Raw genomic sequence first — 144,179 nt, forward strand, 5'->3', positions numbered from 1 at the left:
TTCCTAACACCATATACAAAAATAAACTCAAAATGGATTAAAGACCTAAATGTAAGGCCAGACCTTATAAAATATAAAACTTTTAGAGGAAAACCTAGGAAGAACACTCTATGATGTAAATCACAGCAAGATCTTTTTTGACCCACCTCCTAGAGTAATGAAAATAAAAACAAACAAACAAAAAAAACCAAATAAGACCTAATGAACCTTAAAAACTTTTACACAACAAAGGAAACCATAAACAAGAAGAAAAGACAACCCTCAGAATGGGCAAAAAAATTTGCAAATGAAGCAACTGACAAGCGATTAATCCCCCAAATATACAAACAGCTCATGCAGCTCAATAACAAGAAAACAAATAACCCAGTCAGAAAATGGGCAGAAGACCTAAATAGACATTTCTCCAAAGAAGACATACAGTTGGCCAACAAACACATGGAAAGATGCTCAACATTACTCATTATTAGAGAAATGAAAATTGAAACTACATGGAGGTATCACCTCACACCAGTCAGAATGGCCACCATCAAAATATCTACAAACAATAAATGCTGGAGAGGGTGTGGAGAAAAGGGAACCCTCTTACACTGTTGGTGGGAGTATAAATTGATACAACTCTTATGGAGAACAATATGGAGTTTCCTTAAAGAAACTGAAAATAGAACTACCATATGACCCAACAATCCCACTCCTGGGCATATACCTATAGAAAACCATAATTCAAAAATATACATGCACCCTGATGTTCATTGCAGCACTATTTACAATAGCCAGGATATGGAAGCCACCTAAATGTCCATCAACAGAGGAATGGATAAAGATGTGGTACATATATACAATGGGATATTACTCAGCCATTGAAAGGAACAAAACAGTGCCATTTGCAGAGACATGGATGGACTTAGAGACTGTCATATAGAGTGAAATAAGTCAGAAAGAGAAAAACAAATATTGTATATTAACGCATATATGTGGAATCTAGAAAAATGGTGAAGATGAACTAAATTGCAAAGCAGAAATAGAGACACAGAAGTAGAGAACAAGTGTATGCATACCAAGGGGGTGGGAGGTGGGATGGATTAGGAAACTGAGATTGGCATATATACACTAATATGTATAAAATTGATAGCTAATGAGAACAGACTGTATAGCACATGGAACTCTACTCAATATTCTGTGGTGACCTAAATGGGAAGGAAATCCAAGGAAGAGGGGATATATGTATATGTGTGGCTGATTCACTTTGCTGTTCAAAAGAAACTAACATAACACTGTAAGTCAACTATATTCCAATTTTTAAAAAATGATGAAAAAAAAGTCTTTAGAGAAAATGACTTGTTACATATGAGACCAAATATAAAGAAATTCTACCTAATTCCTGTTACATATAACGTAAGCCAGAAGAAAATCAGATGATTTCACTAGAGTTGAAAGAAAAGAAAAGTTGATTTAGAATTCTATACCCAGCAAAAAATCCTTCAAAAATGAAAGTAAAATAAAACCTTTTCAGAATAACAAAATCTGATAGAATTTGTCCCTAGGAGGTCTGCATTAAAATAATTATAAAATGTTCTTTAGGTTAAAGGAAAAAGCGTCCAGATAGAAACTCATATCTTCCTAAAAGAAGGAATAGTGCCTGAAACCATAAATTTGTGGATAAATTTAAAGGATTACTTCTTGTTTCAAAATTTTATTAAAATACATTTGACTAATTAAAGTAGAAAGAGTAACAATGGACAAAGTTGTATATAACTTAAGTGGAAGTAAATTTATTGACCATAAATTTATTGTGTTCAGAATAGGACACAGGACTGGAAGAGAGAAAAGTGTATTGAAGGAAATTGTTCTAATGCTCATATATTATACATGAATCCATAGCATGCTGAAGAAATTATTCCATAACAGTATAGTTAAGTGAGCATATCATAAAAGATATGATTATTGGTAAGAATTCTATATGATGGTTTTCTTAGTTCCTCTGCAGCCAGAAGAACATGCTGTCAAAAATCTGGAACATAAACCACTGGTCATATGCCAGAAAACAAATTCAGTTTGATTCTGAAATGTATGTATGAGGAAAAACCCAAGAGAATTATTATTTTGTGATGGATAACACTAAGCAGATATTCTTGGTTTGAATGAAACACACCTGGGAACAAATTGGTGCTAAATCTGGATATTTGACAATAGTAATATAATATTTGAATACTGAAAAAGAAGCCAATGTTTGCTTTTTCCCACAATTAACCGAAGTGAGGAGAATATAATTCTACCAAAATGTGATGAACACCAGGAAGGCAGATGCAGGGGACAGAGAATTCTAGGAGAGTTAGCTTGAATTTTTTTAATAAGGAAATCCCAAATACTTTACACTTTTCTGTTTTGTTTTTTTAATAATGAAAAACTCTTTCACATATTTTTATCCCTTTTACCTTCTGGATGAATTTGGGAAGTTCTTGCAAGTCAAAGTAGGATTTCACAGAATGTATATCTCACCAGGAGATATCTATGCATTTGCTTTGTTCAGTTGTAATAAGTGAGAAAATTGGTCTTAAGTGCATATATGCTGAGACCCTTAACCCAAGGATCATATATTGAATGAAAACTGATATCTGGCCACACAAATAAGATATTTCCTAAAAATTATAGGAGCAATATACTTATTTCATATACATAAGCCTGATACTTAATATTGCTGCTAAGTAGGCTGATTAGCTAGTGAAGATTTAAGATCTATTTACTAGCATCCAAGGGCAAACATTAAGAAGTATAGATAGCCACAATCATAGACCACAAAATTGAACAAATGTTTTAAGACTGAGGGGGATTCTATGTGAATAATTTTACAAGCAAAGGAGTTAATAGTTTGAAAAAAAGAAATTCAGATCTAGCAAATAAATGGCAAGAGATTCTATGGTTGTCTCTTTGCCAAAGTAGCAGGCTTGTTTTTAGAGTTTATGTAATCATTTATATTTTTAGCAGGTTTTTGAGAAATTGAAAGACAGCATGGGAAGCTGACACTTCTTTCTTCAAAACAGAAAAAACTTTAAAAATTACGTGAATTCAGGAGAGCATGTTCCCTAGTATAAGGTATAACAAATTCATTGACTCTCAGATGTTGTTGTTAAGACCTACTACATACTACCTTTGAAACTGAAGATTCTTCAGAGAATAAAACCAAATTTCTGCCCTTAAGGGATGTACATCGTGGTTGTGGTGAGAGGCACAATAAACAAATAAACCTATTCAATGTTAGTGCTCTGTAGTACTACTAGGTAAAATAAGCAAGGTAAATAGATATGAACATATAATAGATGGGTGTGCTGTTCTATTTAGAGTGGTCCTGGAAGGTTTCTCTTTTAAGGTAACATTTGAACAAAAACTTGTATAAAGTAATGCAGTGATATTTATCTATCTATAAATATGTAAATAAATAGACATATACATAGGCAGAGAGAATAGCAATTGCAAAGGCCATGTGATGGGATTGTGCTTGGCACATTCCAGGAGCAGTGAGAAAGACAACACAGCAATGTATCAGGACAGAGAGAGTAATCAGAGTGGTGTGAGATAAAGCTAGAGAAATAAACAGGAGCCCGATCATGTAGCTTGTAAGCAATAATCAAAGCTTGGGAATTTATGCTGAATAAAATGAGCTGACTTTGGAAAGTTTGAGCTGAATAATGATAATCTGAGCTTGTTGTGAAAGGTATCAATTCTGGTTGCTTTGTAAGAAATAAATAGTAGCAGAGTAAGCAGGAATGATAATTACAGACTACTATGATATCCAGGTCAAAAAAAAAAATAGTAGTCACTTGGACCAGGGGCCAATGGTGGTATTGGTGAGAATCGATTGGATTCTGGATATATTTTGAAGTAGAACCAGAGGAATTTGTTAATGGATCAGATCTGCCCTGTGAAAAAAAAAGAGAGAGAACAAGGAAGACTTCTAAATAGAAGAATGAGATGGCTATTAATTGACAAGGGACAACTGAGGGAAAAACAAGTTTAAGAGAGAGGAATCAAGAAGTTAGTTTTAGAAAAGTTAATTTTGAGATGCCTTTTAGACATCAAGAATTAGTGTCAAAAAACAGAATTGGATATTAATAGACAGTTGGAGACATTTCAAGGAGAAGTCAGGCTGCATTCATGAACCTAAAGTCATTAGCATGAAGATGGTGTTTAAAACCATGGGACAAGATGAGTCCACCAAGAGTTTATTGGTGGGCTTCCCTGGTGGCGCAGTGGTTGAGAGTCCGCCTGCCGATGCAGGGGACGCGGGTTCGTGCCCCGGTCCAGGAGGATCCCACATGCCGCGGAGCGGCTGGGCCCGTGAGCCATGGCTGCTGAGCCTGCGCGTCCGGAGCCTGTGCTCCGCAAGGGGAGAGGCCACAACAGTGAGAGGCCCGCGTACCGCAAAAAAAAAAAAAAAAAAAAAAAAAAAAGAGTTTATTGGTATATAATGGAAAGAAGTGATGCCAGGATGGAATCCTAAGACATTCCATTGTTTAGAGGTTGGAAATTAAAGATGGAGACAAGCAAGAATGCTAAGTGAACAATAAGGAAGGAGGAGAACCTAAAAGTGTCCAGTGAATGATGTAGTTCAAGAAGAATGGAGTAGTGAGCTATGCCAAATGCTGTTACTATTAACTATTCATTGGTTGAATACATGGTGATATGTAAATTATCTAGAATTTTGCCTTTTCTTTGTTGGATCATCATTATAGCCTATTGCTATGTAATCATTACCTCCATCCTGAATGACAATATCGTATGATCAAAAGGGGCAGTTATACAAGATTCAAAGGTCACAAGAGGTGAAATCAGATTACATGATGAGTAATATACCCATAACCAAAGCAATGTGTCTGGTGGTATTTCCTCTTTTGTTCCACCAAACTCCTATCACTTCAAAAGAATATATAAATCATTAGAGAAGGAAAAAACAATATTATGTAATATGAAAGTATCTAAAAACAAGACAGAAGTCCCTCTTGGGAAAACATAGCTGCTTTACCACTAGTCCAAGCCCTTAAAATAATTAACCTAAAGGAGATTCAAATCATCCCATCCATGAACTTTAACATGGTTTAGATTTGATGGAGTTAAGTATTAAGCTACTGAATTAAAACTGTGCCTTTTAATATACAGACTCTCCATATCTAAGATTTATATCTTTTTTCTCCATTAACATAAACAATCAATAAATTATTGTGGGGCTTCCCTGGTGGCACAGTGGTTGAGAGTCCGCCTGCCAATGCAGCGGACACTGGTTCGTGCCCCGGTCCGGGAAGATCCCACATGCCGCGGAGCGGCTGGGCCCATGAGCCATGGCCGCTGAGCCTGCGCGTCCGGAGCCTGTGCTCTGCAACAGGAGAGGCCGCAACAGTAAGAGGCCCGCTTACTGCAAAAAAAAAAAAAAGAGAGAGAAAAAGAAATTATTGTGTCTTTAAGTAAGCATAATCCATATTTGACCTACTCTAATAATCATTTTAATGTTTTGTGTCATCTTTTAAAGTAACATCAGGCTGAGATACTTTGATATCATGCATTTGAACATTATACTATGACCATTAAAATATGGCCTTCTTTAATGACAAAGAATCTGTTTTAACACAGTGTAGTTAAATTTCCATATCATTGTTAAAACCTCACAAAATCAAATGTAAATTTTTGATGACAGAATATACCTAATATTAAACTAAAACTAAATATTTGAGAATCTTATTTTATAAAATTAAAATCAAATTTATAACAGAAATAGAAAATCAAGAAAGAGAGCTCAGCTAAAATGAATTCCTTGCTCACTCGATATACTGTGAAACAAGGAAGGCTGATTTCACTGTGTCTTCTTTTTTTTTGAGAAGGTGTCCAGATGGTAACTAGGAGAACTATGAGTTGGACATGGGACTCTGACAGCATGCATGAGACTCAGCCAGGAATGGCCTTTTTAAAACCTCGGGCAAAGAAAAATTACAGGTTACTGTTTTCCTAAGGCAAAGAAAAGTGGATTCTGTGTCCCACTAATGGATTCTCTACGGGGTCTTAGCAATGTGTGTATGGGAAGGCAGAGCATGGACTTGTTTCCCACGGTAATTTGATGCCACAAGCAATTCTCTTCTAATGGAGTTATAATAGACTCTTTACTTCAAACCAACATTGATGTTAGTAGACGTTAATTTTCATGGTGTTTTCTTAAAAAAAAAGAGGGATTTTGGTCAGGACAATAAGACACTGTTTCAATTTATGAGATGAAAATTTTCAGGGAAAGAGAAAAAAAGAGAAGTCTATGCTTTTATGCTTTATCTGGGATTCATCTCAACTCTTTTCTGCTTTGTGCTCTGAACATATCTATATTCACAATTTACTGTAGAGCAATTGATGGCATTACCAAATAGCTGTGTACTGTGGTTTTTTTTACAATGCATTGCAGTCTTTACAATGTTTGTAATAACCACATTGACGGTCAATCAGATACACTCCCAAACAACTGTCTAAAACAAAGCAAAACAAAAAGTACCATGTTGATTGCATTTTGTAGTTATCTGCTAATTGTTTTGTTTGGCTTTTTTTTTTTTTTAACTCTTCAAGTTTATTGGAAAATGTCCATTCAAATGTTACTTATTGGATTGTGTGTTGTTTTGGAATTGAGGAATCCATAGACACCACCGAAGGCAGGTACCTGGGACCTGATATATGAGGTTTAGTGTTCCTTGCCTTTTTGTTTTTCGAAAGATTGGGGATTTTATGATAGCAGTGGTCAATCCCAAACCCTGATCCTAGGCTTAAACTCTAACAACTAGTTTGGTATCTATTTTTGTCTCAGAAAAGAATTTCTTTTGAGGAAACAGTACTTAAATCTACAACTGTCATTCTTCCTCAGTTTCTAAACCCATACCTGTATATGCCAAGAAGTCCTCTTAATTTTGCTAATTCATCATAGAGATATGCTATGAATTTCTAAACTTTTCATTATTATCCATCGAATATGTGTCATACAGACTACTCATTCTAAAATTTTCTAGTATATTCCCTCAAATCCCATATTCTTTCATAGGTGTACTGTGTAAAGTACAAATCAATCTGTACTTTGCTCCTTCTTAAAACTATTTAGTAGTTTTCCATTACCAACGTGATAATAGCTAAACTTCTTAACATGGTATGCAAAGCTTTTCTTGGTCTGACCCTTTCTAGAAACATTGCAAAGTATCTTGCAATTTACCTACACTCTGTGTTATTTCTTACCTGTGTGTCTTTATGAATTATTATCCTGTGTCTAGAATTACTTTCCCTTTTCCTCTTTCTCTGGTTAACTATTTTACCCACAGAAACAGATTTTACTCTTCTTTGAAACGTTCCCTCATCATCCAGGTTATGCTACTTGCTTCTTTCTTGTGTTCTCACTCTGGCATATTTCTGTCATTGTACTTGCTACATTAAATTATTATTATTTCTATTTTTGTCTCTATATCATATCCCCAATGTACTGTGGTCTTGAAAGTAGTGTTAAATTTTAACTCCTTATCAAGAGCAGTGTCTAGCTAAAAAAATGAACAACTGCTGAACAAATGTTTGTCAAGTGAATGGATGGTGATAAAAAACAGTTATTATCAGATCCTATCAGTTTTAGTGTGGTTGTTTTATCAATGTTGTTTCATTCAGCCTCTGCTAAATACCTTGAAATAAATCCATCTTGAAGGATGCACCATGCATTTCATTACAATCTAGTTCAGAGGGAATTTGATATGCTGCAACGACTGAAGGCATTAGTGAGCCCTGAGGGAAAGCACATTCATGCTGAAGCAGAGCTGTAATCTTACTGAAGGAAGAGAATCCTAGCACATGGATTACTGTCTGAAAGTTTCCAGTGTAAGTACAATTAGTGCACTTTTAGAATGACTCCAAATGATGAAAGATTTAGTTACATCAAGGAGCCCTACCTCCAGTGCTGAAGATATAGAATAAATTTGTGTGTCTATTTAATTTACTTGAAAGAGTTTTGATTTTAGTCCCAAGTTTGAATTTAAATGAATATAACTGGAAGCTATAGTTAAAGTTCATTATTTCTGGGAATCCAATGATTTGAGATAAAAATGTTTACATTTGTTTAATTCAAAGGAATACCCTAGTTCTCATACTAAACAGCAAAGTCTACTTTTCCTTTCTCTTCAGGCAGCTACTTCTTTACCTTTAATGAGATTTTCTACTTCTTTACCTTTAATGAGAAAAAATCCTAGATGTTGCAAAATTAAGAATTATATCATTTACTTTATTCATGGAAATTTATATGTGTTTATTATATGTATTTAATTTAATATAATATTTTAATTCTGATAATCAAGGGCAAAAGTAAATATTTGCCATATTTTCTCCAATAAACGTACAAAATTTTGAGTTAAAATTTACATAACGTAAAATTCATCATTTTAACCATATTAAAGTGTACAGTTCAGTGGGATTTTTTGTATACTTGCAATGCTGTGCAACCATCACTACTATATAATTCTAGAACATTTTTTCTCCCCCCGAAAAGAAATCCCATATCTATTAAGCAGTTAATCTCCATCCCCTTCTCTTCCCAGACCTTGGCAACCAATAATCTACTCTCTGGCTCTGTGGATTTGCCTAGTTTAGGGAGATACTTCATACAAAAAATATACAATATGTGGTGCTTTGTGATTGACTTATTTCACTCAGCATGTTTTCAAGTTTCATCCATGTTGTAGTATAAGTACTTCATGTTTTTTATATCTGAACAGTATTTCATTATATGCCCATACTAATTTTATTGGATATTCAGAAAGTCTTTTCATTTATCTGTGTCTTTAATTTCTTTTAGCAATGTCTTGTAGTTTTCAATGTGGAAGTCTTTTGCCTCCTTGGTTAAGTTTATTCCTAGGCATTTTATCCTTTTTGATGCTATTGTGAATGTATTTTTTTAATTAATTTCACTTTTCAGATTGTTCATTGCAAGTGTATAGAAATACAACTGATTTTTGTATATCAATTTTGTATCCTGCAGTGTCGTTGAACTTATTTATTACCTCTACTATTTTTTGTGGATTCTTTAGAGTTTTCTGTATATAAGGATCATGTTATCTGTGAATACAGTTTTACTTCTTCCTTTCCGATCGAAATGTATTTCATCTATTTATCCTGCTTAATTGCTTTTGCTAGAATTTCCAGTAAAATGTTGAAAGGAAGTAAAAAGAGCAGACTTTTGTTTTTTGATCCTGGGGGTATAAGATTTTCAGTGTTTCATAGTAAGTATGTGGTTAGTGCTGGGTTCTTCATAGATGTCCTTTATCGGGTTGCGGAACTTTCTTTCTACTCCTGGATTGCTGAGTGTTCTTATCATGAAAAGTGTTGAATTTTTTTCCAACGCATCTTCTGCGCCTATTGATATGATCATGTATCTTTAAAATCTTTATTCTATTAACATGGCTTATTGCATTGATTTTCATACATTGAATAACTTGAATTCCTGAGATAAATCTCAATTATCATGTATAATCCTCTTAATATTCTGCTGGATTCTGTTTGCTACTATTCTATTGAAGATATTTGCATCTTTGTTCATAATTGAGATCAGTCTATAGTGTTCTTATTCCTCTTCCTCCTCTTCCTCCTTCTCTTTCTCCTCCTTTTATTCCTATTCCTATTCTTCTGGTATGGCTTTATTATCAAAGTAATACTGGCTTCATAGAATGAGTTAGGAAATATTCTCTTTATTTTTTGGAAGAGTTTGAGACAGTGTTAATTAGTGTTAATCCTTAGTGTTAATTAGTGTTAATCCTTCTTTAATCATTTTGTAGAATCCGCCAGTTAGGCTATGTGGTCCTGGGCTTTTTTGTTGTTCTTGTGGAAAGTTTTTTGATTACTAACTCAATCTCTTTACTTGTTACAGGTCTATTCAGATTTTCTATTTTCTTTTTTAGTCAGCTTTATTAGATTGTACATTTTTAGGAATTTGCCTAGTTCATTGAGGTTATCTACTTTGTTGATATACCAAAATCTGTAGTATTCTCTTTGAATCCTTTTTATTTCAGTCAGATCTTTGTAGTGATACCCCCACTTTCATTCTTGTTTTGAGTAATTTGATTCTTTTTCTTTTCTTCTTGGTCAAAATGCTTGCCAATTTTGTTGATATTTTCAAAGAATATACTTTTGTGTTTTAAAATTTTCTTTTTTCTATTCTCTATTTTGTTTATCTCTGCACTAATCTTTATTCTCTTCCTTCTGCTTGCTTTGGGTTTGGTTTGCCCTTCTTTTTCTAATTTCTTATGGTAGATTTAGGTTATTCATTTGAGAGCTCTCTTCTCTTTAATACAGAAGATTACAGCTGTAAACTTCCCTCTGCGCACTAGTTTAATTGCATCCCATGATTTTGGTATTTTGTGTTTTTGTTTTCATTCATTTCAAAGTATTTTCTAATTTCCCCTTTTATTTTTTGACCTATTGCAATTTAGGAATGTATTGTTTAATTTCCACATAACTGTGAATTTTCCAAATTTCCTTCTGTCATTGATTTATAATTTCATTCCATTGTTGTATAGAACATAATTTGTGTGATTTTAATTTATTGAGATATTTTGTGGTATAACATAAGGTCTGTCTTGGAGAATGCTCCATATGCACTTGAAAAGAATGTGTATTCTGCTGTTTTAGAGTGACATACTCTATATATGTTTATTAGGTCTAGTTGGTATATAATGTTCAAGCCTTCTAGTCTAGTCTAATCTCTCTGATCTTCTGCTTACTCATTTATCCATTATTGAAAGTGAGGTACTGAAATCTCCAATTATTATTGTTGAACTGTCTATTCTCCCTTCAATTCTGTTAGTAATTGCTTCATGTATTTTGGGGCTTTACTTTAGGTATATACATTTATAACTGTTATATTTCCTTCATGAATTGACCCTTTTATTACTATAGAATATTCTCTGTGTTTTATAACAATTTTTGTCTTAAAGTAGATTTGTCTAATATTAAGTATAGCCATCTGGCTCTATTTTGGTTACTATTTTCATGAAATATCTTTTCCTATCCTTTTACTTTCAACCTATATTTGCCTTTGAGTCTACAGTGAATCTCTTGCAGACAGTGCTTAGTGACATCATATCTTTTTAATCCATTCTGCCAATCTCTGACTCTTATTTGGACAACTTAATCTATTTACATTTAATGTAATAACTTGTAAGGAATGACTTCTGGCATTTTGGTATTAGTTTCTATATGTCATATCTCTTTTGTTCCTCAAGTCCTCCATTATTGCCTTCTTTTGTGCTAAATATATATTTTCTACTGTACCATTTTAATACTTTTGTCTCTTCTTTTACTATATACTTTTAAATTATTCTCCTAGAAACTGAACTAGAGATTACAGTTAACATATTAATTTATAGCAATCTAGTTTGGGTTAATACCAACTAAGGTTTAATAGTATATAAAATCTTTGATACTACATAACTCCATCTCCCCCTTTATGCTTTTATTTTCACAAATTACATCTTTAGTAATTGAGTGTCCATCAAAACTAGATTTATAATTATTATTTTATGAAGTTGTCTTTTAAATAAGATCTGAAAAAAGAGAAGTTACAAACAAGAAACATGTGAATACTGGCTTTTATATTTGCCTTTGTAGTTACCTTTACAGTGTTCTTTATTTTGTGTGTGTGTTTGCATTACTGTCGAGTATGCTTTCATTTCACCTTGAAAGGTAGGGCAAGTCTAATAGGACTTGTCTCTCAGCTTTGTTTATCTGGGAATGGATTAATTTCTCCTTTATTTTTGAAGGATAGTTTCATCAGATATAGAATTATCAGCTGAAAATTTTTGTTTTCTCTCAACACTTTGAATATGTCATCCCACAGCCTTCTGGCTTCCATGGATTCTGATAAGCAATCAGCTGTTATCATATGCAGGATCCCTTTTAAATGATGAGTCACTTTTCTGTTACTGCTTTCACAATACTCTCTGTCTATGTCTTTCAACACTTTGATTATAATGTGTCTCAGGCTAGATCTCTTTTAGTTTATCCTAATTGAGCTCATTGAGCTTCTCAGATGTGTATATTAATGTTTGTTTGTTTGTTTTTTAAGTTTGGGAAGGTTTTTACCAGTACTTATTCAAATATTCTTTCCACTCCTTTCTTTCCTTTCGTTTTGGGACTCCCATTATGCATACGCAAGTATACTTGATAGTAGCCAAATGGGTTCCTAGGCTCTGTTCACCTTTTTTAATTCTTTTTCCTGTTTCTCAGATTGAGTAATCTCAATATATCTAACTTCTTGTCTCTTGATTCTTTCTTTTTCTTTCTCAAATCTGTTACTTAGTCCCTCTAGTCAATTTTTTATTTCAGTTATAATAATTTTCAGTGCCAGAATTTCTATTTGATACCTTTTCATAATGGCTATCTCTTTATTAACATTATATATTCAGTGACACAATATCCTTTAGTTTTAGTCATGGTTTCCTTTAGCTCTTTGAACATGTTTAAACATGTGATTTAAAATTATTTTTTAGTAAGTCCAGTGCCAGGCTTCCACAGAAACTGTTTCTATTACCTGCTTTGTTCCCTTTTGTATGGGTCATGTTTTCTTATTTATTTGCATGCTTCCTAATCTTTTATTGAATTCTGGAAATTTTGAATATTATAATGTGACAATTATGGGAAATAAATTTTACTTCATACCCAGGGTATGTTTTTGCCTCTTTTTGTCACAACTGCAAAAAGTCATTATATATTTATTTACTGACTTTTCTGAACTAGTTTTGCAAATCTATATTCTTTGTTGTGTGGGGTGACTGAAGTCTCTATTTTGTTAGCTTAGTGGTTATCCAGTGATTGGACAGAGACTACTTTAACTCCCGGAAACAAAATATATCTTCTAATCTTTGCAGATGGGCTTTCTGTGTGTGTTAGTGCACACCTTCAACACTCATCTAGGCAATTTACAGCTCTGCCTTAGACTTCATTTCCTACTTGTGCAGAGTTTGAAGGTCATCCAGAGGTCAGAGCTTAAGGCCTTTTTTTCTGAACATGCATACAGCCCTGCACATGTGCAGAGACTTCAGAGTCCCAGGAATATGTCAGATTTTTCATATCCTTATTCCCCAAAACATCTCATTCCCCAGCCTTTCTTCCCAAGTTTTGGTTAGTTTGTTGTTTGCTCCAACTGTATTCCATTGCCATAGACAGAAACAACTAATGTAATTGCCTATAAATATTTTGACAAATGCCCCCTGGGTAGCCACCTCAGCACTGGGAGAGTTCTGAATTAGGTAGGATGAAGGAAACTCCTTTGAACTGGTCCTCCATTTGACACAAGACAGGTCAAAACAAACAACCACAATTCTTTGTAAATGTGGTCCATTCTGCTCCTTCTGGCATGGGTATGTGTACCAGAAATGCAGACTGTTTTCTTTAAGAACACCACTTACCAGAGGAGTTGGAGATGGGATCATGGTCGGTTAAAATGCCATGAATCTTGCTTTTTTTTATTTTAACAAGATTCTGGTTTTTTTATATAAATATAGTTTTACCCTGATTGTGAAAGGTTTTGATTAGTTTCTAGAGCTCTGAAAAAGATGATTCCAACCATTTCTGCTAAATTGTTCATTACTTTTATGGAGGGATAGAGTTTTAGAGTTCTTAACTCCACTATTTTTACTGACATCACTCTTCAATAAATTTTTATACCTTTTATTGTTTGTTCATAATCTAAATACCAAAGGGATAGTCTCTCCTCTTAGAATAACTGGATAAATTCCAAAGAAAAGTACCTCTTAAAAGAATTCTAAGAGAAACACTGAAAAGTAGTAAACCAGATTTTTTTCCCAGTTTTTTTCCATTCCAGAAATAAAAACAGAGACAGAAATAAAGAGTAAAATTTGGCCATAATAAAAATAGATGCACTCCCCAAATTTAAATAACTTGATTTACAAATGCAATAAAAATACAGAATCACTACATACTGTCCCCGATTTTCCTTTCTCTTATCATTCAAGTAATGACTTAAATATTAATGTATGACAAATAAAGGACTCATTGTCAATTCAAAATGCCATGCCATGCCTTTTTAAAATTTTAATTTTATTTTCTTTATACAGCAAGTTCTTATTAGTTATCTTATACATATTAGTGTACATATGTCTATCCCAATCTCCCAGTTCATCCCACCATGACCACCCCCGCTTGTCCCACTTGGTGTCCATGCATTTGTTCTCTACATCTGTGTCTCTATTTCTGCCTTGCAAACTGGTTCAACTGTACCATTTTTCTAGATTCCACATGTATGTGTTAATATATATTTGTTTTTCTCTTTCTGGCTTACTTCACTCTGTATGACAGTCTCTAGGTCCATCCATATCTCTACAAATGACACAATTTCGTTCCTCTTTATGGCTGAGTAATATACCATTGTATATATGTACCACATCTTCTTTATCCATTCGTCTGTTGAAGGGCATTTATGTTGCCTCCATGCCCTGGCTATTGTAAATAGTGCTGCAATGAACATTGAGGTGCATGTATCTTTTTGAATTACGGTTTTCTATGGGAATATGCTTAATAGGGGGATTGCTCTGTCATATGGTAATTCTAGTTTTAGTTTGTTAAGGAAACTCCATACTGTTCTCCATAATGGCTGTATCAATTTACATTTCCACCAACAGTGCAAGAGGGTTCCCTTTACTCCACACCCTCTCCAGCATTTATTGTTTGTAGATTTTCTGATGATGCCATTCTAACTGGTGTGAGGTGATACCTCATTATAGTTTTGATTTGCATTTCTCTAAAATTTGGTGATGTTCAGCAGCTTTTCATGTGCCTCTTGGCCATCTTTATGTCTTCTTTGGATAAATGTCTATTTATGTCTTCTGTCCATTTTTTGATTGGGTTGTTTGTTTGTTTATGAGCTATTGATATATTTTGCATAGTTGTTGCATGAGCTATTTATATATTTGGCATTGAATCTGTAGATTGCTTTGGGTAGTACCGTCATTTTCACAATATTGATTCTTCCAATCCAAGAACATGGTATATCTCTCCATCTGTTTGTGTCATCTCTGATTTCTTTCATCAGTGTCTTATAGTTTTCTGCATGTAGGTCTCTTACCTCCTTAGGTAAGTTTATTCCTAGGCATTTTATTCATTTTGTTTCAATGGTGAATGGGATTCTTTCCTTAATTTATCTTTCTGATCTTTCATTGTAAGTGCATAGGAATGCAAGAGATTTCTGTGCAATAATTTTGAATCCTGCAACGTTACCAATTTCATTGATTAGCTCTAGTAGTTTACTGGTGGTATCTTTAGGATTATCTATGTATAGAATCATGTCATCTGTGAACAGTGACAGTTTCACATCTTTTCCAATTTGTATTCTTTTATTTATTTTCCTTCTCTGATTGCCATGGCTAAGACTTCCAAACATGTTGAATAATAGTGGTGAGAGGGACATCCTTGTCTTGGTCCTGATCTTAGAGGAAATGCATTTAGTTTTTCAGCATTGACAATGATGTTTGCTGTGGGTTTATCATATATGGCCTTTATTATGTTGAGGTAGGTTCCCTCTATGCACACTTTCTAGAGAGTTTTTATCATAAATGTGTGTTGAATTTTGTCAAAAGCTTTTTCTACATCTATTTAGATGATTGTGTGGTTTTTATTCTTCAGTTTGTTAGCATGGTGTATCACATTGATTGATTTGCATATATTGAAGAGCCCTTACATCTCTGGGATAAAACCCACTTGATCATCGTGTATGATCCTTTTAATGTGTTGTTGGATTTTGTTTTCTAGTATTATTTTGAGGATTTTTGTATCTATATTCATCAGTGATATTGGTCTGTAATTTTCTTCTTTTTTGTATTTCTTTGTCTGGTTTTGGTATCAGGGTGATGGTGGCCGCACAGAATGAGTTTGGGAGTGTTCCATCCTCTGCTGTTTTCTGGAAGAGTTTGAGAAGGATGGGTATTAACTGTTCTCTAAATGTTTGATAGAAATCACCTGTGAAGCCATTTGGTTCTGGACTTTTGTTTGTTGGAAGATTTTTAATCAAGTTTCAATTTCAGTACTTGTGATTGGTCTGGTTCATGTTTTCTATTTCTTCCTGTTTCAGTCTTGGAAGGTTATACCTTTCTAAGGATTTGTCCATTTCTTCATGGTTGTCCATCTTATTGGCATATAGTTGCTTGAGGTAAGCATCTTATGATGCTTTGTATTTCTGCAGTGTCTGTTGTAACTTCTCCTTTTTTGTTCTAATATTATTGATTTGAGTCCTCTTCCTCTTTTTCTTGATGAGTCTGACTAAAGGTTTATCAATTTTGTTTATATTCTAAAAGAACAAGCTTTTTCTAAAAAAAAATTATTTATTTATTTTTGGCTGTGTTGGGTCTTCATTGTTGTGCAAAAGCTTTCTCTAGTTGAGGCGAGTGGGGGCTACTCTTCGTTGCAGGGTGTGGACTTCTCATTGCAGTGGCTTCTCTTGTTATGGAGCATGAGCTCTAGGTGCACAGGCTTCAGTTGGGCTCTAGAGTGCAGACTCAGTAGTTGTGGCACATGAGCTTAGTTGCTCCATGGCATGTGGGATCTTCCCAGACGAGGGCTCAAACCCACATCCCCTGCATTGGCAGGCAGATTCTTAACCACTACTGTACCAGGGAAGTCCAGAGAACAAACTTTTAGTTTTATTGATATTTGCTACTGTTTTCTTTATTTCTATTTCACTTGTTTCTGCTCTGAACTTTATGATTTCTTTCCTTCTACTAACTTTGGGTTTTGTTTGTTCTTCTTTCTCTAGTTCCTTTAGGTATAAATTTAGATTGTTTATTTCAGATTTTTCTTATTACTTGAGGTATGATTTTATTGTTATATACTTCCCTCTTAGAACTATTTTTGCTGTATCCCATAGCTTTTGTATCATCGTGTTTTCATTGTCATTTGTCTCTAGGTATTTTTTGATTTCCTCTTTGATTTCTCCAGTGATGTCTTTGTTATTTAGTAACATATTGTTTAGACTCCACGTGTTTGTGTTTTTACATTTTTCTCCCTGTAATTGATTTCTAATCTCATAACACTGTGGTTAGAAAGGAAGTTTGATATCATTTTAATTTTCTTAAATTTACTGAGGCTTGATTTGTGTCCCAAGAGGTGATCTATCACAGAGAATGATCCATGTGCACTTGAGAAGAAAGTATAATCTGCTGTTTTCAGGTGAAATTTCCTATAAATATCAATTAAATCTATCTGGTCTATTGTGTCATTTAAAGTTTACGTTTCTTTATTAATTTTCTGTTAGGATGGTCTATCCATTGGTATAAATGAGGTATTAAAGTCCCCCACCATTACTGTGTTACTGTCAATTTCCTCTTTTATAGTGGTTAGCATTTGCCTTATGTATTGAGGTGCTCCTAGGTTGTGTGCATATACATTTATAATTGTTATTTCTTCTTTTTGGATAGATCTCATGATCATTATGTAATGTCCTTCCTTGTCTTTTGTAACATTCTTTATTTTAAAGTCTATTTTATCTGATATGAGTATTGCTACTCCAGGTTTCTTTTGATTTCCATTTGCATGGAATATTTTTTCCATCCCTCACTTTCAGTCTATATATGTCCCTAGGTCTGAAGTCAGCCTCTTGTAGACAGCATATATATTGGTCTTGTTTTGTGTCCATTCCGTGTGCCTGTGTCTTTTGGTTGAACCATTTAATCCATTCACATTTAAGGTAATTACTGATATGTATGTTCCTATTACCATTTTCTTCTTTGTTTTGGGTTTGTTTTTTCTTTTTCTTTTTCTTCTCTTGTGTTTCCCACTTAGAGAAGTTTCTTTAGCATTTGTGGCAGAGCTGGTTTGGTGGTGCTGAATTCCCTTAGCTTTTGCTTGTCTGTAAGTCTTTTGATTTCCCCGTTGAATCTGAATGAGACCCTTGCTGGGTAGAGTAATCTTGGTTGTAGGTGTTTCCCTTTCATCACTTTAAATATAGTGTGCTACTCCCTTCTGGCTTGTAGAGTGTCTGCTGAAAAATCAGCTGTTAACCTTATGAAAGTTCCCTCATTTTTTATATGTCATTTTTCCCTTATTGCTTTCAATAATTTCTCTGTCTTTAGTTTTTGTCAATTTGATTACTATGTGTCTCGGCATGTCACTCCTTGGGTTTATCCTCCTGAAACTCTGCACTTCCTTGGGTGGATATTTCCTTTCCCACCTTAAGGATTTTTTTCACTGCAATCTCTTCCAATATTTTCTCGAGTCCTTTCTCTATCTCTTCTCCTTCTGGGACCCCTATAATGTGAATGTTGGTGTGTTAATGTTGTCCCAGATGTCTCTTAGGCTGTCTTCGTTATTTTTCATTCATTTTTCTTTATTCTGTTCCATGGCAGTGAATTCCACCATTCCGTCTTCCAGGTCACTTATCCATTCTTCTGCCATAGTTATTCTGCTATTGTTTCCTTCTAGTATATTTTTCATTTCAGTTATTGTATCGTTCATCTCTGTTTGTTTGTTCTTTAATTCTTCTAGTTGTTTGTTCTCTAATTCCTCTAGGTCTTTGTTAAATATTTCTTGCATCTTCTCAATCTTTGCCTCCATTATTTTTCTGAGGTGCTGGATTGTCTTCACTATCATTATTCTGAAATTGCCTTATCGCCACTTCATTTAGTTGTTTTTCTGGGGTTTTATCTTGTTCCTTCATCTGGTACATAGTCCTCTGCCTTTTCATTTTGGATATCTTCTTGTGAATTTGGTTTTCGTTCCACAGTCTGAAGAATTGTAGTTCTTGTTGTTTCTGCTGTCTGTGTTGCTCTGGTGCGCAGAGCTCAGTAAAACTTTAATCCATTTGGCTGCTGATGGGTGGGGCTGAGTTCCCCCCTTGTTGGTTGTTTGGCCTGAAGCAACCCAGCACTAGAGGCTACAGGCTGTTTGTTGGGGCGAATGGCAGACTCCAGGAGGGCTCATGTCAAGGAGTACTTCCCAGAACTTCTGCTGCCAGTGTCCTTGTTCCCATGGTGAGCCACAGCCACTCCCCGTCTCTGCAGGAGACCCTCAAACACTAGCAGGTAGTTCTGGTTCAGTCTCCTATGGAGTCACTGCTCCTTCCTCCTGGGTCCTGATGCACACATTACTTTGTGTGTGCCCTCCAAAAGTGGAGTCTCTGTTTCCCTCAGTCCTGTCAATGCCCTGCAATCAAATCCCACTAGTCTTCCAAGTCTTATTCTCTAAGAATTTCTCCTCCCATTACCAGACCCCCAGGTGGGAAGCCTGACGTGGGGCTCAGAAACTTCACTCCACTGGATGGACTTCTGTGGTATAATTTTTCTCTAGTTTGTGAGTCACACACCCAGTGGTTTTGGGATTTGATTTTATTGTGATTGTGCCCCTCCTACTGTCTCATTGCAGCTTGTCTTCTGTATTTGGATGTGGGGCATCTTTTTTGGTGAGTTCCAATTTCTTCCATTGATGATTCTTCAACAGTTAATTGTGATTCCAGTGCTCTTGCAAGAGGGAGCAAACACACGTCCTTCTACTCCACCATCTTGAACCGATCTCACCATGCTGTTTTGAATGTGCCTTGCAGACCCAGACTCAAAGGTTATAGTCAAAATTGAAACAATATTAAAGCAATACATGTAATGAAATGCTATGAGAAGAAGGAAAGCTGTGAAGCAGACAGATTATTTTTTAAAAATTAGGAAACTTTCACCTTTGCCAATCCTCTCCCTTAATACTTCACTCTCATTATTTTCTTTTTCCTCTCCCACTTATCAGACTCATCTGATATCAGTCACTAATACGCTAATGAGAATGAATTTCAGATTTCAGCCTTATTTGGCTGAGACTGTTGGCAACTATCTCCCAAGAGCTATTAGATGTCAGTTAGAATGTTTAGCTAAAACAATATGATATACAGTTACAAGAGTAGTTTTAAACACAATTTTTCATTGGAAAAAGTTAATACTTTTATCTACATGCATTAAGTGGACCTTTGTGGATTACTCGGGGAATTTCTTTAATTATGTCTATAGAAGGAGATTTAGACAGTTTGTGTACGAATAGAATATTCATATAACAGACTTACAAGTGAATTTTTAGAACCCAGGTATTCATAAGTAATGGAGCCCTCATGAATCAGAAACCTCTTCAGTACCACCACAGATTTGTTCTTATTGCAGCCATGGGAACAACCAGTTTTGCTTTAGCTCAAACTTGTTTCATGCATGTTTATGTTTTGACAGCATTTCAGACTCTTCATGAAGGCCCTTGTTGATACAGTTGCTGGAGTGGGGCAACTCACTCAAGTGTAATCTAGAAGTGCTCTGAAGGATAGCTCTTGGTAGAAAAGAGCACATGGATAGATTCTTCCTCCTTTCTTACTCTAACAACTGTCCTAAAATTTACTTTATAAAGTTCTTCAATAGGTCTTATAGTATTGAATAACCAGTTGCACCATAGCAACCACCATTTCAGGGAGACATCTTTGAATTGATTCTCCCTTCTTCTTTTCTTCACTCCCTCACCTCTCATTTCTACTTCTTAGAACACAGTTCCCAATAAAGCACTTTCACTTTGTTTCACGTCTTGATTTCTGAGCAACCCAGTCTAAGATACCCTGGCCTTAAAATTATCCATGAATAATAAAGAATTATATCAGTAAAGATTAGTTTTAAAATAAAATGTAAACAAACAAACAAGAAACATAGATACTACCTGCATTTATTTAACTCAGTATATATGAAAAATATATTGGAAGACACACAACTATCCCTTTTATTTCATCTGATCAAATAATTTTTTTCAAAATGTGAATTAAATTTTTGAATTTGCAACTCAAATATATAATTCTTGGTCCAGTGCTTTTGATTGGACAGCAAAAACAAATATTCTCTATGCAAAGTATAATATTGGCTGAGGTATTCAACAGGTTAAACTCTTTAGGTTGAAGATGAAAATAATGAGTTCTCAACTCTAGAGCTACAGAGCACTGGTTAAGTGTGTGATACTACTTTTAAATCTTTCCTGATAAGAAGATAAAGAGTATTTGTTTTTCAAGTCCCAAAACAAGCTATCATGAAACAATTGTGAACAAAATTCCATCATCAATACACCCAGAGCTGAAAGCTTTACTTAATGTGTCAAGTAAAAATATGATGCAGGCTCATTTTGATAGGCACTATCACATTTTATTCACACAGCACCACATGTTCACACTGACATCCAAAACCCATGCACTTTAGCACTTTGGCCGGCTCCCCTGAAGATCACACATACTTCAGTCATAGACTGAGTGTTCCATATGCATCTTTTAGGAATCCAGAGCAAGAACTAGCTAAACTGTCTCCCATGCAATGAAAGCTCTGTCACTTTGTATCATCACTGGTCCTACTTTGGCTAAGCTTAGACACTTTGTTTTTTGTGACTGGAGGAGAATCTTGAGAAAGCTATTGAGTGACAGCTATGGTATCAGTAGATATCACTTGGCATCCTTAATTCATCTAAACCATGCTTCAGTCTTGAATTTTAAATGCTGATTTCCTGTGGGGTGTTTTTTTTTTTTTTTTTCTCTCTGGTATAATGCATGCTGAATGACGAACAGTAGACTTAAGTTACTGGAGAAACAGAAAATTATCAGAAAGTTTATATGTCCCTGTTAATGTAACTAGGGCTGGTCAAGCATGAAGGAAAAATAATTGACTATCTTTATAGTCTGTTGTCTTAAGAACTGGTAAACCTTCCAAATACCTCCCTCAGAACAAAATGAGTGCCTGAACTTTCATCATTACCTGTTTGTACAGCAATGATTTAGAGTCAGATCGCTTGGTGTTTGAGCAGTGATGATGGCACTTGATCACGTGTGACTCTGGTAAATGGCATAATCTCTTTTACCCTTATTTTCACCACCTGAAAACTTTGAATAATACCTGCATGACCACTGTGCAGAGCTGTTGATGGGAGCAAATTAAAAAGAGAAAGGCAAAATGGTATTTCAAACTATAAAATATATGCAAAAATAATGTTATTCTTATTATAATTAGCAATTTCTCTTAATTACTAATAACATAAATTTACATAATATCAGTCATTCATATCTTCATGTGAATTTGAGGGACTTAACAGTATGTTTCAATAGGATATATTCCAGGGTTTCTGAGGCAAGTTGGTGGAAATGAAGATGTTAAATAAAAGTGGAAAAGATCCAGAAAGAACAGTCTACAATTCTGAAGATAAATTTGACTATTTTTTAGTCAGGCTAAGATTAAATTTTGATAAGAATAATTTTGGCTGTCCCTCCATCATCTGTAAGGGTAGTGGTCGGTATACTAAGTGGACTGACAATCAGTGGTGCTACACAAAGGCAGTGCATCTGCAGCAGCAGGGCAAGCCACCCTCAGCCATCTGTGCCTTACCTCAGGGACTTGAGAAAAATACAGGCATTCATGTTTATTCGTACATGGTTTTTTTCTTTTTTGTGGAGAAAGGTAACTTTCTTTTATTGTAAAACTGGCATGGGTTATACCCAAAGAATACTTCTGCATCTTCAAGATATTTTGTTCACTATATCCATAGAGGATAGTGTTAATAATTTTAAATGAATGAAAAATAGAGACTTCCCTGGTCTATCCACTCCAATTAAGTGTGTTTATTCTCTCTTCTATGAGCCTGCATAGCACTGTCTCTTGTGACATTTATCAAATTGTGATTGCATTATTTTATTTAATTTTACCACCCCTTTCACATCATTAAAATTTCAAGATGTCTGAGAACAGAAAAAATGTTTATATTGTCATGAACTCATGTTTACATTGTCTATCGGCAATTTTAGCACAATAACTTGTAACAGCTGATGATTAATGAAGAAAGAAAGGAATGAATAAAAAACACAGGCAACATTATCAGTGTACAATATTCTGAATGGCAAATCTTTTCTGGTAAATTGAGGCCATGTGTAATGGTGATTTGAGTAAAAGTTTGAAAATAAGTTTGTAGACAAGGCAGTCTGTTAAAAGCTTTTTTAGAAAAGTGTTTCCTTTCTATAATTTAAGGATAAAAACACTGACAGACTTGATTCGAAACATGAATAAGTCTAAACATAAAGCCGTGTTGTACAAATTAGGAAAATCCTAGGAGACTTCCTGTTTTTTAAATAAAAAAAATTTAAAGGAGTAAAATGTGAAATTTTATGTCAACCTAAGAAAAATGTTCTGGAATTTCTGATACATAGAGATTTAACTTATCTTAATTTTTTTCTTACAAAGAGAGGACATTGGTCTAGTAATGCAGTTGTTTTTTTCATGTTTTTTTTCAAAAATTTCATGGATTTTTTTCATAGATTACCTAAGGTTGTAACTTAGGTAAAGGAAAGAAGAAAAAATCTAATAGCAAAAATGTAGTATTTCTACTTGGGGAAGACAATCTGTAGTGTTACCATTAGTCTATGGATGAAATTCCTATGAGAACGCTATTTTGCAGAAATGCAGAGGCCACATACTGCGTTCAGCACAATGGTGCTACTAGTTGCAGAGTATGAGAGTGAAGTACACAATGGCCTGCTGTGTAATTAAAGAGAGATGTTAGAAACATTGAGAAACCCCATACTGTGTCCATAGAGAAGACAAATACTTTTAGGGAGATGTGATGGAGTTCTACAACTGGCCACCAGGTTTTCAAAATAAATGAAAGGTAACTGTTAATCTTTAGAGGTAGATGACAGTTATTTTTCTTTTCAGACTAAAAGTTCTGATCCATTATTGACTGTTGCTTTATCTGTTTTTGATATTACCTTGTTCTCTTTTTCTATCCAAAAGCCATATGAGTTTGGGAATCATAGTGGTTTTCCAAGGAAGAGTTATGGTTATGTTCTTGCAGAATAAAGTATCTTTAAAATAATTCAGTCAAAAGTATGTCATTAAAATGTAAAAACTCTTGATCAAAGTGCATGCTAAAAGGAAACTTTGAGATGCTAACCCAAACTGTGGTCACCTTGTAAAGTCAGTGTCATTTGGTTGAGTTTCCTTCTCTCCCTCTTCTCTATGAAGAGTCTTTGGAATTCATTTTATGGGCTTCCTGTAGGCTCTAATGAGAAGAAGCCATATACATTTTTTGGGTTCCTAGTGAATTTTAAGAAAGCTACTGAACATGGGTTTCTTTCCATCTTCATATGTTCTTTTAAAGCTGTGATTCTTAACTGTCATTGTACATCAAAATCATCTGGCAAACTTAAGAAACAAGGTGCCCATCCTCTATCACACTCATCTCCTCAGCCTCTGATTTCTCTGAGTAGTATCTAGGAATGCTATTTTCAAATCCTCCCACCCTCCAATATCAGATGATTCTGACACCCAACCAAATTTGAGAACCACTTCTTAAGAGCTCATGATTTTGTGAGCATTTAAGTTAAATTTAATTGGCTAGTTAGGGTTCAGCTATGTTTGAGATTGAGTTATCTCTTGCATTGGTTATATATAGAAAATGCTGTTTTATTGCTCAGATTCATCTTAATTCTTATTTCTTGGAGTACAGGAGTAAATGTGTGTGAACTGGAATTCTCCCATTTTACTAGAGAACTGGAAATATCAAGAAATTATTCTTTGAAATGAAAAACATCCAAAGCAACCTGGAGCAGGGGGGAGTCAGCATTGTAAAGACCAAAGGTGCTGGAGGAATCTAAGAGTGAAACGATGAGGAGATCATATACAAAAACCAGGCTCAAAGATCCACAGGCTGAATTGAGCTTGCAGAGCAGATCTCAAGCCAAGCAGATAAAGTCTGTGAAATACCAGGATAAGAGAAAATGAAGAGGTTCATGGAAATTCTTGAAATCATCTTGAACTGTCCCTGATCCCTTTTATCAGCCTGTGGGGAGAAAGGTGTGGTATGTTTTGGGGCTTCCTTAAAAGGCAGAGGACACGTTTCTGCTTGTTATTTTGCTGTTTGCTCATAACCTTAGTACCTGTGCTTGGCACAGAGTAGCCATTCAGTTAATGTTTGTTGAATGAATGAATATAACAAAGAATAATTTCCAATGAACAGTAACTATCCTTTCCTCATTTCATATTTTATACTTGAAAATTCAGTCAATGGCTTGTCTCAACTATCCCTAAAAGACTGAACTTGACTTCCAAGACTGATGGATTTAGGCTGGCTGTTCTCAATTTTGCCTGTGCATTTGCATCACCTAAAAAGCTTTTAAATGAATATTGATGCCTGAGACCAACCTCCAGATATTCTATTAACTTGGTTTGAGTGAAGCCCAGGCATTAGAATATTTTTAGAAAAAAACAAATCAAACCAAAACAAATAACAACAATAACAAAACCCCAGCTCTCCAGGTGAATCTAATGTACACCCAGAATATTAGATTTCATAGATATTCTTAAAACTCATCAATTTTTTGTACCTTGGCTTCATCCCAATCTAACCCATGTTAGATCATTCCAAGAATTCTTTTAGTTCTGACTTCTAACTATCTTGGTTATGGAAAAAATAAATCTTAATTATTTGAGGGAAATAATAGTTACAGTTTAGACTGCTTAGAGATGCCAGGAGTATCAGTATATGTCCAAAAGTTATACTCACTCTGTCTTAACAATTTTTGCCTCTCTGGCCCACTCAACTCCTGATACCTAGAGGTAAATTATTAATGTTCACACGCATTAGAGTCAATTACTTAGGACCCTCTGTATTTATTCCTGTCCTACTCCTGATATGAACCCACTTCACTCAGTATGAATTCTTGGTTCAGTAACACCAAACTGGAGTTTTTACTCTGATCCCTGTGCTTGCTAGAATTTGGACTTTATCATGTTAACATTCAAATGTTGACACTTTCCAGTGGATATCATCTTGGCAACTCATGTTGTCTAGAGTAGGAATCCTCCATTCCAACACAGACACATTGCTAGTAACCCTCCTCCCCACCCCATCCTCACACACTAGGAGAGAACTAGAATAACATGGGAGATGGAATAGGCCAATGGACATGAGAAAACAGTATAGAATAATAGATAATTATTACCTATTGAGCTTAATGTAAAGTCTTAAAATTCAAAATTTTTAGTCTACTGATATATATTAATAAAATAAAAACCAAACAGAAATCTACATTCAGCTTTTAGAAAAATTTTCTGTGTAGACACTTTTTCTATACCCCAAAAGTCTGCAGAAAATGAATGTCCACTGTAAATATTTACTTCTGTGACTAAGAACAGAAGACATCTGTGAAGAGCACTGACACTTGACTTAGGAAGTTGTGAGAAGATGGGAGAAGATGGAATTCCTATGGGATCAACTATCAACCCCTGTCTACTCTAGTTAGGGCAAAAAGGGATCTTTTACCTCTATGTTTTTTCTTTCCTTTCACATGTACTCATGATGAGCTGTATTTCCCTGGACAAACTTATTTTTTCAAGTGAAACAAATTGTGCACTTTCCTGTCCATTTAATTATAATACATCACATTGACTTGTGGAAATGCATACATTCATTTTAGTGTATTTAAAAGATTGCTACTGACTCTCATCAAACCTATTACTTTCCTCACCATTTATGGTATGTAGCTTCATTTATCCACAGAAAGCAGACTTTTTATTAACTTCTGAGAGAGCCTGTAATTTCTGTATGAGCTTTTCACCATTTGGTTATTTCCTCCAAAATGTGAAATGTAACAATTCCTGCCCAGGTATTCAGATAATCACAAAGGAAGTGGGGTGGATGGAATGTTGCATCTCAGACTTGGGTTCAAATTTGGGTGTATTGAAGTAAGCTCCTCCTGGCACTGCTGGTAAAAAGATTAAAGGTTGTATAACCCTGGGCACCAAAAAAAAAAAAAAATGGGTAGCAGATTGAGAATCAACAGACACTAGACCAATAAGTAGCTACATTTGTCAAGATTCATATATGAGATGAAAAATATTCTGCCTAACAGCAGTGCTGTTACTCTTGGCATGAGAATGTCACTATCTCCCTATGACCCTGCCTCAGGCAGAGGCAGAAAGATGCCTTATAAAAGGACAATGCATGAAAGCTGGAAGGGTTGAAAGGAATTAATTCTCAGAAATTAATTTCCATGACTTTTCCATAGCCTTGTAGATAGATACACACATGATATTTTATCAAAGGAACTAACATTCTATCTCTACTATTTATTAATACTGTAGGGGGAAAAGGAATTCCATAAAATGAGTAAGTTTCCAAGATGTGTTTTAAGACAATAACATTCAGATGAATCATGATTAATCTCTTTCAACTAATCCATGCCCTTTCTTTAAGTAAGAATTGCAACTAACTTGGTAAAGATTGGACTTAAGTGGTGTTTCAACCCATATTTCTAACTTACAAGATGCCAAACAAGTTGATTATAATCACAATAAATTGCAGTAGCGTTTCATGCATAAGTGAAAGTAATTCTCCATAGTGTCCAAGCTCAAATACCTACCTAATCCTTTGTAACTATAGTTCTGAGTACAATTTTTTTTAATTTGCCCTTTATGATAAGCTTGTTTTACCCTATTTTCACTGCAGAGTATGATTACTATATACAAAAACATTAAAGGCATAAAAACAGACTTTCACAACTTCAAATTTCTAGCCAATCCTTATTTTAAGGCAGCAATTTGCTGTGTATTCAATAATATGAAACATTAACTTGGCATTTCCTTGGAAGTATAAAAATTTAGAACTCACCTATAAACAGTTATTTATGGAAAGGAAGTGACATCTGAGATTCTTTTTCAGTGAGAGTTTTAGGAGGGCTCATATCTCTCCTGTTTCTTCTCTTTAACTCAATCTCACTTTCTATCAATACTCTTTCCCACTTATTCTCAAAGTTTTAGCTTACATTTTCTGTTTTCCCTTTACACCATATGTTGGGGTTATGACGGTGCAAGTCAGGCCACAGGCTCATTGGGCCAACTGTATGTAAAAGCAGCACCCTGTTTGACCTGGGTCATGTTAGTACCCCAAGCTCTAGCACACTGCCTGGAGCATAAAAGAAATTCATCGAACACATATGAATAAATGAAGCCATCAGTAAAACCAGAGAAAGAACTTAAACTATATTGGGGAATTTCTCAAAACCAGCCCCACGTCAAGAAATTTTGGGGGAGTAAGAAATTCTCATTGAACCCCAGAATAATGTTTTGTTTCCAATGAAAATTTTAAAATAAAATTAAACTATGCTTCATGATACTTTACTGTGATTCACAGACAAATTTGAAGAAAAGACATGATGTCAAAGGGTTGAGCAAGTAAAAAAATTGATGATCATGTTTAAGCTCTATGCTAGCTATATTGATGAGTATATTTTATTTCATAACATTACATAACAAAGGTAACCTTCACAAATGAATAGAAATAACTATTTTAGGCAAAGAAAATGTGTATTATTTCCTTTAGGCCACTCATAGGCCCTGAAATTTTTTTCTGAAGAATTTTGACGGTCTATTGAGGTTAAACTCAGAAAGTATTATCTATGTAGATTTTAAAATATTTCAGAAACTCCACCCACTCTTTGTAAAACCTTCCTTTTACCCAGTTCCTAACATCTTCATTTCTATATTTTAACATTTTGTGTGCCACAGAGATAAGCTGGATAAATGTTGTAGCTAAAGAGATCTGCAGATATTTAAGTGTGATCTGCTCTTGAAGCTTTGTCTTCTCCTGTGGGATGCCCTAATGATGTTAATGTGGACCTCTTGCCTCAGGCATTTAGGAAAGAAAAAACAAATTTACTGCGGTGGACACTCAAACTTACTAATTAAGTAAAACCATAAACAAATTTAAATTGAATTGCTAACAGAGTAGTATCTTATTTTATACATCTCAGCTAAAGCGTATATAAAGTGCTTTAGAATTTGCTAAGCAGTCACCATTACATTATGCATGTGAGTCACACAACAGTTGTTTTATGTAAAAAGTATAGAGCTCTCTTTTATAGATTGGTGAGTGATAGAATCAGGATTTGCACCTGGGTGTTCACACAGCATACTTAGTGTTCTGAATGGAGTTAGAAAAAGTATCTGTTGAATGAAGAGTTTCACAAGTACAAGTTTCCTACCTTAATTCTAGGCCTTTCTTACATTTTCCTTTGGATAAGGATCTCTGCAAGCTAGTATGGCCTCCATTTGGGTTTAGTAGCTACAACTTCACCATGTCGCAATGCACCAACTGTCTTTGAGGACTGCCTCTCAGAATAGATCCTTTCCCCACTCTGAGAGGAATAATTTGGAAGCTCTTTAATGTCCCGTAGGCATACTAAAGTTTGGATGTGAATGGAGAGTAGCCTATGCTTTCAGAGTTCAGGAATTAAACACAGACAAACTGCTCTTCTTCGGTCTCCCTATTAATACTCAGCTCTAGCACCACTACTATTTATCTACATAGGGTTATCCATTATCCATATATCTGACTTATTCTGGTGTGTTTTAATTTTTTTTTTTTTTTTTTTTGCGGTACACGGGCCTCTCACTGTTGTGGCCTCTCCCGTTGGGGAGCACAGGCTCTGGATGTGCAGGCTCAGCGGCCATGGCTCACGGGCCCAGCCGCTCCGCCGCATGTGGGATCTTGCCGGACCGGGGCACGAACCCGTGTCCCCTGCATTGGCAGGCGGACTCTCAATCAACTGTGACACCAGGGAAGCCCTTCTGGTGTGTTTTAATAACAATAATAAGAGGAAAAGTATATGAAGTGCCTGATATGCACCAGACTTCTATACAATGGAATTTTACATACATTATCTCATTAATCCTTTGGAGTCAATGAGATTAATATTTTTAAATCTTCATTTATTGATAAAGAACCTACATGTCAAATTAAGTCACTAGCACAAGCTTACAGAGTTACTAAGTAGCACAGCTGGGATTTAAATTCAGCACTACCTAACCGCAAAGTCTCTCTTTTTTTTTCATTTTGCCTTTGTATTTGACCTGTCCTGAAGTTAATTTTGTAATTATTCTATTGCTCCTGAACTCTCTCCATTTAGAGACCAGAAGTTGCTGCTGTCAATCATGCTTAGCTTAGAGTAAGTATGGCGTACTTAGCTTTATTTTATAAGATGGCACTAAATAGCGTTTAAGTAAATAAACTTTGAAAGACACATTGAAGCAGGAAGAATTAGGATGAATTAGGGTCAGGGAAAAAATTTTAAATCATTGGGGTTTCACAGCCATTGTACAGCAAAAAGGAGGAGAAAAATACTGGAAAAAAATGTTATGATTAAATTTTTCTGGTTGCTGAACACTCCATTTCAAATATTTATACTGAAACATAAACAAAATGAGTAGCAATATTATCTGTATAGCAACCATGGTGAGTGGAAGATGGGCACTCCATTTTTCTATAATTCTGAAGCCACATATTCTGAACATGAGACAAACTGTGCAGTGCAAGTAACTGGTTGTCTGCAAGAAAAACCGCATCAATCAAAACAAGCTCCCAGAGCTCAAAGTGCTGGAGATATCACAATCATTAAACAGTAATGCAAATACAAAAACAATGTCTCACCTCATTACTACTAAATGTGTTGTTTATTCTTTCCCCAAGTAAAATGTTTAGAAACCTGCATAATAAAGGTCTCATTGACAGAGGTGTGGAATTATGAAACTGCTAAATCCAGCAAGAAGACAGAGTGATAAAATAGATTGGATTTTGCAATAACTGTGCTCAAAGCAAACTTGAGAGGCTGGATTCCACATTAGCCCATTGTTTTGACATTCATGCACTCAGAAATTCTATTTCACTGTGATGGTGGATGTCACTTGTGGGAGAAGAAGAGAGTATGTGGACTGAAGTAAAAAGCTATAGGCTACAGGCAGAAAAGGAAACTGGATTAATTCTTGAAGTGATACCTCATTTTCTAATAAGGTAATTTGCATGAAAAATAGCACACAAATTGTCTAGGGACATAATTAAAGCTGATAGTCAGTGAGGGGACCAAATTAAACTTGGGAATGTTTAGCTGTCTATAATAGTCTCTATACAAATGTGTGATAATGATAAAAGTCTGTCCTTTGAACTCTATTCCTCAAGCATACACCAGCATCTAGAAGGCAGTTTAATGTTTAGTGTGTGATTCTTGATATGTCAACGTGCTGGAGCTAGAATATTTATTCAGCATGAGTTTGCAAGTCCTCTGTGTCTTAACTTGGAATTGCCATGCTGCCCTTTCTTTCACAGAATTAGCTACTGTAGTTCATAATGCTGATCCCACCTTGGAGATGCCAGTTCAACCACTGGAATGTGGATAAGTAAAAGAGCATAAAAGACCACTAGGCTGTAAGCTCCTTAAGTACAGCAGTCTTTCCTGATTCTGTTTGTATTCCCTGACTTGGCAGGGGCACAACACCCAGACAGAACTCTATAAATAAGTAACATATGTCTGAATGAAAACGGCATGTCTCCTGGTTTTTCTGCACCTCCTTTTACCTCTATAGTGAAAATACCAAGTTACTGATTGAGAATTAGATACATTATCTGAGAAGATTGCTAGAGAGGACTGTGTAAAAACAAGGTTGGGAAGATTTTGTTCTTCTCAGCCAGGTTCACCTGTGAGCCCTACCTTAGAGTCTTACATAATTCACACAGCTGTGCATATTACACTCAGGAAAAGAAGAAAGGAGAAGTAGCAGCATTACTAATGATCTATGTTTCAAAAGATAATTTTAAGTTACCACTATATTTTACTGATGGCTGCCCTTTTCACTCTACAGCTCTTTGCGGGAGTTCATAAGGGAATTGTTGAGGCAGACTATTTTTTATCTTTATGGACTACTGGGTCTTGAAATTTTTTCCAATGGAACATTCCCTTGGTCTGGACGATGAACTTCTAGTTCACAAGAACAACTACTCTCCTACTTATTTGAGTGGCTTTGATGTGCGACAGAGGTCAGTGATTCTTTGAATGTGCATAAGATCCCGAGGAAACCCTGTTGTGTAAAAGGTTTCATAACTTCCACTGAGCCTCAGTTTCTGCATCTTTAAAATGGCAATCCTTATATTAGTCATCAGGTTGTTATAAGGATTCAATGAACATCAAAATCCTTAGCATAGGGCTTCCCTGGTGGCGCAGTGGTTGAGAGTCCGCCTGCTGATGCAGGGAACACGGGTTCGTGCCCCGGTCCGGGAGGATCCCACATGCCGCGGAGCGGCTGGGCCCGTGAGTCATGGCCGCTGAGCCTGCGCGTCCGGAGCCTGTGCTCCGCAATGGGAGAGGCCACAACAGTGAGAGGCCCACGTACCGCAAAAAAAAAAAAAAAAAAAAAAAAAAAAAATCCTTAGCATATTAACAGCTATTATAATTTAGTTCATTGTTATTACAACTTTCCCCTTAATACTTAAATTATTTGGTGTGCATATTTGAACACCCCATTTATTCACTTGTTTTCAATTTATAAGGTTGTTTAGCTGTCAAGGCTCTGAACATGTGTCCATAACAAATAAATCATTCTCAAAATAGAAAAATTCATATATTTTAATATGTTGGTATTCAATGTTTCTTGCCTTATGAAGCAAATATGTGTGTGTTTGTGTGTGGGGGGGTATGTGGGTGAGTATGTAGAGAGGGAGAAAAAGTGAGAGCTCTATAACCACCCAACATATATGTGTGTATCTCATTTGACATGTTACAAACACATTCCCTATTATTGAGAGTGTTTCCATGCTTCCTTTTCTTTTCCTAGCTAGTATGCATTTCTTCATATTTCTTCCTTCTCCTTTCCTACTAGTATGCATTTCTCATTCTGTACAAAGAATAACCTTAGCAAATACTTTACCTTTCTGAGGCTCAGTTTCACTATCTGAGAAGTGCAGAGAATGCATGAGGCAATGCCTTCTGGTTCTAGAAGAAGGAGATATATCCCATTTTCATAAGGTCAACAATGTTTAAGTTACTGTTAATCATGCAGATATTTGAAAGATTCCTAATGCTGATATTAAGTTAATTGCCTACCTCCAAGTGAATAGGAAGACATTCATTGACATAACAATGAGAAGAATCCAGTAGAATGCCCTTTTTGAGAGAATACTTTTCCTCATAAAGAGGAACATGGAAATGCAGGTACTCTTCTTCATTATCCAAAAATTTTCTATTTTAACTCAAAAATAAAATACAAGTATCTTTCACTATCTAAACTCTGAATTCTCACTACCCTAACTGAACATTTGCCCTGAGTGATAGCAATCATACCTGCATTAGCCTATCCCTGAAACAGACAGAGTTGTCAGCATGTGGTTTCAGTCCCCTGTGCCCATTGCTAGGCTTTTTTATTTGCTTATTAAAATGCATGACAGGGAATGTCCATATATCTGAAACTCTTCAGTCTCTTCACATCTGAAGGGGATTCTTCTATAATTTCAGGGATTTTTGGCTTCCCAAAAGGTGTAGGTTTGTTGCCAAATCACAATAGAAGAAATGCCTGTAAGAAAAAAAAAAAAAAAAACCAGTATTTAAGAACATGGAGACTGGGTCAAGAGTTGCTGTTCCCCAAAATATTAAAATTAAGATTTTCTTAATTTGATCATCCTCTGATATAAGTTTTATTTTTTAAAAATGCAATGGGCAAGAACACAGATAAACACACTCACTTTAAAACTCAAATAACTCTCAACACTCAGCATTGAAGATAATCTGATTGCAAGGATGAACTGTCTAAAGAAATCATGTGTTTCTCAGAAGTGAGGATCAGTCAGGAAGGAAGGAAGATGAAGGAAGGTCACCAAAGCAAATGTTGGCAAAACTCATCTAAGCACTCTCTAGGGAAAGGTAGAAAAATAAATTAATTTTTAGACTTTATGTACTACAGTTCTATGAGAAGTACCCCCTAATATTATGCAATGGTATGAATTACGAGGTAAGAAAATATTATCTTAATTCAAGTTTACCTTCTTTACCCAAACAACCCTAACTAGAAGCTATCCTCTCTAACTTCCATTCAGCTAGAAACATCCACTGCCTCAGAAGAATTATGACAGTGAGAAAGCAAAGAGAATGTTTTCAGGCAGTACTCAACTTTATATTCCACAGTACATTTTTTTAACATCTTTATTGGAGTATAATTCCTTTACAATGGTGTGTTAGTTTCTGCTTTATAACAAAGTGAATCAGCTATACATATACATATAGCCCCATATCTCCTCCCTCTTGCCTCTCCCTCCCACCCTCCCTATCCCACCCCTCTAGGTGGTCACAAAGCACTGAGCTGATCTCCCTGTGCTATGCGGCTGCTTCCCACTAGCTATCTATTTTACATTTGGTAGTATATATAAGTCCGTGCCACTCTTTCACTTCGTCCCAGCTTACCCTTCACCCTCCCCACATCTGCATCTTTATTCCTGTCCTGCCCCTAGGTTCTTCAGAACCAATTTTTTTTTTTAAGATTTCTTATAAAGAGTCATGTACCACAATGTTCATTGCAGCTCTATTTACAATAGACAGCACATGGAAGCAAGCTAAGTGTCCATCTACAGATGAATGGATAAAGAAGATGCGGCATATATATACAATGGAATATTACTCAGCCATAAAAAGAAATGAAATTGAGTTATTTCTAGTGAGATGGATGGACCTAGAGTCTGTCATACAGAGTGAAGTAAGTCCACAAGTACTTTTGAAATTCAAGGAAAAGACTTTGACTTCTTCATAGAACAAGGCTGGCCTTACACTAAGTAATATTCACGAAAGAATACATATCACCCAGGAAAGGTTTTTCTTGTGAATTCACACTAGATGAAGATTCCATGGACTAGGAATAGAGTTTACGAGAAAGGAAGCAAATTAGATGTCACTGAGCATACTATGAAATGGTCTACCCTCCATTCCCAGACCTAGGTCTGGAAGACCGCGGAATTTAGTATTTGCTAAAGTAATACTTGCTTCTATAACCAAATTTTGGAGGCTTAATACAATAGTATTTTATTTCTTATGCAATAGTCCAAGGAGGTTGGTCTGAATGGTGGGCAGCTTTTCTCCATGTGGTGACTCAAGTACCCAAGCTCCTTCCATTTTATGGTTCCTCAGTTCCATAGAACCTTGGCATCCAGTAGGGAAAAGGGAAAATAGAAAGTGAAAAAGTCACACCTGCTTCTTATAAACCCTCAGATAGAAATGACATACATCGTTTCTACTCTCATTCAATTGGCAAGAACTAGTTACATACTCACAACCGGATTTCACAAAGGGAACTTGGAAATACAGCCCCTGGATATACAGCCTCCTTCCAGCAATAATTCTGTACTATGGAAGGAGAAGTATGATATTTTTGTGGACAGATGGCCATCTCTGCCACTAATTACCATGCAGGTTTGAACCTTAAGGCAAAGTCAACATGTGTCCCGTTTACTATCTGTGGTTCTGGAAATTGGCAAGGTTTGAGGAGATTCCGGTACTGGAATGTTGATGTAGCAGTCAAGGAGAAATGTAGCTTGTATAGTCAGAGAAGTTCGAAGACATCCCCTACCTACCATCACCCTCATGAGCACTCTCCTCCAAGTTTCCTAGGCCTCCAGAGTGACATTGAAGAGCATGGGACATCTTCATGTGTACCTTTCAAACTTTTCCCAGAGGAACACAAATGTAAAGGACAGGAAGAAGACAGATGTGAAGAAGCCCTGTTGGTAGGATGAAGGGAAGAGAGGGAATGATACTATGAGCCATACAAGGTGGCAAGTGGGAATGTGGCACTCTCTTCAGAGGCCAGCAATGTAGAAAATGATGACAAAAGACAGGATAGGACATGCCTTCAGTGCAGTGACACTAAATAAACTTCCCAAGACTTAGAAGTAATCAAAGGGAGAAAAAGAAGGAGAGCAATTCTGAATTGATTGAATCTACGTTGAACTGAGTACATTTACTCTGAATTATCAGAAGAAACTAATGATTCTGCTACCAGACGGAATGGGACTCAAGCTGGAAATTAAGTGCAATTAAATATAATTACTTTTTTGAGGAGCATACAAAAAATTATAGTTTAAGATTTAGTAACTACTATAGGTATTTGGTTGGCCAAAAAGTTTGTTCGGAATGGAAAAACCCGAAAGAAATTTTGGCTAACCCAATATAATCAATTCTCTTAGTCTGGTTGCATACTCTCCAAGGAATTTAAAATTTTTAATTTTCTTACCAAGCTCCACTGTCTACTGTGAATAAATACAGTAGTCATGCTGTACATAATATTGCAATTGTATTTTGCATGTAACAAAGTATGTTTATCATGTAAAGTATCATGTAACATAAGTTATCACATTTATACTTTTACATAGTGTGATGGTTAATTTTATGTGTCCACTTGACTGATAGAATTATCATTGTAATTTTAAGGGTTAGTAACTGAGGGATGCACAAGATAACTGATAAAACATTATTCCTGAGTGTGTCTGTGAGGGTGTCTCTGGAAGAGATTAGCATTTGAATCAGTACACTGAGTAAGGAAGAGGCCCTTACCATTGCAGGTGGGCATTGTCTAATCCCCTGAGGGCCTGAATAGAACAAAAAGGTGGGGGAAGGGCAAATTCACTCTCTGCTTGAGCGGGGATATCCATCCATCTTCTCCTGCCCTTGGACATCTGCTCTTCTGGTTCTCAGACTTTGAACTCAGACCTGGACTTACATCATCACCCTCCCCCAATTCTTAGGGCTTTGAACTCAGACTGAGTAATACCACCAGCTTTTCTTGTTCTCCAGGTTTCGGGTGGCAGATCATGGGACTGCTCGACTTCCATAATTGTGTGAGCCAATTTTTATAATAAACCTACTTGCCCCCTCTCTCTCCCTCTCTCTCTTTTTCTGCATAGAGATAGATAGATAGATACACACAGACCCATATACACATATACATGAAATATATATAGTTGCTCATTGAAGAACATGGGTTTGAACTGTGTAGGTCTACTGATATGCAGATTATTTTTCAATAAATACATACGATATAGTACTACATTATCTGTGGTTGCTTTAATCTGGGGATGCAGGACTGCAGATAGAGAGGGCTGAGTGTAAAGTTATATGCAAATTTTCAACTGCTTGGGGTTGAAGCCTCAGCCTTTTTCAAGAGTATCTATCATCTATCTATTTATCTATCTATCTATCTATCTATCTATCTATCTATCTATCTATCTGTCTATTTAGATAGATAGATATGTCCTGTTCTGTTTCTCTGGAGAACCCTGACTAATAGACATAGCTGTAGTTATATTTTTCTGTGTAAGTTAGTTAATTAACTGAATAAACACATTTTTCTCTATTTTGTTTTTATTCACACACAAAATTTTCCATACCAGGCTGTTAGTTCTAAAACAGAAGGCTCTAAACCTTGTCCCCATCCACAGGAGTTCTTCTAAGATCATCAATACTTCCCTCTTCCCATCCTTACTGATAGGAACAAGGAAGGGACCTGTTTTGGGTGTGTATTTGTTGAGGGAGGATCCCCATTTCAGACTTTATTAAATATATTTTTAATTGAGTACCTACTATGTTCCAAGCAGTGTCCTAGATTCTGAGGGTACATCAGTAAATAAAACAGACAAAAGTCCTTGATATCATAGAATTGACCTTTTAGTAAGTAAGCAGAATTTACATTCTAGTAAATAAAAAAAATAAACAAAGTAAATAAGTAAAATATAAAATGCATCAGATGGTGATAAGGACTATGGGGAAAAAAGGAGAAGGGAAAGCAGCAGGAAGTGGGTGAGGGTGGACAGATGTTGAATTTTAAACAGGGACATGAGTGAAAGCCTCACTGGGGTCATTTGCAAAATGACTGAAAGAGCTGGAGAAAAGCAAGACAAAAAGCAAGATAAGCTGACCAAAAGCAAGCTGGGAAGAAAAGTGAGGAAAAGGGCCCTGGGAGAAGGAAGCATGTCAGGTGTGTCTGACAAAGCTCACATGGTTTAGGGTGGCCCAAGCATAGCAAAGGGTAGGGTAGTAGGAGATTCACTCTGAAAAGTAATGTAGAGGAATGCAGATAGGCAGAAACTTGCTGGCCATTAAAGAATAAAATGGCCTCCATATTGCCTTCATCAGGCTCATGAATTTAATTAATGTGAATCTGCCTCAAAAGACAATCCTTTCTTTTTTATAGCTGGGTAGTATTCCATTGTATATATGTGCCACATCTTCTTTATCCATTCATCCATCCATGGACATTTAGGTTGTTTCCATGTCTTGGCTGTTGTAAATAGTGTTGCAATGAACACTGGGGTGCATGTATCTTTTCGAATTATGGTTTTCTGGTAAATTGGGAGATTAGGATTAATATATACACATTACTATATATAAAAGAACCTACTATATAGCACAGGGAACTCTACTCAATACTCTGTAATGACCTATATGAGAAAATAATCTAAAAAAGAGTAGATATATGTATATGTATAACTAATTCACTGTGCTGTACTGTAGAAACTAACACAACATTGTAAATCAACTATACTCCAATAAAAATTAATTTAAAAAAGACAATTCTTGTCTAGATGAGGCCCAAGTCGGGTTTCTGAGTCTGCATACCTGTCAAAAGCTATTGATTATGGTAATTTTCGTTCAGTTCTGGTAGCCAGTGAGGTACCCAGGAGCCCTTGGGCTGCATTCATCACTGGCTAGTCCTGTTAAACCTCTCTATTCACAGTACATGCCAGTCGGTGGCTTCCTCAGTGGCCAGTCCGGTCCTTCCTCTTGACAGGGAACAACCTCTGTTACCTTTTGATACTTCCCCTGATAACCTTTTTTGCTTATTTTTTCTTCAGTGTTTCACTTGTTTCTTACCTTGAACTGATTTGACCTGCATAAAAATACTGGGGAGACAAAGGAAAAGTAAGTACATAAGGTGCCTTGTGACCCCACCCAATAGCCTGGCTTAGCCTAAGCATCCTGCCAAGCATCCCAGAAATGTAGCCAGACCCACAATTCAGGGAAGCCCTAAGTCTCTGTTCTCAGTTCTTCCCAGCAGCCCTTCTGCTTCTTGCTCTCTCCACCCCACCCTCCACCCCTGCAGGAGGCACAGTTCCAGTTGGCTATCCAGGGCCACATCTAAGGAATGGATCAGCAGGTTGAGTTTCCTCCAGGCTTCAGACTGAGGAAACTGAGCATATTTTATTATTTGATTATATTGCTTCTCTCACAACTTTGCCTGTTCTATGGAATAAGTGTTTCCAGTTATAACTATGGTTACGGTTATTATTTTCCATCTTCAGTCTAGTATATTCCCACCCATAATTTCAGCACCAGTGGAAAATCAAGATGATTTAACATCATTCTTTGTATATCAAATTGTGGACCTGCTTATCCCTTATTTTATCTACTTGTTCATATTGAATAAAGGTTCTTAGTTAAGTATATTAGCTTTTAGCCTGGATATCTCCTAAAAAATGGGAGACATATATAATTTGGAACAAATTTTGTTTTCATTTTAGTAACCTCTAAATAATACTTCCCAAACAACAATAAGGAATAGGCAGCATACTAAACACTTTTCTTAATGTTGATCTTAAGGTATAAAGGTAACTGTTGAAGTTGAGGCTTTCAGAGCAATGGTCAGTGTATACTATACATTGGTGTAATTTAAACTTTCATATAACATTGAGCACAGACCTACATACAGACAGACTGCGAATTAAATCTTGGTGTTATTTAGGAGAATCACAATTTCTATACACAATATTATATTTCTAAAATGAGTAGGAATTAGCCTTGATAAAAAGATTCAAATTTAGTTATTCAGTTTCATTTTCCAAAATTCACTCTTCTTTATAATCTTCTAGTATAGAACACCATCTTTTTGTCTCATCAATATTAAAGTAATCCATTTCTTTATTTTTGGTAAAGCTGGGTATATTGGGATGAGTTCTTAAACTTCCATTTACTTTCTAAGCTAAATCTTACCACAAAAAGAACTGCCTTCTTTGTGAACAAATGTGCCAAATCAACTTGGATCTGCTTGATGGTTCTCACACCTTTAGTGTTCATAAGACAACATTTTTATGTTGCCAGCTGTAACCCAGATGGTATATATTATGGATATTGGAAAAATATATGGTTTCCAACTGAGGTCTTTTAAGTATGATTTTTGAATTGATGAGAACATTGTGGGGTTTTTTTTCATTTGCACCATAATGCAGTCAAAATATGGTCCCCAGGTGAATGAACATTTACCTGTTTCATTTGGCATCACTCTGTATTTCTGAGCCATGACTTCTGGATGTATTTGTGCCTTCTCAGATTTGGTTTCAACTGGCTGAAAAACAATGTGATAGTGTCAAGTAACTATCATTCTATTGAAAGACAGGGCTGATAAGATAAATTTAGAACATATTTCATCTCATTTTCAATATTAACAACTGTTCTATAGCCTTGCCAGCAGACAGAAACACATGATAAAGTTTAGACATTTTAATCCTTTAGCCTATCCTGTTTTGATAAATATTAGACATAAGGTGGTACTGAAACACTGTCCTGAAATCTCTAAGTTTTCAGAGAAAATAGTCCATCATAATAAGCTCATTCTAAAACTATTTACAGAAGAAATTGTTGGGCCAATTCAATAGACAAAGCTGATATGTCTGTCTCCTGCTGTCCTTACCTTCATTCCATGGAGAGTCTGAGTTGCTTTGTTCGAAAGAAACAAAATGTTATGAACATTTTGTAATGGTCCTTGCAGTATATCATTCAGAAAAGATCTAATAAGGATTATCAGAGGAAAAACACCCACTTCTTCCACATTTCTCTTTCTCTGCTTCCACCTCTTCCTTTTCTATATTCTTTATCTTTAACTTATTGTTATTTGATGGACATCAACACTTACATCCTCTTTGTGTAATCTAGTATGTCCACGGATAAACAGAAATACTTTAAATTTTTCTCACAAAGTTTAGGATTAATATGTTTGGATATCCACTTACCCATCCAAAATAATGTAAGAACATCATAAGCATTGTTCAAAATATATCTCTGGCTATAGGTTAGAAGTCAGAGCAGCAGCTGCTCCTCCCTGCCAAGTCTTCTGCTTTGAAACTTAGATAATTAACTTATATTTGGCTTTCCTTATTATTTTTACATACAGATTAAGATGTTTAAAACCTCCAGAGAACTTGATCACTGAGTCAAAGGAAGAAAGGAGGGTAAGAAACAGAAGAACTGATAACAGTTACTTAGAATAATTTAGTGTTCAACTACATATCCAGTGTGCACAAATCTGCTCAAACAGACAAGAGTCATCCATTCGTGTAATGTTCAACATACCCTTTTACAGTGGCATAAAAATCCAAGGATACAATCTCTCAGCACTCCTCATAATTCAAATTCTTGAAGCAGCGAAGCTCCACTATCTGAGCTCTTATTACAAATAACACAGGTTCTGTGAGGATAAAGCAATGCTGTGTTACACGTAGAAAAGAAGAGCATACGCTTTACTCCCACCCAGTGTCACATACTGTCACATAGGAGAGAAAGCCACACCTCTCAAGTTTCCCTGAATCTTTCTGGGTGAAAACAATTCCTTCAATTTTAGCCTAAAGAGGGTCTCACCACAGAAACTGGGCCTATGTCCAGAAACCACTATTCAGGGCAGATACATAGCTCTCCTCTAATCCCAGTCTATCTGTCCTCAACCACCCTGAGGCAAGCAGATAAGACTGGCTCCAATAATGCCTGTGTCCTGGTATTCATGTCTAAGTGTAACAGTCTCCCATTGAGTGAGGGCTAGACATAATGGCTTCTGTCTAATCAACAGAATACAGTAATGATAATGAGTTGTCACTTCCATGATGAGGCTACAAAATGTGACTTCCATCTTGCTAGCAGATTCTATTGTTTTCTTGCCTTGCTGGCTTTGTTGAAGCAACTTGACACATGGAGAGGCCCACATAGCAAGAAATTAGGGTGACCTCTGGCTAACAGCCAGTGAGAAAGTAAGACGCTCAGTCTGACAGCATGAAAAGAACTAGATCCTCAGTCTGACAGCCCTTGAGGAACTGAATTCTGCCAATGCCCACTGATCTGGGAAACAGGTCTTTCTTCTGTTGAACCTTTAGATGAAACCTCAGCCCTGGCTGATACTTTGATTGAAGCTTGTGAAAAACCTGATGCAGAAGACCCAGAGAAGTTGTGCCCAAATTTCTGACCCACAGAAACTGTGAGATAATAAATGTGTATTGCTTTAAGCCACTCAATTTATGGTAGTTTGTTACACAGAAATAGATAACAAAACACTTCCCAGTAGAGTACTTCCAAAAACTCTGTTCTGCAAGTGAATCAAGTCCAGGAAGCCTGACTCACCAATTAGCATAGTCAAGTTCAGGCTCAAGATAAAGACCTTACAACAATCCATCCATCGACTTCTTCCTCAGAGGCAGGAATGTGGGAAATGCTTTTGGATTATGTGTGGGGTTTTTTTATCCACACTCTCCCATTCTCAAGAAAAACTGAGAATTAACTAAAGAAATCATCTTACATTAATTTGTCCCAGGGGTATAGTCACAGATTTGAAAGCATCAAGTCACAGAATCAAAAAACTGTATAAAACTCCAGATGCTATCATTCCTTTTTTTAAAAAACAGCTTTATTTGAGCATAATTGCTTTACAGTGGTGTGTCAGTTTCTGCTTTATAACAAAGTGAACAAGCTATACATATACATATATCCCCATAACACCTCCCTCTTGCATCTCCTTCCCATCTTCCCTATACCATCCATCTAGGTGGTCACAAAAGCACCAAGCTGATCTCCCTATGCTATGTGGCTGCTTCCCATTAGCTATCTATTTTACATTTGGTAGTGTATATATGCCCATGCGACTCTCTCACCTCGGCCCAGCTTACCCTTCCTCCTCCCCGTGTCCTTAAGTGCATTCTCTACGTGTGCGTTTTTATTCTTGCCCTGCCCCTAGGTTCTTCAGAAACATTTTTTTTAGATTCCATATATATGTGTTAGCATACGGTATTTGGTTTTCTCTTTTTGACTTACTTCAGTCTGTAAGACAGACTCGAGTTCCATCCACCTCAATACAAATAACTCAATTTCATTTCTTTTTGTGGCTGAGTAATATTCCACTGTATATATGTGCCATATCTTCTTTATCCATTCATCTGTCGATGGACACTTAGGTTGTTTCCATGTCCTGACTATTGTAAATAGAGCTGCAATGAACATTGTGATACATGACTCTTTTTATGGTTTTCTCAGGGTACATACCCAATAGTGGGATTACTGTGTAGTATGGAAGTTCTACTTTTAGTTTTATAAGGAGTTTCCATAGTGCTCCCATAGTGGCTGTATCAATTGACATTCCCACCAACAGTGCAAGAGGGTTCCCTTTTCTCCAGCATTTATTGTTTGTAGATTTCTTGATGATGGCCATTCTGACCAGTGTGAGATGATATCTCATTGTAGTTTTGATTTGCATTTCCCTAATGATTAGTGATCCTGTGCATCCTTTCATGTGTTTCTTGGCAATCTGTATATTCTCTTTAGAGAAATGTATATTTAGGGCTTCTGTCAATTTTTGGATAAGGTGGTTTGTTTATTTGATATTGAGCTGCATGAGCTGCTTGTAAATTTTGGAGATTATTCCTTTATCAGTTGCTTCATTTGCAAATGTTTTCTCCCATTCTGAGGGTTGCCTTTTCATCTTGTTCATATTTTCCTTAGCTGTGCAAAAGCTTTTAAGTTTCATTAGGTCCCATTTGTTTATTTTTGTTTTTACTTCCATTCCTCTAGGAGGTGGGTCAAAAGGGATCTTGCTGTGATTTATGTCATAGAGTGTTCTGCCTATGTTTTCCTCTAAGACTTTGATAGTGTCTGACCTTACATATAACTCTTTAATCCATTTTGAGTTTATTTTTGTGTATGATGTTAGGGAGTGTTCTAATTTCATTCTTTTACATGTGGCTGTCCAGTTTTCCCAGCACCACTTATTGAAGAGGCTGTCATTTCTCCATTGTATATCCTTGCCTCCTTTATCAAATATAAGGTGACCATATGTGTGTGGGTTTATCTCTGGGCTTTCTATCCTGTTCCATTGATCTATATTTCTGTTTTTGTGCCAGTACCATACTGTCTTGATTACTGTAGCTTTGTAGTATAGTCTGAAGTCCAGGAGCCTGATTTCTCCAGCTCCATTTTTCTTTATCAACATTGCTTTGGTTATTCGGGGTCTTTTGTGTTTCCATACAAATTGTGAAATATTATTTCTACTTTTGTGAAAAATGCCATTGTTGTTTGAATGGATTGCATTGAGTCTGTAGATTGCTTTGGGTAGTATAGTCATTTTCACAATGTTGATTCTTCCAATCCAAGAACATGGTATATCTCTCCATCTGTTTGTATCGTCTTTAATTTATTTCATCAGTGTCTTGTAGTTTTCTACATACAGGTCTTTTGTGTCCTTAAGTAGGTTTATTCCTGGGTATTTTATTATTTTTGTTGCAATGGTAAATCAGAGTGTTTCCTTACTTTACCTTTCAGATTTTTCATCATTAGGGTATAGGAAGGCAAGAGATTTATATGCATTAATTTTGTACCCTCTACTTTACCAAATTCATTGATTAGCTCTAGTAGTTTTCTGGTAGCTCTTCAGCTTTCTCTATGTATAGTATCACGTCATCTGCAAACAGTGACAGCTTTACTTCTTCTTTTCCAATTTGTATTCCTTTTATTTCTTTTTCTTCTCTGATTGCTATGGCTAAAACTCACAAAGCTATGTTGAATAATAGTGCTGAGAGTGGACAACCTTGTCTTGTTCCTGATCTTAGAGGAAATGGTTTCAGTTTTTCACCACTGAGAATGATGTTGACTGTGGGTTTGTAATATATGACTTTTATTATGTTGAGGTAAGTTCCCTGTATGCCTGCTTTCTGCAGGGTTTTTATCATAAATTGGTGTTGAATTTTGTTGAAAGGTTTTTCTGCATCTATTGAGCTGATCATATGTTTTTTCTCCTTCAATTTGTTAATATGGTTTATCACATTGAATGATTTGTGCCTATTGAAGAATCCTTGCATTCCTGGGATAAACACCACTTGATCATGGTGTATGATCCCCTTAACGTGATTGTGGATTCTGTTTGCTCGTATTTTGTTGACAATTTTTGCATCTGTGTTCATCAGCAATATTGGCTTGTAGTTTACTTTCTTTGTGACAACTGTCTGGTTTTAGTATCAGGGTGATCATGGCCTTGTAGAATGAGTTTGGGAGTGTTCCTCCCTCTGCTATATTTTGGAAGAGTTTGAGAAGGATAGGTGTTAACTCTTCTCTAGATGTTTGATAGAATTCACCCGTGAAGCCATCGCATCCTGAGCTTTGGCTTGTTGGAAGATTTTTAATCACAGTTTCAATTTCAGTGCTTGTGATTGGTCTGTTCATATTTTCTATTTCTTCCTGGTTCAGTCTCAGAAGGTTCTGCATTTATAAGAATATGGCCATTTCTTCCAGGTTGTCCATTTTATTGGCATATAGTTGCTTGTTGTAATCTCTCATGATCATTTGTATTTCTGCAGTGTCAGTTGATACTTTTCCTTTTTCTTTTCTAATTCTATTGACTTGAGTCTTCTCCCTTTTTTGCTGTATGAGTCTGGCTAATTGTTTATCAATTTTTGTTATCTTATCAAAGAACCAGCTTTTAGTTTTACTGATCTTTGTTACTGTTTGCTTCATTTATTTTTAATTTATTTCTGATGTGATCTCTATGATTTCTTTCCTTCTGCTGACTTTGGGGTATTTTGTTCTTCTTTCTCTAATTGCTTTAGGTGTAAAAGTTAGATTGCTTATTTGAGATGTTTCTTGTTTCTTGAGGCAAGATTCCTTCTTAGAATGGCTTTTGTTGCATCCCATAGGTCTTGGGTTGTCATGTTTCATTGTAATTTGTTTCTAGATATTTTTTGATTTCCTCTTTGTTTTCTTCAGTGATCTCTTGGTTATTTAGTAATGTATTGTTTAGCCTCCATACGATTGTATTTTTTACAAATTTTTTCCTGCAATTGATATCTAGTCTCATAGTGTTGTGGTCAGAAAAGATACTTGATACAATTTCAATATTCTTAAATTTACCAAGGGTTGACTTGTGATCCAAGATATGATCTATCCTGGAGAATGTTCCATGAGCACTTGAGAAGAAAGTGTATTTTGGATGGAATGTCTTATAAATATCAATTAAGTCCATCTTCTTTAATGTATCATTTAAAGCTTGTGTTTCCTTATTTATTATCTTTTTGGATGATCTGTACAATGCTGAAAGTGGGATTTAAAGTCCCCTACTATGATTGTGTTACTGTCAATTTCTCCTTTTATGGGTGTTAGCATTTGCCTTATGTATTGAGGTGCTCCTATGTGGCATGCATAAATATTTACAATTGCTATATTTTCTTCTTGGATTCATCCCTTGATCATTATGCAGTGTCCATCCTTGTCTCTTGTAATATTCTTTATTTTAAAGTCTATTTTGTTTGATACGAGAATTGCTACTCCAGCTGTCTTTAGAGTTCCATTAGCGTGGATTATCTTTTTGCATCCCCTCACTTTCAGTCTGTATGTGTCCCTAGGTCTGAAGTGGGTCTTTGTACACAGCATGTATATGGGTCTTGTTTTTGTATCCATTCAACCAGTCTATGTCTTTTGGTTGGAGCATTTAATCCATTTACATTTAAGGTAGTTATTGATATGTATGTTCCTATTACTATTTTCTTAATTGTTTTGGTTTTGTTATTGTAGGTCTTTTCTCTCTCCTTTGTTTCCTGCCTAGAGAAGTTTCCTTTAGTGTTTGTGGTAAAGCTGGTTTGGTGGTGCTGAATTCTCTTATCTTTTGCTTGTCTGTAAACATTTTAATTTCTCTGTCGAATCTGAATGAGACCCTTGCTGTGTAGAGTAATGTTGGTTGTAGATTTTTCTCTTTCATCACTTTAATTATATCCTGCCCCTCCCTTCTGGCTTGCAGAGTTTCTGCTGAAAGATCAGCTGTTAATGTTATGGGGATTCCCTTGTATTTTATTTGTCGTTTTTCCCTTGCTGCTTTTAATATTTTTTCTTTGTATTTAATTTTTGATAGTTTGATTGTGTGTCTTGGCATGTTTTTCCTTGGATTTACCTTGTGTGGGACTCTCTGTGCTTCTTGGACTTGATTGACTATTTCCTTTCCCATGTTAAGGAAGTTTTCAACTATAATCTCTTCAAATATTTTCTCTGTCTTCTTTCCTTTTCTCTTCTTCTTCTGGGACCCCTATAATTCGAATGTTGGTGCATGTAATGTTGTTCCAGAGGTCTCTGAGGCCGTCCTCAATTCTTTTCATTATTTTTTCTTTATTCTGCTTTGTGGTAGTTATTTCCACTCTTTTATCTTCCAGGTCACTTATCCTTTCTTCTGCCTCAGTTATTCTGCTATTGAATCCTTCTAGAGAATTTTAAATTTAATTTATATTTTTGTTCATCATTGTTAATTTGCTCTTTAGTTCTTCTAGGTCCTCATTAAATGTTTCTTTTATTTTCTCCATTTTATTTCCAAGATTTTGGATCACCTCTACTATCATTACTCTGAATTCTTTTCCAGGTAGACTGCTTATTTCCTCTTCATTTGTTTGGTCTGTTGGGATTTTACCTTGCTCCTTCATCTGTTGCATGTTTCTCTGTCTTCTCATTTTGCTTAACTTACTGTGTTTGTGGCCTCCTTTTTGCAGGCTACAGGTTCATAGTTCCCATTGTTTTTTGTGTCTGTTCCCAGTGACTAAGGTTTGTTCAACGGGTTGTGTAGGCTTCCTGGTGGAAGGGACTGGTGCCTATTTTCTGGTGGATGAGGCTGCATTTTGTCTTTCTGTTGAGTCAAACCATGTCCGGTGGTTTGTTTTAGGGTGTCTGTGACTTTATTATGATTTTAGGCAGCCTTTCTGTTAATGGGTGGGGTTGTGTTCCTGTTTTGCTAGTTGTTTGGCATAGAGTGCCCATTATTGTAGCTTGGTGGTTGTTGAGTGGAGCTGGGTCTTAACATTGAGATGGATACCTCTGGGAGAGGTTTCACCATTTGATATTAAGTGGAGCCAGAAGGTCTCTGGTGGACCAATGTCCTAAACTCAACTCTCCCACCTCAGAGGCACAGGCCTGACACCTGGCTTGAGCACCAAGACCATGTCAGCTACACAGCTCAAAAGAAAAGGGAGAAAAAATGAAATAAGAATGAAAAAAGTAAAATAAAATAATGTTATTAATAAATTAAAATATTATTTAAAATTTTTTAAATTAAAAGTAATTGGGTTTCCCTTGTGGCGCAGTGGTAGAGAGTCCACCTGCCAATGCAGGGGACATGGATTCATGTCCCGGTCTGGGAAGATCCCACATGCCACGGAGTGGCTGGGCCCGTGAACCATGGCTGCTGAACTTGTGTGTCCGGAGCCTGTACTTCACAATGGGAGAGGCCACAACAGTGAGAGGCCCACGTACCGCAAAAAGAAAAATAAAATAAAATAAAAGTAATTAATAAAAAAGAAAGAAGATAGCAACCAAGCCAAAAACCAAATACACCAATGATAGAAAGCAGTAAAATCTATACTAAAAAAAATCCAAAAAAAAAACAAAAAACAAAAAAATACAGACAGAGAGAACCCTAGGCATATGGTGAAAGCAAATCTATACAGACAAAATCACACAAAGTCCGTCACCTCAATTTTGGGATGATTCATTGTCTATTCAGGTATTCCAGAGATGCAGGGTAGATCAAGTTGATTGTGGAGATTTATTCCACTTCTCCTGAGGCTGCTGGGAGAGATTTCCCTTTCACTTTGTTCACAGTGTTCCTGGTGTTCAGCTTTGGATTTTGCCTCGCCTCCGTGTGTAGGTCACCTAAGGGCATCTTTTGGGAAGTCTGAGGTCTTCTGCCAGCATTCAGAGGTGTTCTTTAGGAGTTGTTCCACATGTAGATGTATTTCTGATGTATTTCTGGGGAGGAAGGTGATCTCCACATCTTACTCCTCTGCCATCTTGAAGGTCTACGCTCTTCCAATCTTAATCTGCTGAATGAGGAAGGTGAGCTTTTTTGAGAAAGTTCACCTGAGAGGTGCAAATGGTGGTTTGTGAATGTTTCTTCCAGGAAGTGATGGAGGGAGGCCTGGCTGGAGCACCGAGAATGCCTCCAGTGAGATTGCAGGAACCAGGGCTGCAGCATCAAGACCTGATGCTATACTTCTTAAGGCTACTTTATTTTATGTCATTTTCTCTCCATATATAGGGTCTTTTAATTTAAGTGGCATTCTCAATCTACTGATTTAAGGTATGTATAAGGATTAATTTACTAAGTACCTGTTATCACTGGTGAAACAGTGGTTATATTTACACTGGCAAAATGTGTCCTGCTATTTAAACTGGACAACATACTCATAGGATATAACTGGCTTTTCTTTCCTCTACATTGTCTAAAATGCATTTTGCCAAAGCCAACTTTGATTTCTAACATCCAACATAAACCTCCAGGGCTATTCCTGTTGACAACAGAAAATCCACCACTGATTTTACCACTGTAAAGATAGCTACTTGTAATCACAGTAACCAAATATAAGAGAGCAGGAAACACCTGGGGTGAAATATTGGCTGATAATGTGGATCCTCAGTGTCTACCCATCCTTCAGTGAACTACATCCAGATAGTATGATTTGGCAACAATGAAAGCAACAGTTTAGTGGAAGTAATGAAAACTCTGTCAACTACATTATTTTTTTTTCCCCACAATGTAGAAAATATGCCTGGCAGTTTTGCTGACAGTTCAATAATGCACTTCATTTTGCTACTATTCTCAATGACTTTCTCAGTTTCTTGTTTAATAAATTAATGCCAAAGTAAAACTTGGAGGTAAACAGATTTCAATTGAGTCTTTGTGATGTTAAATATCTGGGAATTTGGAAAATGTAAAATTATAAATAATTTGGTGGTCTTATTTTGTTTGACTACTTGGCACTGAATATTATAACAGCTTTCTGATGGGAAGAGAAACATTAAAGAATTCTCTTTGTGCATCCTCTACCATATTTGGGGAACATCTGAGGACATTTGGGGAAAGTGTCTGCCAAAGTTTTTTTATTTCTCCCAACTGGTCTTATATGTAATTCTCTAGATAAGAATTGAGGATATTGGGACTCAAAATTAATAATGTATCACTAATTTGCCAATCAGCAAACTTGGTTCTTTAGATTGTTGTGTGAGATTTAGTTTTTACTTGTTGAAAGACTTGCTCATTCAACCAGTGAGTAGAGGCTCTCATATACAACTGTCACAGGTAATACCCACAGCCTTACTCAAGAGAGTAGGTACCCTAGCCCTTGCTTAATGCTCTTACTTCATGAAAAACAAAAAAGCATAAGAAGAAGAGGTGTTTAGCACATGGATATTAAATGTAAAGGATGGGCTTCCCTGGTGGCACAGTGGTTGAGAGTCCGCCTGCCGATGCAGAGGACACGGGTTCGTGCCCAGGACCAGGAAGATCCCACATGCCGCGGAGAGGTTGGGCCCGTGAGCCATGGCCGCTGAGCCTGCGCGTCCGGAGCCTGTGCTCCTCAACGGGAGAGGCCACAACAGTGAGAGGCCCGCGTGCTGCAAAAAAAAAAAAAAAAAATGTAAAGGATATTCATAAACATAGCCTTGATGAAAGTGCCACACTGTTTGTCCCACTAATAAAGATTAATCAGGTTTTATTCTCACAATTCAAGGCAATGACAACAAATCAGCTGCTTTACCTGTCATTCTCTTCTTGTATTACAATGCACTGAAGCTACCATGTGTACAAACTCAAGAAGCCATTATCTCAGAGACAAAGATGTGATACTAGGAATTAAATTCAATGTTAAATTTTAATTTCCTTGTTATTTTGTGAAGTTGATAAAAAATCTGTGAAAATATGTGGAAACACTTGTAAGGAGTTTTTTTGAAATAAAAAGTGTAATAGCAATGTATGTTAAATGGTAGATTTTATTATTGTTGTAGGTCGTATATTCCAAAAATGGTCACAACAATATCTCCCCTGTGCTCTTCTTACCCGGTAACTGTGCCATTCCTCCCAATGAGAGTTAGGTCTGAGTTGCCTTCTTTTATATCTGAGTAGGCTCCTGATTGTGGCAGAAGTTACAATATATCACTTTCAAGCCTGGTCATAAAAGAATATACAGTTTCCACCTTCAACATTTTTTATGGGGGTCTTGGAACATAGGCTCTATGTCATGAGGAACTCAAGCACCACAGAATTGGCCCTTGTGGAGAAGAACCAAAGATCACACTTGACATTCCTAGCAGAGGTTCCAGCCATCAACCAGCAATCACCAGATTGGTGGTGAGCCTCTAGACAATTCCAGCCCTCGGCTGACAAATTACCTCCAGCCTTTCTTTCACCCCAGCTGATGTTGCATGGAGTGGATGGGTCTTAGTGGGACCTGTCTAAATTACAATTGGGGTGATTTGTTTCACAGTAATAGGTAACTGGCACAAGTATCTTCATTTTTCAGATGACACAATGGAAGTTCATAATGGATAGGGGATTTTCACTCATGACACAGGGCTAGACCCCAAATTCTGTCCACTCTCTATAGTATTGAAAACAAATTGTTCTTGAATAACTATTTGATGGAATTGAATGTTGGTCTTTAAGGGTAATTGTTTACTCTCAGATTCACCTATAGATCTTTAACACTTATATTTCTATTGGGAAATTGCAAGTTCATGGTTAAGACATTTCTGTGGCTTTTAGAATAATCAAAAAATGCTTTCAGACCACCATTTTAATGAACCAATATCTTCTCAAGTTTCAAGTCATTCACACATTCATCTGGTCTAGATCTCCTTTTGCCCTCATTTCCTAGGATATCTGCTTGAATTATGGCATCATTGAGTTGAAAAAATAAATGCTGAAGACCTGATTAACTATACTGGTATTAGAAAGAAACAGTAGACATACAAATAGAAAAGGAACTACTTAGCATCTCATTTGTACTTTCCTTATGCACTCTGATTCCACTTATATTTGATTTCCTTTCTAATACTGTTCAAATTGCAAACTGTAACCTTGCAGAATATTTACTGCTTTGCTTTGTTCTTTGTCTAATCATTCCAGATATTATTACAGGACAACAGGGAGTGCTACCGAAGTGTTTCCCACAGGTCTTAAAGACTAAAGGTTAAATGTCATCCTAGAACTTACAAAGGCAAGAATTACACTCTGTGCACCTCCCCTCACCCCTCTGTCAGACTGTTCATAGGCATTACACTCAGAAAGTAATTTCTTAAAAAGTCATTTATTGCAGATCTTCTTCATTTTGTTCTTGTGTGTTAGCTAATAATTAGCACTAATTTGATGTATGCAATTGTAGTGAGTAAATCAAAGGCTCTTGTAACACTACAAGTAAGATAGAGTTGAAAGCATGTGATGAAGACTTTTCAATTACCAAATTAAGGTATAAATACTAGATGAATTCTCTTACAGTTGCTACTTGTTTCACTACTGAGACATTGAGAAGCCCTCTTTGCAGTGCTCTAGACCTTCGCTTAAAGACACTTGTTCAGAAAGACGAGTTGAATAGCAAAGATCAATAAAACTAAAAGACGGTTCTTTGAGAAGATAAACAAAATTGATAAACCATTAACTAGACTCATCAAGAAAAAAAATGGAGAAGACTCAAATTAATAGAATTAGAAGTGGAAAAGGAGAAGTAACAACGGAAACTGCAGAAATACAAAGGGTCATGAAAGATTACTACAAGCAACTATATACCAATAAAATGGACAACCTGGAAGAAGTGGAAAAATTCTTAGAAAAGCACAAGCTTCTGAGACTGAACCAGGAAGACATAGAAAATATAAACAGACCAATCACAAGCACTGAAATTGAGACTGTGATTAAAAATCTTGCACCAAACAAATGTCCAGGACTAGATGGATTCACAGGTGAATTCTATCAAACATTTAGAGAAGAGCTAACATTTATCCCCCTCAAATTCTTCCAAAATATAGCAGAGGAACACTCCCAAACTCACTCTATGAGGCCACCATCACCCTGATACCAAAACCAGACAAAGATGTCAGAAAGACGGAAAATTACAGGCCAATATCACTGATGAACATAGATGCAAAAATCCTCAACAAAATACTAGCAAACAGAATCCAACAGCACATTAAAAGGATCAAGTGGGTTATATCCCAGGAATGCAAGGATTCTTCAATACATGCAAATCAACCAGTGGGATACACCATATTAACAAATTGAAAGATGAAAACCATATGATAATCTCAGTAGATGCAGAAAAAGCTTTCAATAACATTCAACACCCATATGATAAAAACCCTCCACAAAGTAGGCATAGGCAGAACATACCTCAACATAATAAAGCTGTATATGACAAACCCACAGTCAACATCATTCTCAATGGTGAAAAACTGAAACCATTTCCTCTAAGATCAGGAACAAGACAAGGATGCCCACTCTCACCACTATTATTCAACATAGTTTTGGAAGTTTTAGCCACAGCAATTAGAGAAGAAAATGAAATAAAAGGAATACAAATTGGAAAAGAAGAAGTAAAGCTGTCACTGTTTGCAGATGACATGATACTATACATAGAGAAAGCTGAAGATGCTACCAGAAAACTACTAGAGGTAATCAATGAATTTGGTAAAGTACAGGGTACTAAATTAATGCATATAAATCTCTTGCCTTCCTATACCCTAATGATGAAAAATCTGAAAGGTAAATTAAGGAAACACTCTGATTTACCATTGCAACAAAAAGAAAAAAATACCTAGGAATAAACCTACCTAAGGAGACAAAAGACCTGTGTGCAGAAAACTATAAGACACTGATGAAAGAAGTTAAATATACTACAAACAGATGGAGAGATATACCATGTTCTTGGATTGGAAGAATCAACATGGTGAAAATGAATATACTACCCAAAGCAATCTACAGATTCAATACAATCCCTATCAAACTACCAATGGCACTTTTCACAGAAGTAGAACAAAAAATTTCACAATTTTTATGGAAACACAAAAGACCCCGAATACCCAAAACAATACTGAGAAAGAAAAGAAAAATGGAGCTGGAGGAATCAAGCTCCCAGGCTTCAGACTATACTACAAAGCTACAGCAATCAGGACAGTATGGTACTGGCACAAAAACAGAAATAGAGATAAATGGAACAGGATAGAAGGCCCAGAGATGAACCCACACACATATGGTCACCTTATTTTTGATAAAGGAGGCAAGGATATACAGTGGAGAAATGACAGCCTCTTCAATAAGTGGTGCTGGGAAAACTGGACTGCTACATTTAAAAGAATGGAATTAGAACACTCCCTAACACCATACACAAAAATAAACTCAAAATGGATTAAAGACCCAAATATAAGTCCAGACACTATAAAAATTTTAGAGGAAAACATAGGCAGAACACTCTATGACATAAATCACAGCAAGATCCTTTTTTTTTTTTTTAAACATCTTTATTGGGGTATAATTGCTTTACAATGGTGTGTTAGTTTCTGCTTTATAACAAAGTGAATCAGCTATACATATACATATGTTCCCATATGTCTTCCCTCTTGCGTCTCCCTCCCTCCCACTCTCCCCATCCCACCCTTCCAGGCTGTCACAAAGCACCGAGCTAATATCCCTGTGCCTTGCAGCTGCTTCCCCCCAGCTATCTACCTTACTACGTTTGTTAGTGTGTATATGTCCATGACTCTCTCTCGCCCTGTCAAAACTCACCCTTCCCCCTCCCCATATCCTCAAGTCCGTTCTCCAGTAGGTCTGCGTCTTTATTCCTGTCTTACCCCTAGGTTCTTCATGACATTTTTTCCCCTTAAATTCCATATATATGTGTTAGCATACGGTATTTGTCTTTTTCTTTCTGACTTACTTCACTCTGTATGACAGACTCTAGGTCTATCCATCTCATTACAAATAGCTCAATTTCATTTCTTTTTAAGGCTGAGTAATATTCCATTGTGTATATGTGCCACATCTTCTTTATCCATTCATCCGATGATGGGCGCTTAGGTTGTTTCCATCTCCGGGCTATTGTAAATAGAGCTGCAATGAACATTTTGGTACATGACTCTTTTTGAATTTTGGTTTTCTCAGGGTATATGCCCAGTAGTGGGATTGCTGGGTCAAATGGTAATTCTATTTGTAGTTTTTTAAGGAACCTCCATACTGTTCTCCATAGTGGCTGAAACATTTCACATTCCCACCAGCAGTGCAAGAGTGTCCCCTTTTCTCCACACCCTCTCCAGCATTTATTGTTTATAGATTTTTTGATGATGGCCATTCTGACTGGTGTGAGATGATATCTCATTGTAGTTTTGATTTGCATTTCTCTAATGATTAATGATGTTGAGCATTCTTTCATGTGTTTGTTGGCATTCTGTATATCTTCTTTGGAGAAACGTCTATTTAGGTCTTCTGCCCATTTTTGGATTGGGTTGTTTGTTTTTTTGTTATTGAGCTGCATGAGCTGCTTGTAAATTTTGGAGATTAATCCTTTGTCAGTTGCTTCATTTGCAAATATTTTCTCCCATTCTGAGGGTTGTCTTTTGGTCTTGGTTATGGTTTCCTTTGCTGTGCAAAAGCTTTGAAGTTTCATTAGGTCCCATTTGTTTATTTTTGTTTTTATTTCCATTACTCTAGGAGGTGGGTCAGAAAGGATCTTGCTGTGATTTATGTCATAGAGTGTTCTGCCTATGTTTTCTTCTAAGAGTTTGATAGTTTCTGGCCTTACATTTAGGTCTTTAATCCATTTTGAGCTTATTTTTGTGTATGGTGTTAGGGAGTGATCTAATCTCATACTTTTACATGTACCCGTCCAGTTTTCCCAGCACCATTTATTGAAGAGGCTGTCCTTTCTCCACTGTACATTCCTGCCTCCTTTATCAAAGATAAGGTGTCCATATGTGCGTGGATTTATCTCTGGGCTTTCTATCCTGTTCCACTGATCTATCTTTCTGTTTTTGTGCCAGTGCCATACTGTCTTGATTACTGTTGCTTTGTAATATAGTCTGAAGTCAGGGAGCCTGATTCCTCCAGTTCCTTTTTTCGTTCTGAAGATTGCTTTGGCTATTCGGGGTCTTTTGTGTTTCCATACAAATTGTGAAATTTTTTGTTCTAGTTCTGTGAAAAATGCCAGTGGTAGTTTGATAGGGATTGCATTGAATCTGTAGATTGCTTTGGGTAGTAGAGTCATTTTCACAATGTTGATTCTTCCCATCCAAGAACATGGTATATCTCTCCATCTATTGGTATCATCTTTAATTTCTTTCATCAGTGTCTTATAATTTTCTGCATACAGGTCTTTCGTCTCCTTAGGTAGGTTTATTCCTAGATAGTTTATTCTTTTTGTTGCAATGGTAAATGGGAGTGTTTTCTTGATTTCACTTTCAGATTTTTCATCACTAGTATATAGGAATGCCAGAGATTTCTGTGCATTAATTTTGTATCCTGCTACTTTACCAAATTCATTGATTAGCTCTAGTAGTTTTCTGGTAGCATCTTTAGGATTCTCTATGTATAGTATCATGTCATCTGCAAACAGTGACAGCTTTACTTCTTCTTTTCCGATTTGGATTCCTTTTATTTCCTTTTCTTCTCTGATTGCTGTGGCTAAAACTTCCAAAACTATGTTGAATAAGAGTGGTGAGAGTGGGCAACCTTGTCTTGTTCCTGATCTTAGTGGAAATGCTTTCAGTGTTTCACCATTGAGGATGATGTTTGCTGTGGGCTTGTCATATATGGCCTTTATTATTTTGAGGAAAGATCCCTCTATGCCTACTTTCTGGAGGGTTTTTATCATAAATGGGTGTTGAATTTTGTCGAAAGCTTTCTCTGCATCTATTGCGATGATCATATGGTTTTTCTCCTTCAATTTGTTAATATAGTTTATCACATTGATAGATTTGCGTATATTGAAGAATCCTTGCATTCCTGGAATAAACCCCACTTGATCATGGTGTATGATCCTTTTAATGTGCTGTTGGATTCTGTTTGCTAGTATTTTGTTGAGGATTTTTGCATCTATGTTCATCAGTGATATTGGCCTGTAGTTTTCTTTCTTTGTGACATCCTTGTCTGGTTTTGGTATCAAGGTGATGGTGGCCTCGTAGAAGGAATTTGGGAGTGTTCCTCCCTCTGCTATATTTTGGAAGAGTTCGAGAAGGATAGGTGTTAGCTCTTCTCTAAACGTTTGATAGAATTCACCTGTGAAGCCATCTGGTCCTGGGCTTTTGTTTGTTGGAAGGTTTTTAATCAAAGTTTCAATTTCAGTGCTTGTGATTGGTTTGTTCATATTTTCTATTTCTTCCTGATTCAGTCTTGGCAGGTTGTGCATTTCTAAGAATTTGTCCATTTCTTCCAGATTGTCCATTTTATCGGCATAGAGTTGCTTGTAGTAATCTCTCATGATTTTTTTTTTTATTTCTGCAGTGTCAGTTGTTACTTCTCCTTTTTCATTTCTAATTCTATTGATTTGAGTCTTCTCCCTTTTTTTCTTGATGAGTCTGGCTAGCGGTTTATCTATTTTGTTTATCTTCTCAAAGAACCAGCTTTTAGTTTTATTGATCTTTGCTATCGTCTCCTTCATTTCTTTTTCATTTATTTCTGATCTGATTTTTATGATTTCTTTCCTTCTGGTAGCTTTGGGGTTTTTTTGTTCTTCTTTCTCTAATTGCTTGAGGTGCAAGGTTAGGTTGTTTATTCGAGATGTTTCCTGCTTCTTAAGGTGGGCTTGTATTGCTATAAACTTCCCCCTTAGAACTGCTTTTGCTGCATCCCATAGGCTTGGGTCGTTGTGTCTCCATTGTCATTTGTTTCTAGGTATTTTTTTATTTCCTCTTTGATTTCTTCAGTGATCACTTCATTATTAAGTAGTGTATTGTTTAGCCTCCATGTGTTTGTATTTTTTACAGATCTTTTCCTGTAATTGATATCTAGTCTCATGGCGTTGTGGTCAGAAAAGATACTTGATACAATTTCAGTTTTCTTAAATTTACCAAGGCTTGATTTGTGACCCAAGATATGATCTATCCTGGAGAATGTTCCATGAGCACTTGAGAAAAATGTGTATTCTGTTGTTTTTGGATGGAGTGTCCTATAAATATCAATTAAGTCCATCTTGTTTAATGTATCATTTAAAGCTTGTGTTTCCTTATTTATTTTCATTTTGGATGATCTGTCCATGGGTGAAAGTGGGGTGTTAAAGTCCCCTACTATGAATGTGTTACTGTTGATCTCCCCTTTTATGGTTGTTAGTATTTGCCTTACGTATTGAGGTGTTCCTATGTTGGGTGCATAAATATTTACAATTGTTATATCTTCTTCTTGGATCGATCCCTTGATCATTATGTAGTGTCCTTCTTTGTCCCTTTTAATAGTCCTTATTTTAAAGTCTATTTTGTCTGATATGAGAATTGCTACTCCAGCTTTCTTTTGGTTTCCATTTGCATGGAATATCTTTTTCCATCCCCTTACTTTCAGTCTGTATGTGTCTCTAGTTCTGAAGTGGGTCTCTTGTAGACAGCATATATAAGGGTCTTGTTTTTGTATCCATTCAGCCAATCTGTGTCTTTTGGTGGGAGCATTTAGTCCATTTACGTTTAAGGTAATTATCGATATGTATGTTCCTATTCCCATTCTCTATATTGTTTTGGGTTCGCTACTATAGGTCGTTTCCTTCTCTTGTGTTTCGTGTCTAGAGAAGTTCCTTTAGCATTTGTTGTAAAGCTGGTTTGGTGGTGCTGAACTCTCTTAGCTTTTGCTTGTCTGTAAAGGTTTTAATTTCTCCATCAAGTCTGAATGAGATCCTTGCTGGGTAGAGTAGTCTTGGTTGCAGGTTTTTCTCCTTCATCACTTTCAGTATGTCCTGCCACTCCCTTCTGGCTTGTAGGGTTTCTGCTGAGAGATCAGCTGTTAACCTTATGGGGATTCCCTTGTGTGTTATTTGTTGTTTTTCCCTTGCTGCTTTTAATATGCTTTCTTTGTATTTAATTGTTGACAGTTTGATTAATATGTGTCTTGGCGTGTTTCTCCTTGTATTTATCCTGTATGGGACTCTCTGTGCTTCCTGGACTTGATTAACTATTTCCTTTCCCATATTAGGGACGTTTTCAACTATAATCTCTTCAAATATTTTCTCAGTCCCTTTCTTTCTTACTTCTTCTTCTGGAACCCCTATAATTCGAATGTTGGTGCGTTTCATGTTGTCCCAGAGGTCTCTGAGACTGTCCTCAGTTTTTTTCATTCTTTTTTCTTTATTCTGCTCTGCAGTAGTTATTTCCACTACTTTATCTTCCAGGTCACTTATCCGTTCTTCTGCCTCAGTTATTCTGCTATTGATCCTATCTAGAGTGGTTTTAATTTCATTTATTGCATTGTTCATCGTTGCTTGTTTCATCTTTAGTTCTTGTAGGTCCTTGTTAACTGTTTCTTGCATTTTGTCCATTCTACTTCCAAGATTTTGGATCATCCTTACTATCATTATTCTGAATTTTTTTTCAGGTAGATTGCCTATTTCCTCTTCATTTGTTAGGTCTGGTGGGTTTTTATCTTGCTCCTTCATCTGCTGTGTGTTTTTCTGTCTTCTCATTTTGCTTATCTTACTGTGTTTGGGGTCTCCTTTTTGCAGGCTGCACTTTCGTAGTTCCTGTTGTTTTTGATGTCTGTCTCCAGTGGCTAAGGTTGTTTCAGTGGGTTGTGTAGGCTTCCTGGTGGAGGGGACTAGTGCCTGTGTTGTGGTGGATGAGGCTGGATCTTGTCTCTCTAGTGGGCAGGTTCACGTCTGGTGGTGTGTTTTGGGGTGTCTGTGGCCTTATTATGATTATAGGCAGCCTCTCTGCTAATGGGTGGGGTTGTGTTCCTGTTTTGCTAGTTGTTTGGCATAGGTTGTCCAGCACTGTGGCTTGCTGGTCGTTGAGTGAAGCTGGGTGCTGGTGTTAAGATGGAGGTCTCTGGGAGATTTCCACCGTTTAATATTATGTGGAGCTGGGAGGTCTCTTGTTGACCAGTGTCCTGAAGTTGGCTCTCCTACCTCAGAGGCAGAGCCCTGACTCCTGGCTGGAGCACCAAGAGCCTTTCATCCACACAGCTCAGAATAAAAGGGAGTAAAAGTAGAGAGAATTAGTAGAAGTATGAGTAAAGAAAGAAGGAAAGGAGGAAAGGAAGGAAGGAAGAAAGAAGCAAAGAAGGAAAGAAAGGAGGGAGGGAGGGAGGGAGGAAGGAAGGAAGGAGGGAAAGAAGGAAAAAAGACAGAAAGAAAGATGATACAGTAAAAATAAAATAAAGTATAATATAGTTATTGAATTAAAAAATATTTAGAAAAAAAAAAAGGGACGGATAGAACCTTAGGACAAATGTTGGAAGCAAAGCTATACAGAGAAAATCTTACACAGAAGCATACACATACACATTCACAAAAAGAGGTAAAGGGGGAAAAATCATAAATCCTGATCCCAGAGACCACCTCCTCAATTTGGGGTGATTCGTTGTCTAAAGGAGGGAAGGAAGGAAGGAAAGAAAGAAAGAACGAAGGTAAAGTATAATAAAGTTATTACAATTAAACTTAATTATTAAGAAAAAGAATTTTTTAAAAAAAATCATGGACGGATAGAGCCCTAGGACAAATGGTGGAAGCAAGAGTATACAGACAAGATCTCACACAGAAGCATACACGTACACATTCACAAAAAGAGGAAAAGGGGGAAAAAAATCATAGGTCTCGCTCCTAAATTCTACCTCTTCAATTTGGGATCATTCCTTGTCTATTCGTGTATTCCACAGATGCAGGGTATATCAAGTTGATTGTGGAGCTTTAATCCGCTACTTCTGTGGCTGCTGGGAGAGATTTCCCTTTCTCTTCTTTGTTCTCACAGCTCACAGGAGCTCAGCTTTGGATTTGGCCCTGCCTCTGCGTGTAGGTCGCTGGAGGGCGTCTGTTTTTCGCTCAGACAGGACGGGGTTAAAGGAGCCGCTGATTCGGGGCCTCTGGCTCACTCAAGCCGGGGGTTGGGGGATGGGGGAAGGAGGGGCACTGCGTGCGGGGCGGGCCTGCTGCGGCAGAGGCAGCGTGACATTGCGGCAGAAGCCGGAGTGACGTTGCACTAGCCTGAGGCCCGCCGTGCGTTGTCCCGGGGAAGTTGTCCCTGGATCCCGGGAACCTGGCAGTGGCGGGCTGCACAGGCTCCGCGGAAGAGGGGTGTGGAGAGTGACCTGTGCTCGCACACAGGCCCCTAGGTGGCGGCAGCAGCAGCCCTAGCGTCTCCCGCCCGTCTCTGGGGTCCGCGGTTTTAGCCGCGGCTCGCGCCCGTCTCTGGGGTTTGCGCTTTCAGCCGCGGCTCGCGCCCGTCTATGGGGTTCGTGCTTTTAGCCACGACTCGCGCCCGTCTCTGGGGTTCGCGGTTTTAGCCGCGGCTCGCGCCCGTCTCTGGAGATCCTTTAAGCAGCGCTCTTAAACCCCTCTCCTCGCGCACCAGGAAACAAAGAGGGAAGAAAAAGTCTCTTGCCTCTTCGGCAGGTGCAGGCTTTTCCCGGAACTCCCTCCCGGCTAGTCGTGGTGCACTAACCCCTTCAGGCTATGTTCAAGCCGCCAACCCCAGTCCTCTCCCTGAGCTCCGTCCAAAACCAAAACCCGAGCCTCAGCTCGCAGCCCCGCCCGCCCCGGCGGGTGAGCAGACAAGCCTCTCAGGTTGGTGAGTGCTGGTCGGCACCGATCGTCTGTGCAGGAATCTCCCCACTTTGCCCTCCGCACCCGTCGCTGTGCACCGCTCCGCGGTCCCGAAACTTCCCCCTCCGCCTCCCGCAGTCTCCGCCCGCGGAGGGGCTTCCTAGTGTGTGGAAACTTTTCCTCCTTCACAGCTCCCTCCCACTGGTGCAGGTGCCGTCCTTATTCTTTTGTCTCTGTTTTTTTCTTTTTTTCTTTTGCCCTACCCAGGTACGTGGGGAGTTTCTTGCCTTTTGGGAGGTCTGAGGTCTTCTGCCAGCCTTCAGTAGGAGTTCTGTAGGAGTTGTTCCACGTGTGGATGTATTTCTGGTGTATCCGTGGGGAGGAAGGCGATCTCCGCGTCTTACTCTTCCGCCATCTTCAAGGTCCCCTGCAAGATCCTTTTTGACTAACCTCCTAGAGAAATGGAAATAAAAACAAAAATAAACAAATGGGACCTAATGAAACTTCAAAGCTTTTGCACAGCAAAGGAAACCATAAACAAGACCAAAAGACAACCCTCAGAATGGGAGAAAATTTTGCAAATGAAGCAACTGACAAAGGATTAATCTCCAAAATTTACAAGCAGCTCATGCAGCTCAATAACAAAAGAACAAACAACCCAATCCAAAAATGGGCAGAAGACCTAAATAGACATTTCGCCAAAGAAGATATAAAGATTGCCAACAAACACATGAAAGAATGCTCAACATCATTAATCATTAGAGAAATGCAAATCAAAACTACAATGAGGTATCACCTCACACCAGTCAGAATGGCCATCATCAAAAAATCTAGAAACAATAAATGCTGGAGAGGGTATGGAGAAAAGGAAACACTCTTGCACTGCTGGTGGGAATGTGAATTGGTACAGCCACTATGGAGAACAGTATGGAGATTCTTTAAAAAACTGAAATTAGAACTACTATATGACCCAGCTATCTCACTACTGGGCATATACCCTGAGAAAACCATAATTCAAAAAGAGTCATGTACCACAATGTTCATTACAGCTCTATTTACAATAGTGAGGACGTGGAAGCAACCTAAGTGTCCATTGAGAGATGAATGGATAAAGATATGGCACATATATACAATGGAATATTACTCAGCCATAAAAAGAAACAAAATTGAGTTATTTGTAGTGTGGTAGATGGACGTAGAGTCTGTCATACAGAGTGAAGTAAATCAGAAAGAGAAAAACATATACCATATGCTAACACATATATATGGAATGTAAAAAAAGAAAAAAGTTTCTGAAAAACCTAGGGGCAGGACGGGAATAAAGATGCACACATGGAGAATGGACTTGAGGACACGGGGAGGGGGAAGGGTAAGCTGGGATGAAGTGAGAGAGTGGCATGGACATATATACACTACCAAATGTAAAATAGATAGCTAGTGGGAAACAGCTGTACAGCACAAGGAGGTCAGCTCGGTGCTTTGTGACCACCTAGAGGGGTGGGATAGGGAGGGTGGGAGGGAGGGAGATGCAAGAAGGAAGAGATATGGGAACATATGTATATGTATAACTGATTCACTTTGTTATAAAGCAGAAACTAACACACCACTGTAAAGCAATTATACTCCAATAAAGATGTTAAAAAAAAGAAAATGTCCTCACAAGTGATTTTTATTCTAATTCCCTCATGCCACCCCTTTGAGGACCGTTCACTCAAATGCTGCCTTCAACCCCAGTATTCTAGTCTCTCTTTCCTTCCATGTATCAGATACTACCTGGATGATTCCATCAGTTTCTTCAGCTAGACATGTTAGTGATGCTCTTATGAGCATCTCTGACTGAGATGTGAATATGTAACTTCAAATTAGACATTACCTCTTTGAGAGACACACAGGTCCATCAAACTCAGCATGTTTAAAAGTGAAATTAAGACCCTCTTCTGGAAGGGGTCTAACCCTATGCATATTCAAGTAGAAAGGAATTTACAAAAAGGATACAACAAAAAACAGATGGGCATCCAGGGACAAATGCTAAAGTGGAGTTAATAGACAGGGATTGGACTGGAAATTCAGGAATCAGGCTTCTCTCTCTGAGTGAATATAATTCTACATTGTTATTCCTATCTGTCCAGTCTCTGATGCTCTTTTTCTATTCATACTATCCTTCTCAGTGGCATTATTGCTTCATAGTACTCTTGGTATTGGTTTTTTGCATATATATTTTAAGATGTTCTTAGCCATTTTTAAACATACTTACTCAGTTTGCCTTACAATCTATGGAAAATTTTGTTATTTTATGGTAAAGAAATAAGAAGGTAGGTTTGGTTAATTCAGCACTTCAATGACCTCATTAGAGCTCAAGTTATTTCTGTATCTCTACTCAGCCATCTTGCTGGGTCTTCTTTTATCCTTAGACTAGCTCCCTCTTTGGTCCCAAGATGGCTGCCAAAATTCCAGGCATCCAGTGAAAGAAGAGAGATTTATTTAGTTCTTTTCAAAAATGAGAGAAACTTCCAAAGAAGATTCCAGTCAGACTTCACCACTATTTTGATTAAATCTGGTTCCATTTGCATCCCTAAACCAATTACTAGCAAGCAGGAGTAGATTTTCCAATATTTATCTATAATTAGAAGATAGTGAGGGAATTAGATGGAGTATCCATTGGGTGGGTAACCAAAAATGTATGTCTGTCAAGGCCTGAAGCCAAATTTAGCCCCAGTACTGAATGATCATCGTCTAGTTGTCACTTGGATCCCAACAATACACCTGCTCTTATTTTCTACCATTCTTAACCTCTTTCACTTTATCCCATCTTCTTTTCAAACGCATCAAGAGAATTTCCATCTCAGGGCCATCCTGTTTATTTCTTGCTTCCTTCAGATCTTTGCTAAAATGTTATCTCCTCAAATAGTTCCCTATTGTTAACCATCCAGTGTAAACTTAGCACCCTACACAGAGAACAGAGTAGTGGTTACCAGAGGGAAATAAGGGGGAAGGCAAAATGAATGAGGGGGAGGGCAAAATGGGTAAAAGTGGTCAACCGTACAGTGATGAATGGAAACTATATTTTTGGTGATGAACATGCTGTAGGGTATATAGAAGTAGAAATATAATGTTGTACACTGAAACATGTAATGTTATAAGTCAGTGTTACCTCAATAAAACTAAACCTAAAAATTTTTTTAAATTAGCACACTAGCACTTTCCATCCCTTTACTTATCTTTATTTTTCTTCGTAGTTCTTATCACTATTTGACATTATATATACATTTATAGTTTATCTGATTTTCCACTAGAATATGACTTCAATAAGGCAAAGTTTTTTCATTGTTGTTAATTGCTATATGAACAGTGCCTAGAATACTTTCTGACACATAGTTAATAATGTTCAATAAGTATATTTCATGTCTAAAAGAGAGATTTCTCAGTTTCTTAATCCCAAATTCTAGGGAGAAAGAGTCTTATTGGCTAAAATGTGTTAGATCCATTCAACTGTGGACTTTAGGAAGGATCATGAGCTTCAAAGATACAGTGACCACTTTGCTCTAGAGAGTACCAGTTAATACCTGTTGTTCTGTAGTGATTACTAACAGGCTCCTATATTCATTCTCTAATGTGCTCCAATTTAGATTATAAATTATATGATCACCCTAGCACAAGGAATGTTCCTTCCAGATACTATGAAAGAAAGGCTGTTTTCTAAAAAAGGAATGTGGGTGGGAAGCAATGATTAATATATCTAATATTTTCCCCCCAACACTGCTTCTCCACTGCAATTCTCTATCCAAAAACCTCACCACCAATCACCCAGATGGACAAACCATAAAACTATTCTCTGCTGAGATTTTCAATTCTCTCTTAAGGACGTGCCATCCTCATTTAATTGATAATGAACTTTTTAAAGATGTACCTCTTTATCCTCTCTCATAACTACCTCCCCTTTTGCCTCCCCAGAACTAATATTTGGGCTCAGACACTGTCTCCTGAAATGCTGTAATATTTGTATTTCTTTTTATTTAACAAATGGTTATTTAGCCCCTTACTATGTTACAGATCCTGTTCAAAGGGCTCTACAAACATTGAAATGTTTTAATCATCATAACCCCATGAGGTAGGCATTATTTTTATTATCATTATTTCCTGTAAAAGTGAAAGAACTGAGGCAGAAAGAGGTTGCAGTGCCACACTGCAGTGAGAGAGTAAGGGTTAGGCCCAGGCAGTCAACCTCAGGAATGGGGGCTCAGGCCCTGTGCTATGCTGCCGTAACAGAGATCTTTGCCAATGATTTCACTTCTTTCCACTCATACCAAAGGAACAAACGTCCTGAGCATAGTATGCAAGGGCTTTTGAATCTAACTTTGCCTTCTACCACAGTCTTACCTCACCATGACAACATTGTTTCACCTTTTACTAAACCTATGCTGAAAAGCTACCTTTCCCCAAATGAGCCTTGCATGTTCATGTCTCTTTTCCTTTGCTCATAGCTCTCAATCTACACAGAATGTTACAATGCCTGCAATGTCCAATCTAGCAAACACCGATGCAACCTTTAAGCTTCAGTTTATATCAACTCCTCTGTGAAGCTTTCCTCCTATTCTAATTTGTCTCCTCTCTGTTTCCACAGTGTCTTATATCAATGACATCGTTTCACTTCTTGAATACAGGGTTCATACCTTTGTTATTTCTGAATATATTTTTATTGAATAAAGAAAAGAAATCAAAGAACAGTAGGGAGGGGTTATAAAAGAGGAGTTCTAGTGGTGGAAGGAGTGTCCAGAGAGAGGTCAAAGTAAAATATATCTCACTGAGCCACAGAGAGATAGCTAGGAATATACGTTTACTTCCATTTTCTACAATGGGGTTTGGCAAACTATGACCAGTGGACCAACTCCAGCCTGCCACCTATTTTTGTTAATAAGGCTTTATTGGAATGCAGCCATGCCCATTCATTTCTGCATCGTCTGTGCTCCTTTCATGCTACAACCACAGATTTGAGTAGTTGCGACAGATACCATATGTCCTGCAAAGCTGAAAATATTGAATATCTGGTCTTTTATAGAAAAATAATTTGCAACCCCAGTTCTATAATAGAATGTTCAGTGACTGTCATGCAAAGACTATATGATGATGTTCCATTTGTCAATCTAGACCTGCTGCTACAGGGTAAGTCTAGAGATGAGCATCCCTACAGGAAGAGGAAGATGGATACCAGCACAACTTGAAATCATCATTTCTAATTTCATCCAAACATGATTGAATTTATCTCTTACCCTCCTGCAGCATAGGACATACCCATGTCTCTTTGAGGGCTGTGGCCCAGACTAAACTAGGGCATTCATGAAGACATAGAGACACTTAACTATACATACCTAAGTTAGGTTTGGAGATGGCTTACTTTAATGAGGAAAACCTTTAGTCTTGTAAGTGCTTCACCCTGATACTGATTGAAATGTACAAGATGTGAAATGAGCTCCCCAACTCACCCACCAAGCTCCACTAAGTGGGAATTTTGAAGGAAACAAATAACTGAGAACACTCTTCAAAACCCAGGAGAAAGAAGTGGGATTAATAAAGGAGAGGCAGAGTGACTGGGAGTCTTAGGGAAGACAGTCATACTGGAAAAGAGAGGTGGGAACCAGGGAAGAACTTTCCTACACGCTGAAGTTAAGTTAATAAGGATCCCTACACTTCCTGAGGGGAAAAAACTCATTTGCCTTGTTTTCTGGGGTTTTGATGTGCACTTAGTTTTCTAGCTGTAATGGATTGTCCCTTCCCATCCTTCCCAATATCAAGGGAACAACTAAGGGGCTTAATACAGCTTTGAATTTTTAACCTCAAAGCTGTGTCAATAAAATGGCAATCAGTTTTACATGGGGGAAAGTATATTCTGCAAATGGAATCAGAAAGAGACTGGATCTCTTGTTCCAGTCCATGCTACCATTCCTTGGCCATTTTCCCAGGCCTTGGAACAAATTAGAAGAAAACAACACTGTATTTGGCATCCCAGGAGAGTGTGTTCACTTTCAGTTCTACAGGTATTTGTGTGTGTGAGATAACATTTGGACATATTGGGCAATGCTGGCAGGTCTTTACAAAAGCAGATGTTGTGTGAACCATTTTGGACTACTCACCAGTAAAAGGGGCAGGCAAGCAGAACAGTGCCATTCTTTGCCTGGAATTTGGCAAAAAAGAGATAACAAATGCAGTTTTGACATCTGCTCCTGTTCTTTTTTTTATAGCTTAGCTCTGCCAGTTAAGCAGGCCTGATCAGGCATAATTGATAAATTATTAGAGGTAACTTGACAAGGAGGCCAATGAAAACTATTAAGAAGAAAAAGGATAAATGAAATGATTCATGTTTGTCAGGTCTTTTGATGAATAAAACTAAAGGGGCAAGACAATCTTAAAAAATTAGTATTGTTTTAGGAAAACTCCTGTAACATCATGGTGGCTAAAACATAAATAACTTTGTTTTTCTTTATTGCCTCCCACAAGTTACTTGGAGAAGACTGAAAAGTTAAATTCTTCATATCATGGAATAATAACAGATGCAGTTTATTGAACACACTGAAAGGTGCCATATAATCTCTAAATCCATAACAGAAATTATTACCATTTTAGAGAATGGAGAACAAATGCCCAGAGAGTGTCACACAACAGATCAAATGGCAGTGGCAGCGTATGAAAGATGCTTTAAAGGTGACTTTTCAGCTGACAAACTGCTCCCATGTACCTGTCTAATTTGACAGACATGGCTTGGTTGCAAGAGCTTGGACCTTGACACTGGAGAGTTTAAATCCTGCCTTTGCTACATTGTAGCTGGTGGAATTGATTTAGTTATTTAACTTTGAAATTCAGTTTTCTTGGCTCCAAATGGACAAGAAAAATCTATATCACTGGGATTTATTGTGAATTAAGTGAGTAATTATTTATCAAATACCTTAGAAATAGTAGACACCCTGTAACAACTGTCTGTTTTTCCCTTTCTCATTGAATAACACCTTTTGTACCCAGCTCAAACTAACATTCAGAGAAGACAAATAGTTGTACTTAGTGCTTTGTGGTATAGTTTTTAAAATTGTCTTAATCTGCTGTACTTAATAGAAGATCTTTAAAATAAAAATTTTTGTTTGTACAGGTTACATTAGCCAATCTTACTACTAGTTATGTTACCACCCTAGTATCCTAAAGTAGATCAGAATTTCCAAACCATCTTGCTTTCTTTTTTTTTTTTTAACAAGACTATGTTTTATTAACAGGCTTAACTTTTTTTTTCAGTTATGCTCATTTATTTATTTATTTTTTAACATCTTTATTGAAGTATAATGGCTTTACAGTGGTGTGTTAGTTTCTGCTTTATAACAAAGTGAATCAGCTATACATATACATGTATCAGCATGTCCACGCCCTCTTGCATCTCGCTCCCACCCTCCCTATCCCACCTCTCTAGGTGGTCACAAAGCATCGAGCTGATCTCCCTGTGCTATGCGGCTGTTTCCTACTAGCTATCTATTTTACATTTGGTAGTATATATAAGTCCATGCCACTCTCTTACTTCATCTCAGCTTACCCTTCCCCATCCCCTTGTCCTCAAGTCCATTCTCTACGTTTGTGTCTTTATTCCTGTCCTGCCCCTAGGTTCTTCAGAACCTTTTTTTTTTTTTAATATTCCATATATATGTGTTAGCATATGGTATTTGTTTTTCTCTTTCTGAGTTACTTCACTCTGTATGACAGATTCTAGGTCCATCCACCTCCACTTTTGGGGACCTTTTTTCAAAAACACATGATGCAACCCACTGGGGAATTCTGGCCTACTCCTGGACATCGTGGAGATCAACAAGAAACTGGTAGGCAGAGGGAGTAGATCAAGATACCGAGAAGAAAAAAAACAAAACGTAGAAGAAGCACTCTACCCCTCTCAATTCTCTCATCAGAAGCAGAGAAATTTTCATAGTTCATGAATTCTATGTATTTATTTATTTGAAGTATAGTTGATTTACAATATTATATTAGTTTCAGGTGTACAGAAGAGTCATTCAATATTTTTATAGATTATACATCTTTTAAAGTTATTATAAAATATTGGCTATATTCCCTGTGCTGTACAATATATCCTTGTAGCTTATTTATTTTAAACATAGGGTTTGTACTTCTTAACTCCCTACTCCTATCTTGCTCTTCCCCACTTCCTTTCCCCACTGGTAACAACTATTTTTTCTTTATATCTGTGAGTTTATCTCAGTTTTGTCATATTCATTACTTTGTTTTATTTTTTAGATTCCACATATAAGTAATATCATACAGTATTTTTCTTTCTCTAATATATTTCACTAAGCATGATATATACCAGGTCCATCCATGTTGTTGCAAATTGAAATTTTTATTCTTTTTATGGCTGAGTAATATTCCATTGCAAAAATATACCACATCGTCTTTATCCATTCATCTGTTGATAAATGCTTAGGTTGCTTCCATATCTTGGATATTTTAAATAATGCTGCTATAAACATTGAGGTGTATCTAGTTTTTCAAATTAGTGTTTTCATTTCTTTGGATATATAGCCAGGAGTGGAATTGCTGAAGCATATGGTAGTTCTATTTTTAGCTTTTTTGAGGAAACTCCATACTATTTTCAATAGTGGCTGCACCAATTTACATTCCCACCAACAGTGTACTAAGGTTCCCTTTTTCCTACATCTTCACCAACATTTGTTATTTGTGGTCATTTTGATGAGAGTCGTCTGACAAGTGTCAGATGACATCTCATTGAGGTTTTGATTTGTAGTCTTCTCTGATGATTCACAACTTTGAAAATCTTTTCATGTTCATGTTGCCAATCTGTATGGCTTCCTTGGAAAGATGTCTATACAGATTTTAATTGGGTTTTTCATTTCTTTGATCATGAGTTGTATTGAGCTGTTTAGGTATTTTAGCTATTAAAATCTTATTAGTCATATAATTTACAAATATGTTCTCCCATTGGGTAGGTTGTCTCTTGTTTTTTGATTTCCTTTACTGTGCAAAACCTTTTAAGTTTAATTAGTCCCACTTGTTTAATTTTGCTTTTGATTTCTTTGCCTGAGGAGACAGATCCAAAATGCATTGCTATGATATGTAAAAGAGTGTTCTGTCTATGTTTTCTTCAAGGAGTTTTATGGTCTCCAATTTTAAATTTAGGTCTTTAATCCATTTTGAATTTATTTTTGTAAATGGTGGAAGAAAATATTCTAATTTCAACCTTTTACATGTAGCTGTCCAGTCTTCCCAGAACCACTTACTGAAGTGACTATCTTTTCCCTATTGTATATTCTTGCTTTCTTTGTTGTAGATTAATCAACCATAAGTGTGTGAGTTTATTTTGGGGCTCCTGATTCTATTCCATTGGTCTCTGTGTCTATTTTTGTACCAGTGCCATACTGTTTTTTTTTTATTAGTTAGTTAATTTATTTGTTTTTGGCTGCATTGGGTCTTTGTTGCTGTGCACAGGCTTTCTCTAATTACGGTGAGTGGGGGCTACCCTTCACTGCAGTGTTTGGTCTTCTCACTGCAGTGGCTTCTCTTGTTGCAGATCACGGGCTCTAGGTGTGTGGGCTTCAGTAGTAATGGCATGCAGGCTCAGTAGTTGTGGCTCATGGGCTCTAGAGCACAGGGTCAGTAGTTTTGGTGCATGGGCTTAGTTGCTCCGTGGCACATGGGATATTCTGGACCAGGGATTGAACCCATGTACCCTGCATTGGCTGGTGGATTCTTAACCACTGTGCCATCAGGGAAGTCCCCATACTGTTTTGATTATGGTAGCATTGTAGTATGGTCTGAATACAGGAAGCATGGTACCTCCAGCATTGTTCTTTTTTCTCAAGATTGCTTTGGCTATTTAAGTTTTTTTTTTTTTGTGGTTCCATATACATTTTAGAATTTTTTGCTCTAGTTCTATGAAAAATGCCATTGGCAATTTGGTAGGGATTGCATTAAATCTGTAGATTGTTTGGGGTACTATGGATATTTTAACAATATTAATTCTTCCAATTCAAGAACATGAATTACCTTTCATTTCTTTGTGTCATCTTCAATTTCCTTCATCAATGGTTTATAGTTTTCAGTGATGGATCTTTTACCCCCTCAGTTAAGTTTATTCCTAGGTATTTTATTCTTTTTGATGTGATTTTAAATGGGACTATTTTCTTACTTTGTCTTTTTTTGTTTTTTTAAGTGTATAGAAAAGCAACAGACTTCTGTGTATTAATCTTGTATCCTGCAACTTTACTGAATTCATTTGTTAGTTCTAATAGTTTTTTGGTGGAGACTTCAGAGTTTTCGCCATATATTGTCATCTGCAAATAGTGACAGTTTTACGTCTTCCTTTCCAATTTGGATGGATTTTTTTTTCTTGTCTGATATCTATGGCTAGGAATTCCAAAACCATATTAAATAGAAAAGTTGAGAGTTGGCATCTTTGTCTTTTTCCTAATTTTAGAGGAAAAGGTTTCAGCTTTTCATTATTGGGTATGATGTTAGCTGTGGGTCTTTCATAAATAGTCTTTTTTATGTTGAGATATGTTCACTCTTTATGCACTTTGTTGAGAGTTTTTATCATGAATGTATGTTCAATTTTATCAAATGCTTTTTCTGCACCTATTGAGAAAGTCTATTTTGCCTGATATGGATATTGCTACCCCAACCTCTTTTCATTTCCATTTGCATTAAATATCTTTTTCTATCCCCTCACTTTCAGTCTGGGGTATCTTTAGTTCTGAAGTCAGTCTCTGGGAAGCAGCATATAGATGAGTGTCTTTTTTGTTATTCAATCAGCCACCATAGGTCTTTGAATTGGAGAATTTAGTCCATTAACATTTAAAGGGATTATTGATAAGTATGTAGTTATTGCCATTTTGTTACTTGTTTTCTGGTCATTTTTGTAGTTCTTCTCTGTTATTTTCTTTTAGTTTCTTCCCTTGTGACTTGATTATTTTCTTTAGTGTTTCACTTGTGTTTTTTTCTTTCTCTCTAGGAAGAAAAAACAAGTACCTTCAGTCCCCGACAACTGTGTGCTGTCAGTAATGGCTGCCTTCATCCTTGTGGGGAGCTGCACCAGAGCTAGTGAGACCAGAGTGGGAGCTCAGCACAGGTCAGGGGTCATGAAGGGTTAGCCATGGGAAGCAGGCAGGAACCCCAGGCAGTTTCAACCTGCTTCCATTGCCTTGTTTCTGGGAGTAAGAAAGTGTGTGTGTGCTCTTCATGAGCAGAGTCTAGATTTCTTACAGTCCTCCTGTAAGTCCCACTGATTTTCAAACCAGCTAAGGATCATTGTCTTCCTGGGTTTGGACACCAGGAGTGGTGTGCCCAATATGTAGTTCAAACCCTTCACTACCCAGGGAGGATCCCCATGTCCATAATATCTCCTTCTCTTCTATGTCCCCTCCTAAGGGCACAGTTTCTGATCTGATTGCTTCTCTTCCCTTCATACTCAACTCTATGTGAATCTTTCTTTACAGCCATAGTTGTAGAAGAGTCTTTTGCCACTCTCCAGTTTGTTTTCAGTGAGAACTGCTCCACATGAAGATGCTTTTTTTTTTTCTTTGCAGTATGCAGGCCTCTCACTGCTGTGGCCTCTCCCATTGTGGAGCACAGGCTCTGGATGCACAGGCTCAGTGACCATGGCTCATGGGCCCAGCTGCTCCATGGCATGTGAGATCTTCCTGGACCGGGGCACGAACCCATGTCCCCTGCATCGGCAGGCAGACTCTCAACCACTGCACCACCAGGGAAGCCCTGAAGATGCATTTTTGATGTGCTCATTGGGGAAGGTGAGCTCAACATCCTCCTTCTCTGCCATCTTGATCTCTTCCCTCTGAGTTTATGGATTCTTATTATAAATTGCCTTGGTAAGCTTTGGGGTAGGTGGGGTTTCATCCAGAATATTCCCTGTACAGACTCAGCTCTTCAGCACAGCCAGAGAGATCCACCTGTTAGCTGTGGGCTCCCTGCTCACACCACCCGTGTGCAGCTCAAATCTCTTATCTCAAGAGTTGGTGCTAGAACCATATAAGGAGGGGATGTATTTCTAAATCCCTTAGAAAATAACACTGGAAGTAATTGGGTCTTGGATTTCAGTAAAGCTTACTGGTTTGATCTGTAAAAGTATATTTTCTCCCCAGCCCCCAACCCATTGCCTTATTTTCTCTTCATGTTGGAAAATGATTTTTCATCTTATTTCCTACCTTGTCCCATTAAGGCTTGTGCTGATTTCACAAATAAGGAAGAAAAGAAAAATCTCTATATTTGTTTTCTTGCTGCTACTTAAATATTGATCTTCAGAAATTTATTAAGGATTGTCTGAGCCCTCCTAGGAAGTCTGAATCAATTGAATTTGTGGCTTTTCTTCTTGTCGCTTTGTTTGAGTCATCAGGAATAAGTATGTTTGTTATTTTTGATTGTTATTTTTAAAATAACAATAACACTTTTTCTTGAGGCTTGATTTGCTGCTACAGAGGATGTCACAACAGCTTTAAAAGTTCCCAAGCAGCCATTGCTGTCTCTAAGTATTTTACAGAAGTTCTGTGAAATCCAGCTTTCTCAGTATGCTCAGCACACGTTCATTACTATGATTTACTCTCTATAACAAATTTATAAATACTTAAGTTAATGGAAAACTCTTAAGTAAAAATACTTCCATAGATGTTTTTAAAAGTTCTCTGAGATTCTAGAAAGCTTATATGAAAAGCTCCTTCCTACCTACATGCCCAGAAGGGACATTGACTCCTACAGGGAGAGTCAATGCTTCTCAGAAAAATTCTGAGAAAGATTAATAACTTCAGCTAGCTCTATGAAGCAAAATAACACCTTGCCGTGTCTCCCCAATTATTTTCTGCTTTGGTTTCTTTTATAGAAAATGCTAATATTGGTTCTCACTTCTTATGATATATACAAACTTGATGATGATTTAAAGCAGTATTATGGCTAAGTAATATTCCATTGTATGTATATAACACATCTACTTTATCCATTCATCTATTAATGGCACTTGGGTTGCTTCCATATCTTAGCTATTTTAAATAATGCTGTAATGAACATAGGGTTGCATATATCTTTTGGAATTAATATTTTTGTTTTCTTTAGATAAGTATGAAGTAGTGGAATTGCTGAATCATATGGTAGTTTTATTCTTAACTTTCTGAGAAAGCTCCATACAATTTCCATAGTAGCTGAACTAATTTTTATATTCCTACCAACAATGTACAAGTGTTCCCTTTTCTACACATCCTCACCAATGTTTGTTATTTGTTATCATTTGGATAATAGCCATTCTGATTGGTGTAAGGTGATATCTCATTAAGGTTTTTATTTGCATTTACTTGATGATTAGTGATGTTGAGCATCTTTTTATGTGCTTGTTAGAAATCTGTATGTCTTCCTTGGAAAAATGTCTTCAGACACTCTGTCCATTTTTAAATTGGGTTGCTTGCTTTATTGATGTTGAATTTTATGAGTTCTTTATATATTTTGGATATTAAACCCTATCAGATATATCATTTGCAAATATCTTCTCCCATTCAGTAAGTGGCTTTTTCATTTTGTTGACAGTTTCCTTTATTGTGCAAAAGCTTTATAGTTTAGGTTATTTGTTTATTTTTGTTTTTATTTACCTTGCCTGAGGGGATACATCCAAAAATTATTACAAACACTGATGTCAAAGAGTGTACTGCTGTAGATTTCTTCTGGAAGTCTTATGGTTTCAGGTCTTATATTTAAGTCTTTAAGTTATTTCAAATTTATTTTTGAGCATGGTGTGAGAGAGTAGTCCAGTATGATTCTTTTGCATGTAGCTGACCAGCATGTAGCACCATTTATTGAAAGGACTGTCTTTTACCCTTTGTATATTATTGTTTCCCATGTCATATATTAATTGCCCCTATATGTGTGGGTATATATCTGAGCTCTCTATTCTGTTGCATTTATATATGTATCTGTTTTTGTTCCAATATCATACTTTTTTAAAGACTGTAGCTTTGTAGTATAGTTTGAAATTTGGGAGTGTCATACCTCCAGCTTTGTTCTTCTTTCTCAAGACTGTATTGGGGTTTTTTGAGTTTCCATACAAATTTTAGAATTATTTTCTCTAGTTCTGTGACAAATACCATTGGTATTTTGATATGGATTGCATTGAATCTGTAGATTGTGTTGGGTAGTATGGTCATATTAACATAATTAATTCTTTTAGTTCTTAAACATGGTATACCTTTCCATCTGTTTGTGTTGTCTTCAACTTCTTTCATCAGTGTCTTACAGTTTTCTGAGTATAGGTCTTTTACCTCCTCAGATTTATCCCCAGGTATTTTATCCTTCTTGACATAATCATAACTGGGATTGCTTTTTTGATTTCTCTTGCAATAGTTCATTATTAGTGTATAGAAATGCAACAGATTTCTGTATATTAATATTGTATCTTGCAACTTAACTAAATTAGTTGATGAGCTCTAGTAGTTTTTTTGTAGTGTCTTTAGGAATTTCTATATATAGTATCAAGTCATTTGCAAACAATGACAGTTTTACTTCTTCCTTTCCAATTTGGGTTCATTTCATTTCTTTTTTTTTTTTTTTTTTTTTTTTTTTTTTTTGTCTGATTGCTGGAGATAGGACTTCCAGTAATATGTTACATAAAAGTAGTGAGAGTGAGTATCCTTGTCTTTTTCCTGATTTTAGAGGAAATGCTTTCCTCTTTTCAGCATTGAGTATGATCTTAGCTGTGGGCTTATCATATGTGACCTTTATTATGTTTAAGTATGTTCCCTCTATACCCACTTTGTGGAGAGTTTTTTTAATATCATAAATGGATGTTGAATTTTGTCAAATGCTTTTTCTACATCTATCAAGATTATCATATGATTTTTATTCTTCAATTTATTAAAATGTTTTATCAGATTGATTGATTTGTGGATATTGATTCATCTTTACATCTCTGGGATAAATCCTACTCAATCATGGTGTATGATCCTTTTAATGTATTGTTGTATTCAGTTTGCTAATAATTTGTTAAGGATTTCTGTGAACCTGTGTTCATCAGTGATATTGGCTTGTAATTTTCTTTTTCTTTTTTTCTTTTGATATCCTTGATTGATTTTGCTATCATCATGATGCTGGCCTTGTAGAATGAGTTCAGAAGTGTTTCTTTTGCAGTTTTGGGGGAATAGTTTGAGAAACCAGATGTTAACACTTCTCTAAATGTTTGGTAGAATCCACATGTGAAGCCATCTGGTCCTGGACTTTTGATTGTTGGGAGTTCTTTATTATTACTGATTCAATGTAATTGCTGGTAATTGGTCTCATATTTTCTGTTTTTCCTGGTTCAATTTGGCAGATTGTACATTACTAGGAATTTGTCAAATTCTTCTAGGTTGTCCATTTTACTGGAGTCTTATTCTTTGTACTAATCTCTTATGACCTTTTGTATTTCTGTGGTATTGGTTTTAACTTCTCCTATTTCATTCCTGATTTTATTGATTTAGACCTGCTTTCTTTATTCCTTGACTAGTCTGGCTAAATATTTATCAATTTTGTATTTTGGTTAGTTAGGAACCAAACTAACTCTGGGTTTTATTTTTTATTCTCTTTCTAGTTACTTTAGCTATATGGTTAGATTGTTCACCTGATATTTTTCTTGTTTTCTGAGCTAGGCTTGTATTGCTATAAACTTCCCTCTTAGAACTGCTTTTGTTGGGTCCAATAGATTTTGAATTGTTGTATTTTCATTTTTTGTGTCTCTAGGAATTTTCTTATTTTATCAGAGATCCATTGGTTTTTTAGTAGCATATTTTTTAGCCTGTGTTTTCTTTTTTTTTTTTTTCAGTTTTTTTTTTCTTGTAGTTGATTTCCATTCATATAGCATTGTGGTTAAAAAAGAAAAAAGGATGTTTGACATGATTTTAATGTTTAAAACAATTTACTGAGACTTGTTTCATGGCCTAGCATGTGATCTATCCTGGAGAACATTCCATGTGTACTTAAATATTCCATGTGTTTATTCTGCTCCTTTAGGATAGACTATTCTGTATGTATATCTTAAGTTCAAATGATCTAATGTGTGGCTTAAGGTCAATGTTTTCTTATTGATTTGTCTTGATGATCCCTCCATTGATAGAAGTGGGGTTTTAAATTCCCCTATTACTATTCTGTTATTGTCAATTTTTACCTTTATGTCTGTTAATATTTTTCTATGTATAGATGCTCCTGTGTTGGGTGCATATGTATTTACAATTGTTATATCTTCTTGGGTTGATCCCTTGATCATTATGTCTTTCTTTTTCTCTTTGGTTTAAAGTCTCTTGTGTCTGAAATAAGTATGGTTACTCCAGCTTTCTTTTGATTTCCATTTGCATGGAACACATTTCTTCATCATCTTACTTTTAGTCTGTGTATGTATTTTGATCTGAAGTGAGTGACATCTCTATGTACTTTGATTGGAGCATATAGTCCATTTACATCTAAAGTAATTATTAATAGATATGTAGTTATAGTCATTGTGCTACATATTTTGGGGTTGTTTTCTAGGGTTTTTTTTGTTCCTTTCTTTTGTCTTCTTTCCTTGTGATTTGATGATTACTTTTAGTGCTAATTTTGGATTTCTTTCCTTTTTTGTTGTGTGTATCTATTATAGATTTTTGGTTTGTGTTTTATAAATATATAACACACACCTCATATATATGCGGTTATTTTAAGTTGCTGATCTCTTAGTTTCAAACACATTTTAAGAACCCTGCCCTCTTCATTTACTGTGTTTGACATTATGTATCTTTTTGTTTTGTGTATGTCTTAACTAGTTGTTGAATATATAGACGATATAACTCCTTTGGTCTTTTAATCTTCCTACTTGCTTTGTACCTGGTAGATTTCCTACTTTTACTATATATTTGCCTTTACCAGTAAGCTTTTTCCTTTTGTGATTTTCATGTGTCTAGCTGTGGCCTTTTCCTTTTTTGCTTAGAGAATTCCCTTTAACATTTCTTATGAAGCTGGTTTAGTGGTGCTGAAGTCTTCTGGCTTTTGCTTGTCTGTAAAACTTTTGATATCTCCATCTAATCTGAATGAAAGCCTTGCCTGGTAAAGTAGTCTTGGCTGTAGGTTTTTAACTTTCATCACTTTAAATATATTGTGCCACTCCCTTCTGGTCTGTAGAGTTTCTGTTGAAAAGTCAGCTGATAGTCTTATGGGAGTCTGCCTGTATGTAACTTGTTGCTTTTCTCTTACTGCTTTTTTATTCTTTGTTCATTTTTAATTTTTACCATTTTAATTACAATGTGTCTTGGTGTGGTCCTCTTTGGGTTGGTCCTCTTTTGGAATCTCTGTGCTTCCTGGATCTGGATGTCTGCTTCCTTTCCCAAATTAGGGAATTTTTTAGCTATTATGTCTTCAAATATGTTCTCTGCCATTTTTTCTCTCTATTCTCCTTCTGGGACCCTTATAATGTGAATGTTAGTATGCTTGATGTTGTCTCAGAGGTCTCTTTAACAGTCTTCTTTTCTTTTTACTCTTTTTTCTGTTCGGCTTCAGTGATTTCCACTAATCCATCTTCTAGCTCTCTGATCTGTCCTCTGTATCACCTAATTTAATGTTGACTCCTTCTAGTGTATTTTTTATTTCAGTTATTGTATTTTTCAGTTCTTTTTTCATATTTTATAACTCTTTGTTAAAGTTCTCATGGTGTTCATCCATTCTTTTGCCCAATTCTTTGAGCATCTTTACAATTATTACTTTGAACTCTTTCTCCAGTAGATTGCTTATCTCCACTTCAAGTACTTCTTCTCCTGGGGTTTTATCTTGTTCCTTACATTGGAACGTATTCCTCTGTTGATTAATTTTGTCTAATACACCTTTTTTTTCTCTATGTATTTGGTAGGTTGGTTATTTTTTCCAATCTTTGAGAATTGGCCTTTGTAGGATATGTCCTATGAGTCCCAGCAGCACACTTCCCTCCCATCATGAATTATATGTTCTAGGAGTGCCTCTTATTTGGGCTTCTGTTTTGGCTGGCTGACTGCTGTGGGCAGTCTAATAGGCATGGTTGGTCTCTGATCTGGTGGATTGTCAGGCCCCACCTTGTGCAGAGCCTACCAGCCACTAGTGGGCCAGGTCACAAAGTGGCTGTCTGCAGATCCCTGGGGGTCCTGCAGCTGCTGCTGGCCCACTGGTGGGCAGAGTTGGTTTCTGAGGTGGGTGGTGTGGGGCCAGTGTTCCTGGATCTAGTGTCAGCCTGCTGGTAGGTGGGGATAGTTGCTGACCTGATTGGCTATGTGGCCCAGGGTGTCCCAAAGCTGATACTGGTCCACTGATGAGTGGGGCTTGACCCCAAGGTTACTGGTTGAGAGGTCCACAGTGCTTTGGAGCTAATTTCACCTGCTGGTGGGCAGGGCTGTGACCAAGAATGTGTGTAGGCTACTGCTGGCTCACTAGTGGGTGGAGCTAGGTCCCAGGGTCTCTGGCTGCAGAAATCTGGGGATCCCAAAGCTGGTGTTGGCTGACTAGTGGGTGTAGCCAGATCCCAGAGCCACTGGCTGAGGTTCCAAAAATGTCCCAGAGATGGTGTTGGCCTGATGGTGGGGAGAGCCAGGGCCCAGGGATTCTTGGGTCTGTTGACAATCTGCTAGTTGGTAGGCTGGTTCCTGACATGACAGGTTATGGGGCTGAGATGGTCCAGGGGCTGGTGTCCACCCACTATGGCAGGCCAGGGTTGTTGCCTGCTCAGTGATGGGTGAAGCTGGGTCCTGGCATCTCTGGCTGCAGGACCCAGGGATGCTAGATATGATTCCTGCTGACTGGTGGGCATCACTGAGGCTCAGGAGGCCCCAGCATTAGTACTAGCTCACTGGTAAGCATAGCTGTGTCTCAGTGTTTCTGGCTGCAGAGGCCTGGGTGTCTTGGAGGTAGTGTGATGGCCTACTGGTGTGGGGGTCCAGGGATCAGGGATTCCAAGACTGGTGCCTACTCAGTAATGGCTGAGGCTGGTCTTGGGACTAATGCCAGTCCACTGGTGGGCAGAACTGGATCCCAAGGTCTCTCACGGTAGGGCCCTGGTGGATGGGGTGGGGTGTCTGGGACTAGTGCTTGTAAAATGGGGTATGGATTCATGTCCTGGACCCTCTGGTGGACAGGGCTGGGTCCTGGGGTGGCTGTGGTCTCAATGGGTTTTAAGACAGCAGGCCTGCTGGTGGGTGAGGCTGTGTCTCCTCCTGGCTAGTTGCTTGGTCTGAGATGTTCCAGTACTGGTGTTAACAGGCTGCTGGGTAAGGCTGAGTCCTGGTGTTAATAGGCTAGAGGGAGGATTCCAAAATGGCCTTTGCTAGCACCAGTGTCCTCATTGTAGTACAAGTTCCCTAAAATGGCTGCCAGCAGTGTCTATGTACCCAGGGTGAGCTCCAGTTGCCTCCTGTCTCTTCAGAGGCTCTTCAAGATTAGCAGGTGAGTCCAAATCAGCCTGCTTTCAAATTGCTACTTCTTCCTTGTGTCCCAGAGCATGTGAGATCTTGTGTGAGACCTTTAGTAATGGAGTCCCTTAAACATGGCTTTTCAAAAAATTTTTAAATTTTTATTAGGCAAGAACACGAATTCAGGGAGGAACCAAGATGGTGGAGTAGAAGTACATGCTCTCACTCCCTCTTGCGAGAACACCAGAATCAAAACTAGCTGTTGGACAATCATCGACAGGAAAACACTGGAACTCAACAAAAAGTATACCCTACATCCAAAGACAAAGGAGAAGCCACAAAGAGAACGTAGGAGGGGTGCAATCACAGTAAATCAAATCCAATAACTGCTGGGTGGGTGACTCACAGACTGGAGAACACTTATACCACAGAAGTCCACCAACTGGACTGAAGGTTCTAAGCCCCACGTCAGGCTTCCCAACCTGGGGTCTGGCAACAGGAGAAGGAAATCCTAGAGAATCAGACTTTGAAGTCTAGTGAGAATTGATTGCAGGACTTCGACAGGACTGGGGGAAACAAAGACTCACTCTTGGATGGCACACACAAAATAGTGTGTGCATCAGGACCCAGGGGAAGGATCAGTGATCCCTGGGAGACTGAACCAGACCTACCTGCTAGTGTTGGAGGGTCTCCTGCAGAGACGGGGTGGGGGGTGGGGGACCGTGGGGACAAGGACTCTGGCAGCAGAAGTTCTGGGAAGTAGTCCTTGGCGTGAGCCCTCCCAGAGTCTGTCATTAGCCCGACCAAAGAGCCCAGGTAGGCTCTAGCATTGGGTTGCATCAGGCAAAACAACCAACAGGGAGGGAACCCAGCCCCACTCATCAACAGTCAAGTGGATTAAAGTTTTACTGAGCTCTGCTCACAGAGCAACAGTCAGCTCAACCCACCACCAGTCCCTCCCATCAGGAAACGTACACAAGCCTCTTAGACAGACTCATACACCAGGCGACAGACAGCAGAAGCAAGAAGAACTACAATCCTGCAGCCTGTGGACAAAAACCACATTCACAGAAAGATAGACAAGATGAAAAGGCACAGGGCTATGTACCAGATGAAGGACCAAGATAAAATCCCAGAAAAACAACTAAATGAAGTGGACATAGGCAACCTTCCAGAAAAAAAATGAGAATAATGATAGTGAAGATGATCCAGGACCTCAGAAAAAGAATGGAGGCAAAGATTGAGAAGATGCAAGAAATGTTTAACAAAGACCTAGAAGAAGTAAAGAACAAACAAACAGAGATGAACAATACAATAACTGAAATGAAAATACACTAGAAGGAATCAATAGCAGAATAACTGAGGCGGAAGAACGGATAAGTGACCTGGAAGACAGAATGGTGGAATTCATGGCTGCAGAACAGAATAAAGATAAAAGAATGAAAAGAAATGAAGACAGCCTAAGATACCTCTGGGACAACATTAAAAAAATCAACATTCACATTATAGGTGTCCCAGAAGGAGAAGAGAGAGAGAAAGGACCAGAGAAAATATTTGAAGTGGTTATAGTCAAAAACTTCCCTAACATGAGACAGGAAATAGCCACCCAAGTCCAGGAAGCACAGTGAGTCCCATACAGGATAAACCCAAGGAGAAACATGCTGAGACACATAGTAATGAAATTGGCAAAAATTAAAGACAAAGAAAAATTATTGAAAGCAGCAAGAGAAAAACGAAAAACAACATACAAGGGAACTCCCATAGGTTAACAGCTGATTTCTCAGCAGAAACTCTACAAGCCAGAAGGGAGTGGCATGATATACTTAAAGTGATGGAAGGGATGAACTTAAAACCAAGATTACTCTACCTGGCAAGGACCTCATTCAGATTTAATGGAGAAATCAAAAGCTTTACAGACAAGCAAAAGCTAGGAGAATTCAGCACCACCAAACCAGCTCTACAACAAATACTAAAGGAACTTCTCCAGGTGGGAAACCCAAAAGAAGAAAAGGATCTACAAAAACAAACCCAAAACAATTAAGAAAATGGTCATAGGAACGTACATATTGATAATTACCTTAAACATGAATGGATTAAATGCTCCAACCAAAAGACACAGGCTCGCTGAATGGATACAAAAACAAGACCCATATATATCGTGTCTACAAGAGACCCACTTCAGACCTAGGGTCACATACAGACTGAAAGTGAGGGGATAGAAAAAATATTCCATGCAAATGGAAATCAAAAGAAAGCTGGAGTAGCAATACTCATATCAGATAAAATAAACTTTAAAATAAAGAATGTTACAAGAGACAAGGAAGGACACTACATAATGATCAAGCAATCAATCCAAGAAGATATAAAAATTATAAATATATATGCACCCAACATAGGAGCACCTCAATATATAAGGCGACTGCTAACAGCTATAAAAGAGGAAATCGACAGTAACACAAAAATAGTGGGGGAATTTAACACCTCACTTACACCAATGGACAGATCATCCAAAATGAAAATAAATAAGGTAACAGAAGCTTTAAATGACACAATAGACCAGATAGATTTAATTGATATTTATAGGACATCCCATCCAAAAACAGCAGATTACACTTTCTTCTCAAGGGCTCATGGAACATTCTTCTTGATAGGTTACATCTTGGGTCACAAATCAAGCCTCAGTAAATTTAAGAGAATTGAAATCATATCAAGCATCTTTTCTGACCACAATGTTACGAGATTAGAAATGAATTACAGGGAGAAAAACGTAAAAAGCACAAGCACATAGAGGTTAAACAATGTTACTAAACAACAAAAAGATCACTGAAGAAATCAAAGAGGAAATCACAAAATACCTAGAGACAAAAGACAATGAAAACACTATGATCCAAAACCTATGGGATGCAGCAAAAGCAGTTCTAAGAGGGGAGTTTATAGCTATACAAGCCTACCTCAAGAAATAAGAAAAATCTCAAGTAAACAATGTAACCTTACACCTAAAGACACTAGAGAAATAAGGACAAGTGAAACCCAAAGTTATCAGAAGGAAAGAAATCATAAAGATCAGAGCAGAAATAAATGAAATAGAAACAAAGAAAACAATAGCAAAGATTAATAAAACTAAAAGCTGGGTCTTTGAGAAGATAAACAAAATTAATAAACCATTAGCCCAACTCATCAAGAAAAAGAGGGAGAGGACTCAAATCAATTAAATTAGAAATGAAAAAGGAGAAGTTACAACAGACACTGCAGAAATACAAAGCATCCTAAGAGACTACGACAAGCAATTCTATGCCAATAAATTGGACAAACTGGAAGAAATGGACAACTTCTTAGAAAGTATAACCTTCCAAGACTGAACCAGGAAGAAATAGAAAATATGAATAGACCAATCACAAGTAACAAAATTGAAACTGTGATTAAAAATCTTCCAAAAAAACAAAAGTCCAGGACCAGATGGCTTCACAGGTGAATTATATCAAACATTTAAAGAAGAGCTAACACACATCCTTCTCAAAATCTTCCAAAAAATTGCAGAGGAAGGAACACTCCCAAACTCATTCTATAAGGCCACTATCACTGTGATACGAAAACCAGACAAAGATACTACAAAAAAAAAAGAAAATTAAAGACCAATGTCACTGATGAATAAACCTACCTAAGGAGAGAAAAGACCTGTATGCAGAAAACTATAAGACACTGATGAAAGAAATTAAAAATGATACCAACAGATGGAGAGATATACCATGTACTTGGATTGGAAGAATCAGTATTGTGAAAATGACTCTACTACCCAAAGCAATCTACAGATGCATTGTGATCCCTATCAAGTTACCAATGGCTTTTTTTAACGGAACTAGAACAAATCATCTCAAAATTTGTATGGAACACAAAAGACCCCGAATACCAAAAGCAGTCTTGAGGGAAATAAACACAGCTGGAAGAATCAGACTCCCTGACTTCAGACTATACTACAAAGCTACAGTAATCCAGACAACATGGTACTGGCACAAAAACAGAAACATAGATCAATGTAACAAGATAGAAAGCCCAGAGATAAACCCACGCACCTATGGTCAACTAATCTATGACAAAGGAGGCAAAGATATACAATGGAGGAAAGACAGTCTCTTCAATAAGTGGTGCCAAGAAAACTGGACAGCTACATGTAAAGGAATGAAATTAGAATACTCCCTAACACCATACACAGAAATAAACTCAGAATGGATTTGAGACCTAAATGTAAGACCGGACACTATAAAACTCTTAGAGGAAAACATAGGCAGAACACTCCTTGACATAAATCACAGCAAGATCTTTTTTTATCCATCTCCTAGAGTAATGGAAATAAAACAAAAATAAACAAATGGGACCTAATGAAACTTCAAAGATTTTTCACAGCAAAGTAAACCATAAACAAGATGAAAAGACAACCCTCAGAATGGGGAAAATATTTGCAAACTAATCAATGAACAAAGGATTAATCTCCAAAATATATAAATAGCTCATGCAGCTCAATATTAAAGAAACAAACAGTCCAATCCAAAAATGGGCAGAAAACCTAAATAAACATTTCTCCAAAGAAGACATACAGATGGCCAAGAAGCACATGAAAGGCTGCTCAGCATCACTAAATATTAGAGAAATGCAAATCAAAACTACAGTGAGGTATCACCTCACACCAGTTAGAATGGGCATCATCAGAAAATCTACAAACAACAAATGCTGAGAGGGTGTGGAGAAAAGGGAACCTTCTTGCACTGTTGGTGGGAATGTAAATTGATACAGCCACTATGGAGAACAGTGTGGGGGTTCCTTAAAAAACTAAAAGTAGAACTACCATATGATCTAGCAATCCCACTACTGGGCATATACCCAGAGAAAACCATAATTCAAAAAGACACATGCACCCCAATGTTCATTGCAGTACTATTTACAATAGCCAGGCAATGAAAACAACCTAACTGCCCATTGACAGATGAATGGATAAAGAAGTTGTGGTACATGTATGCAATGGAATATTACTCAGCCCTACAAAGGAATGAAATTGAGTCATTTGTTGAGATGTGGATGGATCTAGAGACTGTCATACAGAGTGAAGTAAGTCAGAAAAAGAAAAACAAATATCGTCTATTAATGCATGAATGTGGAACCTAGAAAAATGGTACAGATGAACCAGTTTGCAGGGCTGAAACTGAGACACAGATGTAGAAAGCAAACATATGGACACCAAAGTGGGAAAACTGCAGTGGGGTGGGGATGGTGGTGTGCTGAATTGGGCGATTGGGATTGACATGTATACACGGATGTGTATTAAATTGATGACTAATAAGAACCTGCAGTATAAACAAACAAACAAGCAAACAAAAAAAAACAACTAATACTAAACTTTCTTTGAGATATTTGTATGGAAATATGTTAATATAAATGTTTCAGACATTACATGAAATTCCTAAAAATCTTATATGTTCTAGTATAATGTTATAAGTCATAATTCTAGTTATTACTTTAAAATGTATATCTCAGAAAGTACTAAATTTCCTTGTCAATTGCATTATTATGAACTTTCATCAAATATTTAACCATGGTCATTTTTAAGTCTTCTGTCATTTACAGACAGTTCTGGGTGTACTCTGATGCTTTTGCAAAAATGTTCCTATAAAAGTGTTTCATCTTCAAGGAATTCATGGAAAAGACTCTGACAAGTACAGGTTTCTTGTAACTGACTATACTGCGGAACTGAATAAACAAGCATTTTCAGAATTCTAATGGAAAGCTGATGAATTCATAAAAGTGCTAACAAAAGATCAAGATAAAAGAAAATAATTACATGGGACTGAGTGAACTGATGAGAATGATTATAATTTTTGTGACTTTCTGTTTGAATAAAAAAAAAAACCCACAAGGACTCAGAGGCAAAACATATACAAATCAATTTTCACTGCAAAGTAAAGGACCTGTTACAGTGGAGGATTACTGGCCTGAATGTCAATATTATGACATAGTATGGGTGTGTTTCATGTTTGGTAATTGCAATCATTGTTGCTTTTGTTGTGGTCATCCATTTACAAGGTTTGGTGTCAGTTTATTTATCTCTTGTAAAAATAAAATTCAGTGTGTGTGTGTGTGTAAAAAGCAGGATTATGTCTGAATCTACTTTCAGACATAATTAAATTAAGGGTAGAAAACAAAGAATTAAATGAAGCAAAAAATAGCTTGCTTTTTACCGAAGAATGACACCTAATAAATGTATAAGGAATGATAGAGTTAGAAAATCACAATATTGTAACCCCCAATTAAAAAATGATTTTGATAAAAAAAATAAATTAACAAAAATAAAAAAAATAAAGGCCTTATCAAGGATGTGGAGAAATTGGAACACTTGTACACTATTGGTGGGAATATAAAATGGTTCAGCCACTATGGAACACAATATGAAGCTTCCTCAAAAGATTTTTAATAGAACTACCATATGATCCAGCAATTCCACTTCTGGGTATATATCTCAAAGAATTAAAAGCTGGATTTCAAAGAGATCTTTGCACACCTATGTTCATTGCACATGAACCAAGTGGTTATCTTCACAATGACCAAGAGTTGGAAGCAACCCAAGTGTCCATCAGTGGATTAACAAAATGTGTTATACACGTACAATGGAATATTATTCAGCCTTTAAAAAAAAGAAGGAAATTCTGACATATGCTACAATGTGGATGAACCTTGAGGACATTATGTTAAGTGAAATAAGTCAGCCACAGAAAGACAAATACTGTACGATTCCATTATATGAGGTATCTAAAGTAGTCAAAATTTAAAAACAGAAAGTAACAGTGGTTGTCAGGGGCTGGAGGAAAAAGGAATGTGGAGTTGTTGTTTAAGGGTACAGACTTTCAGTTTTGAAAAATGAAAAAGTTCTAGAGATCTGTGGTACAACAATGTGAATATACATAACACTGCTGAACTGCACCCTTAAGGTGATTAAGATGGTGAATCTTATGGGGTTTTTTTAACCACAATTTAATTTTTTTAATTAATAAAAGCCTCATCATAAAAAAAAATTTTTTTTTTAAATAAAAAAATAAAAGGAGGAAAACACAATTGATGAAAATTTCCTAAGTATGGTGTAAGAATTTCTTAAAAACTTTGAATAAACCTAGAAAGAAATATAAATGGATAGGAAAGCATATCCTATCTTGGATAAGGGTACTATATAATAAAGATACAAAAATTCCCTAAATTAATAAGGTAAATGCAACCCCCACAAAAATAACAAGAAAATTTTAGAATTATACAAATTTCTTTGAAAATTTATATGGAAAAATAAACACACAAAAGTAACCAGAAAATTCTTAATATGAGCTTCAGTTTCAAATTCCTCTTTACTATGAGAGCTGTGTAAGATAAAGTGCTTAAAATTTCCAAATGATAGATTTTTTTCAGTAATTTGTTTACTTGTGTTTAGTTTAATTGCATTATAATCCAATAATGTAGCTTGTATCATTTTTGTCTGTTGGAATATATGAGATTTCCTTTTTGTTGTAATAAAGGTTATTTTTTAAGTGACTTCACCAAGAACACAGACAACAAACTTATTGTTTTAAAGCTATAGAGTTCAACATATCTCAGTTAAGTTTACCTTTTTTTCTTACTTATTTAGACTTTTTATATGCACATATTTTTGTTCTAGTTGATCTATTATGAGTTGTGAAAGGTGAATTAAAGTCTATTTTTAATGTGTTTCTAAAAAAAAAAATAAAGAACAAGAATTCAGGAAAGAGCCTTATCAGATATAGGAAGTCTAGCTTTTTAATTTGCAGAAATTAAGCAATGGTTCCTGACTTCTTGCACCTCAATTTATGTTTGGTTTCTTTTAAAAAAATGCTATCATTATGCTTTCAAAAAAAAATCTCTTTTTATCTCTGATTCTTAAAGTGAAATAGTCTCCAGCTGAAAATCAGAACACCTAACTTTTAATCTCATTTAGTCAGTCAGAAGCACATTTGTTTTCCATGTGCTTCTGTGTCTTTAGCTGGAAAACAGGGGTGGGAGTCACTCTGCTTTACAGGAAAGGAACATTGAGAGGATAAAATGAGATAACTTGTTAATTGCTAAAAAAGATTCTCTATAAACTCAAGCTATTATAGTTACTTAATATGAGCTTTTCTCTAGAGGCTCTCATCATAGATTATTTGCCAGTTTAGCCTTAAAAATGTCAGGCATTACAGAAAGGGACACCTATAAATGAGAAAGTTGGCCACAGTCAGTCCCAAGGTTTTCTCTGGCACTGACACTGTGGGGACTCTTGGTGTAATCAGTTGAACCTGAGTAGAGGAAATAGGCTCCCCTTCTGCTGCATCCACCAGCATCACAGAGGTCTGGAGCATCAAGCCAACACCCCCTGCTGAGCAGCAAAATGTTTGCACCACCTGCCATCCTGGGGAAAACAGTCATGCTACTGGAAAGCATAATCAATGGAGAGGAAGCCTGGTCACTTCTCCATCTCGCCCTCTTTCTGCCTGGGAATATAAGTGACAACTATCAAGTCATCAGAATGAAAATATTTAGTAGCCCTGTGGTGCTCCAGATACATAGAATGACCTGCAACAATAGAGTTTTAGGAAGGATGGCTGATTGTGTTATCTGTTCAGTAAGAAAATGTGAACCTAGTTTATATTTTATATTAACTCTATCTCTCATTTTTGTTTTCTCACACAAATTTAGGAAACATGCATTGTCTGTGATGTTTCAGGTACTGTTCTAGGTAATAGAAGGAATCAGAATTGAATCAGAAATAGTTACTTACTCTCCAGGAGTTTATTATCCAGTGAAGAGAGAGAAGACAGCTACAACATAAAGTCATTACAATACAAGGTAGATGGGACTATTTGCACATTTATATATACATGTGAAAATGAATAAAATCCTGGGGCTATTTTTATTTAAATGCATCTTGGGGTACTATGAGAAGTAAAGAGAAGGGCCTATGAATTTAGGTTTACTAATGACTCAAGGCAAAGCAATTGCAATTCTCAGTTTTTAGATCTTTTGTCAAGTAATGATTTACAGGCACTCTAATAGAATCTAGGGATACCGCAGGGAGCAAAACTGACAAAATTCCACATTCTCATGAAGCTTACATGTGAGACACGTACAGGGCAGAGAGAGAAGAATGGTGAGTGGATCTGGAGCAGCCAACAGGGAATATCGAGCACAGGCTAGTAATTCTTGTAAGAACTTTGGCTTTGTCCTTGAGTGAGAAAGAGATCATTGGTCTATCTTGTCTTTTTATGATAAAGAAGCAAATGTAGAGAGATTAGAGTGACAGGACTGGGATTCAGAGGATGTGATCCTGTAAAATTAATCTGAAGAATCCCAGATTTTCAAGCTTCTGTAAATTTTGATTGATCATAGGTGTTGACAGAGGCCATGGAGAAGGAACCCTAAATAAAACTCCTGATAGATTTGATCATCCCATTAATTACTTAGAGTTACAACCATGTATACAGCATTGTTTGGAAATTGTTGCAATAAAAATATACCTTTTATGATTTATGCAAATAATATACATCACAAAAATACACATGTGCATTCCTATAGTTTTTCAGCAAGTGGCAGTTATAGGTTTTACTCCCTATAACCTCCAAAGATAAAGTATTATACATATATATTAATACATATAAATACTGTAATAGATTAAAGATGATATATAATAGTGTTGAGAGAAGTACCATGATACCTCTCTCTGGATAAGAATGGGTGATTAATATTTCTCTGAAGCACCCCTTGAGGGCTTTGAAGTCACTTATGACATCTGGTCAACTGCACGCTGGTGAGCAAGAGATATGGAAAGGAAGGATGTCCTCCCCAGGAGAACCAGGGAATTAGAACATGTTGGGCTTTCTCCTGCCAGAGGGGTCTGACCATGTTGTCCCCTATATCTGGAACTCTCCTTCCTCCATCTCTTCATTTGGGCTATTCTGCCATGTCCTTTAGTTTTCAACCACTATATTCTTCCCTCTGGAAGCTCTTCCCATCAAGGGCTCTGTCTTGGAACAATGTTCAGTCTTCCCGTCACAACTCCTGCAGCCTCTGTAGTCACTGAGTCAATGGCTATCTTCCTACCAGACTGTAAGTGGGAGGGATACTGGCTTCCTGTTGAGCATCATGTCCGTCTGGTGCACAGTGGTGCTACTTATAAAACTTTGTGACTGGCAAGTAAACTTCCTGCTACAGGCACTTCTAAGAAAGGCAGGACCTGATATTCAAAAGGTTGTGTTTTGCTCTAGGGTGGATGTAAACATTTCAGTCTGAGGAGAGAGCTGGCATTCTGCTAGATGAATTTGCTCAAGAAAACTGGGAGAGTCGAGGGGCCACTGGAGGGAGGAGTAAAAACAGCAAATGTGAGTGCTATAATGAGGTAAGAATTGGGGACCAAGGACCCCTCTTTGAAGTATTGTAGAAGGATGATTTTAGGCAGTTTGCTGAGGTTCTTCCCATGTAAATCTTCTCTTCCATCTCTACAGTGAAATCATCAGTAAATTCTAAATTGCCCACTAATCCTTTTGATAGGCTCTATTATTTATGGTGACTCAAAAGGAAATAAATTATGTAACCAGTCAAGAATAAAGACTAATATGGGGATGTGAAGATGTGATGGTAATATTCCTTGAGAGGAAGATGAAAAATAGAGAGGTGGGAAAGAGGAGACCAAATAAAATCCTTAAGCCCTTGAGGGAGAAGATAATACCAAATATTTCCACTCATTTTCACTCTTTTCTAACACCTAAAAGAGAAAAAGTTTCTTCAGGCAGTCAAAGGAAAATTACTTGATTTTTAGTGTGTGAGAGAATTTCTATGCTGTCCTGTTCCCCCACAACTGTTGAAGTGTTGGCTGACCAATCACCAATGCCTGATTCACTGTGGGTATTAGGAGGGAAACCATGTAAGGTGCTGAAAGCCTTGCCTTACTTAGCTGAACCCAGACCCCAACTTTCCCACCCCCAAGGGCTCACATTCAGTGCCCTCACACAAGTTTTAGATACAACCAAGCTGAGGCCAAACCTTAGACTTGCAGTGTTTGTAGCCATGAGGCTCCCAGCCAGTCATTTAACATGTGTGCCTTGGTTTTCCCACCTATAACATGGGGGTAACAGTGCAATTTTGCAGGGCTGTTAAGAAAATTAAAGATATTACTATTTGGTATTTGAGACAAAATCAGTGTTCAGCACATGCAATTTTCCTTGCCACTCTGGAAAAAGTTGATAATATGCTTTTTGAACTTTTCTCTCTCCTAGTGTCACAAGCAGCAATAAATAATGCTAATTCTGATTCTGCTCTTCTTTTCTTCTAAGTCTCAGGTTCTATACCTGTAAAATTAGTCATACCACATTCTTCTTTGATAGTAAGTTTAACATTTTTTGAGTGCTAGTATATGCCAGTCACTGTTATTTACTTGAGGTAACCCTCCCCACACCAAAAAAAACCCAACCTCTATGTGGTATATATTATCAACACTATTTTACAGTCGAGGAAATTGAGACATAGAGAAGGTAGAAAACTTTCCCAAAGTCACATAGGTGTAAATGACAAAACTGGGATTAAACCTAATAAAAGACTGTTGCAGAATCCAGCTTTTATCTCCAAATAAGTGAGAAGAATGAAGCATACTTCTGATTAATAATTTAAAAAGTAATCTGCTACTTGCTTATATTTGACAAGAGAATTAATTATTCCATTTAATGTAAAGCTGCACACTTGGGAGATCAAGGCCCCACTTCTTCCATTAACTGAGATGGAGAAATCCTCTCACTCTTCACTATTCTGAGTGTGGTCCATGGAGGAGCAACAACAACACCACCTGGGAATTTGTTAGAAATGCAAATTCCAGTCCCCTCCAGACCTACTGGATCAAAATGATCATTTTAACTAGATTTTAAGAAGATTTCTACAAATGTTAAAGTTTGGGGAGCATGACTTTTGCTTCTCTGAACATCAGCGTCCTTATCTGTAGAATGAGGAGTTTGGACTTGAGTTTCCCCAGTTCCATTCCAGGGCTTGCATGTAGTGCTCACTCCTGGTGTGACTCATGCTCTCCATGCTGGCTGGAGGAATTCATTCTCTCCCATCTGCATCAATCCCCAAAATACTTTTTTTGAAGAACTGTAAAAATGGAGCTATTCTCTACAGAAGTATAGAAAACAGTTGCAAAATCTTCATATTTTACTAACTTGAGCAGTTCAGGCAAACTCTTTAGCTGGTTTGTTGTTTGCATAAATTTTCTTTCAGTAGATTGATCAATTATTTTTTTCATATTTTTTTACTGTGAGTACTTATTTTAGCTAAATATATATCAAGGTCAATGTGTCATTATTTAAGATCATTTAGCAGGTGTCCCCTTCCTTCAATAGGGGATACAAATGGCTTTTTTACCTTTACATTCTTCATGATACCCAAGAAGGATCCCTTTATTTTCTATTATTTAAATGTCATTTTGTTGTTTTTCCTTGATTTTCATGTGGCTTCTAAATGGACATTTTGTTTTAAAAATAGAGAAGAAATTTTTGATAATTTAATGTATGTGCTTCATTTAAACAAAATGAAGCGAACTAAGTCATTTTCTTCAATGTTTTCTTCCTGTGACAAACTGGAAGGGCTTTCACTGGCAGCTGCTCAAAGTGAACTTCTGCTAAACTGTTGGACAGGAACACAATGACTGATGAATGACCTGTGTCAAGGGGGCTGGTTTCACGTATTGCGATAAATAGACATACATCAATAAATCAATGGATCGATCTACCCATGAATAGATAGATGGATAGATAGGTAGAGATATGTAGATAGATAGATAAATGGTTGCATTTTCTGCAAGTATCCTCAGCAGCTACACTCAATGCCATCAACTTTGCAGACCCTGAGATATGAGGAGACATGCTTGTGATTCATCACTGCACTTTGATTGACCAAAACAGACCTGTGTCTCTGATGGCAGAGCCTGTCAGAGCTTCTGACCTCATTTTGTCTTTTTGCAGAAGAAATGCACTTCTACAATTGGACACTTTTATTCTTTGTATATTTTAAATGTGATTTTTTTTAAATCATTGTCACCATCTAATTTAATATATGCTGTAATTATCATAAATAAAGATATAAAGAGTAGAACCAACATTTTTGCACCAAATATTCAAGAGTCAGTAGTTGTGGCATTTTTATTAAAAACAAAAAATATTCTTTAGTATTTTCAAAGAGTTTTGAAGCTCTTTCACAGCTCTGATGTTGCCAGTGCATAGGAAGCGTGTTAATCGATTTCTTAAAATTAGTGCTCCTCATCCCCAGCTCCCCATCTCAAGCAACTGATTCACAGGATCCATTTATCTTTTCCCTCTTTTCCAGCAAGTGGGAGGAGGAGGAGGACATTTCTGTAAAATAGCCTACAAATCAGCTGTAGGTACTTGTGCAGTTGGAAAATGGCCTGTTTAACTCTGAAGTCTCCAAACTTCTACTCTAATGTAGGCTGGTTTATTTCTAGTCTTCTTCTCCTATCCCCGCTTAAAGAATATATTGGATGTTGTTGGGGAAGATCTCTTATAATTTTAATTTTTTGACCTAAGTCACATAATTCATACTTCTAATTTTCTAATTGCCCTTCCCTTTCATAAATGTCATTGCATAGTGAAAGAATCAAAGGAATACAAAGGACCTCAAAACTACCCAGTGCTACAACTTCATGGAGACATTTGTACCTCCCATAGAAACTGACAAAAATTCGGCAGTTTAGGCCTTAATACCTCCAGAATGACAAATTCAATTAACTTTTTCCCAAGGTTGACTATTCATCTTTGAATGGGAGAAACTGATATTTTGTTTGCTCATTTGTTTGTTTTTCTCCAATGACCCAGTAGCAAAGGGTAAGAGAGTTTGTCTTCAGATTTCACCTAAATACTTTGCAGGCAATAAATGTCTACTATTATTTTAGAAGATAAAATTATGTTATGCATTATGTTCATTTAAAAAATATGCATAGGGGCTTCCCTGGTGGCGCAGTGGTTGGGAGTCCTCCTGCCGATGTGGGGGACACGGGTTCGTGTCCTGGTCCGGGGGGATCCCACATGCCACGGAGCCATGGCCACTGAGCCTGCGCGTCCGGAGCCTGTGCTCCGCAGCGGGAGAGGCCACAACAGTGAGAGGCCCGCATACCGCCAAAAAAAAAAAAAAAAGCATACTTTTTACATACAATTTCTCGACAAGTTGGAAAGGTCAAATATTACCTTGCTTATTTTGCAAATACTGTCTAGATATTCAATAGTAGATTCATGTTCACCCAGAGCCCCTGGCCAAGAATCTACTACTCTTGACCTGGGAATTGTTCTAGCCACTGAATTGTTCTGTCGTTCTGGGACTGCTTTTTATACTTATTGTGAACATTAAAAACTCCTTCCCTGAGTCATTGCTCTCCCACTGTGCAGTCAAGCTTGCTGCTTATTCTATTCTTGGCAGAATAAGCACAATATGAGCAGAGATTTGGGAGGTGGAGCCTCCGTACCTCCTCCTCAGCAACACTTGATTTGGAATCTGGAGACTTCATTCCTGTTGGGGGTAACAGCAACTTTTCCCCCATAGCTAGTTTCTGTAAGCTGCAGTTCATTAGAGAGAATGACAGCCTCGAGACGCTTGTGCTGACTTGTGTGTGACTCCAAATTTCTATCACTTTATTTAAAGGTGGAGTCAGCCATTAATGGTAACAATAATTCAAATATCTTTTAACACTAACAGCAACTCAACCACCCTAAAATAATTCTGGTTGTGGGCAAACTAAGTGATTTAAAGGCAGCACATATTCTCTCTAAGTTTTCCATGGCTGCTACTGCGAATACTTGATAATTTATGAAGGCTTACACTATCAAATTAGTTACATTTTCCAGATGCCACATGTCTTTTTTTTTTTTTAAATACCAGCCAGCTCTGAATTATGAGTAACAAAAACTGTAGCTATTTATTCCTCCAGTTTATGGAAAATAAAACTTGAACCATCTTAGTAATGCCATTATTTCAGGCAGTCAGTTTAAGATGTGTCAGCCATTTTTTATTCTTCATCCTATGTATTTTTGGTTAAAAATTAGAAGACAGTATCACAGCTGGGAAGCAATTTTTTCAACAAAGTGTGAAAAAACATTGTTAGTCTTTTGTAACTACATAATTTGAGAGAGAATAAGAGTTGGTTGATGGACTATTTGAATTTCTTCTAGCAATGGGACTGTGACTAGGTTGAGGATTTCACAGCCCTGGAAAGTCAAATGCATTTGTCCATAGTTAAAACCTGAAGGAAGTGAAAGTGAATTAAGGTGAGGTTCCTACAGATGAGAATCCAAATAATGGAAAATAGAGCCCATAGTCTAGGTCTGTTTCTCTTCTATTAACAACTGGTCTTTCCTATTAGATATAGACTTGATATACCACTAAAGCAGAATACAAAATGCTACTGATCCCATACTGATTAATTTTTCATTATATTTTAAATTCAGTTAGAATAGGGGTCAGAAACCCTGACTATGTGCTGACAACACAATTTTTTCTCTTGTATCATGAATACAATAATAGAAATTTTCATTTATTTCAACATATGTATAAGAAGCCCTTTTGACTAGTACAGTAGTTAGATGCACTACAGAATAGTAGTTAGGAAAAGGAGTTTGGGAATCAAACAAATCTGGGTATAAAATCCTGCTCTGCCTCTTGTGAGCTGTGAGAACTTAAGCAAATCACTTAATCACACTAAGCATTAGTGTATCATCTAAAACAGTGGTTGACACACTAAGACTCATGGACCAAATTCAGCCCAATTCCTGTTTTTGTAAATAAAGTTTTACTGGAATGCGGCCATGCCTATTCACTTACATATTGTCTCTGGCTGCTTTTACACAACAAGAGTAGAGGCAGTATCTCAACAGACACTGTATGCCCACAAAACCCAAAATATTTACTGTCTGTTCCATCACAGGAAAAAATTATCAACCCCTGATCTATAAAACTGAAGTGATAGTGCCTACCTCATAAGGTGATTGTGATCATTAAATGGGATAATGTGTACCTATTGCTTAGGACATTGTCTGGTACATGGTATAATAAATTCTAATTAACTATTTGGTATCATGACTTGTACTTTGCCAGACATTAGGCTCAGTGCTGGAGGCAATATGACAAATATGACAGCGCTCCATCCTCAGTGACCTTAAACCAACAACATAGTATGATAGTGTGATTAGAGTAGAACAGGATGCTCAGTGGGGACATGCAGGAGCCATATGCAATACTTACCTCTTCCTTATGTTTATTATGGGATTTATAATGTATAAGATCATGCTTAGTGAGAAAGTCAGGATCTAGTTGGTGGAAGAGTAGGAAGCAGCAGTGTTCACCTCCCTCCACAGAAATACTGAAAATACATCTACAAGTGGAATGATTCACACAGAACAACTACTGAGCACCGACAGAAGACTTAAGATGTCTGAAAAGACAAGAAAACCTCCACATAACCAAGTAGGACAAAAGGAAAAAGAAAAAGAAGGAATCAGGACAGGGCCTGTGCCCTGGGGTGGGACCTGTGAAGGAGGAAAGACTCTTCACTAGCAAAGAGATCAGACTGGTTGGAGGGGAAGTTTGGGAGCCTAGGAAGGGAGAGTAGCAACTGGTTTGTGAAAGGCAAATGGAGAGTAACCTGCACAGAGGGTCAGCACCACCACCCTATGCTCCCCAACCTGAGATACTCCTTTGTCAGTGAGGGTGGGGGTCAGATGCTGAAGCTCATTTAGACTCCGAAACTCAGTCCCAAGGAGAGGACCAGGGTTAGGTGTGGAAACAGCCTGGAGAGGTCAGACCGTGACAATTGAGGGCATACTAGGAAGAAGCCTGGGCCCACCAGACAGGTAAGGCACTGCTATTGGAAGGTGGATGAGGAGAGGGGCAGAAACACCATAAGAACTTCTTTCACTATGAGCACTCCCAGGCAAAAAGACACCACCTACAGGAACTCCAGGGGCAGGTGCAAGGCACCACTGCAACCTTGGGCTAGAGAGGTGGGCTCTGGCAGCCTCTTCCAGACGCATGGGCAGACACCAGGCCCTGCCCCTGCTGACCCTGAAGGGTGCGGACAGCTCCCAATAATAGGAATTCTGCCAACAGATCACAGGAACCACCTCTGCTGACCTGGAAGGGCGCAGACAACTTCCCCGACTAGGGATTCTACCAGTGGGCTACAAGACCCACCCCCACTGACCCAGAAGGGCACGGAAACTCCAGCTAGTAACAATTCCTCCAGCGGGCCCCAGGACCCAACCCTGCTGACCTGGAAGAGTGCAGGCAGCTTCTCACATTAAGAATTATGCCAGCAGACCCCAAGACCTGCCCATACTCTCCCAGAAGGTGCAGATAGCTTCTCCAAGTAGGAAATTCATCAGTGGGTGCTGGTACCCACACCGCTGTCCTAGGAGAGTGACGACAGCTTTCCCCACTTGGAAATACATCAGTGGGTTCCAGGACCTGCCCCACTATCCGGGGAGGGCACATAAAATTCCCCCCACTAGGAAATCCACCCAGAGGAGGGGGTGAAAACACAGCTGTGACCCAGAGGCTGTGTGACTAAGGAAGAAGAATTGAAATCTCTCCTAGCAGCTGTAAGAACTGTGAAGTTACACCTCCACTGATGTCTTCCTAAATCCAACTCCTGTGAAATCTCTGAAAGGACAACAAGTGTTCTTGCAGCTGGGATGGTCTGGCTTTAGCAGCTGTGGGCTCTGTGGGTACGTACATGTGGGGGTTGAGCCAGACCAGAGTCTGAGCTGCCTCCATAGCTCCCTCATTGGGTCCAGGTGCATGACTACTACAGTTCTGGGACCTGACCTCCCTGCCTACCTCACACTGCAGGTAGGCTCCAACCCTGCCTATCTCACACTGCCTACCTCACACAGCTAAGAAACAGATCTGGGAGCCTCTACTCCAACAACTAATGAGAAGACCCTGCCCTGACAGGGCAGTGACAACCACAGAGCAAAGGGGAGACCCCACTCAATATCTAGGACAGGCTCGGATCACCACAACACCAATCAAACTCCCTATCAGTGCGATAATGGCACAAGATTCTGGACTAACCTCACCCACATAGGGGCAGACACCAAAAGCAGAGGAAATACAATCATTCAGCCTGTGGAAAGGAGAACACAAACACAGTAAGCTTGACAAAATAAGATGACAAAGAAATATGTTGCAGACTGAATGAGCAAGATAAAAATCTATAAGAACAATTAAATGAAGAGAAGACAGGAAATCTACCTAAAAATGAATTCAGAGCAATGATAGTAAAGGTGATCCAAGACCTTGGAAAAAGAATGGAGGCATGGATTGAGAAGATACAAGAAAAGTTTAACAAAGACCTAGAGGAACTAAAGAACAAACAGAGATGAATAAAACAATAACTAAAATGAAAATTAAACTAGGATGAATCAACAAACAGAATAACTGAGGCAGAAGGATGCATAAATGACCTGGAAGACAGAATGGTGGAAATCTCTGCCATGGAAAAGAATAAGGAAAAAAAGAATGAAAAGTAATGAGGACAGTCTCAGAGACAACTGGGACAACATTAAATGCACCAATATTCAAATTATAGAGGTCTCAGACAAGAAGAAAAAGAGAACGAGCCTGAGAAATTATTTGAAGAGGTTATAGTCAAAAACTTCCCTAACATGGGAAATGAAATGTCAATTAAATCCAGGAAACACAGAGACTCCAATACAGCATAAACTCAAAGAGGAACATGCCAAGACACATATTAATGAAACTAACAAAAATTAAAAACAAAGAAAAACTATTGAAAGCAACAAATAACATAAAAGGGAATACCCATAAGGTTATCAGCTGATTATTCAGCAGAAACTCTGCAGACCAGAAGGGAGTGGCATGATATATTTAAAGTGATAAAAGGGAAAACCCTACAACTAAGAATACTCTATGCAACAGGGCTTTCATTCAGATTTGAGAGAGAAATCAAAAGCTTTACAAACAGGCAGAAGCTAAGAGAATTCATCATCACCAAACCAGCATTACAACAAATGCTAAAGGAAATTCTCTAAGGGGGAAACACAAGAGAAGAGAAGAGAAAGGGAAGAAAAAAGTACTACAAAACCACCCCAAAACAATTAAGAAAATGGCAATAGGAATATACATATTGACAATTACCTTAAATGTAAATGGATTAAATGCTCCAAACAAAAATCACAGACTGGATAAATGGATAAAAAACAAGACTATATATATATGCTGTCTACAAGAGACCCTATTCAGATCTAAAGACATGTACAGACTGAAAGTGAAGGGAGAGGAAAAGATTTTTCCATGCAAATGGAAATCAAAAGAAAGCTGGAGTAGCAATACTGAAATCAGACAAAATAGATATTAGAATAAAGACTGTTACAAGAGACAAAGAAGGATACTACATAATGATCAAGGAATCAATCCTAGAAGAAGATATAACAATTGTACATATTTATGCATCCAACACAGGTACCTCAATACAGAAGGAAAATGCTAACAGCCATAAAAGGAGAAATTGAGAGTAACACAATAATAGTGGGGCACTTTAACACCTTACTTACACCAATGGACAGATCATTAGGACAGAAAATTAATAAGAAAACACAACCTTTAAATGAAACATTAGACCAGATAGACTTAATTCATATTTATAGGACATTCCATCTGAAAGCAGCAGAACACATTTTGTTCTCAAGTGCACATGGAACATTCTCCAGGATAGATAACATCTTGGGCCACAAATCAAGCCTGCTAAATTTAAGAAAATTTAAATCATATCAAACATCTTTCCAACCAAAACACTATATTAGAAAACAATTACAGAAAATATTGTGAAAAACATAAATACATGTAAGCTAAAGAATATGTTACTAAATAACCAAGGCAGCAATGAATAAATCAAAGAAGAAACCAAAAAATATCTAGAGACAAATGACAATGAATATACAATGACCCAAACCCGATGGGATACAGCAAAAGCAGTTCTAAGAAGGAAGTTTATAGCAATACAATCTTACCTCAAGAAACAAGAAAAATATCAAATAAGCAAACTAACCTTACACGTAAAGCAACTATAGAAAGAACAAACAAAACCCCAAAGTTAGCAAAAGGAAAGAAATCACAAAAAACAGAAGAGAAATAAATGAAATAGAGATGAAGAAAACAATAGCAAAGATCAATGAAACTAAGAGCTGGTTCCTGAGAAGAAAACAAAATTGATAAACCTTTAGACAGTCTCATCAAGAAAAAGGAGAGGACTCAAATCAATAAAATTAGAAATGAAAAAGGAGAAGTTACAACTGAAACCACAGAAATACAAAGAAGTATAGTAGACTACTACAAGCAACTGTATGCCAATAAAATGGACAACCTGGAAGGAATAGACAAATTCTTAGAAAAGTACAACTTTTCAAGACTGAAGCAGGAAGAAATAGAAAATATGAACAGATCAATCACAACTAATGAAATTGAAACTGTGATAAAAGTATTCCAATAATAAAAGTCCATGACCAGATGGCTTCACAGGTGATTACTATCAAAAATTTAGAGAAGAGTTAACACTTATTCTTCTCAAATTCTTCCAAAAATTGCAGAGGAAGGAACACTCCCAAGCACAATCTACAAGGCCACCGTCACACTGTTACCAAACTATACAAAGACATCACAGAAAAAGAAAATTACAGGCCAATGTCACTTATGAACATAGATGCAAAAATGCTCAAGAAAATACTAGCAAATAGAATCCAACAGCACATTAAAAGGACGATACACCATGATCAATTGGCATATATCCAGGTGATGCAAGGATTCTTCAGTATACGGAAATCATTCAATGTGGTGCACCATATTAACAAATTAAAGAATAAAAACCATATGATCATCTCAATAGATGCAGAAAAAGCTTTTGACAAAATTCAATACAGATTTTGATAAAAACTCTCCAGGAAACAGACATAGAGGGAGCGTACCTCAAAATAATAAAAGCCATGTACAACAAATCCACAGCAAACACTATTGTCAACGGTAAAAAACTGAAAGCTCTTCTTCTAAGATAAGGAAGAAGACAAGGATGTCCACTCTCACCACTATTATTCAACATAGTTTTGGAAGTCCTAGCCAAGGCAAACAGAGAAGAAAAAGAAATAAAAGGAATACAAATTGGAAAAGAAGAAGTAAAACTCTCACTGTTTGCAGATAACATGATACTATACATAGAGAATCCTAAAGATGTCACCAGAAAACTACTAGAGCTAATCAGTGAAGTTGGTAAAGTCGCAAGATACAAAATTAATGCACAGAAATCTCTTGCATTTCTATATTTTTCAGTGACAAAATATCTGAAAGACAAATTAAGGAAACACTCCCATTTATCATTGCAGCAAAAAGAATAAAACCTAGGAATAAACCTACCGAAGGAGACAAAAGACCTGTATGCACAAAATTATAAGACACTGATGAAAGAAACTAAAGATGACACAAACAGATGGAGAGATATAACATGTTCTTGGATTGGAAGAATCAACATTGTGAAAATGACCCTAATACACAAAGCAATCTTCAGATTCAATTCAATCCCTATCAAACAACCACTGACATTTTTCACAAAACTAGAAAAAAAATTCACAATTTCTATGGAAACACAAAGGACCCCAAATAGCCAAAGCAGTCTTGAGAAAGAAAAACGAAGCTGCAGGAATCAGGCTCCCTGACTTCAGACTATACTACAAAGCTACAGTAATCAGGAAAGTATGGTACTGGTACAGAAACAGAAATATAGATCAATGGAACAGGATAGAAAGCCCAGAGATAAACCCACACACATATGGTCACCTTATCTTTGATAAAGGAGGCAAGAATATACAGTGGAGAAAAAACAGCCCCTTCAGTAAGCGGTTCTGGGAAAACTGGACAGCTACATGTAAAAGAATGAAATTAGAACACTCCCTAACACCATACACACAAATAAACTCAAGATGGATTAAAGACCTAAATGTAAGGCCAGACACCATCAAACTCTTAGAGTAAAACATAGGCAGAAAACTCTATGACATAAATCACAGCAAGATCCTTTTTGATCTTGCTGGAGGAATGGAAATGAAAACAAAAATAAATAAATGGGACCTAATGAAACTTAAAAGCTTTTGCACAGCAAAGGAAACCATAAAGAAGACCAAAAGACAATCCTCAGAATGGGAGAAAATATTTGCTAATGAAGGAACTGACAAAGGATTAATCTCCAAAATTTACAAGCAGCTCATGCAGCTCAATATTATAAAATACAAACAACTCAATCCAAAAATGGGCAGAATACCTAAATAGACGTTTCTCCAAAGAAGATATGCAGATTGCAACAGACACATGAAAGAATGCTCAACATCATTAATCATTAGAGAAATGCAAATCAAAACTACAATGAGATATCATCCCACAGCGGTCAGAATGGCCATCATCAAAAAATCTACAAACAATAAATGCTGGAGAGGGTGTGGAGAAAAGGAAACCCTCTTGCACTGTTAGTGGGAATGTAAATTGATAGAACCACTATGGAGAACAGTATGAATGTTCCTTTAAAAAGTACAAATAGAACTACCATATGACCCAGCAATCCCACTACTGGGCATATACCCTGAGAAAACCATAATTCAAAAAGAATCATGTATCAAAATGTTCATTGCAGCTCTATTTAGAATAGTAAGAACAGGGAAGCAACCAAAGTATCTATGAACAGATGAATGTATAAAGAAGATGTGGCACATATATACAATGGAATATTACTCAGCCATAAAAAGGAACAAAAGTGAATTATTTGTAGTGAGGTGGATGGACATAGAGACTGTCATACAGAGTGAAGTCAGAAAGAGAAAAACAAATACCATGTGCTAACACATATGTGGAAACTAAAAAAAAAAAAGATCATGAAGAACCTAGGGGCAGGATGGGAATAAAGATGCAGACCTACTACAGAATGGACTTGAGGATACGGGGAGGGAGAAGGATAAGCTGAGTCAAAGAGTAAGAGTGGCATAGACATATATACACTATCAAACATAAACTAGATAGCTAGTGGGAAGCAGCCACTTAGCACAGGGAGATCAGCTTGTTGCTTTGTGACCACCTAGAGGGGTGGGATAGGGAGGGTTGGAGGGAGGAAGATGCAAGAGGGAAGAGATATGGGGACATATGTATTTGTATAACTGATACACTTTGTTATAAAGCAGAAACTAACACACCATTGTAAAGCAATTATACTCCAATAAAGATGTTAAAAATAAAGAGAAAAAAATATTACAGTTTTTATGGAGACACAAAAGATCCTGAGTAGGCACAGCACTGTTGAGAAAGAAAAACGGAGCTGATGGAATCAGGCTCCCTGAATTCAAATTATACACAAAGCTACAGTAATCAAGACAGTATGGTACTGGCACAAAAACACAAATATAGATCAATGGAAGAGTATAGAAAGCCCAGAGATAAACCCATACACCTAATCTATCACACAGGAGTCAAGAATATACAATGGAGAACGGACAGTCTTCAATAAGTGGTTCTGGGAAAACTGGACACCTACAAGTGAAAGAATGAAATTAGAAAACTCCCTATCACCATACTGAAAAATGAACTCAAAATGGATTAAAGACCTAAATGTAAGGCCAGACACTACAAAACTCTTAGAGGAAAACCTAGGCAGAACACTCTTTGACATAAATCTTTTTGATCCACCTCCTAGTGTAATGAAAATACAAACAAAAATAAACAAATGGGATCTAATTAAACTTAAGAGCTTTTGCACAGCAATGGAAACCATAAGCAAAACAAAAAGACAATCCTTAGAATAGGAGAAAATATTTGCAAACAAAGCAACCAGCAAGAGGTTAATCTCCAAAATATACATGCAGCTCAATATCAAAAAAACAAATAACCCAATCAAAAAATGGGCAGAAGATTTAAATAGACATTTCTCCAAGGAAGATATACAGATGGTCAAAAAGCACCTGAAAAGATGCTCAACATCACTAATTTTTAGAGAAATGTAATTCAAAACTACAATGAGGTATCACCTCACACCAGTTAGAATGTCCATCATCCAAAAATCTACAAATATTAAATTCTGGAAAGGGTGTGGGAAAAAGCAAACACTCCTACACTCCTGGTGGGAATGTAAATTGGTACATCCACTCTGGAGAGCAGTATGGAGGTTCCTTAAAAAACTAAAAATAGAACTACTATATGACCCAGCAATCCTACCTCTGGGTATATTCCCAGAGAAAATCATAATTCAAAAATATACATGCACCCCAATGTTCATTGTAGCACTATTTAAAATAGCCAGGACATGGGAGCAACCTAAAAGTCCATCAACGGAGGAATGGATATAGAATATGTTGTGTATGTATATATATATATATATATATATATATATATATATATATATATATATATGTATATATACAATGGAATATTACTCAGCCATAAAAAAGAACATAGTAATGCCATTTGCAGCAACATGGATGGACCTAGAGATTGTCATACTGAGTGTGGTAAGTCAGACAGAGAAAGATAAATATCATATCATATCGCTTATTTGTGGAATCTAGAAAAAGATAAGTGTACCAATGAACTTATTTACAGAGAAGATGTAGAGTTACGGATGTAGAAAACAAATTTATAGTTACCAGGGGATGAGTGGGGAGAGTTAAACTGGGAGATTGGGATTGACATATACACATTACTATATATAAAATAGATAACTAATAAATCCTGCTGTACAGCACAGGGAACTCTACTCAATACTCTGTAATGGCCTATATGGGAAAAGTATCTACAAAAAAAAAAAAAAAAGAGTGGATATATGTATATGTATAACTGATTCACTTGGCCATACACCTGAAACTAGCACAACATTGTAAATCAACTATATTCCAATACAAATTTTTAAAAATTATGCTTAGTGCTTTTCTTTCCAAGCATATAAATCACCTGATAGATGGCATCTAGGTAATTAATTTTGTACTGTTTTTGTCTCCAACTTATATAGTTGACAGATACTGTAACTAAAAGGAGGAGAAATAGAGAATTTGTAAAGGATGGTTGATTCACTTTTCTGGGTATATAATCATCAAAAATAAGGTGTTTCATGTATTTAACTTGATGTGGTATAAGACCTAAAAAGGCTCAATATTATGTACTGCCTGGACAGTGGTAAAACCAGGAGTGCCTCAGATGACCTAACTGTGAGTTACCCTTTCCAAACTGCTCCTGAAAATAAGGACCCCTAGCCAAACAACCCTCCTAATCAAATGGACCAAGTGTACTTCCTGCTTATGCCTGAGTAGCAGGTTTCAGTTCTCTCCTAGTCTATGGAATTAAACAATCCAGTCACATGTTCCCATGAAGCTAAGGGACACCCCACAGTCTTGAAAATACAAAGCCTGCTTCCCACAGGCCCTGTTGTTCACTCTGTTCCCAAATGTAACCCCCACGGGGCCCTGCATGGCACGTGATGTCCTCCTCTCAAAGGCTGTGAGTATATGTGACTAACAAACTGCTGTCAATCTCATCTGTCCAGTGTGGAGTGTTGTGTACTCAGCCATCCCCCTAACCCAAGGATGAGACTCTCTCCCTCACCAACAAGATGAAAAGGAGTTGAATGAAACCCTTGGCTCAATGTGAACCATGACAAGTTGAAAATCCTGGAGCCTTGTATAACCCACTACTCATAAAGAACCTTGGCACCTTTGCATTTTGTGGTTTTGTTTTTTAAAGAAAGGGCAGATCACTACCATATGACCCAGCAATCCCACTCCTGGGCATATACCCAGACAAAACCATAATTTAAAAAGATACATGCACCCCAATGTTCATTGCAGCACTATTTACAATAGCCAGGATATGGAAGCAACCTAAATGTCTGTCAACAGAAGAATGGATAAAGAAGATGTGGTACATATATATAATGGAATATTATTCAGCCATGAAAAGGAATGGAATATTGCCATTTGCAGAGATGTGGATGGACCTAGAGACTGTCATACAGAGTGAGTCAGAAAGAGAAAAACAAATATCATATAATATCACTTATATGTGAATCTAGAAAAATGGTACAGATGAACTTATTTGCAAAGCAGAAACAGAGACACAGATGTAGAGAACAAACTTATTGATACCAAGGGGGGAAGGGGAGGTGGGACGAATTGGGAGATTGGGATTGACATATACTCACTACTATGTATAAAATAGATAAATAATGACAACCTACTGTATAGAACAGGGAACTCTACTCAATGCTCTGTGTTGACCTAAACAGGAAGGAAATCTAAAGAAGAGGGGATATATGTATACCTATAACTGATTCACTTTGCTGTACAGCAGAAACTAACACAACATTGTAAAGCAGGTATACACCAAAAAAATTAACTTAAAAAAAAAAAAAAGGGAAAGGGCAGGGCCAGGAGTCACTTAACCATGATAAAAGTGCAGGATAAGAAGCTCTGCTGCTTCAGACTTTGTCCTAAAAATATTATGTAAAATGAGCACATATGGATCAGGCATTTAGCTGGTTCCCTCAGAACAAGCAAAACACTCAAACTGTTTGCCTGTTGCAACAACACATTTGTTTTGAAGAGGATATGTTGTGACTAATATATTGAACTGATTAGACAGCTAGTGTCACCATTAATTAGTACATTAACCAAAAGTGGGGTGAAGTGCTGAAATAATAAAAGGAAAAAAATCTTATTTCTAATCTTTTTCTAATCTCATTTTTCCCTTAAAATATTTTTTTCAGGTAAGGATCTTTAGTAAATTTAGTTGTGTAAACGTCATCATAATCTAGTTTAAGAACGTGTCCAGCATCCCCCAAATTTTTCCTGTGCTCATTTGTAGTTTATCTACACTCCCACCCCCCAGCCCGAGGGACCTATTGTTCTGGTATATTCTTTATGAATTTGTCTTTTCTAGATATTTCATATAAATGGAAGCATACAATATGTAGTTTTTTGTGTCATTTCTTTCACTTAAAATAATATTTTCATGGTGACTATAGTTAACAATACTGTATTGTATATTTAAAAGTTACTAAGAGTCTAGATCTTAAAAGTACTCATCACAAGAAAAAAATCTTATAACTATATTGTAACTGTATTTGGTAATGGGTGTTAACTAAACTTATTGTGGTAATCATTTAACAATATATATGAAACTAATACAATGAGATATAATGTCAATTATATCTCAATAAAACAGAACAAAAAAAGAAATATTTGTTGAACGAGTTAATAAAACATAACGTTTTAGGGCTTCCCTGGTGGCGCAGTGGTTGAGAGTCCGCCTGCCGATGCAGGGGACATGGGTTCGTGCCCCAGTCCGGGAAGATCCCACATGCTGCGGAGCGGCTGGGCCCGTGAGCCATGGCCGCGGAGCCTGCACGTCCGGAGCCTGTGCTCCACAATGAGAGAGGCCACAAAAGTGAGAGGCCCGCATACCGCAAAAAAAAAAAGTAAAATAAAATAAAAACTAAATAACGTTTTAAAGTTCATCTATATAGTAGCATATGTTAGTAGCATATTCCTTTATGTTGCTGAATTATATTTCATTTGTATGGCTTTTATTTATCTATTAATCAGTTGTCAGATATTTTTATTGTTTTCAGTTTGCTACTATTAAAAATGATGCCTCTGTGAACATTCATGTACATGTCTTTATAGATATAAGTTTTCATTTATCTTGGGTAAATTCCTAGGAATAGAATCTGGGTTGTATTGTAGGTTTATGTTTAACTTTTGAAGACACTGACAAACTACTTTCCAAACTCGCTGTACCAATATAAAGTAATCTACTCCAGTACTTGCTTTTGACTTGTCTTTTTCATTATAGCCATTCTAATGCATGCATAGTGAAATATCTATTCACATCTTCTGCCTATTTTTAAATTGAGTTGTTTTACTTCATTGAGTTATGAGTTCTTTAAATATTCTGTTTATAAGTCCTTTATAAGATACTTGATTTTCAAATATTTTCTCTACTCTGTGGCTTACCTTTTTATTTTCTTAATTGTGTCACTGCAAGTGCAAAAGTCTTTAATTTCAGTGAGGCCCAATTAATGAATTTTTTTCTTTTATGGGTTGTGTTTGTGATGTCATATCAAAAATTCTTTGTTAACCAAAGGTTAAAGTGTTGTTCTCCTATGGTTTGTTCTAAAGGTTTTATACTTTTAGCTATTACATTTAGGTCTATGATCAAATTTAAGTTAATTTTTTTATAGTTTGAGATGAAGATCTATTTGTTTCTTTTGTATGTGGATATCTAATTGTCTCAGCACCACTTGTTGAAAAGACTATTGTTTCTGCCCTTAAACTGCCTTCATATCGTTGTTGAAAATCAACCATAAATGTAAGAGTTTATTTATGGACTCTCAGTTCTGTTCCATTGATCTATATGTCTTTCCCTGTGTGACTATCACATTGTCTTAATTACTGTGCCTTTATAGCAAGTTCTGAAATTAGTAAAGTCCTCCAATTTATTTTTCTTTTAAAAATTGTTTTGGCAGTTCTAGGTCTCTTGCATTTCTACATATATTTTAGGATCAGCTTATAATTTCTACTAAAAAGTCAGCTGGGAATTTGATAGTGTTTGCATTGAATTTATAGGTGAATTTGGGGAGAATTACCATTTTGACAATATTGAGATTTCCAATCCATGAGCGTAAGATGTCACTTTATTTATTTATATCTTTAAAATTTTCTCACAATATTTCCTAGTTTCAGCGTACAAGTCTCATACATTTTTGTTAACTTTTTAAGTATTCTATTTTTATCCAATTATGCATAAAATTGCTTTCTTAGTTTCATTTTGGATTGTCCATTCCTAGCATACAATTTATTTTTTGTATTTTGATTTTATGCCCTGTGCCCTTGCTAAGCTCAGTTGTAGTAATTTTTATGATTCTTTGGGATTATCTACAAACAGGAACGTCACTGCTAATAAAGAGCTTTACTTATTTCTTTATTTATTTCTTTCCTACTTAAATGCCTTTTCAAAAATTTTTTCTCTCTTTCTTCTTTCCTTTATCTTTTTTAATAAATTTCTCTGGTTAGAACCCCCCATACAATACTAAATAGAAGTAATAAGATCAGACATCTTTGCCTCGTTCTCAATCTTAGGTGGAAAGCATTCACATTCAGTCTTTCACCATTAGTATGATATTACCTGGGGTTTTTTGGTGTTTTTTTTGGGTTTTTTTAGATGTTCTTTATCAGATTGAGGAATCTTCCCTTGTACTTCTGGTCTGTTGAGAGTTTTTGGATGTCAGATTTTGTAAAGTGATTTGTTTCCATCTATTGGAAAGTGTCTGTAGGTATGAGACTCTCCCCTGTTGTCATCTTCGATTTGTAGCTACCGCACCTGGGGTATTGAACACACAGTATTCATGGAGTGTTTTCATAAAGCTACATTATTTTGTGCACTCATTGTCCTTTTGTCTCTAATTACTGGGGTTAGTTTTCCATGACTGGATAAAAATCTGGCATTTCTGTGACTATCCGGTCAGGGTCTTTCTAGTCTATTCAAATCAGAAGATATAGTCTCAATTTAAAAATTAGAACATGCAGATCCTTCATTCAAGAGCATATATTCCTTCTCATCCCACAACTAGAAGGGTCTCTTATAGGGCTCTTCTTTCCCTGGAAGAAGAGAGTGTGGTCAGTCTCTTCCCTCTTTTAGGATCACCTCCTCCACCACTTGATAGCTACTGATTTTCATGGTGGGGAGATGGTTGGGGTGAAGGGATGAGAGGTAATACGGAAAGAGGGCAGGTAAGAAGTATAAAAAAGTTTTCCTTTCCCTGATACCATTTTAGACTGGTCTTGAGACTTCCTAGTTTGGCTAACTTTCAGTTACTCTGTGCTGAGGTCTGTTTGGGGCTTTAGGTATTCCTCTTAGACAGAACCTCCCTATCTCATGTGGTCTTGAGAATCTTGCCTCAACAAATCATAGGGTTACAAGCCATTTCTGGCCTTGTGACACTTCTCAATCTTGGAGCAGCCAGCCAGCCTGTCTACCATTATATTGAACTGGCAAAATATGACATGGGTCCATTGTAAATGTTCCAACTGCAGGAGACATAAATCAACTTCTTTGAGAGGTCCTGGGAAGCCCCTCTGACTAGGCCTCAGAATGGTGGAATTCATAGCACACGGTATTTCATCCCAGGAGTTTATTTCTAAAATTCCTTCCAGATGTCCATGTAGTCTGGCCCAAACTGTAAGGTAGGTAAAGAGATAATAGTCATGAAACGAATTTTCAGGTATTTTCCTTTGTAAATTTATATCTCTGTCTGGTAATTATTTTAGGAATTTTGAATGTATTGAATCTTCATGTCCCATTGAAATATCCAATTTAAAAACTGAGGTGAGGTCTTCCCTGGTGGCACAGTGGTTGAGAGTCCACCTGCCGACGCAGGGGACAAGGGTTCATGCCCTGGTCCAGGAAGATCCCACATGCTGTGGAGTGGTTAGGCCCGTGAGCCATGTCCGCTGAGCCTGCACATCCAGAGCCTGTGCTCCACAACAGGAGAGGCCACAACAGTGAGAGGCCCACGTACCGCAAAAAAAAAAAAAAAAAATTGAGGTTAAACTGGCCTAACTTTTAAGAAAATCATAGTATGTTTATAGCTTTGGTAAATACCTTGGCAAATCTGAAGTTCTGGTGAATGAGCCAAGGGAAGTCTACTGGTAGTAGTGTGAGGGATCATTTGGCGCAAAGAAAGAACCAGGAATGATTAACTTGATGAATATAAAGTGTAGATATTTGGAGGAGAGTGTGGATTTTTGAGTACAGTGTCTGCCACATAAATATATTTCTAGCTTCAATTTTCTGACACAGTTAAATCCTAGAGAATGCAGTAAATAAAACTAAAAGAGAACTTTCACTAAAAGTCACACCCCACTGTGGCCCAAACAACTCTATTTTAGGAATGTTTCTAACAGTATGTGATCCACAGAAAAACATGCTGTCTCCCTGATTCTGCCACAGAAAAAGACCCAGGAGAGACCCAGGCAAAATAATTATCCTGTGCTCAGGGGGAGGAGGGAGAGAGAGTGGGCAAAGGGGCTGGAAGAGTAGGTTCTTGCCTGTGGGTCCATGCAGAGAAGACAAGGACTCTCCTGTGTCCACAGGAGTGTGGGAAGACTTGTTTCTCAGGAAGCTGTGGTGACTGTCACAGAGCACCATGGCTGCCATGAGAGTGGACTTGTTATTGAACCCATAAGACCTCCCACGAACTGGAGGTGTGGTGGAACAGGGGAGAAGCTGGAGGAGCTTAAGTTCTCTTTAAGTAAATAGAGATTGTGAATTAATGAAATTTCAGTACAAATATCTGCGTGATCTCATTTGTTACTCAAAGGATTATAAGGCCTAAGAAAATTTGGCTTTGGAATTATAAGGTCAGTTTTGTCAGTAACTGAGTGGAGCTCTTGAATATTGAGAAGAAACTCACAAAAATAAGATTTGAAGTCATCAAGAATAGGTCAAGCTTGCTAAGGAATCATAAAAACTCATGAAAGAGCAAATGTACTCCTTTTTTTCTCTACAGTTTCTCTATTTCTGAGTGGAGGAAGCACTGCAGCAATTATTTTAGTCGTAAACCATTGACATATGGTGAGCAGAACATATAGAAGCTAACCTTAACCTTTTCATCCTCAGAAATGGTTACATCTTTTTCAATGGAGTTAGCATTAATGCATATGCACCTTTAAAATGTCTGTTAACAACATCAACCACTCTTACTATGACATTTCTTTCTCTATACATCAACACCATTTTTGAATCTTCATATTTTCTTCTGCCAATTTTCAAAAATTCTTAATCTCCTTCCATTATTTGCCTTTCCTTTCTCACCTTATTCACTTTTCAAAATGAAAAGGAAAGAATATTTATGGGGAAAAAAAGCACTCAACTTTCCTCAAATGTTTTTCAACTAACAAAAAGTGACTTTTGTTTTACTTTTTCCTTTGGACAAATATGTCATTTGAGTTAATTTCATGGAGACTCAGTCTCATGTTAATACTTTACTCTGTGTTCAGTTTAATGTTTCAGTGTCTGAATCTAAGTCTGGGAAGACAGGGAAAGTATCATCAGAGACATTTGGGCTTTACACCAAAGAATAGAATCAGACTGCCACATGAAACAAGACTTAAAACTGAGAACAGGACTCAGCTGTGAAACATATGTTTGGGGAAGAAAAGTACTTTTCTTCTTCATAGTAGCATTACCTTTGATATAGTCCCCATTTGGCAGTCTTGACTAATAAAGCATTTTTAACAAAAACAATCTTGTGAAATTCTTGGTTTTCATCCTTCCATGTTTTAAATTCATCAGATTCAGCAGTGCCCTTTTCTGAAAATTAAGATTAGTGGTCTTTGATAAAGGTTTGTAAGGCACACATGCACTGATGTTAAACCAGGTGAAACAGACTTAAGTGTTTCTGGAGGATGGAGAAGTTGAGGTTAGCTTCTGTCCATTTGACTAAACATATGTCAATGGAGCATGACTAGAATAAATGGAGCACAAGAGTATGATCCTTAGTCAGATAACATGATTCAGTTTATTACTAAGGTGAAAGCAGAGACCGGTGACCAGTTACCATGCTGTGAAATTGCATTTTCTGCTACATTTGTGCTACCCCTCTGAACTAAGGAGCTAGGTCACTGTTGTATCATGTTAAACAGAATATGCAAATCAGTGAAGGCCTTTCAAGTAGCAACATCTGGGTGATACTTCCCAGTACAAAAAGGGCCTCAAGGAACTGAGCCTCGTGTAGTTGCACATCTGTTTCAGGTTTGAAAATGTTGTGTTCTCGTGAGCATGTCCTTGAAGACTTTTTAGTTGCTGGATGCAAATTTCATCATTTTTCAGAAGTATTGATATAATGGCTGCAAACACACTTTGTGAACAATGTTCTGAGGGCTGTGTGCTTCTCAGAGGGAGTACATTTTGGGAAGTGGTCAGGTAGGTCCTTGATATAAAGTGTATGCTTTTGAAATATAGTATATATGTTTCATAATCACTCAATGAACAAGATCATAGCATTTTCTACTTTCTGATGCGAGAATAACATGACTTTCCCTGTTCTGTTCTGGTTTTGGAGTTTGTTTATCTCAAAAAAAATAAATAAAAGGTAAATTAATTAAACAATTGCCTTGGTGACAGGTAAATGAAAAGCCACACCAAAATATTCTATTGATACATTCAAGAAACTTGGTGCTCCACTAGGACTAAGTCAGATGTGGCACGGGAGTTTAAACACCTGTCTTATTAATGGGTCTTTGGAAGAGCAGCTACTTAAAAATAATTCATCTGGTGAGTTAACTGAGCTTCAAGTTAGCCCCCAAGTGCTAGGTTTATGCTTGCTGTCCAAATTAATTACCTCCAAATTATAGCTTGGATGACTTGCTTCAATTCAGGCAAGAAGGACAGAAAAAAAGAATAGGACAGCCAAGTGAAGAAAGAGAAGAATGAATAATCTCAATATGATGACTGCAAATCAAAGCCAAAAGTGTCTAAGCACAACGACCGTGATGCACCTACCATTGCTCTATACATCCATTTATCTCTGCAGAGAGTACATGGTGCTGTTGTAAGAATTTAAAGGAGCTTGTGTGGTCTTAGCTCTACAAAAAACACCCTTGGCTATAATGTCTGTATAATAGATATGTTCAGAGTTAGAGTGGAAATCACATGTTTATCTTTTCCTATTTGATCCTTAATACATGAGGGTTGTATTGAATAGAAACTTTAAGTGGTCAGAATATGGTGGCTACAAATGTTACAGGATAGAGCTTCAAAAGTTCCCAAATAAATGATTTGTCAGTAGTGAAAGAATTTTGGTGTCAGGGCAGAAGCACCAAATACAGTTTCAGCCCAGGCAGAAGGATGGAGATAACAAAACTCAGCAGGAATCCCAGACTAAGAACTGGCTTTCAGGGTCAGGGAGGAACCAAGGGCAGTGAGGCAGAGCTGTAGAGCCAGTCAGTTCTACCATTGAAAACTGACCTGCTGCTTCCCCAAACTTCAGATTCCTCATCAGCCACATCTGACTTCTTTCTCAGAATCAAGCTATGATATGAGCACTCCTATTATTGTTAGTTTACAGGTTAGAAAGGTAAGGCCCCAGAGAGGTTATGTAACTTACCCTGGGTAAGATGATGTGAATGAGTGAGGACCCATGGCAGTTTGACCACAGCACCCTGTTCTCAGCAGCCATTCTTTACCTCCTTTCAATGATGTCAATAATTAATAGCATATTAAAAAATGTCAGTAATTCTAATGATGTTATTTTGAGATTCCAAGATGTATAGAATGGCATGTGTGATTAATATTCTTACCAGTACAGGTTCGACTAAAACAACCCGGATTCCTAGTTGTGCAGAAGATTTGATTTTCAGAAGAAAAGATCCTTAACTAAAATTATAGTTTTAAATTTTAATATCTTTTTTCTTGTATTTATTGACATTTTGTGATTGCTGAAGTAATAAATACTTGTTTTACAAATTTGAGTAAGGCAAGACATACATAGAAGAAATAAGAAAATTTCACATAGTCCTGGCAACTAGATAAAATTATTTTATATATTTTGTTGGATTGTCCTATTTCATGTATGTTATATGTATACTTAGGGTGTGAATATATGAGTGCAGATGCTAGGAAGATATTTGTCCAAGTTCACACAAAACTAAGTGGTAAAACTAAGATTTTAACACAGGTTTGCCTGAAATAGATTTTTGAATATATAAATATGTACATATCCAAAAACTCATATGTTTGTATAATACACAAATAAAATTTTACTTAAAAATTATTGCTATCCATTACAGTATGCATCTAGACCATTTTAGCATTCACCTTAAGTTTTATACCCATACTAGAAGTTATATAGACACGGTTTAACCAATCTCAATGTTCACTTCAGTTTTTTAGACCAATATTTGCTTATTCTTGAGGGTTTTTTAAACCAGTTTATTGAGTTATGATTGACATACAAAAAGCATATTTCATATATATACAAATTGATGAATTTGGAAATAAGTATGCATCCATGAACCATCATCACAATCTACATCATAAACATATCCATCACCTCCAAAAGTTTCCTCCCAGCATCCTCTTTTGTTTCAGCTTTATTGGGGTATCATTGACAAAACTGTAAGATATTTAAAGTGTACAGCATGATGATTTGATATATGTATACATTGTGAAAGGATTCCCCCCATCATCAAGTTAGTTAACATATCCATCACCTCACAGATTTACCTTTTTTGTGTGTGTGAGAATGTGTAAGTTCTACTCTCTTAGCAAATTTTGATTATAGAATAGTGTTATCAACTATAGTAACATTATTGCCCCAGACCTTATTTATTTTATAACTGAAAGTTTGTACCCTTTACCGAGCTCTCCCTATTTGTCCCACTCCCCAACTCCAGTAACCACTTTTTTACTATTTGCTTCTATGTGTTCAACATTTTTTTTTCTTGATTCCACATAGATGATACCATGTGGTATTACTCTTTCTAGCTGGCTTATTTCACTTAGCATAATGCCCTCCAGGCTCATCCATGTTGTCACAAATGACAGAATTTCCTTCATATATAAGTATAAATAAACATATAAATATAAACATGAATTAACATACACACACATATATATATATATGACATGAGAGTATAGATATCTCTTTTTTAAATTAATTTTTATAGGAGTATAGTTGCTTTATAAAGTTGTGTTAGCTTCTATTGCACAGCAAAATGAATCAGGCATACATATACATATATCCCCTCCCTTTTGGATTTCCCTCCAGTTTAGAACACCAGAGTGCATTAAGAAGAGTTCCCTGTGCTATACACTATGCTTCCATCAGTTGTCTATTTTATGCATAGTATCAATAATGTATATGTGTCAATCCCAATCTCCCAATTCCTCCCACCCCACCCCTTTCCCCCTTGGTATCTATACATTTTTTCTCTATGTCTGTGTCCCTATTTCTGCTTGGCAAATAAGGTCATCTATGCCATTTTTCTAGATTCCACATATATGCATTAATATACGATATTTATTTTTCTCTTTCTGACATGCTTCACTCTGTATGACAGACTCTAGGTCCATCCACATCTCTACAAATGACCTAATATTGTTAATTTTTATGGCTGACTAATATTCCATTGTATATATTTACCACATCTTCTTTATCCATTCCTTTGTTGATGGACATTGAGGTTGTTTCCATGCTTGGCTATTGTAAATAGTGCTGCAAAGAACATTGGGGTGTATGTGTCTTTTTGAATCATGGTTTTCTCTGGCTATATGTCCAGTACTGGGATTGCTTGGTCATATGGTGGTTCTATTTTAAGTGTTTAAAGGAACCTCCATACTGTTCTCCATAGTGGTTTTATCAATTTACATTCCCACCAACAGTGCAAGAGGGTTCCCTTTTCTTCACACCCTCTCCAGCATTTACTTTTTGTAGATTTTTTGGTGATGGCCATTGTGACCTGTGTGAGGTGATACCTCATTGTAGTTTTGATTTGCATTTTTCTAATAATTAGTGATGTTCAGCAGCTTTTCATGTGTTTGTTTGCCATCTGTATGTCTTCTTTGGAGAAATGTCTATACAGGTCTTCCATTCATTTTTTGGTTGGGTTGTTTGTTTCATTCATATTGAGCTGCATGAGGTGTTTGTATATTTTGGAGATTAATCCTTTGTCAGTTGCTTCATTTGCAAATATTTTCTCCCATTATGAGGGTTGTCCTTCTGTCTTGTTTATGGTTTCCTTTGCTGTTCAAAAGCTTATAAGTTTTATTAGGTCCCACTTGTTTATTTTTGTTTTTATTTCCATTACTCTAGGAGGTGGGTCAAAAAAGAGCTTGCTGTGATTTATGTCAAAGAGTGCTCTTCCTATATTTTTCTCTACAAGTTTTATAGTGTCTGGTCTTACATTTAGCTCTTTAAACCTTTTGAGTTTATTTTTGTGTATGGTATTAGGGAGTAGTCTAATTTTATTCTTCTGCATGTAGCTGTCTACTTTTCCCAGCAGCATTTATTGAAGAGACTGTCTTTTCTCCATTGTATATTTTTGCCTCCTTGTAATAGATTAGGTGACTATAAGTGCATGGGTTTATCTATGGACTTTCTATCCTGTTCCATAGATCTATGCTTGTGTTTTTGTTCCAGTACCATACTGTTTCATTACTGTAGCTTTGTAATATAGTCTGAAGACAGGGAGCCTGATTCCTCCAGCTCCGTTTTTTTTCTCAAGATTGTTTTGATTGTTTGGTGTATTTTCTGTTTCCATACAAATTGTAATATTTTTTGTTCTAATTCTGTGAAACTAGCCATTGGTAATTTGATATGGATTGCATTGAATCTGTAGATTGCTTTGAGTAGTACAGTCATTTTCACAATATCGATTCCTCCAATCCAACAACATGGTATATCTCTCCATCTATTTCCATCTTTTTAAATTTCTTTCATCAGCATCTTATAATTTACTGCTTACAGGTCTTTTACCTCCTTAGGTAGGTTTATTCCTAGGTATTTTATTCTTTTTGTTGCAATATAAAATGGGATTGTCTCCTTAATTTCTTTCTGATATTTCATTGTTAATGTATAGGAATGCAAGACATTTCTGCATATAAATTTTGTATCCTGCAACTTTACTAAACTCATTGATTAGCTCTAGTAGTTTTCTGGTGGCATATTTAGGATTTTCTATGTATAGGATCATGTAATCTGCAAACAGTGAGAGTTTTACTTCTTCTTTTACAATTTGAATCGCTTTTATTTCTTTTTTTCTCTAATTGGCATGGCTAGGACTTCCAAAACTATGTTGAATAATAGTGGTGAAAGTGGAGGAGCTTCAAGATTGCTGAAGAGTAAGACGTGGAGATCACCTTCCCCCCCACAAATACATCAGAAATACATCTACATGTGGAACAACTCCAACAAAACACCTACTGAATGCTGGCAGAAGAACTCAGACCTCCCAAAAGGCAAGAAACTACCCACATACCTGGGTAGGGTAAAAGAAAAAAGAAAAAACAGAGACAAAGAATGGGGGTGGGACCTGCACCAGTGAGAGGGAGCTGTGAAGGAGGAAAGGTTTCCACACACTAGGAAGACCCTTCATGGGCAGAGACTGCAGGTGGTGGAAGGGAGGAGTTTTGGATCCATGGAGGAGAGCACAGCAACAGGGGTGCAGAGGGAAAAGCAGAGAGATTCCCACACAGAGGACTGGTGCTGACCAGCACTCACCAGCCTGAGAGGCTTGTCTGCTCACCTGCTGGGACAGGTTGGGGCTGGGAGGTGATGCTCGGGCTTCGGAGGTCAGATCCCAGGGAAAGAACTGGAGTAGGCTGCGTGAACACAGCCTGAAGGGGGCTAGTGCACCACAGCTAGCCGGGAGGGAGTCCGAGAAAAAGTCTGAAGCTGCCGAAGAGACAAAAGTCTTTTTCTTGCCTCTTTGTTTCCTGGTGCACTAGGAGAGGGCATTAAGAGTGCCACTTAAAGGAGCTCCAGAGACGGGCACAATCTGTGGCTATCAGCGTCGACCCCAGAGATGGGCATGGGATGCTAAGGCTGCTGCTGCAGCCACCAAGAAGCCTGTGAGCAAGCATAGGTCACTATCCACACCGCCCCTCCCGGGTGCCTCTGAGGCCGGTACTGCCAGGGTCCCATGATCCAGGGACACCTTCCCCGGGAGACGGCACAGTGTGCCTCAGGCTGGTGCAACATCATGCTGGCCTCTACTGCCACAGGCTGGCCCAGCATCCGTATTCTTCCCTCCTGATGGCTTGAGTGAGCCAGAGTCCCCGAATCAGATGATCCTTTAACCTCGTCCTGTCTGAGCGAAGAACAGAAGCCCTCAGGCGACCTACATGCAGAGGTGGGTCTAAACCCAAAGCTGAACCCCAGGAGCTGTGGGACAAAAGAAGAGAAAGGGAAATTTCTCCCAACAGCCTCAGGAGCAGTGGATTAAACCTCCACAATCAACTTGATGTACACTGCATCTGTGAAATAACTGAATAGACAACAAATCATCCCAAGGTGGGCTTGTGAGAAATTATATATATTTTTTTCCCGTTTTTCTTTCTGTGAGTGTGTATGTGTATGCTTCACTGTGTGATTTTGTCTGTAGAGCTTTGCTTTTGCCTTAGGGTTCTGTCTGTCCTTTTCTGGTTTTTTTATTACTTAAAATTTTTTTCTTAATAATTATTTTCTATTTTAATAACTTTATTTTACATTATTTTATTTTATCTTCTTCTTTCTTTTTTTTCCTCCCTTTTATTCTAAGCCATGTGGAGGACAGGCTCTTGGTGCTCCAGCCAGGCATCAGGGCTGTGCCACTGAGGTGGGAGAGCCAACTTCAGGACACTGGTCCACAAGAGATCAAATAGCAAATATCTCCCAGAGATTTCCATCTCAATGTCAAGACCCAGCTCCACTCAATGACCAGCAAGCTACAGTACAGGACACCCTATGCCAAACAACTAGCAAGACAGGAACACAACCCCATCCATTAGCACAGAGGCTGCCTAAAATCATAATAAAGCCACAGACACCCCAAAACACACCACCAGACATGGACCTGCCCATCAGAAAGACAAGATCCAGCCTCATCTACCAGATCACAGGCACTAGTCCCCTCGATCAGGAAGCCTACACAGCCCACTGAACCAAACTTAGCCACTGCAGACAGACATCAAAAATAATGGAAATTATGGGCTTCCCTGGTGGTGCAGTGGTTGAGAGTCTGCCTGCCAAGGCAGGGGACACGGGTTCGTGCCCAGGTCCGGGAAGATACCACATGCAGCGGAGCAGCTGTGCCCATGAGCCATGACTGCTGAGCCTGCGCATCTGGAGCCTGTGCTCCACAATGGGAGAGGCCACAACAGTGAGAGGCCTGCGTACCACAAATAATAATAATAATAATAATAATAATGGAAACCATGAACCTTCAGCCTGCAAAAAGGAGACCCCAAACACAATAATTTAAGCATAATGGGAAGACAGAGAAACGCACAGCAGATGAAGGAGCAAGGCAAAAACCCAGCAGACCTAATAAATGAAGAGGAAATAGGAAGTCTACCTGGAAAAAAATTCAGAATAATGATAGTAAAGATGATCCAAAATCTTGGAAATACAATGGAGAAAATACAAGAAATGTTTAAGAAGGACCTAGAAGAACTAAAGAGCAAACAAACAGAGATGAACAAAACAATAAATGAAATTAAAAATTCTCTAGAAGGGATCAATAGCAGAATAACTGAGGCAGAAGAACGGCTAAGTGACTTGGAAGATAAAAAAGTGGAAATAACTACTGCAGAGCAGAAGAAAGAAAAAATAATGAAAAGAATTGCAGACTGTCTCAGAGACCTATGGGACAACATTAAATACAACAACATTTGAAGATAGGAGTCCCAGAAGGAGAAGAGAAAAAGAAAGGGACTGAGAAAATTCTAGAAGAGATTATGGTTGAAAACTTCCCTAATATGGTAAAGGAAATAGCTAATCAAGTCCAGGAAGCACAGACAGTCCCATACAGGATAAATACAAGGAGAAATACACCAAGACACATCTTAATCAAACTATTAAAAATTAAATACAAATAACAAATATTAAAAGCAGCAAGGGAAAAAAAAACCAAGTAACACATAAGGGAATCCCCATAAGGTTAACAGCTGATCTTTCAGCAGAAACTCTGCAAGCCAGAAGGGAGTGGCAGGACATATTTAAAGTGATGAAAGAGAAAAACCTACAACCGAGATTGCTTTACCCAGCAAGGATCTAATTCAGATTTGACAGAGAAATTAAAAGCTTTACAGACAAGCAAAAGATAAGAGAATTCAGCACCACCAAACCAGCTTTACAACAAATGCTAAAGGAACTTACCTAGGCAGGATCTACAAGAGAAGGAAAAGACCTACAATACTAAAAACAAAACAATTAGGAAAATGGTAATAGGAACATACATATTGATAATTACCTTAAATGTAAATGGTTTAAATGCTCCAAACAAAAGACATAGACTGGCTGAATGGATACAAAAACAAGACTCGTGTACATGTTGTCTAAAAGAGACCCACTTCAGACCTAGGGAAACATACAGACTGAAAGTGAGGAGATGGAAAAAGATATTCCATGCAAATGGAAATCAAAAGAAAGCTGAAATAACAATTCTCATATCAGGCAAAATAGACTTTACAAGAGACAAAGAAGGACACTACATAATGATCAAGGGATCAATCCAAGAAGAAGATGTAACAATTGTAAATATTTATATGCCCAAAATAGGAGTGCCTCAATACATAAGGCAAATACTACAGCCATAAAAGGGGAAATCAACAGGAACACAATAATAGTAGAGGACTTTAACACCCCACTTTCACCAATGGACAGATCATCCAAAATGAAAATAAATAAGGAAACACAAGCTTTAAATGATACATTAAACAAGATAGATTTAATTGATATTTATAGGACATTTCATCCAAAAACAACAGAATACACATTCTACTCAAGTGCTCATGGAACATTCTCCAGGATAGATCATATCTTAGGTCATAAATCAATCCTTGGTAAATTTAAGAAGTTGAATGGTATCAGGTATCTATTCTGACCGCAATGCTATGAGACTAGAGATCATTACAGGAAAAAATCTGTAAGAAATACAAACACATGGAAGCTAAACAACACACTACTTAATAACAAAGAGATCACTGAAGAAATCAAAGAGGAAATCAAAAAATACCTACAAACAAATGACAATGGAAACCAAATGACCCAAAACCTATGGGATGTAGCAAAAGCAGTTCTAAGAGGGAAGTTTATAGCTATACAGGCGTACCTTAAGAAACAAGACAAATCTTAAATAAACAACCTAAACATACACTTACAGCGATTAGAGAAAGCAGAAAAAAAAACCCAAAGTTAGCAGAAGGAAAGAAATCATAAAGATCAGATCAGAAATAAATGAAGAAGAAATGAAGGAAACAATACCAAACATCGATAAAACTAAAAGCTGGTTCTTTGAGAAGATAAAAAAAAAATTGATAAACCATTAGCCAGACTTATCAAGAAAGAAAGGGAGAAGACTGAAATCAATGGAATGAGAAATGAAAAAGAAGTAACAACTAACACTGCAGAAATAGCAAGAATCATGAGGGATTACTAAAAGCAACTATATGCCAATGAAATGGACAACCTAGAAGAAATGAACAAATTCTTAGAAAAACTGCAACATTTCAAGACTGAACCAGGAAGAAATAGAAAACATGAGCAGACCAATCAGAAGCACTGAAATTGAGACTGTAATTAATAATCTTCCAACAAACAAAAGCCCAGGACCAGATGGCTTCACAGGTGAATTCTATCAAACATTTAGAGAAGAGCTAACACCTAACTTTCTCAAAATCTTCCAAAATATAGCACTGGGAGGATCACTCCCAAACTCATTCTACAAGGCCACCATCACACTGATACCAAAAGCATACAAAGATCTCACAAAAAAAGAAAACTACAGGCCAGTATCACTGATGAACATAGATGCAAAAATCCTCAACAAAATACTAGCAAACAGAATCCAACAGCACATTAAAAGGATCATACACCATGATCAAGTGGGGTTTATTCCAGGAATGCAAGGATTCTTCAATATACACAAATCAATCAACGTGATACACCATATTAACAAATTGAAGGAGAAATACCATATGATCATCCCAATAGATGCAGAGAAAGCTTTCGACAAAATTCAACACCCATTTATGATAAAAACCCTGCAGAAAGTAGGCATAGAGGGAACTTTCCTCAACATAATAAAGGCCATATATGACAAACCCATAGCAAACATCATTCTCAATGGTGAAAAACTGAAACCACTTCCACTAAGGTCAGGAACAAGACAAGGTTGTCCACTCTCACCACTATTATTCAACACAGTGTTGCAAGTTTTAGCCACAGCAATCAGAGAAGAAAAGGAAATGAAAGGAATCCAAATCAGAAAAGAAGAAATAAAGCTGTCACTGTTTGCAGATGACATGGTACTATACATAGAGAATCCTAAAGATGCTACCAGAAAACTACTAGAGCTAATCAGTGAATTTGGTAAAGTAGCAGGATAAAAAAATAATGCACAGAAATCTCTCGCATTCCTATACAATAATGATGTAAAATCCGAAAGTGAAATTAAGGAAACACTCTCATTTACCATTGCAACAAAAATAATAAAATATATATGAATAAACCTACCTAAGGAGACAAAAGACCTGTATGCAGAAATTTATAAGACACTGATGAAAGAAGTTAAAAATGATGCAAGTAGAGGGAGAGATATACCATGTTCTTGGATTGGAAGAATCAACATTGGGAAAATGACTCTACTACCCAAAGCAATCTAAAGATTCAATGCAATCCCTATCAAACTATCACTGACATTTTTCACAGAACTAGAACAAAAAACATCACAATTTGTATGGAAACACAAAAGACCCTGAATAGCCAAAGCAATCTTGAGAACGAAAAATGGAGCTGGAGGAATCAGGCTCCCTGACTTAAGACTGTATTACAAAGCTACAGTAATCAAGACAGTATGGTACTGGCACAAAAACAGAAAGATAGATCAATGGAACAGGATAGAAAGCCCAGAGATAAACCCACGCACATCTGGTCACCTTATCTTTGATAAAGGAGTCAGGAATGTACAGTGGAGAAAGGACAGCCTCTTCAATAAGTGGTGCTGGGAAAACTGGACAGGTACATGTAAAAGTATGAGATTAGATCACTCCCTAACACCATACACAAAAATAAGCTCAAAATGGATTAAAGACCTAAATGTAAGGCCAGAAACTATCAAACTCTTAGAGCAAAACATAGGCAGAACACTCTATGACATAAATCACAGCAAGATCCTTTCTGACCCACCTCCTAGAGAAATGGAAATAAAAACAAAAATAAACAAATGGGACCTAATGAAACTTCAAAGCTTTTGCACAGCAAAGGAAACCATAAAGAAGACCAAAAGACAATCCTCAGAATGGGAGAAAATATTTGCAAATGAAGCAACTGACAAAGGATTAATCTCCAAAATTTACAAGCAGCTCATGCAGCTCAATAACAAAAAAACAAACAACCCAATCCAAAAATGGGCAGAAGACCTAAATAGACGTTTCTCCAAAGAAGATATACAGACTGCCAGCAAACACATGAAAGAATGCTCAACATCATTAATCATTAGAGAAATGCAAATCAAAACTACAATGAGATATCATCTCACAACGGTCAGAATGATCATCATCAAAATACCTAGAAACAATAAATGCTGGAGAGGGTGTGGAGGAAAGGGAACACTCTTGCACTGCTGGTGGGAATGTGAATTGGTTCAGCCACTATGGAGAACAGTATGGAGGTTCCTTAAAAAACTACAGATAGAACTACCATATGACCCAGCAATCCCGCTACTGGGCATATACCTTGAGAAAACCATAATTCAAAAAGAGTCATGTATCAAAATGTTCATTGCAGCTCTATTTACAATAGCCAGGAGATGGAAGCCACCTAAGTGTCCATCAACAGATGAATGGATAAAGAAGATATGGCACATATATACAATGGAATATTACTCAGCCATAAAAAGAAATGAAATTGAGTTATTTTTAGTGAGGTGGATGGACCTAGAGTCTGTCATACAGAGTGAAGCAAGTCAGAAGGAGAAAGACAAATATCGTATGCTAACACATATATATGGAATCTAAGATAAAAAGAAATGTCATGAAGAACATAGGGGTAAGATGGGAATAAAGATGCAGACCTACTAGAGAATGGACTTGAGGATATGGGGAAGGGGTAAGTTGTGACAAAGTGAGAGAGTGACATGTACATATATACACTGTAAAACATAAAATAGATAGCTAGTGGAAACAGCCACATAGCACAGGGATATCAGTTCGGTGCTTTATGACCACCTAGAGGGGTGTGATAGGGAGGGTGGGAGGGAGGCAGATGCAAGAGGGAAGCGATATGGGGACATATGTATATATATATACATATGATTCACTTTGTTATAAAGCAGAAACTGACACACCATTGCAAAGTGATTATACTCTAAAAAAAATGTTAAAAAAGAAAAAAAAATAAGGAATAAAAATGGGGAAAAAATATTGGTGAGAGTGGACACCCTTGTCTTGTTCCTGATATTAGAATAAATGCTTTCAGGTTTTCACCACTGAGAATAATGTTTTCTGTGGGTTTCTCATATATGGCCTTTATTACTTTGAGGTATGTTCACTATGTTCCCAATTTCTGGAGTGTTTTTAGCATAATTGGGTGTTGATTTTTGTTGAAAGACTTTTTCTATTTTCTCAGTCATCTATTGAGATGATCATATGGTTTTTATTCTTCAGTTTGTTAATATGGTGTATTGCATTGACTGATTTGTGTATATCAAAGAATCCTTGCATCCCTGGGATAAATCCCACTTGATCATGGTGTATGATACTTTAAAGTGTTGTTGGATTCTGTTTGCTAGTATTTTGTTAAGGATTTTTGCATCTATGTTCATCAATGATATTGGCCTGTAGTTTTCTTTTTTTGTAGTATCTTTGGCTGGTTTTGGTATCAGGGTGATGGTGGCCTCATAGAATGAGTTTGGGAGTTTTCCTTCCTCTGCTATTTTTTGGAAGAGTTTGAGAAGTATGGTTGTTAGCTCTTCTCTAAATTTTTGGTAAAACTTAGAGAAGAGCTAATCCAGAGCTAAGCCATCTGGTCCTGGACTCTTGTTTTTTGGAAGATGTTTTAATCACAATTTCAATTTCATTACTTGTGATTGGTCTGTCCATATTTTCTATTTCTTCCTGGTTCAGTCTTGAAATGTAGTTTTTCTAAGAATTTGTCCGTTTCTTCCAGGTTGTCCATTTTATTGGTATATAGTTCCTTGTAGTGCTCTCTTATGATAATTTGTATTTCTGTGAGGTCAGTTGTAACTTCTTTTTTGTTCCTAATTTTATTGATTTGAGTCCTCTCCATTTTTTTCTTGATGAGTGTGGCTAAAGGTTTATCAATTTTGTTTATCTTTTCAAAGAACCACCTTTTACTTTTATTGATCTTGCTATTGTTTTCTCGGTTTCTATTTCCTTTATTTCTGTTCTTATTTTTATGATTTCTTTCCTTCTACTAACTTTGGGCTTTGTTCTTTCTTCTTTCTCTAGTTGCATTAGGTGTAACGTTAGGTTGTTTGAGATTTTTCTTGTTTCTTGACGTAGGATTTTATTGTTATAAACTTCCTTTTTGGAACTGCTTTTGCTGCATCCCACAGGTTTTGGGTCATCGTGTTTTCATCATCATTTTTTTCTAGGTATTTTTGTATTTCTGCTTTGATTTCTTCAGTGATCTCTTGATTCTTTAATAGCGTGTTGTTTAGCCTTCATGTGTTTGTAATTTTTACCTTTTTTTCCTGTAATTGATTTCTAATTTCATAGCATTGTGGTCGAAAAATGCTTCATGTGATTTCAATTTTCTTAAATTTACCGAGGCTTGATTTGTGACTGAAGATGTGATCTACCCTGGAGAATGTTCCATGAGCATTTGAGAAGAAAGTGTATTCTGCTGCTTTCAGGTGGAATATCCTGTAAATATCAATTAGGTCTATTTGGTCTATTGTGTCATTTAAAGCTTATGTTTCCTTATTTATTTTCTGTCTGGATGATCTGTCCATTGGTGTAAGTGGGTTGTTAAAATCCCCCACTCTTTTTGTGTTACTGAAAATTTCCCCTTTATGGCTCTTAGCATTTGCCTTGTGCATTGTAGTGCTCCTATGTTGAGGGCATAGATATTTACAATTGTTATATCTTCTTCTTGAGCTGATCCCTTGATCATTATGTAGTGTCCCTCCTTGTCTCTTATGATAGTCTTTATTTTAAAGTGTATCTTGTCTGATATGAGTATTACTACTCCAGCTTTCCTTTGATTCCCATTTGCAGGGAATATCTTTTCCATCCCCTCACTTTCAGTTTGTGTGTGTCCCTAGTTCTGAAGTGGGTCTCTTGTAGACAGCATATATACGGGCTTGCTTTTGTATCCATTCTGCTAGTCTGTATCTTTTGGTTGGAGCACTTAATCCATTTACATTTAAGGTAATAATAGATATGTATATTCATATTACCATTTTCTTAATTTTGGGAGGTTTGTTCTTGTAGGTCTATTTTTCTTTTTTTGTGTTTCTTGCCTAGAGAATTCCTTTAACATTTGTTGTAGAGCTGGCTTTGTGGTGTTGAATTCTCTTAGCTTTTGCTTGTCTTTGAAACTTTTGATTTCTCCGTCAAATCTGAACAGAGTCCTTTCTGGATAGAATAGTCTTCATTGTAGGTTTTTCCATTTCATCCCTTTAAATATGTTCTGCCACTCGCTTCTGGCCTGCAGAGTTTCTGCTGAAAAATCAACTGGTGACCTTGTGGTGATTCCCTTGTAGGTTATTTTTTGCTTTCCCTTGTTGCTTTTAATATTTTTTCTTTGTATTGAATTTTTGTTAGCTTGATTAATATGTGTCTTGGCATGTTTCTCCTTGGGTTTATCCTGTATTGAACTCTCTGTGCTTCCTGAATTTGACTGCCTATTTCCTTTCCCATGTTAGGGTAGTTTTTGACTGTAATCTCTTCAAATATTTTCTCATGTCCTTCCGTTCCTGTTCTTCTTCTGGGACCCCTATAATTCAAATGTTGGTGTATTTAATGTTGTCCCAGAGGTTTCTGATACTGCCCTCAATTCTTTTCATTATTTTTTCTTTATTCTGCTCCCCAGCCTTTATTTTCACCATTCTATCTTCCAGCTCACCTATTCATTCTTCTGCCTCAGTTATTCTGCTGTTGATTCCTTCTAGTGTATTTTTCATTTCAGTTATTGTGTTGTTCATCACTGATTGTTCATTCTTTAGTCTGTTAATCTTCTCAATCTGTGCCTCCATTCTAATTCCAAGATCTTAGGTCATCTTTACTAGCATTACTCTGATTTTTTTTTTATGTAGATTGCTTACTTCCTCTTAATTTATTTGATCTTGTGAGATTTTACCTTGCTCCTTCATCTGCAATGTATTTCTCTGTCATCTCATTTTGTCTAACCTACTGAATTTATGATCTTCTTTCCACAGGCTGCAGGGTCGTAGTTCCTCTTGCTTCTGTTGTCTGCCCTCTGGTGAGTGAGATTTGTCCAGGGTCTTGTGCAGACTTCTTGGTGGGAGGTCCTGGTGCCTTCTCTCTGGTGGGTGGTGTTGAGTCTTTTCCCTCTGAAGGGCAGGGTCTCATCAGTTGGTGTATTTTGGGGTGTCTGTGAGTTTAATACAACATTAGACAGCTGGCCTACTGATGGGTGGGGCTGTGTTCCTGTCTTGCTGGTTGTTTGGCATGAGGTGTCTAGCACTGGAGCCTGCAGGCTTGGTCTTTGTGCTGATATGGACACTTTTGGGAACATGTATGCTGATTAATATTCACTGGACCTAGGAATTCTCTGGTGGTACAGCATCCTGGACCCTACATTCCCAACCCAGAGGTCTGGGCCTGACCTCTGTCCAGGGAACCAAGCGTCCACAAGCCACACAGTGTGGCCCGAGAGAAAAGAGAGAAAAGGAAAGAAAAGAAAAGGAAATGAAAGAAAACAAGCTCATGAACAAAACCCAAGACAGTCAATAAGGACTAAACTAACAAAAACAAAGAGTGAAAAATAAAAACAGAAAGAGAACAGACAACACAAAAGGGAAGGAAACAAAATATACACATAAAAACAATGAAAAAATAAAATAAAGAACAGATAACAAAGAACAAAAACAAGGGAATAAACCACAAAGCAACAAAAAAATAAAGTAAAAAAAGAAAAAGAAAATATTATAAGTATTTAAACAAGATAAAATAATAAGAATAAAAATCAAAAATAAAAGAAAAGATAATAAAAGCAACAACAACTGAGCAAAATGAAACAAACAAAAAATAATATTAGTACTAAGAATATTTTCCTGGGGCCTCCTCCGTCAGTGTCCTTGCTCCCACTCTGAGTCAGAACCAATCCCCAGAAGCCCTTCCAATACCTCTAGGTAGGTCTTTGGACCTGCTATGGGCACTGTGGAGCCAGCACAGACTCTTACCTGGCCTGATTCCTGAGTGTACTTGTTCCCAGAGTCCAGTGCTGTGAAGGCTAGACCAGTCTCAAATGTTGAAACATCCATCTATTCAGGTATTACACAGATGCAGGATTTACCCCACAGATCTTGGGTATTTAATCTACAGCTATACAGCTGCATGGAAAGATTTCCATTCCTCTTCCTTAGTCACACCTCCCCTGCGGCTCAGCTTTGGTTTTGACCCCACCTCTGCATGTGCACCACCCTCAGGTGTCTGTTCCTTGCTCAGGCAGGAGGAAGCAAAAGCAGCAGCTGCTTAGGGCACACTTATTCACTCTTGCTGGGGCCTGGGTACTGCTGCCACAACTGAAGTGTCTGCCAGTTGCCTGCAGCAGAGGGTCCTGCAGGCATTTGGAACAGACTAGCACTGGCAAATGGGAGCGGTGGCAGCCCCGCACACTGTGCACCTCTCAACAATGGAGCCTCACTTTTCAGGCAGACCACACTTCCTCTAGGGGCATTCCTGGCCACACATACACTCACTCCCATCTCCTCTGCTGTATCCACACAGCCCACACAATTCCTCTCCCCTAATCTGTTCTCCCAGCCCCACACTTCAACACTCTTCTCCCACCAGCATCGGAAGACTCTTAGCTCAGGCAGGGGCACCCAGGACTGAGTCCCAAGGAGGCCTTGGGATAGGTGGCCCTCAGGGCCCTGGAACCCACATGGATGGAGGAGACCCTAGGCCAATGGGGGAGCAGGCCAGCTCAGATGGTAGCTCCTCCTAGTGCCCACAGAGGCCAAAGAAGCCAGAGGTTAGGAAAACGGGTTGTAATGGTGGCTCTGCCCCTTGTGTGCCCCTCAACAATGATGCCTTGCTTTTATGGTATCTCAGTCTTTTTCTGCAGACTTTCCTGGTTGTGGGACTTGTTACTCCTGTCCCTTCAGGCTGTCTTTTCACAGCCAACAGCTGTCCCTTCCCTGAGTCTGCACTCCGTACCCCACTTTCCAGCACCCAGGCCCCTTTCACAACAGGGAACTCATGATTCAGGAATGCACAGAGCTGCAGTGTAGACCCTGAATGCAGTTCTTACTTTGTCCTGCCTTCCACAGACTGTCAGCTGTGTTCTCCTTTGATCCCTTGAAAGTCCTTTTCTATCCTAGCTGATTTTCCCACCATGAGGGAGTTTTTCTGAGTGTGGGGACTTCCGCTCACCTTCAGCTTCCCACTGGGGTTGCTGGTCCCTTTTTTTATTCATTTTTTCTTCTCTTTTTCATTTTTTTTAGGTGTCTGAAGTCTTCTGCTAATGTTCAGCAGGTGCTCTATGGGAATTGTTCCATCTGTAGATGAATTCCCTATGTACCCATGGATTCTGTGTCCTCCTATTCCACCATCTTGACTCCCCAGATATCTCTTCAAGATAATGATTTCCTTTCCTTTGGATATATACCCAGAAGTGGGATTGCTGGATCATATAGTAGTTCTTTTTTTAATTTCTTGAGGAAACTCCATACTGCTTTCCATTGTGGTTGCACCAATTTATATTCCCACCAACAGTACACAAGGGTTTATTTTTCCCTGCATCCTCAACAGCATTTGTTATTTTTGTCTTTTTGATAATAGACATCCTAACAGGGGTGAACTGCCCTCTTCATTTATTTTATTTTATTTTTTTAATAAGAATGCTAACCATAAGATCCACCTTCTTGGTAGAATTTTAAGTATATTATATGGTATTGTTAATTATAGGCACAATTTGAATTTCTTATTTTGATTAATATCTTAACTTCATAGAGGACATGTTCAAACTTTCTTACAGAAAATAATTAAAGGTTATATTTTCTGACTCCCTTTGATGTCTGAAATATCAGGTGTCTGCACACAGCAATGAAAATCCTTAATACGTGTCCAATATCAACTGGATCTGATCTTGTTTCTCATCAAAATATTGATCTCTTTACCTTGTTCCTTGGAACTCTATTTGGAGTTATTTAATCTGTCCTCTACTAAATTCATTCTCTGTTATATCTTCTATATCATGGAAAGACTACACTATAATTTTTAATTGCAAAATCTTGTCTTTCACATTATAAATTTTCTTATCCAAGATCTTTTTCTCTTTATGACTTAATACTGCATTTTATTTGATTCACTGTATACTTGTGTGTATAGGAAAGTGCAAATTAGAATTTTTAAAAGTATATTTTTCCTTGTAGTAAATATATTTCAAGGGAAGGCACCTATGATGATCTCAGAACTCTTATTTTCTTCTGAACTGTGATATAATTTCAAAAGCATGGTGATTCCTTTTACTTATCTTTGCATAAGGAAGTCCATGTTTACCCAGGATTGACTTAAAGTAAGTCTGGAATTGAGAATGATGGGGGCCTCTAATTCTTTCATTTTCAAATTTAAAAAGTAAAAAAAACTATCATAGCTTTACTTGACTAGCTTTGGTATTCTGCAGACTAGGAATGGTGGAAATGGAGTCTTGAGTCAGAACACTGGACAATCATTGCAGGTAAATTTGCCTCTGATCCAAAGTATCTCCCATTGTGTGGTACTTAGTCTATTCTCACTCTAGCCACCTCCTCTCTGAGTTGAGGGCTGTCAGTCATATTCTCCTGGGTCTCCTCCAACTGCTTTCTAGTACTCTTTCATTATAAGATAATTAAACAGCTATATTCAACTCACTGTCTTGCCCAGAAGTCCAGAACTGTGGTATGTATGTTAAAAATTAAGTTGTGAAATAGGACTTGAGAGTCAGATAACCTGTCTACCTTTTTTAGCTATGTGCCTTTTGGAAAATGATCTAAATTTTCTGAGTCTCAGTTTCCCAATCTGTAAATTGAGAGAAACTACTTTTTCTTCTGCAGGGCTGCTGTGAGGTTTCTGTGAGATATCAAAGCACTGCCAGTCCATGGCAAAGACCTTCAATCAACAATGGTGTGGTTTTCAACTGAACCAGATTCCTACTAGAAACCTTTTCAAAGCATGCCACAGGTCCACCACTCCCAAACAACATCCAGGACCTTCTTTAGTTACTAGCCTCTGTGATGCTTTCATATTTTGCACAGCTCTTAGTCAACGCTTGCACTTAGTAGGTACTCAATAAATAGTTTAAAATTAGTATGATGGACCTAATTTGGGGTGCCTTTGGGGATTAGTGAGTCATCTTCTGTGATAGTTTCTCATGTCTTGTTTTTACATAATTAGACATTTTACATAATGTCTTGTTTTTACATGGTTGTACTTTAATAGGGAAAGAATTAAAGAAATAAGGCCACTGGGAATGAAAGCCTAAGGAGCAACTAGACTAAAGAGAAGGAGTAAGTGAACATTCTTCGTGTGAGCATAGTGTAAAGAACTAGAAGTCCTGGAAGTTGCCCACTACCTCTTTTGCACATGTGCCACACTCCCTGTAAGATCAGTAGCAATCTTGTCCTTTCCTGAGCACTGACACTAATCCCTGTCCTAAACAGCCTTGGATATGGGAAGAAGGAGAAGGAAAAAGTAGATTTAATGAAAATGCTTCTGTTACCAAATATGTTTCTGCTGCCTTTGTGCTGTATCCTGTCAGTACCCAACCATATGTTGTTAAAAACACTCCCTAAAATGTGTTTTTTTTAAACTACTTTGCAGTTATAATGGGTAATTGTGATCTGCTTCACAGTTAGAAATGCATGAAAGTGACTCCTATGATATCACCAAACTTCAAAATGCATTAAAGGACCGAGATGGAGGAAGAAAGGAAGCTGATCTCTACTCTCTCCTCTCTATAAATCACAGTGGGTACCTCTAATAGTTTAAGTCAGAAGGGAGCACTAGGCCAGTTGCTTCTAGTCAATATTAGGCCATCAGACTCTTGAGCTGTGCTTTTATAACTGCCCCTCTCCATGGCCCCTTTTTCCACCTTTAAAGATGAGTCTCTGTGTCTAGACTTCAGGGCATCTTAACTTCCCTCCAGCCACAAAGTTCATCTACAACTACAACTGAGGCCTGCAGAGGCGCCCTCCAGTGGGCACTCCAGCTCTGTCAATCAGGTAAGAAACAGCCGGCACTAGCTGCAGCAGTTTGATTAACTGATCCTCTACATTAAGCAGAAAACTTTAGGAGAAACTGCCCTAATAAGCTGGGTTATCTACATGCTTAAACATCCTGGGAGAGCTTTCTCCATCTTTGCAGTAAATCATTCCCATTGACTTCATGGCCTAGGATGACCCACTAACATTTACAGACTGTAGACAGAATCCCAGCTACAGTCGCCTACTCCTCTGCCCTAGAATCAGAGATATGAGGATGCCAAAGGGTGTTATTTCTGAAACACGCTCGCTCTTATCCCAAGTCACACAGCTAGTTGACCTCAGGTTCCTCATCTTTAAAATGAAGGGAATGGACTAGATGCCATTCTAAGGCTCTCTAGCTTTGACATTTTATGAGTTGATGACACACAAATTTGTTCAAACATTACTTTGCATATTACTTGCTATCTTTCTAGTGAGCAATACAAAGTTAGAACAAGTCACAGATATAAAATTACAGAATCCCTTCACCGTGTTAAAAGCTAAACTGAGGCATATTAAAATTTTATCTGTTGGAATCAAGCACTACCAAACTGTAAGTGGCAGCAGTGCTGTGCCAGCTGGAGCTGGGGAGAGACTTTATAGAGAAGAGGCTGAAGCAAAGTAATGAAATTATTGATTGGCTGTAGCACAAAGTCTGGTTAGTTCTTTGTGATTGGTTATCCTTAGTTTTCGATTTCCCAACTTGAAGCACTTACATGCTTGGATTTTGGTTTGCTTATGCAGCCTTCCCAGCACTAGAAACCCCTGTCTAATGGCCTCCTTGTTTAATTAATGTAACACCACTAACACTTTAGAGGGAAGCTTAGACTAAGCCCACACTCATCCTCCTGAGGCAGAGGAAGGTTTTACCCTGGGACCTGGGTTTGCCTGTAGCTGTTGCTCCAGGTTCTGCCTTTTATCAGCTAAATGACAAAGGGAAGTCTGCTTAAAACTCTTGAACTGGTTTCCATGTTTATAATGTGAGAGTCAGTTTGTTGTAAAGATATAATTCATATACGAAAAGTGCCTGGGAACATAGTAGGTTCTCAATAATTAACAGGCATGCATCTGTTCTGTGATATTGGGTGATTCTCTCCCCCTCCACTCCCATTTCTTCACATTTCACAAGTGGAGCAAGAGTTGGATGAGCTCAGGACCTGCCTGGTCCCGGATTTCTCACATTCTTGCAGAGCCCTAAAAGAGGACTCCAACAAAATATATTCTATTTATTTGACACATTTCAATCTCACTTCCTCAATTTGGGTTCTCCATACAGTTTTACTTTCGGAAACAGTTTGTTCTGTGACAAAAGGTTTGCAAAAATACAGGGATAATTGCTAAAGTTTCTCTCTTTTTGACAGTAATTCAATGCCTTTAACAAAATTTATAATCTTTTTGTACCTAAGTGTTTATATGTGTTGTTAAACCATAATGTAAAAGTATATAAACATTTTCATATGTTCTACCAGATCAAATATGGTACATATGATAATAATCAGAACCACCAACCTAACATATTGTGAAAATGCCACATATGCATTTAATTATAGTTTCTGTTTTTCAAGCATGCATTCAGGGAAAGGAGGAAGTGGCTTTCTATTTAACTTCTTTGCTGCTAACAGAGCATGCATGCATTTTGGCAAGTTTCCTGGGGAACATCTGTTTAAAAGGGAACATTGGGGAGTTAATCGACATCTACCAAGCCTGAGCAACTGCTCTATGGCCCATGCTGTCTCTGTTAAACTTAACTGTGTATCCCTTTAAGCAGAGTCACAAAACATACTATTGATTCAGCTCTTTGAATAAAAAAGCAGATCACAAGCAAAACTTAAACTGGTTTATTTACAGAAGAGCTTTATGAAGTTGGTAAACAACTTAGACTCTTTTTCCAAAAGAATTATTTGTAGAAGACGCCAATGCTGGGGTGGGGATAGGGTTATGGGGTGGGGTTTGTAAATGGCTTGCGGATGTTTCCACTGGCTCATACCAAAGGAATGAATGGAAAAAGGCTCCTTAGAACTGTGTGGCAGGGGTGGAGAAGGGATGGGATGGAGAATGAAACAAACTAGCACTTTGACATTGCCTCAGTTCTGGTTGGAGGGAGCATGATGAAGGATTTGAAAAATATTAAAGAGCCCAACAACTTAGAGGAGTTGGCTGGACAGATATAAATAGAATGGAATTAAATCTTCCATTTCTCAGATAGGTTTGACAAGGAATGTGCTAATGGTTTACAGATGAAGTAAGACTAAGTGACAGAATGAATAGTTCCATGCTACTTGGAAACTTAGTGGGAATGTTAGAATTTGAACTCAATGCCTTGCTCTAAATCCTGACATTCATTTTTTTAAACTGCAGATATAAGTTTTTCCCCACTTCATAATTAATTGTACCACAGTAAGGACACTTAAGACTCTGGTGACGGGTAAAGGACAAGACACTGAGTTAAATTTGAGTTCTGGATAACAATATTGTTTTTTTTGGCTAAATCTGGCAACTCTGGTCAGACAGTAATGTAAAATGACAGAAAGCCACAACTAGTCCAAATAAGGCAAGCAAGCCTAAAACAGAACCAATGCAAAAGGCAAAGCTAGAAAGAGAAATCACGTAGAAGGGTAAAAACAGGAAACCACAAACTCCAAGGGAAGAATAAAATGGTAGGAGACTGGGGATGGTTGGTAAAGAGGAATCAGGAACTGGAAGATTTGCAAACCCAGCAGAAAGAAGCCAAAGCAGAAAAAGAGATAGAAAGTAATTTAGCAGAACTTTGATAAGGCACATACTAGGGCCTCATGACCAAAGTGATTATATTAGTTCAGGCTGTGATAGCAAAGTACGGAAATGTACTTCCTCAGAGCTCTGGAAGTTAGAAGTCTGAGATCAAGGTGTCAGCAGGGTTGATTTCTTTTGAGGTCTCTCTCATTGACTCGGACTTGGCCATCATCTTTCAATGTCTTCTCATGGTCCTTTCTCTGAGTGTGTCTGTATTCTAATATCCTCCTCTTGTTAAGATGCCAGTCATATTGGATTAAGGCCAACCCATATGACTTCATTCTACCTAATTACCTCTGGAAAGGCCCAGTCTCCAAATACAGTCACATTCTGAGGTACTGGAGGCTAGGACTTCAACATAGGACTTTTAAAAGGACATAATTCAGTACATCACATGTTATACTCCCAAAATTGCAATCAACTCAGTTCATTTTTGCAAGCATTTATCACCACTTAAAATAGGTAATCTTGTGCCAGGTGTTGGGGAAACCAAGATTAATAGGGCATGATTCCTGCTTTCAGTGCACCATGTAGTGGGGAGTCAGGCACATACATAAGAAAATTGGTTTAGAGAAAACAGATCTAGGTCAAATCCTGGAGCAGCTCACTGGCTAAGTGAGCTTGGACAGTTTTCTGATCTGATAAAAGGTGTAATTACATCTAGTAGTAGTCTTGAGAATTAGCAATATTAATTTCAAGCCCAGTTCCTGGTGCATAACGGTAGCTCTTACTACTACAAAGGATTCAGAAAACACACAGGGAGATGATAACTGTTACAACTAGGAAAAATTAGACAACTTCCCCCCCAAAGTCATCATTAGAGCTGAGTCTTAAAACACAAGCAGGATTTTGCTAGGTGGAGAATGGGGCTAGACCATAATACAGATATGAAACAGCAAGAGGCACACATGTATTTTGATATGCCTAGAGCAAAGCAGGGCTGATGTGGGTGGCAGAAAATAAGGCCAGAAAAGAAAGTTGGTGCTACATTGTGAAAGGTCTTCAGTATCATGATAAAATATCTGAAGATTTTGCTACAGGCAAAGGAAAACACTGATGCTTCTGTGTAGTTTTGTTTATTGGTTTTGTTGTTATTGGCAGTTTGTTTGTTTTTATTATTTTCATAGAGAATTAACTGCTTTTCAAAGGTGATATATGGGAATGCCTGACTATAATGGAAATGAAAGGAAAGTTAATAAAAAGAATAGCTCTTGTCTAAGGCAAATTCTGGCAAGCTGCGTATGCTAGGACTAGATCTGTCCCTTCCATAGTATCAATGGATAAAACAATTCTTTCAATTTCTGCAATGACAAAACAAAATGAAAATCTCTCTGCCCCTGCCTCTGTCTAACTCTCCACACTCAGTACATAAGTACACTCAGATCTCTCATGTCTTCTAAAAACAAATCCCTCTTTTGATTTTCCATCTTCTCTTTGCCTACTATTCACTTTATTTTTTGTCATTGTTCTTGTTATAAATGGAAAAAATGTTTCTTATCAAGTGATATGTCTTTATTTCAAATAAATTAGAAAATATAAGGGAATTAAAAACAAATTTTTAGTAATTCCCTCCAAACACCCAAAGATAATTTACTCTTCTGCATAGGTATTCGCATATTTATTCTCACAGTATGTGGTGTGGTCAAACTATACATTCTATTGGGTGATGCTTTTTATTGAAGAAACATATAGAAAATTATTCAGTTAAATGTTACTAACTTCCAGCAAAAAATAAAATATCTTTATCTCCCCATGAGCCTTCCTCTCCCACCAAGGTCACCATGCCTGATTTTGAACACGAGGTAAGGTATTTGCTGTTCATATAGTGTGTACTGTTTCCTAACTGGCTTCTTTAATTCCATATTATATTTGTGAGGTTCATCCACGCTATTTATTGCATATAGCAGTGGTTATTCATTTTGCATTTCTGCAGAATAATTTACTGTATGAATCCACCACTATTTATCTATTCTTCTGTTCATGAGTATTTGCATTGTTTTCTTTCTTGGGTTATGAATAGTGTTGCTATGAAGGTTACTGTACACATATTTTGGAGCACATTTGCATACATTTCTTTAGGTATATATTTAGCAAAGGAATTGCTGGGATAAGAGAGTATGCAAACGGTTTTCAAAACTGATTATACTAATTGGCTTTCCCTACAACTTTATATAAGTTTCTAATTGCTCCATATCCTACGCACCCTTGGTATCATCTGTCTTCTTAATTTTAGCCATTCTGGTGGGTGTGCAGTGGTAGTTCATGTTTCTTTTTTTACTTGCATTTCCTTGACTATGTATGAGATTGAGCATCTTTTCATATGTTTATTGGCTAATTGGATATCTCCTTTTTTGCAATATTATGAAGACTTAAGTCTTGTCCATTTTTTCTAGTAAATTCTCTGCCTTTTTGTTATGATTTGTTCTTTATATATTCTGGATTCAAGTGCTTTATCAGATGTATTTGTTGCAAATATCTTCTTACACACTGTGGTTTGCTTTTTAAAATCTCATAAAGTTATATTGATGAATGAAATTTCTTAATTTTAATAAACTCAACTATATCAATCTTTTCCTTAATGTCTAGTAATTTGTAAGTCCTGTTTACAAAATATTTATTTATGCCAAGTGGTAAAGATATACTTCTATGTTGTCTTCTAGAAGTTTTCTTGTCCTACTTTTAATATTTAGATGTACAATCCCTAGAATTGATTTATTTATATGATGTGAGGTAGGGGCTAAATTTAATTTTGTATGTTTATTTTTATATCCAAATAACCCAGTATCATTTATTGAAAAATCCATTCATTTCTCATTCTGCAGTGTCCTCTCAGTAGAATTTTTTTGTAATTCTATTGTTCATGTGTTTGGGCCTATTTCAGGATTCTCACTCATCTTTTTATAGATCGATATTTACATGTAGCTCTTTTGATTTTCATTTTAAATTTAATAAAATTAGAAATTTACTTATTTATTTATGTCCCACTAGCCACACTTCAAGTGCTCAGTAGCTACATGTGGCTAGTAGTTACCAGGACAGTGCAGATATGGAACATTTCCATCATATAGAGAGTTCTATTGAGCAACATCACTACAGATCAGTACTATTTCCATAGCTCTTATCACTATCTGAGGAAATCTTATTTTCATTTGCTTATTGTCTTTGTCCACTCTTAGACTATAAGCTCTATAAATGTAAAAACATGGCCAATTCACTGTTATATGTACAAATTCCAGAACAGTTCCTAGTACATGATATTTGTTGAATGAATAACTAATATTCTGATGTGTCCTGTGAAGCCTAGACTGCTTTCTGAACCCATTATATCCAATCTCAGTGATACTCCCCAAGATTCAGAGCAGAGAAAGGCACCTTGTCATTTTGAAAAGTTTGGAGTGTCCCACATCTGGTACTTGTAATGGTTGTTGATTAAGACAATGTTATTCCTGCAGACATGTATAATATTGATAAAAGCTATCTTTCTTTTGAGTACTTATTTGTATTACAGGCTGTTCCAAAATTTACATTAATTAACTCATTTAATGCTTATAACAACCATATGAATAGGTACTGTTATTATTTCCATTTTATGGATGAGAAAACTAAGAATAAAAGTAGTTCAGTGACTTGTCCAACGTCACCGCACCAGAGAACGGAGGCACCCAGATTTGAACCCAAATGTCTGCTGCAGAACCTGAGCTCATAATGACTGACATTAGTATCTCTCAATATAACCGTAGCAGTCTTCAACTTATTTTTGTTTGTTTATTCATCTACTTAAAAAATAATACAATTGTTGAACAGTGCCAGGTAGTGTCTTCAGCTCTGTGTTTTTCGCTCTTTGCCACCTCTGTTCTCTCTTCAGGGTACAGGCCATATTTTGATTGATTTATAACCTCAATCCTAATGGTTATTTAGATATTCCCACTTATAGGTTGCATTCCCAAGAAACAGAGTAGGAATTTTACTGCACCAAGGAGTGCTTTTAAGAGAAATACTGTGAGAGAGGCAGGATAGGGAAGGATGGGGCAAGTCTATTTAAGAATGTGGTCCCAGCTGGTGTCCAGCTTCAGGCTGATCCCTTGGGAAGCTCTGGAGTATGAATTACACTGTGATCAATGGGACAGGTCCTATATACAACTTTAGTCAGTTATTGGCAGCAGGCTGCCCTGGAGTGCATGTGTGTCTGTATGTGTGTGTGTGTGTGTGTGTGTGTGTGTGTGTGTGTGTGTGTGTGCATGCATGCATGCATGTGTGCATCAGAATAACCTTCAGGGTGAATACTCCTATTTAGATCAGCTTAGGGAAATTATCTGGAGAAGGCAACTATAAGCCATTAGCCATCAAAAGCTGGGGGCTAGGTATACTGACCAGGAAAATAGGATCTTGACCAGGGTCACTGACAGCATCCACTGTCCTCACTCCACCCCCATTAAAATGTTCCTATTTTATTTATTACTTAAGACTAGTATGAAATAGTGTTCAGCATGTTCATGCAGTTGACTGGTTTTGTGGGGATTTCACAAAACACTTTCACAGCCCTGATTATTGCTGCTGTGTCTTTGCTTTAGGAATACATATGTTTCATGCTTTTAAAGATTTCCAAATGGAATGAGATCAGAATGAAATAAGAACACCCTACAAGCTATTTTAAATAACAGCTAGTAAATAAAAACATCTGGTAGATGATTAAGAGCCACATCTTGAACCTCAGCAAAGACCGTGTGATGAACCTTTATGGAGGAGCATACACATTAGCAGCTTTTTCAGTGATTTTGGTGTCTAGCAGGGAGCTCAGGAAATGTAGGCAGGAGGATGTGGAGTCATTTGGAGAGCTCAGTGGGATGAGAGGGCACAGAGCATGGCTCCCCCTGTTTCATTGATCTTTATACTGTGTTCTATTTATACTCTTTAGAAGAGCAGTTATGAAAAACCAGATATTACATTCATTGGCTGTGAATGTGACACCAGCATCTGCTTGCTTTGACTTGACGTCTCTGGTTGGAACCATCAGGAATGCTTTATCCCATATCTTCTCTTTGGAAACATGAACAAAAAAAAAAAAAAAAAAAAAAAAAAATCAAAGGTCTGAAACACCTGTGTAACCTCTTCTACGCCATGGAACAGCCACATAAACTGATTCTAAAAATGAAGCCCTCTGTTCCTTGCCTCCCTTTGAAGATGCTGGAAAGGAGTGATCACACAGGGTTCTGATAGCCTGTGAAGTTCTTATCTCCTGCCTAGTTATCCTGAGATGTCAGGAAAAAAATCCTTAGTGCCTCTAAAAGCAAGAGCTAAGAGCAGGAATGTTGAGTGTTAAGAAGTATCATTTTCTCATCCACACTACAGCCTCACTTAAAAGGTCAAAGCAAATAAAATCTTTTGGTACCATTTTGGTAATGAATATTTAGAGCAAACCCCACTGTGCCTGTATGACTTTATTCTCAGTTTTCCAAAATGAGATATAACTTGTTTCAATTGCTTAAAACAGAGGGGCAAACCACTTATGATGAATGCATTCTGTTTGAAATCCATTTCCTTCATCATTTTATTACATTGAATGCTCTGAGCTAGGCAGTATTATTTTCCCGTTCTGCTTTTGCAAAACTGCCCACTCTTGGAGTTTTTGTGGCTGTGAGCTCTGGATTAGCGTCATTGTTTTTCTTTTCTTCTATTTTCCTGGCTACAAGAACTTAACACTTTCCTCACTTTTGAGTAGCAGGATGGCACCACAAGGAAGGTAGAATAAAATGGATGATTAAACAATCCTGTGCAGCAAGGGGGCAATATTTCAATATCAAATATTGCTACCCATATACCTCAACAGAATGTGCTAAAGTAAACAAAATGATAGCATAGTTACAGTAGTTCCAATTATGTTAATTAGACTGCATACATGCTTCACTGATAAACAACTGTACTGCAAAGAAACTCCATAAGCCTAGTACTTGAGCCTTTAGTGCTACTATTTTCTTGGGTAACATTTACCCTCTCACAATTTTTTTCTTTCTTTTGTAATACTTCTGTTGGAAAAAAAATTCAGGGATGTGCTACCTCACATTTGTAGAGAAGCCAGACAATCTATACCTGCTATGTTCCTCTGTGTTTTGTTTCCTTTCTCCTCAAACCTCAAATGAAAAACATTAACATGTTCCATCTGCCAAATTAAAATCCATCTTAAGAAAATGGATTTGCTTTTCAGTTCACTCCAAAACACATTCTCTGCTTTGATATTACCCATAAAAAGAATCCCTGAGGGAAGAGGTTACCAAAAGCTGTTATTCACATAGCAGGCTGCATTTGGGGGGAACTAAAGATAGGGGAATCTGGTACTGCTCCCAAGTATTTCATCTTGGTAGGTTTATGGGAAACCTGATCATTTTAACAAAGAAGTCACGGATTGCTAAGATATGGAAGATATAAAAAGAAAAATCATAACAAAAAATTAAATGCTCAGAAAGGGAAAATTTTATTTGTAAGCTAATTAGAACCATTTAGATTTTAAAATTTAGTGCTAATGCAATTAAACAATGATTTAAGTATGAAGCAATCAAAAAACTCATCAATAAAATAAAAAGTAGTCTAACGCCTAAGTCAACCAAGGGATTTGAAGAGTAAAAAGAGCTCGTGTCTAGTTCAGATATTGTCTATGAGACATTGTCATAATAGTGTAGTAAATAATTACTTCAAAAAGAAAAACTAAGGAGTTGTTTTCATTCCCAAAAGATTGCCAAGAAGTTAACAATCTAAATGAACGCTTATAAAATCAGAGGATAAAATGAGTATATTAGTATACAATCAAAGCAACACAGTAGAATATTGCTTATTTAAAAAGAAGTCTAAGTCACTTAAATTCCACCTTTACACTTCACTCCACTCTGTCCTGTGTCTTTTATGAGCTCATTTCAACAGTTACTCACATTCTCACTTTCTCTCTATTTCTTATTTTCTACCTGTTCTTTTCCTATAAACTCTGCTTGAGCTTCTTCAATCTAAAATGATTTTCTCTTACCCTTACTTCTCTCTCTTTTTCAGAGCTCACTTCTTTCTCTTCTTG

Source organism: Phocoena phocoena, chromosome 17 (assembly GCF_963924675.1).
Source record: "Phocoena phocoena chromosome 17, mPhoPho1.1, whole genome shotgun sequence".
Taxonomy (NCBI): domain Eukaryota; kingdom Metazoa; phylum Chordata; class Mammalia; order Artiodactyla; family Phocoenidae; genus Phocoena; species Phocoena phocoena.